Source organism: Phoenix dactylifera, chromosome 3 (assembly GCF_009389715.1).
Source record: "Phoenix dactylifera cultivar Barhee BC4 chromosome 3, palm_55x_up_171113_PBpolish2nd_filt_p, whole genome shotgun sequence".
Taxonomy (NCBI): domain Eukaryota; kingdom Viridiplantae; phylum Streptophyta; class Magnoliopsida; order Arecales; family Arecaceae; genus Phoenix; species Phoenix dactylifera.
In genome coordinates, this window is record NC_052394.1 from 917290 (window position 1) to 1058507 (window position 141218).

At 40.6% G+C, this 141218-nt stretch overlaps 13 protein-coding genes and 1 pseudogene across 21 annotated transcripts in view; 10 read left to right on the forward strand and 4 right to left on the reverse strand.

Moving 5' to 3' along the window:
- Positions 1–1052: 1052 nt before the first annotated feature.
- LOC103704156 lies at positions 1053–10529 on the reverse strand. Its single transcript, XM_008787340.4, has 8 exons — positions 10312–10529; positions 9925–10115; positions 8997–9093; positions 6846–6878; positions 3187–3247; positions 2566–2645; positions 2223–2284; positions 1053–1377 (listed from the first exon to the last, which is right to left on the reverse strand). Exons 1-8 carry the CDS (start codon positions 10507–10509, stop codon positions 1287–1289), a joined length of 813 nt encoding a protein of 270 aa, XP_008785562.2. The 5' UTR covers positions 10510–10529; the 3' UTR covers positions 1053–1286.
- Positions 10530–25185: 14656 nt separating this feature from the next.
- Positions 25186–42182, forward strand: LOC103697264 (actin-related protein 5). 5 transcript variants are annotated; one of them, XM_039124161.1, is made up of 12 exons: positions 25186–25400; positions 25533–25603; positions 26147–26271; positions 27476–27520; positions 29570–29672; positions 29829–29938; positions 31426–31535; positions 31638–31728; positions 36011–36442; positions 36654–36781; positions 37535–37877; positions 39635–41388. In XM_039124161.1, exons 1-12 carry the CDS (start codon positions 25300–25302, stop codon positions 39707–39709), a joined length of 1734 nt encoding a protein of 577 aa, XP_038980089.1. In that variant the 5' UTR covers positions 25186–25299; the 3' UTR covers positions 39710–41388. The 5 variants fall into 5 exon arrangements, with proteins under 5 accessions (XP_038980089.1, XP_008777309.1, XP_008777311.1 ...); XM_008779087.4 differs by lacking the exon at positions 39635–41388 and adding an exon at positions 41395–42182 and having other exon boundaries at positions 25194–25400; XM_008779089.4 differs by lacking the exon at positions 39635–41388 and adding an exon at positions 41395–42182 and having other exon boundaries at positions 25250–25400; positions 29565–29672.
- Positions 42183–45748: 3566 nt separating this feature from the next.
- On the forward strand, positions 45749–51148 carry LOC103697265 (probable WRKY transcription factor 49). The gene is made up of 3 exons (XM_008779092.4): positions 45749–46162; positions 46276–46419; positions 47671–51148. Exons 1-3 carry the CDS (start codon positions 45852–45854, stop codon positions 48248–48250), a joined length of 1035 nt encoding a protein of 344 aa, XP_008777314.1. The 5' UTR covers positions 45749–45851; the 3' UTR covers positions 48251–51148.
- A 2202-nt stretch (positions 51149–53350) lies between these two features.
- On the reverse strand, positions 53351–54902 carry LOC103697267. The gene has a single exon (XM_008779094.3). It carries the CDS (start codon positions 54810–54812, stop codon positions 53562–53564), a length of 1251 nt encoding a protein of 416 aa, XP_008777316.2. The 5' UTR covers positions 54813–54902; the 3' UTR covers positions 53351–53561.
- Positions 54903–56582: 1680 nt separating this feature from the next.
- On the forward strand, positions 56583–61519 carry LOC103703517 (protein FIZZY-RELATED 3-like). The gene is made up of 10 exons (XM_039124162.1): positions 56583–57292; positions 57571–57693; positions 57913–58017; positions 58971–59150; positions 59488–59550; positions 59660–59854; positions 59955–60056; positions 60826–60888; positions 61062–61130; positions 61244–61519. The coding sequence occupies exons 1-10, from the start codon at positions 56843–56845 to the stop codon at positions 61295–61297; spliced, it is 1404 nt and encodes a 467-aa protein (XP_038980090.1). The 5' UTR covers positions 56583–56842; the 3' UTR covers positions 61298–61519.
- Positions 61520–62462: 943 nt separating this feature from the next.
- Positions 62463–73073, forward strand: LOC103703516 (ATP-dependent zinc metalloprotease FTSH 8, mitochondrial-like). The gene is made up of 8 exons (XM_008786391.2): positions 62463–62762; positions 62857–63088; positions 63187–63261; positions 67287–67420; positions 67680–68165; positions 68402–69169; positions 71199–71426; positions 72419–73073. Exons 1-8 carry the CDS (start codon positions 62703–62705, stop codon positions 72887–72889), a joined length of 2454 nt encoding a protein of 817 aa, XP_008784613.2. The 5' UTR covers positions 62463–62702; the 3' UTR covers positions 72890–73073.
- A 4809-nt stretch (positions 73074–77882) lies between these two features.
- On the forward strand, positions 77883–80373 carry LOC103703515 (uncharacterized protein C24B11.05). The gene is made up of 9 exons (XM_008786390.4): positions 77883–78032; positions 78519–78594; positions 78685–78750; positions 78828–78925; positions 79016–79053; positions 79150–79237; positions 79330–79611; positions 79736–79801; positions 79963–80373. Exons 2-9 carry the CDS (start codon positions 78534–78536, stop codon positions 80116–80118), a joined length of 855 nt encoding a protein of 284 aa, XP_008784612.1. The 5' UTR covers positions 77883–78032; positions 78519–78533; the 3' UTR covers positions 80119–80373.
- A 4511-nt stretch (positions 80374–84884) lies between these two features.
- Positions 84885–91007, reverse strand: LOC103703514 (annotated as a pseudogene).
- A 4030-nt stretch (positions 91008–95037) lies between these two features.
- Positions 95038–100302, forward strand: LOC103703513 (uncharacterized protein At5g02240-like). 2 transcript variants are annotated; one of them, XM_008786387.4, is made up of 7 exons: positions 95038–95348; positions 96819–97090; positions 97178–97214; positions 97647–97744; positions 98940–99001; positions 99627–99750; positions 99997–100302. In XM_008786387.4, the coding sequence occupies exons 1-7, from the start codon at positions 95141–95143 to the stop codon at positions 100114–100116; spliced, it is 921 nt and encodes a 306-aa protein (XP_008784609.2). In that variant the 5' UTR covers positions 95038–95140; the 3' UTR covers positions 100117–100302. The 2 variants fall into 2 exon arrangements, with proteins under 2 accessions (XP_008784609.2, XP_008784610.2); XM_008786388.4 differs by lacking the exons at positions 97178–97214; positions 97647–97744.
- A 700-nt stretch (positions 100303–101002) lies between these two features.
- On the forward strand, positions 101003–105412 carry LOC103703512. 2 transcript variants are annotated; one of them, XM_039124164.1, is made up of 5 exons: positions 101003–101453; positions 101542–101642; positions 102319–102400; positions 102501–102586; positions 104738–105412. In XM_039124164.1, exons 2-5 carry the CDS (start codon positions 101545–101547, stop codon positions 104997–104999), a joined length of 528 nt encoding a protein of 175 aa, XP_038980092.1. In that variant the 5' UTR covers positions 101003–101453; positions 101542–101544; the 3' UTR covers positions 105000–105412. The 2 variants fall into 2 exon arrangements, with proteins under 2 accessions (XP_038980092.1, XP_008784608.2); XM_008786386.4 differs by having other exon boundaries at positions 101004–101440.
- A 2425-nt stretch (positions 105413–107837) lies between these two features.
- LOC103703511 (scarecrow-like protein 9) lies at positions 107838–111434 on the reverse strand. 3 transcript variants are annotated; one of them, XR_005510896.1, is made up of 3 exons: positions 111282–111434; positions 108309–111002; positions 107838–108209 (listed from the first exon to the last, which is right to left on the reverse strand). XR_005510896.1 is itself a non-coding variant. In XM_008786385.4 (2 exons), exon 2 carries the CDS (start codon positions 110649–110651, stop codon positions 108399–108401), a length of 2253 nt encoding a protein of 750 aa, XP_008784607.2. In that variant the 5' UTR covers positions 110652–110958; positions 111282–111413; the 3' UTR covers positions 107839–108398. The 3 variants fall into 3 exon arrangements, 1 of the variants encoding a protein (XP_008784607.2); XR_005510895.1 differs by having other exon boundaries at positions 108296–111002; XM_008786385.4 differs by having other exon boundaries at positions 107839–110958; positions 111282–111413.
- Positions 111435–118764: 7330 nt separating this feature from the next.
- Positions 118765–124621, forward strand: LOC103703510 (DEAD-box ATP-dependent RNA helicase 17). The gene is made up of 11 exons (XM_008786383.4): positions 118765–118944; positions 119060–119132; positions 119238–119347; positions 120094–120237; positions 120822–120930; positions 121119–121486; positions 121587–121660; positions 121882–122186; positions 123060–123306; positions 123932–124178; positions 124268–124621. Exons 1-11 carry the CDS (start codon positions 118815–118817, stop codon positions 124312–124314), a joined length of 1854 nt encoding a protein of 617 aa, XP_008784605.2. The 5' UTR covers positions 118765–118814; the 3' UTR covers positions 124315–124621.
- Positions 124622–125908: 1287 nt separating this feature from the next.
- LOC103703509 lies at positions 125909–130376 on the forward strand. The gene is made up of 2 exons (XM_008786382.3): positions 125909–126273; positions 129962–130376. Exons 1-2 carry the CDS (start codon positions 126140–126142, stop codon positions 130095–130097), a joined length of 270 nt encoding a protein of 89 aa, XP_008784604.1. The 5' UTR covers positions 125909–126139; the 3' UTR covers positions 130098–130376.
- An 8491-nt stretch (positions 130377–138867) lies between these two features.
- LOC103703508 (oxysterol-binding protein-related protein 3C) overlaps positions 138868–141218 on the forward strand; it is an 8125-nt gene continuing 5774 nt past the window's right edge. The window contains 2 exon segments of the mRNA XM_008786380.4: positions 138868–139148; positions 141206–141218. The exon segment at positions 141206–141218 is cut by the window's right edge and continues 81 nt beyond it. Of these exon segments, the coding sequence (XP_008784602.2) occupies positions 139060–139148; positions 141206–141218 (102 nt within the window). The 5' untranslated portion in view covers positions 138868–139059.

Sequence of the window (141218 nt, forward strand, 5' to 3'; positions counted from 1 at the left end):
GGGCATTCCTATTCCCCCATGGAATTGAAACGAGAGTGGAACTCTTTCCTACCAAAATGCTGGAATTGGAGTCACTCATTTATATTCTTATTTTAGAATCCAACTCTCCTAAGCCAAATATGCCCTTATTTTTTAGGCTATACACCAGCCGATGTACGTAACCCAGATGAGCTTTTAGATTTGCGTAAGACAAGGATTAAGAATCTAAATCTATGATAATATTTCATTCTTAGAATTCTCATAAATAGATCAAATTTTATTCAATAATATCTTTGTAAGATTTCTCTTCTTATTCTTAAGCCCCAAACTCGTGGAATACCGGATAGCTATGCCTCCCTATTTTATTATATATGTATTTCCTTGAGTATTTTCATTCCCTTTCTCAATGGTCTAAAGTGATTGGGGAGCGACACAGAAAGAAAAAAGGGAGCGCATCTACTAAGAAGTTTATCCAACTCGAAGCATCATGTGCATCTGCGCGTGTTCCGTATTACCATATAATAGAATGCGTTAAAAATCATGTGCTCTCCAAGTATACATCAGGATTGTAATGCCCATCACTCCCTGGTTGGAGACTGTCTTCATCAAAGACCACATTGACTCTAAAAACTTATTTCAGGAGTCACGTTTGTTTGTTCCATGGTGCTTCCCTGCTTGCAGGTTAGTTAGAGAAGGCTGTGAGTCTTGCGCATTGGTGGGAGGACAGTAGGGTTAAACAATCGATGGTCCATGGACCACTCAATCGATAAAACTTTTGAACAGAGCATAAAACTTCTCCACGTCCGGCCGTGCAACATATTTTTCTTTTCCCTCACAAGGAGGAGGATATATGTACAATTAATGATAACAATAGTTGAACTAGATTTCATAATGCAAGCACTTTCATAGAAGAGTTGTCTAGCTTTATCCAAACGTTGTCAACAGACAAATTTGTGCCCACCACCAAAAAAGAGAGATTGCTGATTTGCTTTCCAAATGTTCATCTAACTCCTCCAACTCTTTGTATGAAGTGATCAGATTCCTGGACTTATAGGTGATTCAGTGTGGCTCAGTTCGCAAAATTCGATATCGAGATCCTTGCTGTTGATCATTAATCATATCCAGAAAATAAATTTTGAATGTCCGTCCAATCAATCAAGACATGGATGGTAGCTGAAAGTGACGAAGGAAACAAGTAAATCACTTTAAGTCGAGCTCAATTAACATGACTAACTGCTCCATAATATGGAACTTTTAAAAAACAAGAAGTTCTTGCATCTGATGCCGAGCACGCCAACCATAAGAGGTCACTTTCTAAGAATAAACTTGAGCAAGTTCTCATCTATCATCGCTGGCATGGGCGGCATCCGCCCCATTACTTTGTCCATTTTGGTTGACCTGCATAATGAAGTGAATAATGTCAAGAAAAAGTTCCAGTACCCACCACCTAATCTCACCAATATGAGTCAAGCTTTTATGATGAACTCCTGCTTATAGTGTATGAAAATTGGACGACAATAATCACTCTTTGAATAACTTCTCCATGATATTGCTCCACTAATTTGAAGTAAACCACAAAACAAAATGAAGATGCTGAGAAATATTATTTAATCTTAAAACAAATCAAAGTGTACTAGTTCTGGTGTTATCGTAATTATGGATGAAGCAAATTATAATTTATTGGAAACACAAAATTTTAGAGAACTATGGTAACTGAAATAGGGGAGAAAACACATAAAAATAAAAGAGACATTGGTGGTTGCATGTTTGAGACCAATTATATTATTTCCAGAGGATGGTGGTGGCATATTTGACAGATTATTGGCCATAACATCTATACAGCAAGAAATGTACATACTTTATGCACATTCGAAACTAAAAAGGACTGTTTGCGGATGCAAAAATTCTCATGTTTCTCATAGAAGGCCACTCCAAGATGTATCTGCTAGAGTTTCCGAGATTGGACAACTTTTAATAGGATACCCTGCTTCATAGCTTATCCAAATCAACTCAATACGTTTACCACCACTTACACATAACTGGTTCACTATAGCTCCAAAACTGGCACTTAAACATGAACTCAACCAACCTTTACTACCTGGTATCTCATTGAGCAGAGCTTCCATTCATAATGCAAGAAAGACGATCATACCAGATGCATATATATACATATATGAAAGCAAGCAAGTGCATAGCTTTTGTTTAATAACTAGAGAACAAAAAGGTTTTGGAACGATACATACCAGTCCCGAATTTTGTTGACGTTGTCCCAAGCAATGGCCAAGAGATTAACGTTTTCATGAATCTGCATATTGAGAGTAACTCTTGCTTTATAAAAATATATATATAAGATAAGAGCATATGTAAGTCAACATACTTGGCAAGCCAAATTGTTATGCTTTGCAAAAGTATGATAAACATAAATAAGCTTTTAGTGAAGGGGGACATGTTTTAAGGCTCCTGAAAAAATGTTTAGCAAAACCTCATGAACTTGAATTTAATTCAGGTCTTCCATATTGCTGAAGTAAGCAAAGAGGATGGTCCACACCTAAATACAAATGGTTCGACTTCCAACAATTTATTTACCTGGAAAGATGCAAGATTTGAAGAAACTTGAGCAAAGATCTGTTCGTTTTCTACAAGTTCTTTCCCTGGAAGTACAGTTTCTGTAAGAAAACATACGGAGCAGTGAATCAGCAAAATCGACTGCAGTAATAGGAGAAAGAATAAGCAGATGCAACCCATAATTTGAATGTCACATGTACCATAGTCAATTATGTCTTATCTGCCCAGAGTATAATAATGACTTCTGGAAAAATCAACCTTGGCCTACCTTATGCTTTATCTTGTGCCTTATTTTTAGCATCCTAAGGATTAGGGAGATGGTGAAAGATTTTTCTTTGGCGCGATGATTGGAATACTAAGTATTGAAGAAATGTCAAATGTTCCTATTAGAAAAGAATTTATCCTGAAAGTCATTTGATCGTCTGACTACCATGAAACCTATACAAGAAACATAAACATGCAGAAGTATACCAGTGTCTCTAACAACTTGGTTAGGTTTGATAATGCATTGATGCTAGAAACAAGGCTTTGGCAGTTCAAGAGTGAGTGACAATGATGTAGTGAGTATCCTACTTAGATGCTTTATCAATGGGAAAGATGACCAACAAAATAGCATATAGTTACTTGAAATATCACCATTACCATCCAAGGAAAGTTCTTCCATAATATCCATCTTTTCTGTTGAAGGAATTTGTATACTTCCCTGAAGAAGAGAGCAGAAATTTTCTCAAGCTTCAGCAAGGCAATAGGTTTGTATATTATCCAACCAAAAGCAATTAAGAAATTGTTTACTAGTTGGAAGGCCAAGAAATGACAATAATATTAAGTAATACTAGACATATCTCTCCCCAGGCTAATGCATATAAGTGTGTATCATTTCAGTGTATATCACAAGATAACTATATTAAAAAAAACATTGGGGAAGATTTGGATCTGTCAAATTCGCCCATATCGGGAATGTAGTCAAATTATATTGTACACATTATATTATAAAGATTCTGTCCATGGGCAAATTTGAAATTTATATAGTTTTCTAATTACAAGAGATTTTCATTTAAATTTAAAGAAATTTTTACGTAACTCCACTCCAATCCTCTCTCTTCCTAATCATCTCTCTCTTCCAACCACCTTAATCGTCTCAAATATATTCCTATTTAATCCACCACTTTTTGAACTACAAAATTTTTCTCCTCTTATCTATCCTCCTCAATTTTCTCTCTCCTCCAGCCATTTTAACCCAATCAGATATGATCATATCTAATCTAAATTTATTTTGAATTACATAAATTCTATAATAAAATATCGTAAACAATGATGTTTAACATAATTCCAAAATTTACTCAAGGAAAAAAATATTAGAACCTTTCCTAGACAGAAAAGTCCATGCCCACAAAACAAAAGGGGCAAATATGTGCACCATTTATGTGCAGATGCAGCCACACTTGATAGATCAACCCGCCCATGTTTGAGAACAAATCCCTTCTTTCATGTTATCATCTTCATGCTTCCTACCAATCACCTCGAACCATGTTAGCATGTAATGCTAGATGTATAAAAGATTGCTTGTAAGCATAACAACCCTCTTCCTAGACCTCATGGCATCGGTCTCCCTTCTCTCTCTTTAAATTCTCTATAAATTTCAAACCCCATTCTAGGCATGTGTACACCACTACCCTTGCTACTATTATTATCTCTCCCTCCACCCTCTTTTCTAATAATTATTATCTTGCCCAAACTTTCCTAGTAGGTGTACTAATTATCATGCAGTTATGAGTGTGCTGATTAAAGCATCATCATGAAATAGAGAGTGAGAGCAAGATGTACCAATAAGGCTTTTGTCACAACTAAGGAGTCTCATATTTTCTTAGTTTTTTGTCACAACTAAGGAGTCTCATATTTTCTTAGTTTTCATAGTTTCTTATTTTTATATTTCAAATTTATCATTTATTTATCATATCATTATATTTAAAATATTTTATAGCCTTTTAATTATAAAAATCTAACATTTCATTCGTGTTATATTGTGATCAATACTCTATGTAATTTATTCTTTCATTTCTTATATTCTCTTCTACTATCTTATTAGTTTTATATAATCAACTTTCTCTTTATTTTCGTTTAAATTTTATATATTCTGTTCCTAATTTTCTGATTTCTTTGACAATTTATAGTTTTTCTTTCTTTTTTACTAAGATGATTTGAATTATTTAGCAAACAGATATTTTAATGTCTGAAGCGTGCTCTTTTCTTTTCCATCACTAAGGGATAAAGAAGACAATATGGAATATTGTGATCCCCAAATATCACATGTTGTAGCATAGAAGAATGCATTTCTTTCTAATTTTGAATTTTTTCCACGTACATTTCATTTTCTTTTTCATATATCAGTTGTTATTTAAAGCTTTTATTTCTATCATATATCTCATATCAGATATCTTATTCTATATTTTTATATAAAGTATTTTTATTCTATTTTTTCAATTGCATGTTTATTTTATGCTCAATTTTTTTATTATTACACTCTATTTTATATTTTTATTTAATTTTTTTACTTACTTTATATTGTTTATTATTTCTACTTGGTAATTTATTCTCAACTCAAAATCATGTTACCACTTTGTTGTTGTGTTCTCCAATCTATTTATTGTTGGTTACTAAAATACATCATTTTACCTGAATACTAGCAGTAGTCAAAGTCAATGAATCAAGAGAAACTTAAATTGTGAATTAAGGTATCTCGAACTAGAACAGGTCGGTGCAAATGAATCATTCTTAGCTTACCGAACCTTTTTTATGAGAAAAAGAACAAGTTTGAGAAAAGTTGGAACAAGATGAAAATGAAAGGAGATAAGGAAATAAGACCTGAAGTAAATAAGAAAATACAGTCCAATAATGGTCTGTTGAACTTTAGAAATATTCAAAAAAGGATATGTCACTATTTCCTTTGAATTTTCTTTCATGACAAATTTACAGTGCAATCTTGATTCATTGCCCACGGGGAAGGCTTACCCTGACATCTACTACACATGGACCTAAATATCAATCTACAATTTCAATAGATAATAATGACCACATTTAGGGAAATAGTTTTTAAGTTGCATAAAAACATCAAATAACTATAGCATTAGTTCACCAAGTTTTTAGAAGAAAATATTAATTGCACATGTTATCACATAAATATATAAACTTCTTCGCCTAATGAAATTTTTAATTTTGCTTCATTGACAAAGCGGAAAAAAAAGAGTCACATATCCTACTTCTAGTTAAGAACTTACCTTTCTCCAACATGTGCATTTCTCTGAATATTCAGCAAAATGTATATTTTTTCAGCAAGTTTTAAACATGTCCAACTTTCTAACTGTAGGTGACTGTAGGAAGTTACAATGGTTCCTTCTTGCCTATGTTAAAAAGAGATTCTAGGTCTCTATCCAACAATTAGTCAAACTATTTGGAAGGAAAAACCTAAGCCAGCTAGTAAAGATACCAGTATTATTTCTTGCAACATGTGCGGCTGATCAAGGCCTTACACCACATAATAATTCTCTTAAATTCAAATCATAATTGAGAACTCTGGACTATTCCCAAGTTGCAAAAGTGCTCCATAACAAACAAACCAAGTCCCATCCAACTGTATTTTGTAACATACCCATCAATGATGCCTTTACTGTAACACAGTTTGAAGGCCCTTTGTTTCAAATATATATATATATATATATATATATATATATATCATGTGCTTTCTGAGAAAACAGCAAAGCTATAGGAGACTGTATACTCATATTTCCTGCATGTACCTAGTTACAACTTGCTTTCCACTTGTTTATATTGCTATTTAGACTATTAAGGTCAAGATAAGACTGAAAAAGGGAAAAAAAGGATATCTAAGAATCAGAAAATAAATAATATTATAAGTATGATGGATAGGATGACACACTCAAGCTATGTTTGGAAAGAGATCCAAGCGAAGAAGATCATTTTAATGTTGAAAGATGAAGCAACTATGCATGTAATAAAAAGTTAACATTATCCTTTCATAATTACACAGAAGATGCTCACTTCAAGCTGTCTCAACCGCCAAACAATTAAGTTTTGGAACTGATACTGCAGCCAGTCTTGCAAATAAACTTTTTTCTATTCACATCTCCCATACTAGAATGCATCATTTACACAACCAGGAATCTTAAAACTTATAAATAAAGATCCAAACATCCAGAGAACCTGCAATAACTATTTCTTTCCTTCACTGTAAGTATCATTATGCTAATATTGCTTGTTAAATATTCATATCAATAAGATGTTACCTGGTCCTTCATGCGCATTCCAGATCTCTTTTCCTATACAGAGAAATGTAATAAGTGTTATTACTTGGAGGAACTTTTTAAACTTTTGAACAGTATTTATAACAATATTCAGAACTAGAAAAAATAAAATGGAATCATTTAGATCTCCTTGATAATGGTAAAGGTGAAAGTCCTAAACTTCTGGGCATAATAATGCAAAGCTTTATGTTCATTGCATCCTCAAGAAAAAAAACAACCATCAAAGTTCTGAAACAAAACATGACGGTTCTTAAGGTGTTTAAATTATGTAGCAGCAATAAACAAAACATTACACAATTGAATATCCAGTAATATAGCTCGAGCATGTGCCTCTGCATATTTTACGCATCTATACGTTGTTTCTTGTGTGTGGCGGTCAGGGTGGTATCTTACCCGTTTATGTTTGTACATAGTAGATTTAAATATTAACCTGTCATTTGATTTTCCAGCCCTTGACCTGCTAAGTAGAGTACAACAACTGCTTTGCCATTGCTAACTTCAGTGACGTGCTTGAAAAGCCAAATTAGACTTGCTTTGTTGCTAGAAGTGATAAAAGTATGAGCAATACTCTGTGCTTGGCCACAAAAATTCTGGCTTGGCTCACATAGCTCAAGTGAATGAGCTAATATTAGATTTACTTGTCAGCTCTTATATAAATTTCTGGCTGGCTTGGGACATTGAGCTTACAGATTTGATGGAAACTTCTATACATGTGGTGAAATTTAGGTGTAATCAAAGCAGGCATATTTCTAGCCTGAGCTCATCCTGGCTGTTACTCCTATCTAATGCAGATGCATTTATATAAAAGTATACACATGCAAGCAAACATATGTATTCGTATAAAGATGCAAACACTTAGTCACCTGATTCAAGTACTATCAATGCATACATATGTGTGTATATACACACATGCACTCAAACTTGCAATTCAAAAAAAATAAATATGATGATAGACAAGGTTTGCCATACCGTAGCAATCATACCGGTACACGATACAAGGTGTGTGCCGATATTTGGTATGCCGAACGAACCTCCGTACCAGACGTACCGACATTGTAATAGGATGGCACTGGTACAGAGTTCGATATCGAGATGGCGAACCTAATTGATACATAATCACCCCTACTTTTTAACCAAATGCACAGAACAATTTAGATTATGAGGTATTAACAACTAAATAACTTATTATAGCTGTTCAAACTCTACATGCAAAAGTTGTTTGGAGTCAATATAAAAAGGGCATCCCGATGTATGAAGCTCCCACTAATGTAGGGTCTAGGGAGTGTCAAGTGTACGCAACCTTACCCCCATGTACAAAGAGATTTTTTCTATATTTTTTGAACCAATGACACCCAGGTCATAGTAGAGCAACCTTACCATTGTCCCACGGCCTCTATTCAAAGTCAACATAGATTTAAAACAAAAAAATTCCATGACACCATCGTTGTTTAAAAGGCTCACGGCAAAGGTAAGATAGTTCAATTTGAAAAGGAAAGCATAATTATCAAGGTTGATTGAGGCATAATTGTTGAAATAATTAAGTTATTATTGACTAGTATCCTTCGCATTCTATGCACATGTTCTAGGCCCATGGACTCCACCCACTTTCCAATGGTGTTGTGTTGGTTTTTTTATAGGAGCTTTTATATTTCATTAAGAGTCCCTCTTTTATGTGTCCTATGGTTAGTCTTCCCATCTCACCAAAACGCCCATTTGTCATAATTTCTTATCTCACGTGCATCACGTGATTAGTTGAACCAATGATTGATGGACAGCTCTTGGAAGTTTGCTATGAATATAAGTATAGATAATGATCATGGTCTTAGAAATAATCCTTGTCTATTGCTCTATTCGCCAGTCACCTCCATCAAGGGCTTGGGGAAATAAGAGAAAGGATAAAATTACATACCTAAACCTACATTGAGAAACTATGTCCAAGATTTATCTATTATCATTGCCATTACAAGCCAGAGATCTATATGCAAAACAATAAAATAATAGAGTATGTCCAATATCAAAGAAATAGCAAAGCCATTGAGGTGTGTTGTATTTATGCAAACAATTCCAAAAGATCATCCTCTACATAATTATTGTACCAATCCAAGATTAAAAAAAAAAAAAATTGGAACTCACCATCCATTGAAGTCGGAGTGCCACCTCTCGGACAGTTTTAGTCGGCAAGTCTACAGAGATATTTAAGTTGCGAAGAAAGACCGGATATCCAGTATATCTATCAATGTATGTTAACAATCGATATGTATCATACTTTGCATTGTAAAAAGAGACAAATTGCTAGATATAAATAGGAAATTTTATAATCAAAGGAGTAAATCTAGAAGAGGAACAGAAATGAACATAGATGGAACATCATGGCTAAACATACAAAAGAAGAAATATGAAAGTCAGGTGCAATGCAATATGTCTTCCATGACTGGGTCAGAGTCTCTACATCCACATATCTGGTATTTTATGGGTACATCAACCTAGAGGCCATAGCATCACCCTAAAAATACAAGGGTTTCACAATTAGTGCCAAAAAAGCATATGCTTTGTCCTTTAAACTACTATCCACCATTAGATCGCAATTTGACCAACAGGAGCTACGGCCTTATATTTTTGTATCTCCTTCCAATCAGCCTGAAGTAGACCTTCACATATCTATATATAAGAAAGCCGCACTTGTAGGGATTCCGTCGAGTTTTGTTACATTGATATCATCCTCGGCGTAATAGTTTAAATCCTAATTTCTTTTAAGCCCTTAACCAAGAATAACCTCTTAAAATTTCACATCTTGTTGATAAAAGACAGCAAAGAGATTTCGTTTTTCTTTTTTCCTTTTTTGAGAAAAGACAGCATAGAGATTTTCACTTTTCCTCCTTTTTCAAAAAAAAAAAAGGGTATTATCTTTAAACTTTCATCTCTAGCAAGTAGCAACTTAACTCCCATGACGTACCGAATCATGGCTCTAGCCCAAGATAATACCTAAGATGATAACTGCTTATCAAAAATAAGAACCGACAAGAAATAGCTCCAAAAAGATGGAAAAAGGGCAAGAACTCACTCAACGAGACCTCTTTCGAGGGTTGTTTGTTCCTCCTTCGACCACTGCGTCGCCCCTGGGTTGCGCATCAATGCCGAACGCCAAGCGCAGTTCATCGAAACCCCCGGAACGCCATAGCTAGTACTTGAGACAGCACTCCCGCTGCTCTGACCTTGATACCAATATGGATTTCCGGATTCCGCCATTAGGAACTGAGAACAGATTGAAAACAAAGCGGATGTCACCTTGGAAAAGATCTCGACACCTACGCTTTCTCTTAGATCGAGTTCTCTCAAGGACGGAAGAGGGGATTTTTGGTATTTATACGAGAAAGAATTGCATTAATTATGGACGGCCAAGACCCGAAAATTTCTAGAGAATTTGGAAATCCCGGGAAACGGTAGATACCAAATTTAAAACTCGGCGCATCGCCGCAGAGTGCCCTGCTCTCCTGTCCCTGTGGACTTTCCATCCTTGCTTTCTGAGAGGAACCAAGATGAAGAATCCGCGATACACGAGGAAACCGAAATCGAGAAGGACAAGGAGAGGGAAAGAAGGAAAGGGGTAAAGATAATGTTTATCCAGGCGAACCGTCATAAGATACATCCTGGCGAACCGTCGCCCGACTTGGACATATTAGCCCCTAAAAGCTCAAAAGTTTTAAAAGTTTTAATTTGCCGGTAAAATTTTATTTTCGTTCCAACGTGGCGGCAGAGTCGACTTTTTGGACCCGGGCATTGAAATAAGTAAAAAGACCAAAATAACCTTGGTTTTGAGGAGCTACGCGGTAGTTTTCATGCGATCTCAAAACGCCCTATTTCTTGTAATTTATCCATTTTTACCGATCCTAAAGTACTTTATTCTCTATCATTCATTCATTTGCACATATCTCCAAGCATTTCATTCTGTATCATCCATATGTTCGTACATATCTCAAAGTATTTCATTCTCTATCATTCATCTATTTGTATAGATCTAAAAGTTTTTTATCCTCTATCATTTATTTGCTTATACATATCTGAAAGCATTTCATTCTATCATTTATCTCTTTTGCAGAGAGCTCAAGGCACTCTTTTCTCTATCATTCATCCTCCTGCATAAATCTTAAAATACTTCATCTTCTATCATCCATGTGCTTGCACGGATCTCGGAGCATCCTATCCTTTGTCATCCATTCGCCTGTATAGATCTCAAAGCACTCGGTCCATCTTCTATCATCCATGTGCTTGCACGGATCTCTTGTCATCCATTCGTCTGTATAGATCTCAAAGCACTTGGTATTTTGTCATCCATTCGCTTGTACGCCCAAAGCGCTCCATCCTCTTTCATCTGCTTACACAAATCTCAAAACACCATATATTTTGTTGTTCGTCCATCTACATGAATCTCAAAATGCTTCATCTTTTATCATTCGTCCGCTTGCATAGATTTCAAATCGCTCCATTTCTAATCATTCATCTACATGCACAAATCTCAAAGCAATCCATCATATATCATTCATTTTCTTGCATATATCTTAAAGCAATTTATTCTCTATCATCCATATGCATATACAGGTCTCAAAGCATTTTATTTTTTTAACAATGGAAAGCATTTCCTTTCAATCAATCCCAAAACAAGAGTTTTTTGTTAAGTTAGTGGAAAAGGCATTTTTAGAATTTTACAATATTTTAATTATCAAGTGACTCTCGCCTGATAACATTTTGTAACGAAGATCAACAATTATGACATATTGCAATAAAATTTCAAGTTTTGGGGGCTAACTAATACTTTTTTTATTTTTTAGGATCTAAATGTAATTATCCTAAACTTGGAGGGCTGCCTATCTAATTTTTTCTACTTTTTATTCTAAGATTTTTTTTATTTTCACAATTATCATGATAATCAGGAAAAATTTAGTTAGAGGTTAATTACTTTAATCCTATATAAGCATCTAAGATCCATCCAATATTAGACCAAACACATACCTACCGATACTCTAATAATTAGTTCTATATTAAATAAAATTTTTTAATTCAAAATATATAAAAAATATTTATTTATTATAATATATATCTATATATATATATATATGAAAAAATCTTTATTTTTTCACAACTTCTCCACCTTCCATCCTTGCCGGGATGTGTCATATGTTGGGGTATTGGTATAACCAAGAGCTTTTTCAGATGATTGGGTTAAAAATTCTATTGAATTTGCCGGTTGGGCCAGTAAAACTAGAGAGATCAAAGGATTGCACGCTGGGCTAGGCGTATATTCATAAGTACCCATAATTAATTTTGGAGTGAGCCGGCTGGAATAATTTTATAAGGAGCAAAAGAAAGACTTGCTAGAGTAGCTTTGAAGTCTTTTTTTTATTTTTTTTGCTTCTTCTATGGAATTTAAGTGGGGCCACTCTAAAGTTATTTCTAGGTACTTATGAACATAGGCTCAACCTAAACAGGAATCTACGATCTTAGTGGTTCAATAGCCCAATTTCAGCCCAATCATTCATATAGGCTCTAAGTGGATTTTGATATTGTTGAGATAATTAAAATCTTAGAGTTTTCAATATATCTATCAACACATAAAAAAAGGATAAAAATTATAGCCATTGATATTTTTTTTCTCTTTTTATTAAGCACAATGTACAACTTTCACTTTGCCTCTCTTTTGTCACCTTGCAGTCGCTTCACTAAAAATAACTACAAGCACTCGTACAATGCGAAGAGATGAGGGAATGCAATATAGGTGATCATCGTGAATTATTATGTAAAATTTTTGAGAATTTGTAAAATATGCAATAACCAATTAACCTTCTCATATGCAGAGGGAGAATTCTGGACATCCATTCTTGATCCTCTCGAGTGATGTTTGCTGGCTTTTCATGCGCGATCACATATAATAGAGAATCAAGAGTTGTTTTTGAGAGAATTCTGTATGAACGAGTTGAGAATATGATGGTTTTCAAGATGATAGCACAGATGGAACGGAGCTTTGTTTTCATCGGAATGGTCCAGGTTCGAAACGCGCGGGCGTCGATTAAATTCGAAGATCGGATACTCCACGTCTGGACACGTGGAAATTTACGGCCTGCATCGAACATTTCTTGGTGGAAGAGAGGCCCAGTGGGAACTGCTACGCGGATGAATTTGTGCAAGAAGTAAACTACCAAATATTGATGCTTGAGATTGGTGACATACATATGCACAAAAAAATATATTAACTAATTAACATATAAGAGTATTTATAATGGTGATGCTCTCTTGTCTACGATGCACAGGCCTAAGATCAGTTCTTTCAATTAACTACAAATTATTAGTAGAAAGAATATACTACAATAAAGCTCGGTATCCATTTGCCACTGCCTCTAAAAGAAACTAATTTTTAATTTACAGTGGAAATGGCTGCATTAATTGTTTGGCATTCATTGTTAAAATATTTACAGAAAAAAAATAAAAATATAAAAAAAAGGGAGAAAATAATTTTATTTTTCTATTTCATCCTTCTTAATATATTTTAGGAGTTATATATATTCGTATACAAATTCTATATATGAAAAATAATATAGGTTGATACAAAATTATGCTAATAAAAAAAAATATAACGGGGATTGCAGGTTGTTATATGACCTTTAAAATTATGTTAACATTCTTCAACCTCACCCATAAATTTTAATAATTACCGTCTTCATGTGATGATTTGCGCAGTGTTGGTCATGAGTAAGAGTAACTCAAAACACATTCAAACACTGATTTGTTTCCACACTTTTAGAAGCTAGATTATTTTTCGACGATTTCTAGGTGTGTGAGATAAAAAGATTCTGATGCCGGACTAACTTTAAAATGAAACAGGAAAAGAGGGGAAAAGAAGGGGGAAGAAGAAGAGAAGAAGGAAAAGGGAGGAGAAGAGAAGAAGAGAAAACGTGGGGGAAGAAATTCTTTAATTCTGCATTAAAAACCCTAATCAGCTTACAAGTTCCCTTTAAATAGGGCCCCATAAGAACAATTAAAATAAACCCCTTACATAAAATAATTCCCCACAAATAAGCCCTAAAATGAAAATAAGCCCAGAATAAAATAAACCACAAATAAATCCCTAAACACAAATAAACCCAGAAATAACAATAAGCAAATATGCAAATAAAATGGGGACCTAGCTGATGTCCCCATCAACTCCTCCCAGGTGAGAAAAACTCGACCCCATCGAGTGTAAATCGGGGCGGCTGTCGTACTGCTCCAGAAGATCCGGGTCAAGGCGCTGCAACTCAGCTCGCGAAATCCACGACACATCTGATTCGGGTCGACCTTTCCACCGAACAAGGTAACGTTGGTAGCTTCCTCTCCTGGTAGAGATAACCTGCTCATCTAATATATGTTCTATGTGTTCTCTGCGTGCATGAAACTGGGGAGGTGGAGGCTCACTAGCAGGTGCTAGAGCAGGGTGATCAACAACAGTGGATGTATCAACAAAAGGGTCAGAAGGAATGAATGTTGATTTCTTGTATGGGACTAAATCTTCAATATTAAATGTCGCACTAATCCCATAGTCTTCAGGAAGATCTACAACATACGCATTCGAACTGATTTTCTTTAGGACTTTGAATGGTCCCGCACTACGAGATTGCAACTTTTTGAACGTCCCCGAAGGAAGTCGTTCAGGTCTAATTCTTACCATGACTGAATCACCTACATTTAATTCTTTATAATGGCGGTGCAAATCAGCAAAGGATTTATATTTTAAGTTATTAGAGTGAATAAGTTTGCTGATCTCCTGATGCAATGAATGCAGGTGTGAAGCAAATGATTGTGCCGACTCAGAGACTCTATGCTGATGAGACATGGGGATCAAGTCTATGGGTTGCCTAGGTTTATAACCATTCACCACTTCAAAAGGACTCATGCCTATGGTCCTATTGACCGAACTATTATATGCAAACTCGGCAGTTGGTAACACGAGATCCCAAGTCCTAGTATGCTCACCTACCAGACATCTGAGAAGACTCCCTAGACTTCGGTTGACAACTTCGGTCTGGCCATCAGTTTGGGGATGATAGGCAGAGGAAAATTTTAATTTGGTACCCATCATGTGCCAAAGAGTTTTCCAAAAATAGCTCATAAATTTAACATCCCTATCGGACACAATAGATTTAGGGATACCATGGAGTCTAACGACTTCGTCAAAATAGATTTTCGCAATCCTAGAAGCATCAGAAGTCTTAAAACATGGTAGAAAATGAGCCATTTTAGAGAACCGGTCCACTACTACAAAAATGGAATCATGTTTGGTCGAGGTACGTGGAAGCCCTAACACAAAATCCATGCTAACATCTTGCCACGGACAATCAGGAACTGGTAGTGGAGTGTAAAGCCCAGTGTTCTGTTTACGTTGTTTTGCTAATTGACATGTGCGGCACTGAGCGACGATCTTGGCCACGTCTCTCTTGAGACTCGGCCAGAAGAAACGTCTTTCCACCATCTCAATGGTTTTGTCTCTCCCGAAATGCCCAGACAGTCCTCCAGCGTGTACTTCCCATACTAGAAAATCTCTCAAAGAAGTTCGAGGAATACACAATCGATCGGAGCGAAAGAGATAATCATCATGTAAAAAGAAATCATCGTGCTCTCTCGTTACTCCATCTCGTAAGGTCAGGTATACATTACTAAAATCGGGACAGGTGGTATATTGTTCCCTGATCCTTTCAAAACCAATTACTTCAGTGCTCATCATGGATAGGAGGGAGATCCGTCGACTGAGCGCATCAGCAGCCTTATTCTCAACTCCAGCTTTATGTTTCAGCACAAAAGTATAGGCTTGTAGAAACTCAATCCATCGGCCATGTCGAAAGTTTAATTTCTTTTGAGAATTGAGATACTTTAAAGCCTCATGGTCTGAATACAGGACAAATTCTTGCGGTAGCAAATAGTGTCGCCAATGTCGCAAAGTTTGCACTACCGCATAGAATTCCTTATCATAGGTGGAATAACGCAACCTGCCGTCACTTAACTTTTCGCTAAAGAACGCGACAGGGTGACCTTCTTGGCTTAACACACCACCTATGCCAGAGGCATCACATGCGACCTCGAATACCTTAGTGAAATCAGGGAGCCGCAAGACAGGTGCTTCGGTCATCCTATGCTTAATATCTTTAAATGCTTGGGATGCCGACTTAGTCCAGATAAAATCTCCTTTCTTCATGCAATCTGTGATAGGAGACATTATGGAACTAAAATTCCTAATGAAGCGACGATAGAAAGTAGCCAGACCATGAAAACTACGTACTTCGGCTAAGGTCTTGGGCTCAGGCCAATCGACTATCGCGCTTACTTTTTCTGGATCAGCGGAGACACCCTTGGAAGATACTATGAACCCTAAGAAAGTGACGTGATCAGTCAGGAAGGCACACTTCTTAGGGTTTGCAAAGAAGCTTTCTCTCTGCAGGACTTCACAAACCTGCCTTAGGTGTGAAAGATGGAGCTCTTGAGTTTGACTATAAATGAGGATGTCATCAAAGTATACAACGATAAATTTATTCAAGAAAGGTCGAAAGATCTGTATCATCACCCTCATAAAAGTACTTGGAGCATTTGTTAAACCGAAAGGCATTACTAACCATTCGTAGAGTCCATCTTTGGTTTTGAATGCTGTTTTCCATTCATCCCCAGGACGAATCCGAATCTGGTGGTACCCACTCTTTAGGTCGATCTTGGAAAAAACTGTAGCACCAGACATGTAGTCTAAAAGGTCATCCAGCCTAGGAATGGGAAAACGATACTTTACCGTGATTTTATTGATAGCACGGCTATCGACGCACATCCTCCAAGAGCCATCTTTCTTGGGAGTGAGGAGTGCAGGTACAGCACATGGACTCAAGCTCTCACGAATATACCCTCGAGTGACGAGTTCGTCAACTTGGCGTTTCAGTTCAGTGTGCTCGTTTGGATTGAGTCTATGGTGGGGAAGATTTGGCAGGAACGCTCCAGGAATGAGATCAATTACGTGCTGGATATCACGCATTGGAGGGAGTGCCTCTGGAAGATCAGTCGGAAAGACAGATTGAAACTCCTCCAACAAAGGGACTACGGCGGCCGAATGTTCGACATTTGACTCCACATTAATAACTCTGGCCACAAGGGCGTACACAGGTGAATGGCTTTCGATATCTTTCATTACCTCTTTCGAAGTAATGATGTGGAGTGACTCTTCCTTTTGTGGTGTAGCACCCTTCTTCTCAGGTACGGGCTCTCTAGGAGGCAATGAATTCAATATAATTTTCCGACCCTGGAACATAAAACTACACGAATTTGACCGACCATGAAGTGTGACGTCCCTATCGTATAACCAAGGTCTTCCTAAGATGACTTGACCTACGTCCATCGGAAGGCAGTCGCACCAAATCTCGTCTTTATAAGATAGGAATTGAATCAGGACAAGGCACCTTTCTGAAACCGAAATGGACGTCTTATCTACCCAGGCTACTTTATATGGATTAGGATGAGGGGTAGATTTTAGGCCAAGGCGAGAAACAACTCCAGATGCAATGGCATTGATGCAACTCCCGCTATCAAATAAGATTTTGCATGTTTTACCATTGATCTTAATAAGTGTATAAAATAGGGAGGTTCTTCGCCAGTCTTGTTCGGTCTTTGTTTGGGCTAGTGTGCACCTAACCACATGGATCCTATGGTTTTGGTCATTCCTATCAGTGGGCTCATTTTGGTATTCAGTCTGAACAAATTCTAACCCGGTCTTTTCATCTCCAAAGTCATCTACAAAATCCTCGATGTTTGGTTCATAGACTTCTTCGACACATTCAGTATCCTGGGTTCCTGCTTCCAGTTCAGTCATCAAATAGGTCTTGGCATTACATTGGGACGCAATATGGCCAAACTTTTGGCACCTGAAACACTGGGTTTGGTTTCTCAAGGGCGGGTTGGACCCTAATATGCCTTTTCCTTTATCAGTGGATGTACTTTGATCAGGCACCGGGAACGTCCTAGTCGGTGTTTGGCTAGAACCGGGCTGTGAAGGGTGGTTGGAGAGTGGTCTGGGTTGTGGGAGATGGCTTTGATTAGGTCGGGCTCCTGGGGGTAAGAACCGAGAATCGGTACGTCTCACCACAGGGACTCGTAAAAAACTATCCACGTCTTGAGCCAATTGGTATGCCTGGCCAAGGGTAGTAATCTCTCGGAGGATCAGTTCTTTCTGGATCTCCTCACGGAGTCCTGCCCGAAACCTAGAAAGAGTAACAGTCTCTTCTTCGATTACACCACACCTCATGTGAAACTCCTCAAATTGTGCAATGTAATCGGCAACAGTTGAAGTTCCTTGAGTTAGTTTCTGCCACCTATCCATAAGGCGTTGTCGGTAAGAGAATGGCAGATACTTCTCATTCAGTTTCTCTTTCATATCCTCCCAAGTGGTGATGCGTGGAAGCCTCTGGGTCTCACGCCGATGTTCAACGTTATGCCAGTACCAGTGAGCTTGCCCAATAAGCTTCATCTTGGCAAACCGTACTTTTCTATCTTCAGTCATATCGTACCACTCAAAATAATTATCCATGGCTGCTCTCCAATCAAGGTACACGCTCGGCTCTAATTGACCAGCAAATGTGGGGGCTTCTACTCGCACAGTACGAAGTAGTCGCTCGTCAAGATCGCGCTGGTGATCAGGATGATGTTGGTTCCTAGGGGGATGGGAAAAAGCTGCAGGCGGTGTGGTCAAACCAAACTCGGGATAAGCTGCGATTGGGGATGATGGTTCCGGAGTCCTAGGGTGTTGTACTAGGGCACGGATCTCACGTTTGAATTCGGCATTATCAGCTCGTATTGCAGCTAATTGTTCCAGAATATCTTGTATGACTCTGGGGTCCATGGCGGATGAAGGGGTCTGAGAGTCAGTGAGGAGGTACTCTCTACCACTACGGGTGGGCATACAGGAGCTACTCTAGTTGGTGATATGATATGCAATACTACTAATGAACCCTAATTGTCTAAAGGTAATGCAGGACAACCTACTAATGCAACCCACTAATGCAACCTACTATGAATTCGGAAATCAGCAACTTTTCACAAAAATAACTTAAAATTAAATGTTACTAATTTGTACTTTGGTTATTTCAGAATTAAAGTAGAAAATTAGTCACTATAAGAAGTTAGGTTGCAAACACGTTTTACAGTCATTCAAAGTCTAAAAGTAATCTGATCTATGGATGTTGATGATGTCCTGACACTAAGGTGTGCTAATTTAATATTTAGATTTAATTGGGAGGTAGGACGGGTGTGGTGGAAAATGTTCTAGGTTTTTGCAGTTTGACAAGAAAATAAGTTTCAAAATAGGGCTGTCATGCAAGAGAACTAGAACATATTTAGATAAGCAAGCCCAAAGGAGGAAGAACCTATTACCTGTGGTGAATACAGTTGACCAGAATCGTCTGCTCGTGGAGTCTCGAACACGAAGTTGGCGCCGGGCAGAACTAGCTGGAGTTATGGAATTGAACCCAAGGCTTCCTGGGCTGTTGAATTGGGCTGAAGAATAATCTGGTTTGGGCCTGAGATCGGACCTGCAGCCAAAGGCCTTGGGCCGCGCTCAAGGAGACACGCACGGGCTTGGACTAAAATGGGTTTTGGCCTGCTGTGGAGAGAAACGGTTGCAGACTGTGGAGTGTGATCGGGCCAGTTGAGCTCGGGTGAACTCTGTTGGACTGGGGAGGGATGCTGTGGCTTCTTGGGAAAGAATAGGCCCGTTGAAAGGGGGCTTTGCAGGGCGGTCGGATGGCTGATGTGAACTCGTGAGATGAGTCGATGGTGAATGATGGAGAGGCGCGGACGGTGGAGCTCTGGTGGCGACGGCGGAGACGGGGACGGCGAAGCGGCGCGGCTCGGTTGACGGAGGAGAAGGAGGCGGCAGAGGTCTCGGGCGATAGCGCTGTGGTCGACCGCGAGAAGGAGGCGGCCGAGGATGGGTGGTGGCAATCGGCCGGTTGCGGGAGCGGCGGGGACGGCGACGGCGAAGCGGTGCGGCTCGGTTGACGAAGGAGAAGGAGGCGGCGGAGGTCTCGGGCGATGGTGCTGTGGTCGACCGCGAGAAGGAGGCGGCTGAGGATGGGTGATGGCAATCGGGCGGTCGCGGGAGCGGTGGGGTCGGTGACGGCGAGGTGGCGCGGCTCGGTGGACGGAGGAGAAGGCGTCGGCGGCAGAGATGGCACGGCAGGGACGGCGGCAATGGCGTCGGCGGCGGAAACCCTAGGGTTTCCGTTCGACTGAAACAGAGGTTAGTTTGGTTTTTTTTTTTTTTTTTTTTTTTTTTTTTTGAACCTTAACAGGTTCGGGTTATCGGTTTCGGGTTTCGAATGAAACCCGCTCTGATAACGGTAAAAATCAGCACGTGCGGGTCACGTGCCAATTTTTTTTTTTTTTTTTTTTAAACTTACTGGTGGACCCGGGCTATCGGGTTTGCGGTAACGGGTTTAGAGTCGACCCGTTACCGTAACTTCTTCTTCAACCTCCCGATCGATTCGGGAGGGCGTTCCGGCCGCTTCGGCGGTGGTTGCGGAGCGGCCGAACGGCGTGGCAGCGGCGGAGCTTGCGGCCGCAGCTTCGTGGTCGGAGGCGACAGGCGGCGGCCGGTCGTGGCAGGAGGACACAGCGGCGTTTGCGGTCGGAACGGAGAGCGAGTCGGCGGTTGCAGGCGATGCGGCCGACGCAGTGGTGACTCCGGCTTCGAGGGACAACGCTGCAAGGAGGGCGGTGACGTTCTTCTTCTTTCCGGCGGCGGGAACCACTCGTGGCCCTTCGACGCGCTCCGGCGTTCGTGGTCGACGTACGGCGTAATATTCGTGCGCCCACAGGAAACCGGGAATCCGTCGGCGCTCGGCCATACACCGGTGGTGGCACGACAGTAAAGGCGCGGCAGAGGTGGTGGTGGCGTCGGTTGCAGGCTCCGGTGGAGGGCCAGAGGCGGCGCTGCAGAGAGAAGGGCACAGTGGGACTGCTCTGTCAGGGGAAAGCTTCCTCTTTTTTTTTTTTTTTTTTTGTGTGAAGCTGACAGAGGGAAGGAGAGGAACCGAGAGAAGCTCGGTGAATCAGGGTTGATCCCTTTGTCCCCTTTTTTGTGAAAACCGAAAGACGATTTTTTTTTTTTTTTTTTTAAACAGGCTGACAGAGGGAAGGCCCTGTTCTCCTTGAAGCACTGTGAGAACTAATGGGGAAGAAGGGCTGTTGTTGGATCGGGGCTTTGGTAGCAGGGGCAAAACCAGCCTTGCTCTGATACCAAATTGATGCCGGACTAACTTTAAAATGAAACAGGAAAAGAGGGGAAAAGAAGGGGGAAGAAGAAGAGAAGAAGGAAAAGGGAGGAGAAGAGAAGAAGAGGAAACGTGGGGGAAGAAATTCTTTAATTCTGCATTAAAAACCCTAATCAGCTTACAAGTTCCCTTTAAATAGGGCCCCATAAGAACAATTAAAATAAACCCCTTACATAAAATAATTCCCCACAAATAAGCCCTAAAATGAAAATAACCCCAGAATAAAATAAACCACAAATAAATCCCTAAACACAAATAAACCCAGAAATAACAATAAGCAAATATGCAAATAAAATAGGGACCTAGCTGATGTCCCCATCAGATTCAAATCCAACCAAGACCCAATTCAATTCAAATCCACCTCACACCCAAAATCCATTGTATCGCACGAGGCATGGGTCTAAAGAAACTCATCCGATCAAATCGGGCAAATTATCCGAGGAGCTTGGAGTCTACCGGTTCGTGGTGACCCCATTCAGAGGGTTTCACGTAAATTGGAATTGACTAAGCGTCGGCTACGGCGTTGGAACCGTGAGGTAGTGGGCGATATCTTTAGGAAGTTGGAGGATGTGGAGGTTGCGATTGCTGACTACCAAAGAAGAGGAGACCAGATGGGCGCGCTCCCCGAGGCCGATATGGTCAGCCTTCGAGGACTCCTCGCCACTCACCACTCGATCCTACGGCAACATGAGATCTTCTGGAGACAAAAATCCAGAATTCAATGGGTTAGAGAGGGTGACCGAAACACTAGTTTCTTTCACCGCTCTACGGTTATCAGGAGGCAGAGGAATATGATTCGATCCTTGCGGGATGAGCAGGGCCACCGGGTTGAGGGCGATTCGGCCATCACCCTTATCCTGCTTGATTTCTTTCGCTCTCGTTGGACGGAGGATAGTGAGTCCGATCCTGTCGGCCAGCTCCCAAGGGCTGCTTCCCAAATTGATATGACTGAGAACGCTATGTTGGTTCGTCCAGTGACGGAGGGGGATGTGCGTGAGGCTATCTAGGCACTGGGTGCGGATAGGGCCCCTGGTCCAGATGGCTTCCCACCTTTCTTTTTCCGGAGATACTAGGGGATCGTTCGGACTGCAGTGGTGGAAGCGGTCTTGTGTTTTTTCAGTCGGGCAGGTATGCCTGACGACTGGAAGGCCACATTTGTCATGTTTATACCAAAGCGTCAGGACGCGGCCGAGCCGAGTCATTTTAGGCCGATCAGCTTGTGTAATACTTTATACAAAGTTGTGGCAAGAATATTGATGGAGCGTATGAAGCCCCTCCTCTCTGGCATCATCTGTCAGGAGCAGGGTGCTTTTGTGAGAGGTCGGAGTATTTCTGATAACGTTATGGTGGCCCAGGAGATGATGTGGGATCTTCGACGGGCCTCGCAGTGGCGGAGCTTGATGGCCGTCAAGCTAGATATGGAACGAGCTTACGATAGAATCAAGTGGAGTTTTCTTAGGCTAGCTTTGGAGCGTCTGGGGTTCCATGAGACATGGATTGGGTGGGTTCTGGGGTGTGTTCGGGGACTGAGGTTCTCTATCTTGGTCAACGGCTCTCCATCTCCTTTCTTCAGTTCTACTATGGGGCTTCGGCAGGGATGCCCGTTATCTCCGTATTTGTTTATCATTTGCTCTGATGTCTTGTCTCGGGCATTGCGGGCTGCGTGCGCCGCTGGAGAGCTGGGGGGCTATATCCCAGCTCTAGGGGCCCAGCCGATATCACATTTACTCTTTGCCGATGACTGCCTCCTCCTGACCCGGGCTCGCGTAGCGGACGCTCAGGCTATCAGGAGGGTTTTGGCTGCCTACTGCACTGTATCCGGTCAGAGAGTGAATGGCCAGAAATCCTCCATCTCTTTCAGCCCTAGCACGTCACTCGGGGTTCGATGGGGGATTCGGAGGATTCTGGAGATGCCCGAGCAGGACGGGACCTGGACCTATCTGGGTGTTCCGATCTCGGGTAGGAGATTGCGAGTTTCCGAGTGCACTGGGCTGGTGCAGCGGGTTCAGAGTAGACTAGAGGGCTGGCGGGCAGCGTCCCTGTCTATGACGGGCAGAGTCATGCTTATTCGATCTGTACTGGGCTCCATGCCCATCTATCTTATGGCAAGTACGGTGGTGCCAAGGTCTGTTTTATTGAAGATTGAGCGACTTCTTCGGGGCTTCTTATGGGGCTCACATGGAGGGTGTCGTGGGGTGCACATGGTGGCATGGGAGCGTATCTGCCGCCCCCTCAGGGAGGGTGGTCTAGGGGTGGTGTCTCTCCTGGAGAGACGAGAGCTACTTCTTGCCCAGCATGCTTCCCGTTTCATCCTGGAGCCGCAGGGGCTCTGGAGCCGGATTATGACTAGCCGCTATGGGGGGGCAGGCCCGGAGGGCTAGGCCCGAGGAGGGCGGAGATGCTCCTTTCTATGGCGTGAGATAGCGACGTACTTGCCATTGATGTCGAGTCACACCCGATGGCTGATAGGCGACGGACGTAGCATCGATGTAGCTGGAGACCTATGGGTCGACGGCCTCCCTCTGCGGCTTTGGCCGACTACGGTTAGTGTCGAGGCTGGGGAGGGTCTACAGGTTTGTGATATCATGACCCCCGGGGTGGCTGGCTGGGATGAGATTCAGTTGGCCCGTTTGTTCGGGCAGCATTTGGCAGAGCAGGTCCGCTCACTACCATTACCACAAAGTGGCGGACCAGATGTACGTGTATGGGGTTCCTCGACCAGATCCAGGGTCAGGATGGGTGATCTCTCCCATATCCGTCGGCGGAAGTATGAGCCTGGCCTGGATTTTGCCTGGATCTGGCGATTGGGGCTCCACCCGAGGGTTGCGTTGTTCCTCTGGAAGGTGGCCTGGGACCGTCTCCCTACGAGAGCTGTACTCGCAGGTCGAGGTGTGAGGATCCCATTGGTGTGTGGGGCTTGTGGTGTGGCCGAGACGGTGGACCATGCCCTGTTTCGGTGCACATGGGCTAGGGGCACTTGGCGGCTGGCAGAGGTCCCACCGGTGGTATGGCGATGTAGGGACCTGTTCTTACAGGCCATGCGTCTGGGATCGGAGTCCCTGGTGCTTCGTCAGGAGGTCGTCCGAGCTACCTGCATTGCCTACCAGATCTGGTTGGCCAGGAATGCTTGCACCTTCAGCGAACGACGTATGTCGCCGCGATTTATTATCGAGAGTGCCCGCGTTCAGGCGGCAGAGCTGTGTTACACTATCCCTGTTGGAGGGACCTTGATAGCTCGGAACACCTGGAGTTCCCACTCTGCTTCGGCAGTCTCTTGTACGGTGTTTTTCACCTGGGAGCCCTCACCCCCGAGTTTCCTCAAGATCAACTTTGATGGGTCTGTTTTGGATGGTGGTATGCGGGGAGGCGCGGGTTTTGTTATCCAGGACCCGTGTGCCAGGGTTGTGGCTGCCGGTGGCAGTCAGTTATTTGACACTTCAGTTCCAAGTGCGGAGCTGACAGCAGCCTGGGCGAGCCTTCGCCATGCCCGATGTGTCTTACGGGCTAGGTCCATTATCCTAGAGGGTGACTCAGCCACCGTTGTCAGTTGGATCCAGGGGGTCCAAGGCGTGGCGGTTGTGACCATCCCTTGCTTCATGACATTTGGGCTATGGCGAGGGATGGATGGATCTTTCAGGCTAAGCATATTTACCGTGAAGGTAATGGTGCTGCGGATTGGGTAGCTGCGTATGTAGCTTGTCACTCCGGAGGCACCTTATGGATTGGCGATGGAGAGTTGCCCTTGGCACTCTGAGGTATTCTATTTTTTAACCTTATTGGGTGTATCCGGTTCCGTCAGGTCTGATCCACCTGCATTAGCAAAAAAAAAAAAAAAAAAAAAATCGGGCAACGACCTGACCAAACTAGACCCATCATGGGTAACTGAATCCCGCACGGCGAAATCCAGCTGGAAAAAATCCTAGTCCCGTTACAGTTCCGTCGCACGCGGAACTCGAGTTCACACGGGAAGCCCCACCATCGGGCTCTGCCCTCCTGCACGGCTTCTAAAGCTCCCTAGTCCCTCTTTTCTTCTATCATCGTCGTCGGAGAGAAACCCCGAGAAGCTCCCACCAATTTCTCCATCCCGCTGCCAAGAGCGGAGCGGAGTTGCGATGCCTTCGATTTTGCGGCCCTCGCGGCAGTCCGATTACGATTGCTTCTCCTCTACTACACCAATCGTTATCGACAATGGCGGTTCCACCTTCCGAATCGGGTATTATCGAAAACCCTAAACCCTAACCAGCAATTCTTCGTTCTTGAATTTGTTGTTGTTTGTTTTTTCTCTTTTCTCCTGTATGAACGATTTCTTCTTCTTGATGCCCCCTTTCTCTTTCTCGTATTCTAGATGGGCGGGAGAGTTGGATCCTCGCGTCACCTTCCGAAACGTTGTCCAGAGGCCTCGCCACAAGACTACCGGTACGCCATTCCCCTCTCCACTTAACCTCGCACTAACTACAGACACATAGCTTCTGTCTTTGTGCTGTTTTACTGAAATCTACCTGGATACTGTGAGTTTTTTTTAATTGTTTCTTGCAAAAAAAATCTTTTTATTTTCCAATCCTCTGATGGCCATCAAGGATTTACATATGCCGACTCTGTTGCATCGGCCGCATCCCAAAGTGCAGGATATTTCAATGAGCGAAGTTGTTCATATTCTTCTTTTTATTGTTACTTTCCTGAGAGAGAGAGAGAGAAAGGGAGGGAGGCTCACCTGTGCTATAATTACCCGAGTCATTTCGTTCTTGTTCTTGTTCTTGTATTATTTTTAAGATTTCCCGTGGCAAGCAAGGGCTGCTGGTTTTGTTAATTATCATTATCGTGAACACTCGGGTAGGTTTTGGTGATTACGATCTTTCTTCTTGGAAAGAGTACTCCTGTTTTTCTTTCAGAATTTCCAACTTAAAGCATTACACTCTGGATTTCTTATCAATCTAAATCTGGCGATCTTCTATAATGCAGGAGAAACTGTTACTATTGTTGGTGATCATGATCCTGCGCTGATGAAGTACTTTGATTACACGCGTACATCTCATCGTTCAGCCTTTGACAGCAACGTTGTCTATCAGTTTGAAATAATGGAATATGTTAGATTACTCACCATACTAACTATTTTTAGGTGGAAATAGTCATTAGAAATTTGATTCAAGAATTTATCTCGCAGAATGGTGCTGCTAGTTGCTTGTTTTTTTATTTGTTTGTTTGCTCAACGAATCACCAATTAGCGATACTATTTATCTTGCTTTTTAATTCCGTGGTCTGATTTGATAATCTGAACTTGCTCTCTTTTTCAGGATAATTCTCCTGATTCCCTTTAAACTGCTGGGTGCTTGGGAAACTCAAGACCAAGTGACCAATGCATTTAATGCATGTTGACTGCTTATAATATATATGTAAAAAATGACTGTATATACTAGAAATGAGAACAGATGACTGTATGATCTAGGAATGCAAATTAGTAAAAATTTTCTATTTTGTGATATGTGAATATACTTTCATGAAGATGTGTGATGTGTACATTTTTTGATGTGACATGGTCCATGTAATTATGCACAGGAAATACTTGACATATAGGTCCTCCAACATAAATTGCAGGTTACAAACTTAAGTTTAACCAGTAAATATTCTCCTATATATAATAAAAAACTCCCATGGTGGAGAGTGAAATGTTCATAAGTTGCTTACCTCAAGAGAGAAGGGAATTTATAAGCATACCCTCTCCTTCCATAGATGTGTCCTGCTCTGTCTATGACATTTCCTGAGACTACACAGAGTAAGGAAAATATCTTTGTTTAGATGATATGAAAATATAGTAAGGTTAGAGGTAGCAAAACTTATAACATTATCATAGCTGCCGACCGCATTGTGATTGTCTAATATGTTTTTAATCTCCTGTCACATCATAGATTTCACATATTAGCTGCTTATTATATTTTCTTCAGTAAAAATCAGGCGCCCTCTACGATGGGCCAGAAATCATCATTAAATTCCTTTCTCTCATACCTTCTGTGCCTTCACAAATATATATTACTCACACTTGCATCAGAAGTGTCCAGTTCTAGTATTTCTAAACCATTCCATATACTATCTATTGTTCTAACTCACAGCATGACTCATGCTTCATTGGAGTATGCAAACTGACCTTTTGCTGATCCTTCCTCTATGCTCATCTCACGTTCATTCTCATGTTTTCATTTGATTAATCTATCAAAATCTTGTCTTCAGGCTTTTTCCTTCTTTTTTTCCTTTTTTTTTGTTATTTTCTTACATGCATCCTTTTTTTTGGTATAGGTCCTTGATTATGGTTTTGAGCGATTGGGTGCCGATGGTTTGCAGGTACATTGGTGTAATATTCATTGCCTGTCATAGGAAATGGTTCAAAAGACGATGATGCTTGTGTGTTTTACTATCTGAATTCCCTTGTTATCAGTCAGTCTTAATTGTTGGTACTAGCCAACTTTTCAGTTTTACAGAGTTACGCATATTTGTTTGGTCTTAGAATACATGATATGCGACATGCTATAACCATTGTTATGTATGAAATTACTATTAGGATTAATACCCATATAGTTCTTTTTTCATCCATTGCTATGGTAAGTGCCATAATTATCTTACTACTTTACACCACTGCAATCTCAGACCTTCTATCTTCCCGAACCTCAGAATTAGATGCTCCACCTTTCCCGACACCATACCATCACCACCTCCATTATGACCATTTCTGCAGTTTAGATCGCATGACCAATTCATTTTTTATATTTACTTATTGCTTTATTCCCCAAAGATTCTACCTCACATTATTCATATAACTTCTTTATGGATTTTTAACTAATATATTCTGTCAACATCCTTTTTCCTTTGTGGCCATGTTGATCGAGATCCTTCTTACAGAACTATATGATTCATATTTTTTAAATTCGTTGTCTTCGTACTCATGTCCCATCTTCTTCCATCTATATTTCCTTAACTTAGCAAATCCATCCTGCACACACACAAAAAATTTTGTCAGCCTATATCAAAAGCTAGGATAGAGGTTCAAGAACAAATTTTGGATACTCTTGTTTTTAGGTTCTAGAGGGTGAGCCTTGGCGCAATGGTAAGGTTGCTCCATTGAGACTAGGGTGTCATGGGTTCGAACACAGAAACAACCTTTCCACATGCAAGGGTAAGATTGCATATATCTGATCCTCCCTAGAACTTGCAGTAGCAGGTTCCATGTGCACTGGGGCATTTTTTCTTTTTTTTAGATTCTAAATCTTATTGTGATACCAATTTATGCTCTTTTTCCTAGATTTGAAATTTGATCTTCTTGATTTACACTAATTCTCTCTCTTGATCTGTGCAATCAATGAAACATACAATAGAGGTGATGTTATTATATTTGTAAAATTTTCTTTTAACAATTGACCGTTACAGACATATCAAAATGATCTGTTCTAATCTGCAAGTTTTTTTGGATTCATTTGTTTATAGTCAAGGTACATATTACGGTATCTAGTACCACCCCGAATAGAACTGGTGGGGAACCGGAATGGTTCACCCTGTTGGCTTGGTAAATGGGCTGAAACTATCAAATAGCTCCTTTCGGTTCACCCGTCGCTCGATCTGCTTACTATTCCACCAAACCCCCACCCCCTCCCCTTCCCACTTGCGCCTCCCATGTGTCTTTCAAAGTCCTTGAAGCCCTATTCCCATTGTGGATTCCATCTCTTCCGGCTCCTTCGTCTCCTCCATTTGATCCGCTTGTGATTGCCCCCCTACACCCTCCTTGCATCCTTTGAAGCCTTGACACCCCCCCCTCAAAAAAAAAAAAAGAAAAAAAGTTGTGGACCCTTCCCTCCTTCAGCCTCTTCTCCTTCTCCGGCCTCTTTCTCTCTCTCTCTCCCCCCCATTCCCTGTCCTTGGCTACAATCGCGGACCTGGGAGGTCTGGCTATGGATCAATCCATGCATGTGACTCCCCCCTCTTTCTCTCTCTCTCCCCCCCTCCTCCCTCCCTTACCTTCCTCTTCCACCTCTCCCTCTCTCTCCCTCTCCTTCTTCCTGTGTCGATACTCCTCGGAATGGCACGGTATGGACTCATACCATGCCGAACTGGTGGCCGGCTGGTATCCCCTCTGGTACTAATTCAGCATACCTTGGTACATAATTTTTTTAGATTTTGTGGCCCTCAATATAGATTCTCATGTCATTATCTTTTGGGTATTTTCTATGCACAATGTCCATTTCTTCTATATTAACTAGATATCAAACAATGCTTCCTATTCAAACCAATTCTTCAGTAAGATAGAAATTTGACAAAAATAGTTTGTTTTCATTTCTTTTTTTTGCTGTTATACTCACAACTTCATACAACTGTTCTTATGTCAACCTTGAGCTAGGGCAGGTGGATCATCCTATTATGATGACAGAATGTGTTTGCAATCCAATCTCCTCTCGCAGTAAAATGGCTGAACTCCTTTTTGAGACTTATGGTGTACCATCTATAGGTAGAATATCACCTAGAATTTTCTTAGAGTCTATTCTATTCTCTAAGGACATTCTATATTTTATTTTCCCTTTATAATGACATATTATTTCTTGCTTTAATGTGATGTTTGTTATGCTGTCTTGCCATTGCTTATGTTTGAACCATTGGATTGCAGCCTTTGGTGTTGATGCTGCATTCAGCTACAAGTTCAACCAACAGCATGGAATTTGCACTGAAGATGGTCTTGCTGTTTGTGCAGGAGTAACAACAAGCCATGTTATTCCTGTAAGATGCTGGCCTTGTGAAGTGCTGCTTTGACTCGAAAAAAAAAAGCATGCTAACTATTGGTTGCATGTTAACCTGCTTTCACCTATGCTAATAGTACTGATAATGAGTATTACTAAATGATTTAGACCACCTAAACAGAATTAGAACTATGTTGACTCATAAATTGGTGAATTTTTTTTACAGTTTTATATTTATTTTAGTCAAACAATTGAAACCCATCACCTTTTCATTAAGAGTATGAACAATGTTCATCAAAAAAATGGAACGACAAAAGATAAAGCACGAAGGTGATGAAGGTTTCTCACATTATTTTGAAGGGCTTGGTTCTTTCTAGTTGAATTTGTTGAAAGCTGATTGGTTGAACAACAGATTATGCTGTGAGATTTTCTCCCTGTATATTGTTTATTAGGGTTTAGAATATCTTTGTTAGAAACTTATTGAGCTTTTCCCACCTATTTGCTTTGTTATAGAATATTTATCCTTTTCCATGAACAAACCCCAGATGATTTTGACTTGATCTTAAGTTTTCATTGAATACAGCACTTTTATGTGAGCCTAAATGTTGGAGAGAATCACAAAAATGGCTTGATATATGCTGTGGGTATGGGACTCTGAACTTCTGCACCATAGCTTTTACCATCATTCCCACGGTCATCTATATTGAATTTATTCTTGGACATTGACCATCTTGTTGGCTGTAATTTGTATTGCCCCCCCCCCCCCCCCCCCCCCCCCCCTACACTTTATTTTATTGCCTTGTTCTCTTTAACCTTTTCACTTGTTAGGAGTTTTTTCCTTTGGAGAAAAATCAACTATTATATTATATTTAATTATAAAGGGTTTTCCCAGAACAATTCTTTTTTCACAGAACCAAGTAAAATTTATCGCATGAATATATAAATAGAGATCTTATAACCTCACACACTTTTTTTTAAGAAAAGCAGTAGAAAATATTAAAGTATTGACATCAAAAGAATGAAGCAGAGCAAGATGACTCTATGCTCTGGTTCAGAAAAGAGAAAAGGGTCTCATTTGATTTGCTTTTCCATATGACATTAATCAATTTAACAAATCCCATTACATTCTGCTTAAAATGTATTGCAGATATTGGATGATAGTGTATTCTCTATTATACGACTTCAAGGATGACATTAGTTTTGCTTCTTTTTTTTTCTGCAGATAATATGCATTTTTGCTATACATGGTTGTGTTTTACTCTTGCTGGTTTTGTTATATTCTATGTAGTGTGAGAATGATCTCTCTAGATTTTATCTTGGATTTGTCATATGTTAAATTGTTACATCATGCACAAAAAATAGTATATGCCTCTAGATGTTCTCATGTATAATTAACCAGAACACTTTTAGCAAGTAATGGCTTATGCATGAAACAACATGTGTGCATGCATGCTTGCATACACGCTTTTTATACTCAACTGAATTTTGTCCTTACGAGTTGGAGCCTCACCATATATGGTCTTTTAGTTTATTAAAGGGGAGCCTGTTTTGGAAGCATGCTGCAGAACAAATATTGGAGGGTATCACGTTACTGACTATCTGAGGCAGCTTCTTTCCCTCAAGTACCCCTATCACATGTATGTGTGTATCTTACTGCACGTTAGATCTAATTTATTTGACATCGAACTATTCCTTTCTGGGTTAGCTTGCAATTTTTATGCCTAAATGTGCTACCACAGGTCCAGCATAACATGGGAGAAGGCCGAGGAGCTAAAGATGGAACACTGTTATGTAGCTTTGGATTATGCATCAGAACTTGAAATATTTCAGGTTGGCAACTTGCTGTTTTTCCCCCTGTTTTTCATGCTCTTTTTTTGACCTTTTTTTGGTTTTGGTAGACTAAATTTAAGCTTAAAGGGATCAGAGTATTCCCTACCATACTATCCTGGGAGAATACCATTCTCTGGTACAACAGAAGGTCTGGGCAAAGCTGGCTCTTCTGGTCCCTTCTCTTGCTAGTGCCATCATATTTTGAATATATTCCTCTGATCTGGACTCTCCCTTTTCCTCGTTAATCTCCATTATTGCTTGTTGCAAATAGTTATCGGATATATAAAGTCTTTTAGGACTTTTAGAAGTAGATAACAGGGTGGAACAAGTCAGCTGATTTTTTGAAGACTTAATTTGATGCAATGTGCCCGTTTGAGCATGCAAGTACTCATTCTGGAGCAAGTTCAAGGCTCTTTCTTTTTTGAGTTGATTGTTTTATGTTCAAATAGTGTTCTAGAATCTGTACACAAGATTGATATAGAGTTTGGACTGCACTGTGATATTTTCTGTTTTTTTTTTTTGTCATTTTTGGGTTGTTTTAGGTGGTAAGTTTCTTGACGTATTGTCTAGGTGATTTTTGTTGCATAATTGTTACATTGCATGGAGGGGTGGTGATACGCTCGTGGGTGCTGGTTTTACATGTAGGAGGTTAAAAGAACCTGAGCAATGCCTATCATTTCATGAATCACATGGGGACCAGGAAACAGGGGGACTGGTGAGGCATATGATTATCTGGTGATTTTCACCTAAAAACTCCATACCTCTGTAATTTTTATAAAAAATATATGTTTGTGTGTACTATTTGGCTCTTTGGTATGGCTTTGAGATGTGCTGTGCTACCTACATCAAAAGTTATGACCTTCACAGTTCATCTAGACTTTTTTCACAGTCCAGGAAAATTTTGGAGGGCTGTTCCTAAGTTGCATGATTGCAACAGGGTAGATCCTTACCTGCTGATCAACCATATAAAAAGATTCGTGGCAAGCACCTTTATATAGGATTGAGATCATGATAAGGTGCTCATAAATGTGATTTTGGATCCTCTCCAATCATGGATGATCCAGAGAGGTCCAGTTCATATCGCCTGCAGTCCATGTACTGCAGAATGGCATTACTTTCAGATCATTTCCAGTTCAATCACGTGCAGTTAATACTTAAAGAAACAATAAGTGATTAAACTAGATCTCTCTAGTGAGTAGATAGCATCCAACCTCGAAATCTGCTCAGTCCTCTCACGAAGCCCTATTTTGTGTTGCACTATGCAGTCATGCCCATCTTTTGATGAGAGTAGCTCCCCATTGTTTGATGAGAGTAGGCTTGGGTGGTGTTGGTGTTGGTGGATAATATGAGGCATTGAATGGGTAAGTCACCATTCTTTTAAATGGATCATGAACGTATTTTATTTAGAAGGTTTTGGATAATGGTGTGTATTATACAGGAGGTTTCTATCGAACTCAGGTTCCATAAAAACACAATGATGAAGGAATTTAGGGTTTTGACGTGGATACCCTTATAAATATCTGAAATTGAGACCTTACAAATTCACTATTCACATGTATGCCCTTATAAATTTTTTTCCATCTATACCCTTGTAAATATCTAAAATTACATGTCTACCCTCACAAATTTGCTATTTACATTTATATCCTTATAAATTGTTTCTTTTTGCATGTATGCCCTCACAAATCTGCTATTAATGCGTATGCCCTTATAAATTATTTTTTCTACATCTTCCCTTAATTAAGTTAAAGGTATACATCCAAAAAGAAATACTTTATAAGGGTATAAATACAGGGTATAAATGGAAGATATTTATTAAAGTATATATGTGAAAAGAAATAATTATAAGGATATTCATGTAAACAGCAAATTTGTGAGGGTATACACATAATTTCAGATATTTATAAGGGTATACGTGCAAAAAATCCTATAATTTATGATTATGATTTTGCTTATCTAAGTACTTGAACAGCTTTGTTGTCATCTGGACATGGTCATTCTAGCATATGTTCTCAATCTTCATCAAGTGAATTTTGATGCATTCAGTATGGGAAGAGTATTAGGGGCATTAATCATAAATAGGCTTGTTCTGTTTGCATACATTCACCATTTTGTTGTGTTGTATAGACATGCCATGGCTCGCTGTTACTGTTGGGTTAGGAATTTGTGCTTTTCCATTTTTTTTTTTTTTCGCGGCGGGCGGGGGGGGGGGGGGGGGGGGGGGCAATTAAAGTCAATCATACAAGAGATGCTAATCTGTAGTAGTAACAATAATAGTTATTATAATGCATGATTCAATTCAACGATTAACATCTACTTGAATACCGTCGAAAGACTAGTGTACCTAAAAGTTGGTCTAATGTACCTATAATTAGCATGTATTTTCAAGTTGCAGTCATTGGACAAAGTGACAGCATCATTTCAAGTCTGAAATATTTTTAGGATCCAATGGAAAGTATTTCTTGTAGACCAGGGAAAAGGAAATGCTCACACAAATTACAAAAGGAATGCAAGAAAATACATGAAAATCACATATGTAGTTTCCATGGGATTGTTAATCTACCCTGTAACAATTTGGAGCCCTAGATATCCCTTGATAAAGAACAGAAGCTCTATTAGAAGATGCCACAAAAGGGGACAAAAAAAATCTTGGCCAAACAAAGATCAATGGAGGTTGCTATCCTTCTATTTCTTCTTCAAATATTCATTAGAGTTTTCTTTTGAAAATATGTGATCGGGATTTAGGAGAATCATAGCACCACTTTTTTTTTGCGAGAAATTGGACAAAGTCCAGCTTGAATTTTATCACCATTGGATGGGGATTAGAATGTGATATGTGGTGGGGCCCACCCCCACCTCAACAAGTAAGAAATAACTATGATGTGCTGGGACTAGAGAGGACCGTAGGGAGCAAGGTTTCAAATATCTGTATTGGACCTTGTAACCGTTTTTTGCTAGAATGGTATGGGTACCGGGTGCTGGCACACAGTATGGGACTACTTTCTATATGTATCGATGCTGGAAACCTATCGGAAAGTCTACAGTACTGTTTGTTCCGTCCCGTTCCGATAGTATTTGAAACCTTGATAGGAAGTGAGTTTGGATGAAAGATGCTATACCTAAGAAGAGTTCCAAATGGTGGTTGCATCTAACAAGAACTGTCATCAAACTATCAAAGCCCTGAAGAGAAGTTCCTTCAACAAATTTCCATGCCTATGACTCGAATCCTGTTAATTTCCAGATTTTCAGGGACAGTTGCCCTGCCCTGCTTCCCCACCCTTCATTTGGCACTGATGCTTACATAGGAAGCACTGTGCATACATCACATGTATACCACGCCTCTTCAATATTTCTCATTACTTGTGTGTTTTGTCATGGGCCTACTTGTCATTATCATGGGAGGAAAACAAATTGGCACTTTTTAGGGGTTCCTTAGATCATGTATCATTTCCTATGTGTTGCAGTAATTGCCCATCTTGCTAAGTCAATCACAATGCATCCATTTAGCTACTAGAAAAGGCATTCAATTCTTTATTAACTTCCATTTGTACTTGTACCAAGCAAAATTTATTCAACTTTCCATGCGCTTGCTTCTAAGCGCCCACCATCTCTAAAAAGACATTATTTTGACATATGTCTTGTTGCCCCACTAGGGTCTTATTTAGATGGTTTTATGTGCAACGAATGTTTGAGGTGGTGCCAAACGGGACACTTGCACTTGTGTGAAATAGCTAAAATGAGAGGAATGCTGATAATCCACTTTGGACACGGTATTGCTTGTGGTAAACTTGGTGCTTGAGAGTTCACTAAGATGGCCGTAATGGAATTTGGTACCTGCAGAGTTTGAATCCGAGGTGGCTACTTTGCAATGATAGAACAATGTCAGGTTAGGTGGTAATATGCTACTTGATGATATTGATGATTTGCTGACGGGCTGCATTAATATGTGGATGTAATATCTTCTGTCAGAAAAGGTTGGCTGCCAGGCTCTCAGAGGGGCCTGCATGATGTATAAACTAAAGTTTGGAGAAGTTAGTTATTGAACTTCTGAGCCTGCCAAGATGGTCAGGTCTGACCATCCACTTCTAGTTGGATTAATATACTGTTTACCTTTTGCATTAATATACTGAATTGCAGAAATATGGCGTCCAGTAGTAGTGAATGATGGAAAATACTTTATAGTTCTAGGATAGGTGCGAGAAGGCTTCCACACACTATTTGATCCATATTGCACCTGCTTGAACTTGTACTGTTTCTCTGATAAAATCTACTTCTGGTGCAGAAAGGGAAGAAAGAAGCTGAAGAAAAGACCAGGAGTTGGCAGCTACCATGGGTTCCTCCCCCACAGGAAGAGGCACCGTCTGAAGAAGAACTTGCAAGAAAGGCAGCTTTAAAGGAAAAACAAGGCCAAAGATTGCGAGATATGGCTGCAGCAAAGAGATCGATTAGAATAACAGAGTTGGAAAATGAACTACATGGTTTGAAAGATCTACTGCAGCAGCTTGATCAGGCGGAGGAAACCGAAATTTCATCTATTCTATCCAAAACAGGGTATGACTCCAGGCAAGAAATTGAGTCTGCTACTCAAAAAATAACACAATCCTTAAGGAAAGCAAAGGGTGAGCAGAATGAAACTGAGGAGAGAATAGATGCTTCATTAGCAGAAAAATATCCACTCACCAATGTCCCTGATGACATGTTGACACCAGAGCAGGTGTGCCAAGCTCTATATCCAATCCTTTTTTATGAATATCTTTTTAAATAAACTATATCTGGCGCAAATAGTGCTGCTATAAACTATATTTTCGAGATTGTGGGCATTTGTCATCCCTGATAGCTGTTCTGCTATTAGTAACTTTTGGAGAATAGATCACAGCCTGCTTTCGAATTTTAATAAAATGTTGACATTTTTTTTTATGTGGCAGCTAAAAGAAAAAAGGAAACAGATGTTTCTCAAGACCACATCTGAGGGTAGATTGCGTGCTAAACAGAAACGCTTTGAAGAGGAATCAATGCGGGAGAAGCAGAACCAACAAGAAGAAGAAAAACGCTTGTATGCTATCGTGTTTCTTAACAATTCTGAAATTTCTGCACGGAGGTCCCTTGATTTTTCTAGGAAACTATTTCTTTGGGAAGAAATTAAAATGAATGATCTGTATGTTCATGTTAAATCTTTCGCAATAAATACATGAATATCCTTTGCCTGCTTCTATCTTTTCTGTTATTGTAATATTAAGTAGATACTTGGCTTGGTTTATCCAGGTGTCCCAATGTATTTGAGAATTCAGCCACCATGCCCTTGCCCGCTCAAACAAACACAGTTACAAGGAAAATAATGTCAAAATACATTGACTTCTAGAGGCTTGAAAGATTAGTGATACTTTTTTGAAATCCTGCACGACTTGTTCTGTTCTATGAAAGAAGAAAACAGCATGATATGTTGATGCTTTGTTAGATTGATCCCTCTATGTAGACTAGTATTGTTTAGCACTTAAAATATTAAAGTCTTAAATGCCTTTTTTATCTTTAAAACATTTAGGTGTCTTAATTGCCATATTGCTGACATAATCATGCTACTTTAACCATGCTTGTAATGTCATGTCCAATGCTGAAAAGTGTTAGCACTTTGGAAATCATGTTGGCTTAAGTGTCCCAGTGAAGCCCTATATCTTTTTTTTTTGTTTTAAGAAATTAGAGTTTTCTAGCTTAAGTATCATTACAAATATCAACCTATAATTAGTTCAGCTAAATTATGTCTTTTCTTGATTCCTAGTTATGTTTATATTTTTTGTATATTCAAATGCAGAGAGAACCCAGAGCTGTACCTGGAACAATTACATTCTAGATTTAGGGAACTCACTGAAAAAGTTGAGCAGAGGAAACGGTTGAAGACAAATGGTGCCCGCACGAACGGTAATCAGAATTTGTCAGGTGGTGTTGGCCGTGGTGAGCGTTTGAATGCAGCTCAAAAAGAAAGGATGCGCCTCTTGACTACTGCAGCATTTGATCGGGGAAAAGGTGAAGACACTTTTGGAGCTAGGGATGAAGATTGGCAACTCTACAAACTGATGAGCAAAGACAATGACGATGAAGAAAATGGGCAAGAGGAGGATGAAGCAGAACTAGCACGTGTTACCTCTAGGCTTCAGGTTAGTTTCCTGCTATTGCTGGTGTTTGTTTACAATTGGCTAGTATTGTTCTCTCTCCCCCCACCCCTTCATGAAGAAGAGACTCGTGCTGTGGGTAGCCCTCTGCAAAATGTGCCCAACATCCCAAATCCCTTGGAAAGGTGGGATTTGAACCCAGGTCTTTTTATATAACTGCCAAGAGACCTGAATACTCTAGCCTGCAATATTTCCAAGTTAATAATCTTTAAAGTTTAAACTAATATCCTACTAAACTTGTGCTTTCCAAGTCAAATTGTTGATGACTAGTTACCTGGATGACAGATGCTCTTAATTTATTTAATATTTTAATTTTTTGGGGAAAAATCCTGATGATCGAACCAAATTGTTATATGATTAATTGGTTATCTTTACGATTATGGGAAAACTACTGATCATCTCTGCAACAATTTCTAGCTGGATCTTTTCTTTTGGTTGAATTCTTGAATATCTTTGGAACCGCGCAGCCACTTGTCTTTTGGGTGATAATGATAATTTAAACAACAACTGTAATTTGTAAACTTTTTATCCAGAATAAGGTAAGTGGAGGCCTCGGACAGTATACTTGGATGCACTTTTCCCCTTTATTCATGGATTATATACTCAATGCTTCGTTTTTTGTTCACATTTAGTTGAGCGAGGAGAATGGTTTCTCATCAAAATGTAGGTAGGTTGTTAAAAATTTGGGCTCAATGACATTGTACAACTTGAACTTGTTCACAGATTTGCTTCTGCCTCCAAACAGTGCTTAAAATTGAAGCGGGAATTTTCTGCAATCAGAGATAGATGCAAAAATGAATTCACATAGCTTTAAGGACTAGTTTGGTTCGCGGGAAAAATTCTCAACCTGTAATATTTTTTCTAGGAATATGATTCCTGGGAATGTCATGCATGAAAAAATGGTTTTGGCATGTTTGGTTGATCATGAAAAAGTGGCACATTTTAGAGTTGCTTATATTTGGTTGAGCATCTATTTTTCTGAGAAAGTTGTTAGAAATACCTATTATATTCTTAATAAAGAGAAAGACTTTATCCATAAATTTTGATTGCTTAAGGGTACTGTTGGGAAAAAAGAGAGACACCAATTCTCAACCAGTGGAAAAGTAGTTTTTTCATGTCCCCTATGGGTTTTTCTTTTCATGAAACAGGGAATCTTATTTCCATGGGAATGCTATTTTCCCATTTCTTTTCTATTCCTCCCTTCTCATCCTCCTCTCTACCACCTTATTGATTCCTGTTCACCCTGTTACTTTGTAGTTGATTTTGTTTTTGGCATTCTTCACCTTTATCTTCCACCTTCATCATTCTTGTCACCATTATTGTTGTTCTTCGTAAGAATCAGATATGTTGCTCCATTTCTAGTTTGAGCTTCAATTCCCTCATTTTGCAACTGCGAGGTATTTATGCAAAAGCCGCTTAGCATTTGCAACCAAATTTGTGTTAGATATTATCCGTTTGGTAGCTGCAAACAAAGCGTCAAGGTCGATTTGCCCTTGTGATGAACTCAATTATTAATTTACTCAGCCGGGGTGGTAATTTCTGGCTAATTTACCAGAATGTCACTTTCAAAGAGAACATATTTCCTTAACATAAAATGATTAATTTTTTAAAATCTGTTGTCCATGGTCCTTTGTTGTTAGGTTGAGAATCAGACATAAGCTATGTTAGTCCATTTTTCTTGTTTAAATTTGATAGTTCTAAATGGAAATTTTAAAACTCTTTGGGATGGGTTGGATTTGCAGTCTGGACCGGATGAGCTCTGGTCAGTGTTGGAGAAGGGGAGGTGTGAAAGAGGAGACAAAAATGAAGAAGCATAGATAGAGGTCCCCAAAACGTATCTCAACATTACATCATTGGAGAATAATGTAGGGCCTCTGAAGTGGATCCCAACACACAAGGCTTATTACCTATCACTGTATAGCATTTATCAAGGATTTGGGTGGCAATGGTGCAGGGTCTGTGCCAGCTGGCATGTACAATAGTGGGCTAGTACTGGCGCACAGCATAGCACAGCACAAGCCTTGCAGGTGTGTGACCAGCTAGCCCTCTGGCAACTGCTTTTAGAACTTTGGTCTTCAGTAATGTTAGTCTTTGCCTACTAAAAACTGTAAGATTGCAAATATAATGCAAGGTCTTTTTTTTGTAAATATCTATATATTTTCCTATTTAGGGGCACAAAGCTGATCCATGCTGCAAAGCACAAACTCACAATGGTTATCTGCTCACTATGTCTTTGTTCCTCAGCATTGCTGTCATTCACACTACTATAATTCTGTTGGTATGCTTTCTTTTTATTGCTAGTTGAAGACTTGTTAAGGCATTTTTAGATGAAGCACCCTTCTCTGTCTGCTCAAACAAACTCAGATATTTCATGTGAGAACTCAGATATCCAGACAGCGCCATGCTTGTTTGCAGCCTGGATGGCGAGCCAGTCAGTGACTTGGTTTGCCTCCCTGTACACATGGGAGATCTTACATGCTTCACTGTTTGGATCATACTCCAAACATCCAAAAAATTGGCTGGCACGATCCATTTGATTCAAGGCATTGGGTTAGCCAGTGATTTCCTTTGAGGCGATTCATATGCTTTCTTCAGTTGTCCTGTTTGATGAAGAAACTATGTTGCAAAAACATTATAAAAAGCTCTTTTTTTTTAAAAAAAAATATTTCTAAAAAAAATGGTTTCTGTAAATCTACACGCAATTTTGTCTGTTTGAGTAGTTCCTCATGGGATTTCTGGGGAACTAGTATATGTTTACGAGTATGGCGGCTGCAGGATATATTCCTGTACCTTAAGGTTCCTCTTATGGTTGCATAAGTTCGATTTTGAAATATCACCTTGGATTGAACCAACTGAATAAGATATGTGTTCTATAATTTGGGTTATCTGATCCGACTTGATTGCATTTCTTGTCTATGTAATGTCAAGTTATTGATAAGGTTAATATCATTGGACTTTTTAGTCTTTCTTTGTTTTTCTTTTTTCAGTTAGACCAGTTCTTGTGCTGGTTCAGTTTTGCTAGGCGGGGATCCAACATGTTTAGATAAGGAATTCAGTTTTAGACTCAGGCTAGTATCTGTTGCATGCTGCTTTACTTGGCTGATATGTAGATCTGCCAATAATTCTTATATTCTTCTAGATATTGTTAGCTATTGGTTTCTATGACATGAATATTTTTCCTGTATGTGAAATCCATTGAGCTATAATTTTGAACCATATACTGACGCACAAACTTAATTATAAATATTTTTTGATATCTAGACAAGCTATTTGGTACAAATTACAAATTACAAACCCTGACACATGAACTTAGTTATCAATTAATGATATTTGATATTCAGACAAGCTATTTGGTACCAAATTACAAACCCTAAACAGAAGTTCAGGTTAGCCTGCATTGCGTAAGCAAGGATTCGCTCTTCAAAGTAGTTTGGATTGGTCCTGAATCTCCTGATGAATGATTGGTATCACCTTCAGATGTAATCTGTTTATCCTTTTGCAGGATATTGACCCTACTTTTGTTGCTAAATCTGATACGGTGCCACTTCAAGGGACCCCTGAACTCCCCCGGTTCCGCCCTCTCACTGCGGAAGATTTCCAGATTGTTATTGGTGTTGAACGTTTTCGATGTCCTGAAATCCTATTCCAGCCCAACATGGTCGGAGTCGATCAAGCTGGCCTTGATGAGATGGCTGGAGTGTCATTTCGGAGGCTGTCTACAGTAGATGATGCTGTTAAGGATCGCATCAGTAATTCAGTACTTGTTACTGGTGGCAGTTCTCTCTTCCCTGGTTTGGTGCCTCGCTTGGAAGCTGGAATCAGGCAAATTCGCCCGTACCTCTCCCCTTTAAAGGTTGTAAGAGCATCAGATCCAATATTAGATGCATGGAGAGGTGCAGCAACCTATGCAGCTTCTCTACAGTTTGCAACACAGACGTTTAGCATGCAAGATTACTATGAGAAAGGTGAAGGCTGGCTTCGGCAGCACCACATCCAGTACACTTTATAATGGTCTTAGCAATGAAGGAAATGAGGCTATGATGGATAATTTTTAGAAAGCTCTTGTTACTTAAGTGCAGTTTATTTCATTACGTGCATGGCCTTAAATCTTTTAGTTAAAGTTGTAGATGTCTCACATATCTGCTTCGATGACAAGCATGCGGAGCTGATATATCTCTATTAACTTTATTAAGATATTGCTGATTGGATGGTGTTTCCATGGCTAACTATTAATCATATTGCTTTTTTTTTTCTTAATAAAATAGATAATCTAATATGTATTCGCCTGAAGGTTATGACAATCTGTGGCTATACCCATGTCAGCATGCGCAAGGTGGTTCTTCATTACTAGACTTTTCTATTAAATTATACATGAATGCTTCTCCAGTATATATAAATCCTTCTCCAGGATTTCTTGTAATTGATTGGATATATTGCATGATAATTAATGCAAGATGGACTCTGTGACCGTTTCTGTGAACTTTTAAGGAGAGAATTAGTTTTGCATTTTGCTGTAAACCCTTTAAAGCAGTGATGGCAGAACTGATCTGAATCGGATGGTTTGGTTTGTAATGAATCGTACTGGGATAAAGCTGCTCAGGTTGGTTTGCATATAAAATCTCTCCCACCTTTGGTGGTTTGAGATTCTCTCTCGTTCGCTTGCATCGTCGATGCTGCTTTCGATGGTATTGACACCATTACACATTGCTTGCTTCTCCCTCGTCAACATCGGCTATCACCGGTAAATTCCTTCTTTCTTGCTCTCTTCTCTTGCTAGGGTTAGGGTTATAATTCCTTCTTTTTTTCCTGTGTGTCCTTGTTGAAGCTTTTGTCAATCGTCATTGTCGTGGCCTTTATCCTCGTTGAAGCTCTAATCTGCTGAGTCTCTCTCTCCATCTCCATGTTTTGGTATATTCTGCCATGGTATGTTAAGGAGTTGTACCAATCGGTATAGTTCATGATATTGGTTTGACGAATATTATGTTGAAGAGTGATGTAAGTTTTAAGAAAGCTCATTGCCAGTAGTAAGCCTAAAAGCTTCCAACTTTTCATGCAGCGGAACTGTTAGCTCCCCAGGGGAAAAAATTGATTTTTGCCGAGAGTATAACTAGCGTATAATTGGGTAAAGCTTGTGAGTTTGATATCATACTCGACTGCTGTATGCAGTTTAACAAAATTTCCTAGCATCATGGCTTTCTATATCATTGATCTCCTTATAATTGATGTAAACTATTGGTATATAGTTCGACCTTTTCTGTTTGCAGGTACTGCAAGGCAGAACAAGAACTGTGCAGAACCAGAATGGAAAATTCTCAAACGAAATTGCAATGCTTTGATACGTCAAAGATAGAAAGCGGTCTGCTATTGTTTAGTTATGGTAAAGTGGTATGCTAATGGTTAGTTATAAATGTGGACAGAGGAAATGAGTAATTATGATCAGTCGGCCAACAATTGGGCCCATGGCTGGGTTAGACTGACAGGTTCGAAGGCCATTTCTATTGGGCTGGCAAACGCAAGCTCAAATTGTTGGTACAATTGGCTGGAACTGGGCCTGTGGTTACAATTTCAGGATCATAGCAGCATGTGGCTACAATATCTGGGCGGTAAATAGCCCAATTTTATTTGGCATGCAAGGATGTTCTTCCCACATTTGTTGCTACGTATACCCAAAGGGAAGGCAATCAAGCTGTTGGTTGGTTAGGAGCTAAGCTCTTGATAGGGATTTCTTTGCATCATCTTATGATGTTATTCATCCTCAGATGCTGACCATTTTGCAGGCTGATGCTTCTAGTGTGGCTTTTCAGGGGGAGAAAGATGAGAAGTGAAATTTCTGTTGTTTTATATTGTGGTTGTGATTCGTTTACTTCTTTGTGTTAGCTGCGTTTTTGATTCCTTTCCTTCTTTGTTCCAGTTGTATAATTTCTGTTTCCTATAACTCAAATAGTTTTAGCCGTTCCTTCCCTTCCAATTTACCCAAAAAAAAGGTAAATTTTATTTATTTATAGATAAGAGTGGGGAGTCCTGGCCAGGACATTTAGCAACGAGCAGCATTTTAGTAAAAGGTCACGAGTGGTGCACGCGTACGCGGTCCCTGCATGGATTAATTATGCAAGCCATACGAGGAGCAGGAGTGGAAGCATAGCGGTCCTACCAGGCCCCTTGCAAAGAAGTCAAAGGTCTAAGGTCGACTGATTTTTACCTTTTTCTTCTTTTTTTAATGGAAGAGGGAGGTGTCACCGTGGTGATCCATCCAAAAATCTTATTAATTTTGAGAAACTATTTGCAAACTTAGTGAAAAAAAATTGCAGCAGATGCTCCTCTTTGAGTCTGTTTCTCCGAGTTAGATCCGGGCTCCAAGGACAACATCAAAAGGCTTACGTTTTTTTACCTCCCTATTGCTTTATCATCCTCCCTCTCTCTACGTCTCGGCAGGATTATTAGGCAACGTTTATCCTATGGGATCGACGTCGGGGAAAGACAAATCGAACTGCTTCACACGTTACATGTGACACGAGCGGACAAAATCCAAGCAGTGTCCACTTAACGTAAACTCCATGCCGTCCCCACCGGCCGTTGACTCTTCTCTCTCTGTCGTCTCAGCAATCCCATCCCATGTTCCGGCCTCATGGCTCCGCAGCGCGAGCGCTGACTCCTTGCCTACACGCCCTCCCCTCCTCGTCCTATCGCCCAACACAGCGAGCTGGCTCGCCCATCCCCACCCTCCCACTGCCGGTCAACGTCTTGTCTCCTTCTACCTTGGCTTTAATTTCTTTTGTTCCTTTCCCTCAGAACATCCTCCATCCCTCTCCAAAGTCAACCCCACATACAAAAAAAAAAAAAAAAAAAAAAAACTAATGAGACACCCTAATCTTCCCTCGCTCCCAGGCAATTGCCTTCATTGGTCGACACGGCGGATGTCAGAGCGATATTTTATATGATTACGATTCTTGGTGCTACTTGGAACTTGTGGCGAGCAAAACTGCCCGTAACTAAGAGATGGAGAGATGGCTCCTGAGGGACAATTTGTGAGCCAGCAAATTTTGACCGAGCTTGGGGTCTGAATGAGACGATAGGTTCAGGTACATATGGAAATGCGTTTGAGATTGTAGGAGCTGGGCCTAAGTTGGCAGGATTATTTTAAAATTAATTCCAAGCCCAAAATTTGAATAAGATTCGATTATTTATGGCTGATTCTAACTCGATCGGATTTATATTCTTAATTAAAGAAAAAAAGAAAAAAAAATCTAACTTGCAATGAGCTGTTCATGAGCGACTTGGATCGATTGTTTGCTCCACTGAGAGTCATGGAATTAGAGATGAGCACATGGTGGTCATTTATGGTGCCCTTGAAGGAAACTCTTGTCCTCATGCCTTCATATGTTGATACTTGGGATGCAAGTCTTATGGTTTCTCTTTGAGGGAATCAATGCTTGTAGTTACAGGGGAGGGAGGCAGGTTAGGTAGGAGGACTTAATTATCCAGAGGCATTTGCTGGGTTGTGGTGGTTGTAGATTGATAGTCTCAGCTAGAGAGAGACTCGCCAAGAGCCCTCTCTTGATCCAATCGACTGCCTTCCTTTACTTTGATGGCTGTGATTTGGACTCTACAGCAATATTTTGATAAGAGAACTCACATGGAACATTAGTTGGATGGTCCATCCATCATCCTTTAGTGGCTGACATTGGCATTGATTGAGAATGGCAATTGCGGGTCGGGTGGTTTTGGTCAACATAAGATAACGTCTTTAATCTTAACAATAGAAAAGAAAAGAAAAGAAAAAAAAAGAAAAGACGGAGAGATTGTGGTAGGGGTTCACAACTAACGTACGGGTGGAAGAGTGGTAAATTCCGGGAGGCTAGATGCTTTAAAAGGCTCACCGTTGCATGAAAGCAATGCACGGTAGAAGCGTCCTTGTTTGTCCCCATCCCTTCTCCAGTCTCTTCTTCCTTCCTATGTTCTATGATCCTCTCCCTTCCCTTTCATACCAGTCCAGCCACACTTGCAAAGCCAATGGAAGAAGTGTACGAGTCGGAGGCCAATTGGCTCGATGGCTCGTGTGAGGAGCTTGTGAGGGAGCTCCTTGATGACACCACACCTTTCTTCGTCTTGCCCAAGGTCACAGAACCCGAACCAGATACAAGCCGTGAATCCATGATCAACAAGCTCATCTCAACAGTCTACTCGGGTCCGACGATCGGCGATGTCGAGAGTGCACTGTCCGTAACCTTTCAGAGTGGCGATTCCGACGGCCACGGCGGTTCCCGACCCACGTATGCTAATGGAGCCTTTCTTCTTCATTTAGACTCAATTTTCTTGTCTTGGCAACTCCTAGGCCTTTGGATTGTGCTTAACTGGCTACATGTATTTGCTCTTGTTCTTGCAGTATCTCACTGCCAGAGAAGGGATTGAGTAAGATGGAGAGTAAGTATACCTTAAGGATCAAGACCTATGGGAATGGGCTTGCTGATGATGGCTACAAGTGGAGGAAGTATGGGCAGAAATCCATCAAGAACAGTCCCAATCCGAGGTCCATTCTTGTGTCTCATAAGAGCTCACTCTTTAAATGCTGATAACTTGATGGTAGTTTCGTTAAATTCATATGACCATGCTTCGTCTTCGAGGAATGCTGTGTTTTACTGCGTTCTGCCATTCCTTCTTGCTGCTGCTGCTGCTGCTGTCTCCCCCTTTTGCTCTGTAATTCTTCTCCTATATGTTTTCCAATCAGATGATGTCAATACGTTGAGCTCCTCAAACATACATAATAGCACCTATTTTTCTTCCTGTTCCCTTTGCGCCAATAGAAAAGGAATAAAAAGAGAGGAAAAAATGGGGGAAAAAAGGGTAAAACAAGAACGTTATACACTTACTACGAGCAGCGTTGAAGATACGAAGACTGGGAGATGACTATTATTCTTTCAAGTAATTTTAGATTTTTTTCTAATTTGCATTAAGTGTATTTTTTATTTAAAATAGAGTTTTTTTTTATTAAAAAAGTAAATTTACTTGAATCTCTGGATTTTGAGCTCCCACGTCCATCATTGGAGTCACAGACAAATCCTCCATCAGAGTTTGATATGAACAGGACGGACATGCCCCTACCACCTGAACGTACCAAATTTCTATAACCGTAGAACGGCAAATCTTACATGCAACAATTTTCAGCAACCTAGAGACACCAAAAAGAAAACTATAAGCTTCTTTCTGCACCCAGAATTCTCCTTGTTTTGCTAGATTTCTGCACCCAGAAATCTCTCTTGTACAAGATCACTTACAGTCGTACTTAATTTCCAAAAATGAGAAAAGATGCGTACAGGAAGGTGCAATATGAGTGGAAGCATCCCCTTCCACACCTGCATGCTTTATCTCCTCCTGAAATCCTACTATTTTGGGGGCAAACTCATAAATAAGCCACACCCCACCTACCCCGTGGAATTGGACGCCAGCCTATTCTGAATTCTTGCATTCTTCTTTCCATTCTAAAAGGCATATCCTGCTCTGCTTTTGATCCTTGCACACCAGCTTAAGTGGAAATCAAGGGACTTATTCTCGCATCTTCTCTTCGGTCGACCTGCTTCTGTATGTGACAAATATAAACCTGCACGAAATAAAAGTTCACCAGAATTTGCTTAAGGCCACCGAAACAAAACCTTTGCCTCCCTGGTTGCGTTTACAGCAACAAGCAAGTTAACATCCATGCATCGCAAAAATGTTATCAAAATCCCTGAAATTCTGTATCACTGTCATGATCTGATTTTATTTTTTATTTTTTTGCTGCCAGGAGCTACTACAGGTGCACCAACCCAAGATGCAATGCCAAGAAGCAGGTGGAACGGTCAACAGATGATCCAGAAACCCTCATTGTCACCTATGAAGGCCTCCACCTCCATTACACCTACTCACATTTCTTCTTATCCCGGCCCCATGATTACTCAACTGCCAACCTTCATGTGTCTAAGAAACCGAGGATCCAATCCATGAGCATGCAGACGCCGCAAGTAGCCGATTGCCCACTTACAGAGAGCATGGTGTGGAGCCCATCGGTAATGGAGCAGCAGCAGTTGCAGCCTGGGGCTGCTGGAGACCAGAGCCCAGAAGGAGAGGTTCTGGAAGTTGGTGTGCAGAGTCCGGTCAGACAGGACATTTCCCAGCACGGGTTTCTTGAAGATCTCATGCAGAGCCGACAAGGGCTGTTAGAAGATGTCGTGCCCTTGCTGGTGAGAAAGCCATCCAATTCAACCACCTCTTCATATGACCCACACTCCACATCACCAGCATCTTCTCCTTCCTATTCTTCCCTTTCTTGGAGCACACCCAGCTCTTCTTATCTTGATGTGGGAATATTCTCTGGCATCATCTGAATGGAAACTGGCACTCAAAAGGACAAAGATAGGAGTATCCAAGTGGTAATTTGGTAGCTAGAATGATAAATGATATACTTTATCTGGAATTGCATGGGTAAAATGAAGTTACTCCACTCCTCTTTTACGCCATGTAATACTTGGACGGCTGGATTGAGAGTATGGTAAGGGAGTACTGAGAATAAAATGTACAATATGCTAACAAGATGTATATGTACAAGAAATCTATGTACAATATAAATATTGGTATTTTGTGGCTGCAGGGATCTCTACTTATATGTCCCTTTTTGATGCGTCATAACATTTTATATTGTAACAGAAGGATTTCCTTGGTATAAAATGCTTCCGTAATTGATGATCAGCACCCAAAATTCTTTGTTGTTTTCCCTTTTTTTACTGTTTCCCTTTTGGTGAGCAAGGCCAAGTTCAAGAAATAACAGTGGAGGGAATCAAATCAGATAAGTTGCAGAGTTTAGAAGTTTTAGATGATGGAATCAAAATTTCTACTATCTACTTTAGATAAGGAATTTCAATAAAGATCAAACTCAAGATAGGGAAGTCATGGCCCTCTCGATAAGCACATTATTATAAAATGCATGAAGACTGAAACGGGAGAAAATTTCAGATTATTCAGAGTACATGAATATAACAGTTAGACGCTAACCAAACTTAGATCACTCATGCTTATAACCTGAACCAGGATCCAACTCATCCAGCCAGTTACAGAATCAAAATTTGAAGTCTTACCATTATGTTATACAGTGGGTCCAGTAAAAATGTTCCAGCCCAACAATACCTGAATATAATGTATCAGAGAACTTCGCAAAACAGAACCAAGTCAAAGGGGCAAAATGAGGCACCAAACCAACTTCTATCCACCAATGCAAACATGGAACTGAACCCACCCTAACCTGATAATGTAAAGTAAGTTTCATGTCCAAGTTTATACTGTGTCCAAGTTTATACCATGAACCAGCTCAGTCATCTCGCAACCCAACTTTATGAATGTAAAACTTTGTATCACTACTAGGTAGAGATTAAAGTTATGGGCAAAGCCGATTATATGATGTCGAAGGCAACGAGATTGCATGATGACTCTTGCATGGTAATGCAAAGAAATTATTTGTTGGCCTGGCTCACCAAGCAGATACCTAATCAAATTCACTTTTAGCCCAAGAGGAACAAGTCTCACTAGATCTAATAGCAATGATTTAGCAATACTAAACACTTAATTTGAAAATGCATAACTGAGTTGCAAAACCCACCTGCTATTATCCCTAATTAAAATGAGACGAATAAATGCTGATACAAGGACTCTTCTAGTGTAAGCTTGCAAAAAAAAAAAAAAAAAAAAAATCTTTGCATATGCAAGCAGTGCATAAATCATTGGCTAATCAAAAGTCTCATGAAGATTTGGAAGCAAATACTGGTACTTTTAGGCATAATCCAGTTAATGGAGCCTCATAGAGCAACATTAAAATGCATACTTCTGTAAAATCACCATTAAATAACCTTGGGCAGGAGATTGAGGATATGAAAGTGGTGCATTCAGTACTAAGTTTCCAAAGTGGCTTTTGCCATGGATGGACCGGATTAAAGAAAGGCATAGTGGGTCCCGTAAGAATTTATATTTGTGGTTGGTTGTCAAGTGATGCTTTCCATTAGTCAATTTAGGAAGGCAGCTTTTCGATATACCTGTTTTTAGAATGTTTGTCATGTAAACTATCCTATCATTTTTGTCCAAAGGTGCTACAGTTAATAGACCATGTCAGAATGGTTATATTGCAAAGAGGTATTGTCGAAAGTGCACTTCAATGTGCCGAATAAAAGGATACTAGCTAAAAACAGAACATGTATCAGAAGTATCAGGTATGAAGATATTCAGATTTTGTCACCCAATCTAACATAGGACTATCAAGCACTATGTGCACTGATGTTGGGGCTAGCCTCCGATCCCACTTGCACACATATCTTAACCAGCAAGTCTTATTTTATCCATATCGGCTTATGGATCATAATATGATCCACCAAAGAAGATTAGTCTTTGTAGTCGACTCAATCTTACGCTAACCCTCTCAGATGGCATGATTTTATGACTTCTATGCACTAAATATGAAACACGTACAACAGAGATACGATGATTCAAACATAAATCAAGAAAAAAAGGGCTTACAAAAAAATATGACTCCAGTAAATCTTTATCACCGGTAATGGTATCATCAACCCACTAAAACTTCTCAACACCACAATAGTTGCTTGCCACATCTACTAACGTCTCATGGGGAGTAGATTCCTTTATTAATACTTCTAGACACACACACGCGCGCGCGCATAGAGAGAGACTATATTTCATGATTTAGGCAGATAAACAAACTAGATAGCAAGGTCGGAGGAACCGGTACCGGGCACCGTACTGATTTTTTAGTGGCACGAGTCGGTATGGGCCATGTCGGGCCGGTACCGACGATGGCACGGTACCGTGGGAGAGAGAAAAAGAGAGAGAGGAAAAGAGGCTGGCAGAGGGTGGCGGATGCTGGCGGAGGACTGCAGGAAGCCGGTGGAGGCTTTGTCGAGGCCTCCCCCCGCGGCCCTCCCTCCCCCACTTGCTCTCTCTTTCCTTCTTCTTCTCCAACTACGAAAACGGGTCTCCACCAGTGAGCCACTGGTACAGCTCGAGACGGTTCTGCCAACCTTGCTAGATAGAGTATACATTAATTCTAGACCTGCTCAAAAATTGGGTGGCTCACCCAAGCCCGGCTCTTTTTGGATGGGCCTAGGCCTGATTTTTTTAGCACGGTGGGCCGAACCATGACTAAAAATTGAGCATGTCGTCTGCTCCCCCCAGCCCCGTTGCCATTGCGCCATCCCCTCTTCACTGCCGTGTTGTCCCCTCCACTCTCCCTGTCGCCTTGTTGTCCCCTCCCCCTCTCCTCGCCGCCTTGTTGTCCCCTCCCCCTCTCGTTGCCGCCTTGTTGTCCCCTCCCCCTCTCGTTGTCGTCTTGTTGCTTCTTGTTGTTCCCTCCCCCACTCACCGTTGCCTCAATTCAAAAAGCCCGAGGCCCGACCTAACGTCTGAAGCTACCGTGCTCGGGTCTGGAAAGTAAGTCCGAAGCCTGGATTGGGTCGGGCTTAAGCCTAACTAATTTTGGTTACGCATAGGGCTGAGCCCGGCTTGAACCAGGCCCAACCTGCCCGATAAGAAGTTCTCATTAATTCTAAATTGTTGATAATCCATACGTTTCACCTTTAAGCAACAAAGGGATTGTTCTGACTAGGCACAAATTACTGATTTCTACTTTGCCAAATTAACTTTCCTTCCTAACAGCACACTCGATTGTGGTTAATATCCGAATAGATTGGATAATATTTGTCCTAGGATCCATTTCTATATCTGAATCCAACAGGATATGGATACAAATTTCAGCATTTGACTAATATCTGATCAGTATTTGTATCTATTAAAGAAAAGTGGATACAAATAAAGATAGATAACTATCAGACCCATATCCGAATATTCGATTATGTTTGTAATCCTATTTAGCCTTATATAGTTCTCATGAACCTAAAAGAGAAATGAACGACAACCTTAACATGCCTTTAACTTACTTACCTTCCATAGAGTGAAATCTTTCATTTGGTTGTTCATAAAATTCAAATATTCGATTTATATACACACCTATATCCATACTATCGAATAGGACTTGTAAGCATATACATTTATAACAAACATAGGTATGAATTTTAGTGTTTGATTCGTATCCATCTATTCCGAATATGCCAAAGAAAAACAGACACTAATAACGATCCGTATCTAATATATTTTCAGACCTACATTCACTTACCATGATCAAAATATCACTATTTAGTAGCACTATCATAAAGCACTGACCTACACAAATTATGATCACCACTCTAGTTGATTATTGCATATATATATACGGAACAATGACAAAACAATTATAGCACCACCTATCATTCAACCATTTCAGATCGTCTTGTCCTGACATGTCCAAATTAGAGCTACCAAATATATCTATAGCCTTAGATTCCAGTTCCACATACCAAAATGACTTTTGCTCTCTTTAGAAGGAACCATTTGCACAAAAATGTTGTGATCAAGAAGAGGATATCTTTGGCAGGCTCTTGCAAAAGTTATAGCTCACTTCAAACTTCAAGGTTCTTTTTTTCCTTTTGTTTCTGAAGTGGAGAAGAAAAGCTAACATTTTTAAGCAAAGTAATGAAATCTTTTTTCCCCAATCTTTTTGTTTTTTTATTATGTGAATTGATACATGCACTTCAACTTATGGTTGGTGCATTTTTCTCTTTCCTTTATTAAATAGGAAAAAGGAAGAAAGCTAACCCAAGAGGTGATAGGTGTTTTTCCCTAAATACAAAGTTTTTTTTATAGAGGCAACTGCCTGATGAATGTTAAGTTATTTCTGGGGAGTTTGCATTACAATATAGAAAAGATCTTTGTGTTCATATTCCAGAATACATAAACTCGATATTTGAATGTTAGTGGGAATCTAGAACTTCTTTTTACAATAGTCTCTTTCTCTCCTTATGTTTGCTTGAATAGTCTCCATGTTCGAAGGTTCAAATCATAATTCCTTCCTCCTAAACTAGAATAATAGATTTTCCGCTTCTCTCATCCACTTATCAAAATGAAGAAAAGGTGCACTTAAGCACATGACAAGATACAGGGGAGAAACTACTTCAACATCACTCAAATCACTTGAGATTAACTTTTTTTCTCGCTACAATTTATTTTCCATGACATTTTCTATCATCAACATGATAGTAGCTATCTTGACAGTATTGAATAAGGTTCTTTTTTCTAACATCATTAAGGAATGTTATTAAATGGAGTTTGTATGACGATCTAAAGATGCATGTGTTGACTGTTGACACAGAAATAGCAAAATACCCTTGCTGGGAACCAGCAGTGAAGACAATTCATAAAGCCAGCTACAACCCACAAATGGATAAAAAAAGTGAGAGGATTATATTTCTTCCTTTTGCCGCATTTTCATTTTTTGCTATGTTCAATACATTAAAAGAACATGAAAGTTTCAAAAGTCGGGATGATAGAAGGTAGCATGATCATGAAAAAGTTATAACTTGCAGCTATACTATTATAATTTACCGAAGAAATGAGATGTAGCACACAATGAGCATAAAGCCATTATGGTGCACATTCCTTGACATCAAACAAATAACCTTACATATGTTTTCAGGTGCATCTTTCTGAGAGCAAGATTTCCCGCTGACAAGAACAAGAGCAAACATGCTAAACCCACACACTGGTCAATCAATACAAAAGAGGAATTAGCCTGTATCTGACCTTCTTCATGTACTCAGTGTACCTCTCTCCAAAAGTCTCCACCATAAGAGCCTCCTCCAACTCTGCCTTCTGCCCATAATACAACAAACACACTGCAACAAGATACGCCAAGCTGAGCGGCGCTCGCAGTGTGATGCAATGCAGAGCAAACAGCAGCATCGTGGAAGCATAGAGGGGATGGCGCACCCAGCGGTACGGCCCGAACTGAACCACCGCCGTCGGCACCACCACCTTCTCCGAATAGTTGGCGAGGTAAAGAACCGAGTGGTAACGCATAAACAGCGTCATGGCAACCAAAAGCCATACCACCACATTGGCCCACCCGCCCGAAATCAGATGCAATTCGGGCCCTTCATACGCTGCCAGCCAGTGCCCGATGAATACGAAGACTGCGAAACCAATCTGGGCGGCCCGAGGGAGGCTGACATCCCACTTGGAATCGTGAGGGCGGGGGTAGAGGTCGCCGTAGAGGCGCTTCCGCACAGAGGATTCGAAGAAGAAGAAGTAGTGGTAGATGAAGAAGAGAGCGATGGGCCAGCCCTCCAGGAAGCCGTTGAAGTGGGCCGGCGGGACGAGGGTGAGCCAGGCAATGGTGGAGGTGACGATGGCGAGCTGCTCGACGAGGGTGGAGCAGCCGAGGGAGTGGCGGCGGAATGAGTAGAGGCCATAGGCGGCGAAGAGGATGGCGAGGAGCCAAGGCCAGAAGACCCAGGCCATGCTGAAGTAGGTCCAGAAGAAGGGGTCGAGGAGGAGGGCGGCGGTCTTCTTGGCAGCGGCGAGGGCGAGGGCGAGGACGGCGGACCATTTGCAGACGGTAAAAGGGGTGATGCCGGAGAGATCTATAGCAGGGAGGGGGACGAAGGAGAAGGGTTTAGCTAGGGTTCGGGGTTCAGATGGGGACTGGAACTGGGATTGGGAGGAGGCTGCGATGGGGGTCAGGTGTTTGTGGTTGGGTCTGAGAGAGAGATTGGTGGAATTTTTGATTGGAAAGAAGAGGAGGGTGGAGTTGGGGTGGAGAGGGAGGTCGTGGGAAGGGAACGCGAAGGAGGAGAGTGGGGAGGCATGGGGTCGGGGTCGGGGTCGGGGTCGGGGTCGGGTTCGTGGGAGAGTCGGAAGGGGCTGCGCCGGTGAGCGGAGGAAGCGGGTGGCGGTTCCCATTTGCTTGGCTTGAATGAGAGCCGTTTGAACGGGTGCCAATTTTGGCAGCGGATGACTCATGTGCGCAGCTTGTGACGCGTGCTGCACACGTGCCACTGATGAGGTGCCGCCTGGGGTCTACCGAGAGTAGATGGAGGGTGATCTCTACAGCTAATGGCAGTTGACATGGTATCTGGTTCTAACGTATAAAACCTGGATGTTAGAAACAATGTAATATACCCTTTCTTACAAAAAAAAAAAAGAAGACACAATGTAATATATTATCGAAACTTTAGTTCAGATGGTATAATGTTTGAATGGTACCATCTATTATCACTTGGACGATGGATAGGGGTTTTTGCTGGAATTTCCATCAAGAGACCGGATAGAAATTAGAATAAGAAGATGAGATTAGCCCCTTTTAATCTTATAAGAGCTGATGTCATCTCAATTGATTTTTTAGGTTGACCATCTCTTATTGGTCAAATGAAATCAAGCATTAAAGCAGGGGTGGACTAAAAAGAAGTGCCGAAGTAGCTGACCCGGCTTGATAAGACTTACAAATCCTTCTATTTGTCAGTGGAATTTTAACAAATTATTTTACAAGTTTCAAATATGCCCCACTCGCTGAATGAAGTTAGGCAACAGTATCATACCAATCATACGAGTCAAGCAAGATTACGCAAGAAAAGAGGGAAAATAAGCTTACATTTTTTTAGAAATTAAATTATTATCTCATCTCAAGGGTCTCATTATATCATATCATTGTACCACTTAATATTGGTTGCTTTGATAAAGACAAAATCTGGTGACGGGTACGAGATCTTTGATACCTCTATTTCGAAAGTGGAGTTGAAAGCAGCGTGGGATGGCTTGGGGTATGCACAGCATGTGCTGCAAGTCGGAGTGGTCTTGTTAGAGGGCGACTCGACCATGATCGGTTGGATCCAGAGAGATCTAGTAGTGTGGATGGGCGCCATCCCCTCTTTGGGACACTAGGATTATGGTGAGGGGCGATGTTGAATTCCAGACTATGCATGTTTATAGAGAGACTAATAGGGTTGTGGACTGGGTGGTTTTATATGTGACTGATCATTCTGAGGATATTTTGCGAGTTGGAGAAAGAGAGTTGCCTAGCGCACTTCATGGTGTGTTGTATTTTGACTTTTTTGAATATATTCATACTAGATGTACATCTGTTGTAGTAAAAATAAAAAATAAAATAATTATAATAATGATTTCATGTTAGTTTTTAACTGCTTGCATGACAAATTCTTTCAAACATGCAATCGTGAATTGTAGTTCTACATGCAATAAACGTTCATGATGCTTGGTGCTTTGCTCAAAAAAAGCAGGGGATTCAAATTTTCAAACATCAATTATTGAAGCATAAGGCGTTTCATAGTAATATCATGTATCTTCTTTTTCTCAAAGATCTTATATATTTTTTGCATGCAAAGAAGAGAGAGAGAGAGAGAGAGAGAGAGAGAGAGAGAGAGAGAGAGAGAGAGAGAGCATATTACATGGATGCTTTGCAATAAGAAACATTTATTTGCAATTCCAAACAGATAAAATCCACTTCTAGTTTTAGTATCATAAATTTGTAATGCCACATCATCACCCTACACTGCAAAATAATCGGGTATTTTGCTTGCAATGAGGGGCTACGACAATACCGCTACCTCGAGGGAACCATTTGGCTCCAACCTTCGTTTTTTTCCCCGAAAAGGTAAAGAAAAGGGTTAGAATATCGTGCTAGTACAGGCAAAGGGGGTGGATTTTAAATAAAACGGAGTGACATTATAACCCTTCTTCAATATTCAAATCCCACGGACGGCTATTCAAACCTGCCAAGTCTAACGGCTACTTGGACACACCGGAGCAGTGGCGACCCTTGCTCGCCTCTGAAACTTCGGCTGGAGTGACGACCGTTGCAAAACTGTGGCCCCCAAAACCTTCCAAAAGGAGGCGAATCTTTTCCCCTCAAGACTCCAGAGTCCAGATTGCTCTACCTCCCATCCCAGGCCATTCCCCCGGAAATCCATATATCTCCTGCCAACGGAGGAATTCCGTGCAGAGATTTGCGAAGTGGCGAAGAGAGAAGCCCGACAATGGATTCCATTAGATCCCGTTTGAATCTTCCGGCCGGCATGGAAGCTTCTCTCCATCTCGACTTGATTCCTACCCGATTTTCAGCAATCCCGAAGACGCCGTCGCCGTCGAAGACGACATACAGCGACCGGTTCATACCTTGCAGATCATCCTCGAGGCTGCAACATTTTGCGTTGGTCGAGAAATCATCGCCGGTGAAGGAAGGAGGGAACGAGGCCTATGCAAGGTTGCTGAAGGCTGAGCTCTTCGGGCCTGATTCAGTCTCGTCCTCGCCTGGGGGCCAGGGATCCCCAATCAGTCCAAATAAGAATCTGTTCCGCTTCAAGACGGATCACTCGGCCCCAAGTTCGCCGTTCTCAGGAGTGGCATCCGGCCAGGACGGGGGCATTCTAGGCGATGTCTCGACACCCCCAAAAGTACCTAGGAAAGTACCCAAGACTCCCCACAAGGTAACTACAAACTCTAGGCCTTTCTATTTTTCCATCCGAGATGTCCATATTTCATTTTCCTTTGTAAATTCAAGGCAACATACATCAGGCGCACAAGGAAAGAGGTCTTCTACAAAGTTGAATTCCCCGTGAAAGGGAGAAAACAGAGAACAAGAAACTAACCAAAACACATAAAGCTCCAAGGAAACAAAGAACAAGAAACTAGAATCTCCCAAGAAGATGCAAAATTTTCTATGCTAGCAAAAATGAATGCTTACTGCTGGCTTGATACATTGCAGGTCCTGGATGCTCCATCACTTCAAGACGATTTTTACCTGAATCTAGTTGATTGGTCTTCGCAAAATGTTTTAGCTGTTGGATTGGGAACTTGTGTCTATCTATGGTCTGCATCCACGAGCAAGGTTTTAACTTCCGGCAATCCTATCTAAAATCATATGGTTTTGCTTGATGAGCAGGAACTTTTTTTTCAATCACACACAAAAAAAAGGAATTTTATTCAAGTTTAAATTTCAATCTTCTTAAGATGTTCTTTTATCTTCACTTTTAGCTTTCCTCGTCTGAAGCAATCTGGCCAGTATTACTTTGGTTAGCAATCATCTGACTTGGTCTGCATGGCTTAGGTAACAAAACTGTGTGACTTGAGTCCTAGGGACAGCGTGTGTGCAGTTCAGTGGACTCGTGAAGGCTCCTACCTTGCAGTTGGAACAAGTCTTGGAGATGTCCAGGTATGTTATATGGTTCTCATAGTACTACAAGACTAAGAAGATCCAATTACAAGCTTGACATTCCTAATACAAGAAGAAAGTGGGGGGAAGGGGGAATAGTGCGGCAGAAATTACTAATTGATTCAGTGGAAGAGTATAGTAGATACTACTTTGACGAAAGATAAATATCCACAAGTATAAATGCATCAGACATAGCCCTGGATTCTAAGAAGATCCAATTACAAGCTTGACATTCCTAATACAAGAAGAAAGTGGGGGAAGGGGGAATAGTGCAGCAGAAATTACTAGTTGATTCGGTAGAAGAGTATAGTAGATACTACTTTGATGAAAGACAAATATCCACTATAAATGCATCAGACATAGCCCTGGATTCTAGGACTGATTAATCTTAGATCTCAGTTGAATATATCCCATGATATTTAACCATCCATAGGAAAATGCTCCAGCATAGTTTTGTAGATGATCTTGTTTGTGGAAAAGATTGAGATTATCAGGAAAAAAGAAATAAAAATCTTTAGGAAAGAAAAAAAGAAGGTGAAGATAGAAAACTAGCTTCACCAATTTGAGTTAATTAAAACTCAGTTGAAGATCATAAAGTTTCTACTAGCATTCCTATTCCAAGCTTTTAAATGCAAATTTTAAATATCAAACTTCCATGACTGTCAAAAAGAACCTCCTGCATGTGGATGAGTATTAGGAGATCCCGTTTGCTGATGTGACCAACTTTCAATTCATCTTATCTTCTTGTAAATAGATCGACAATATATATTTAATTGGAAATGGTGAGCCAGATCTTCAAATAATGTACTTGAATCAAAGACATCTGAAATAATGTAGACTGTCTCGAGTAACTGGGGAATTCAATTCCCAAACTATATAATTTAAACCTTAATTGGAAATATATATTCTCAATCAAAATTGCACTGGGGTCATGGTTTAAATATGTGTGACAGATTTGGGATGCCACATGCTGTAAAAGGATCCGGAACATGGGTGGCCATCAGACTAGAACTGGAGTGTTGTCCTGGAGTTCATGCATTTTATCTTCGGGAAGTCGAGACAAAAATATTCTTCAGCATGATCTTCGTGTTTCAAATGATTTCATTAGCAAGCTTGTAGGCCACAGATCCGAGGTACGTCCTTGAAACATGTTTGATAATACGGGCATGTAAATATGCATGAGCCCATACTTTTCATGTCTTTCTCATAATCTATATATACATTTCAGTTGAATTAATCTGCAAGTCATTAACATGTTGGCAACAAATGCTAAAATCTGTATAGCAATGTAGAATTCAGCTTGCTCATCTTTTATTGATCACTCCATATGACAAAATATGGCTTATATACAGTATGAGAACTGCAAGTGGGCAAATGGAGAAAGGGAAAAACAAATTTTGTATCTTAAATTGTTCAGTCATTTTCCTTTCTCTTCCTTCTTCTTAAAGAAACCAACATATGCTATACCAGGTCTGCGGCCTAAAATGGTCCCACGACGACCGCGAACTTTCATCTGGTGGAAATGACAACCAGGTCAGCAAGTTAGTAACATTTCCTTGTTTCACTACCAATATTTTTATATTTATTATATTTATTCGAATTTACTGAATGGCACCCTGTTTTCTGAAAAAATGCGAACCAGCTCTTTGTGTGGAACCAGCGATCCCCGCATCCAGTCTTAAAGCTTACAGAGCATACAGCTGCTGTTAAAGCCATTGCTTGGTCACCACATCAGCATGGCCTTCTTGCATCAGGAGGTGGGACAGCTGACCGGTGCATCCGCTTTTGGAACACTACAAATGGCAATATGCTCAATTGTGTGGACACAGGAAGTCAGGTGCTGATCCAGGCCTAGGTTTTGTTATGCAGAACTTATATATGCAATCTTCAGGTCTCATGGTTATAGTGATACCAGCTCTCACTATTCGTTTCTTCAGGTCTGCAATCTAGCATGGTGTAAAAATGTAAATGAAGTAGTCAGCACTCATGGTTATTCCCAGAACCAAATTATGGTGTGGAAGTATCCATCTATGGGGAAGGTATGATTCACTTCTTGGTAGCAATTTATTTGTCCATTTCGTATTAGTAGCTACTTCTAATTTAAGATTTTCTGAATGTAAAGGTCCATGAAATAGTTGCTGCCCTCCACTTAGATTTTCACAACCAAATTATGTGAAGAGAACATCCATCTATGGAAATCAGTAAGACTTGCATGGGTGGCAAAAGCATGATGAGTAAAAGCATACTGACTCTATATCATCGCTCATCAGAAACCTTAGGCGAGAAGATACAGTTTAGAAGCAAGCAGATTAGTTGAACAAGCTTTTTGATTTTTCCATAATATACAACAGATGGAGGTTCTCTTTGAGATGCAGAAAAACACTTCCATAATTATCTAAGCAGTCCAATTTTCATCGACCTGTAAACTCTAGTTCTGACAAGAGAAGTTTGCGCAATATTTTTCAGCGTCAGTCATCTATACTTTGTTACATACCCAAGATAATCCCATCTTGGAGAGGGACCTTGAACCAGTAATTGTGGTGAAAGGGAGATTCATAAATAGATATGCTTGCTATTATGCCATGGCACATACTGCAGAAATTGATATTGGCATCATATGGTCATCTTTTATTGAATAAAAAAGCAGTATCTAAATAGATATTCAGAAATCTTTAGTATTTCCAAGATGAAATAAACTTGAGAAGGCTTGAGGATTTTACCTATTCAACAATTTTATGGAGTATTTATGCTGGGTATTTTGGACTTAGCTTTATCAAGTTTCTCATTGAACTATATATGATTAAGCAGGTAGCAACTTTAACCGGTCATACTCTTCGAGTACTTTACCTTGCCATTTCACCTGATGGACAGGTACATATTTCTTTATACTCTCTAAGTTTGTATCTGATGATTCCGTAGCTGGCTGTATCTTCCACCTCCATCTCTTCCCCTCTCCATGCAAAAATATAGCGTGCTTTGGATAGAAAACCTCAACATCATGTCAATGTTGTGCGTGTCCGGGAATTTAATTATTCTTCTTGCAGACTATAGTGACCGGTGCAGGAGACGAGACATTGAGATTTTGGAATGTCTTTCCTTCCATGAAAACACCAGTAAGCGTACCTATTACAAATAGAAATATTCATTTTTCTCTAAAAAAAATAATCAATACCTGTTCATGTCAGCATGGTATCACTTATTCAAATTGTGATTCATCCTTTCGCAGGCTCCTGTTCGTGATAGTGTAGTTTGGTCCATAGGACGAACTTATATTCGGTGACAAAGTGGCAAGATCATCCTTCGAGCAGAATAAACTGATTGCTTCAATTGTTATGTAAATGTTCTAGCAAGAAATTAGAGTGTTGGGCACCTTGCAATTGTTACGTCCTTTTCTGCAAGCCTGCACCTTGTAATAGATATGCAAATCCCTCTGCCAAGTTCGGTCGAGATGGTTTTATTGTAACACTACTACCCAAGTCTATCATTATTATTGCTGAGATCTCATGTTGTTTATCTATCTTCAAGTGTTTCCAGGGCTGTTTGAGAACGTATTGAAATGTATCCCCCCAGACACTGGCAGTTTGATAATCGGGCTTCAGCAGCCGATAGGAGGTTGTTGACCATGCAAAAAGAAATCCAGGGGGCGAAATTCCATTTCATCTTTTGTATCCTTGCGCGCCTCTCTCCCTCTCTCTCTCTGGCGGATGTGCACCCTGCTTGAGGAGCTCATACAATTATTCTGAGGAAATACACGCCAATATTATGAGAACTGCAAGGAGCTTTTCATGGTTCAATGATCCTGAAAGCAGATATTTAGTTCAGGAAGATGGCATGCAGAGACTTTGGTCCAATGCCTCAAGTATGCAATAACAGACATGACTAACTATGTTTTACTCCCCAAAAGAAGGGACATATCCATGCTGTTGCCTATGCAAACATCTTTTCTTTTTAAAAGAGAACATTACCCAGCTTTTAATGCTGCAAAACTTAATTAGATACGTCAGAAATGGGAGAGTTATCCTGTGAGCATAAAACATGGTAAGCCGAAGAGATGACAAAGTTTTACATCCCGGACTAAACCGCTGAGCCCATGGAATCATTGGTCCCCAAACAAAGCCCTGGTCTAAGTTTTAGAAGGTCTAAAGCCTCCCGGGTCCTTCTGGTCGTCGGACCATCTCCCGGCCACCAATGCGCCATTTTTATTTTATTTTATTTGCTAGGGCAGGTAACTCGTACTTAACAAGTAGCAGAGGCAGAAAGTCAAAAAAATAGAATATTTCGAAGCAGCTCTCCATCTCTGGTCCTTAAGATACTACCAACGTGGCTGACCAAAAAGACAGTCATCCAATTCGCACCCGCATTAGCTTCAGCACGTAATACATCGGTGGGCCCCGCTTTCCCATACAAGTAAGAGAGGGGGATCCCGGCCGTCACGGCCGTCAGGACATAAAACCTGGTCACGATCACCGTCAGTATTTTTCCCAACAACGAACCCAGCCGTGAATTGGGGCCGTCGGGGCGCCCCCTCGGTCAGGGCTCCACTTTAATATCTTCGCTCAGAGGCCTAACCGGACCGTCTTCTTGGGCGAAACTCCCGAAATCCATCCCCCTCTCCCTTCGATCCTCACAACCTCATTCTTTTGCCGCCCTCCCTCCCCGGTTCATGCGTTAGCTCGCGGAAAAGAATGATATTTTCCAGGCTCGGGCGATCCCTCTCGCGGTCCTCGCGTCCCCGATTCGAATCCGTGAGTTTTTTCCCCGCATACCTCTCTTCGATCTTTTTTTTTCTCGATCTTCTTTCGTTTTGCGTTGTTCTTATGTGTTTGATTCTATCTTTAGGGTGCTTTTTTGGGTGGTTATGTTGTGAGGTCTGGCTGTTCGAAGGAAGCCCTTCTGCAATCACCCGGTTTTCGTGGTGACAATGGAGGTTTAGGGTTTATGAGGAGTTATTTGACTTCCGTTGGAGCGAATAAGGCTATTGGGGCCAAGAATTACCACTCGGATTGGAGATTCCTCCTCGCAAGTCCGAGTTTTAGACGGTTCTTTTCCAGTGAATCACCGAACAAGAAGAGTAAGCAGGGATTTGAAGTTTCAGTCATTGCAATGATTTGTCTTTTGCCCCTCTGGTAGATTTGTTCACTTCGAATGTTCTGCTTCTTTAATTGCTAGATTATGAGAACTACCAGCCGAAGGATAGGAAGGAAATTCCGAAAGGAAATGAGACCAACAAATCGGACTCGAAAGGTATGCGCTATTACTAAAAGAAGAAAAGAAAGAGTATTAATCCACAATATATTTCAAAACCGTTCAAATTTAATAATAAAATATGGTATTTGACCATGCAAATAGTGGAACCGTAAAAATAATTATCTTCTGAGTGTTGGGTGGTTCTTAAATGGTATTTACATCAATTAGAGTCAGATGAGTCGATCTGTGGATAGTTTCTCTTGGTATCTTGCTTGTTTTTAGATATTTTTGCCAATGTCAAAGATATGTTGGTTGCTCCACTTACAAACTTATTCCTCATGTGCTTTGGGAAGTTATAATGCTGTTTGTCTTGTATTTAGGCCCCAGCTGTCTTTATATATGAGCTTATGGGTTTTTGGATGTGTTATGGCCATCTTACTTGTATAATGAATTCTTAAGTGTTTCTTCCTGAAAATTTTCAAGGTTCTTTCTATTTTTTTCCCAGGTCTTTCCTTCTTTTCTCTCAGGTCCATCAGCTCACATTCTGTAAACTCTTTTGAAATTATATTATAGAGGCAAATATTTTGATTATTATGATGCCATTTGATTTACATGTAGAACAATGGTTTGTTATTTCAGCTTCTTTAAGTTTCCCATCAAATCATGACTTCATTGAAGCTTGTTTATATAAAGTTAATGAGGTCATAGGACATAGGACAATAAAAGTATCATTCCGAGATACAAACAGGATATCAAGTCAGGTAGACAACAAGATCGATGATCTAGTAAATAATGAAATGGTAGAAGAGATCTCCAATCATTTTGAAGATCCAAATATTAAAGGTCCTATGCACATTTATCTGATCCTAGATAATTGACAATATATGAAATTTAATGATCATGATCATGCCCAAAATATATGAAGAGCTTTACCATCTCAAATTTCTTCAATCTATGGAAAACTTGATTATGACCAATGATATATAAATTGATGTAGATTCACATTGGCTTGCTTGAAAACAATAATTTTAGTTAGTCTCATGAACGTCTTTTGTCAAAGTTGAGCAAAGGGGTGCACCTGACAGCCTTGACCTAACAAGTCACAAGGCAATGACTAGTCGGGAGGCAAACTGGATCATTATGTATAGTTTTTCCATATTTTACTATAGTCATTAATGTTAGAGAATATAAGGATATATATCTTAGTCATGTTCTACTAAGAATATGATATTTTGCAAAGTTAGCCTGCATCTTTTAGAAGACATATCATTGGTATTTAAAACTTGGAAAAGAAATACTGCGTCATGGTATCAAAGTATCTTGCTTTGTGGCTTGGTTGTTAGAGGGATTGCTCTGCCTGAATTCGAGATGAAACCAACCAAAATTGATCAGCTCCAGGCTCAAACTTGGATAGTTAAAGTAGAGTGCCTTTGTGGGGTCTTGGCAAGGTTTCAAATCTTGTCGTCTTTTCCATAGGATGGGACACCCCACTGCCCCGCCCCATTTTGGTCGAGCTTCCCAGTAGGAGCCCTCTGTCCCTCTCTCTGCTTCTTTTTGTTATTCTTTCTTTATATTGTTTGTTTTGCTTCTTTCTTTCCTTTCATTTTTCTTTCCTTCCTTCCTTTTTATTCTTACTTCCTTTCTTTCTTTTTCTTCTTCGTTCTTTGCCTTCTTCCGTCTTTCCTTCCTTTCTTTCGTTTTCTTCCCCCTTCCTTTCTTTCTTTCGTTTTCTTCCCCCTTCCTTTCTCTCTTTCATTTTCTTCTCCCTTCCTTTCTTGTTTTTGTTTTTCTTCTTCTTTCATTCCTCTTTTTCTTCTTTCCCACGTGGATGGACTTTGGAGTCCCTCTTCTATCTTGGTTCCATTTTCTCACAAGAATAGGATGGGATTGCCATGATGCTGATTTAGCCAAAATGTAAAGCATTGGTTCTTGGTGCCTTTTAGCCTTCATTATGTGTTGCATGAAAGTAAAAAATCATTTTTATGTTTGAGATATATTTAGGATAAATAGATGTTGATGAATTTACTATGTTTTTACATATATTAGCTACCAATTGAAAGAATCTAACTAAACCTAAAATGGTATTTGTCACAATCTAGGACCCCGCACAAAAAATCTAGCCGAAAGGCTTTATTTGGGTTTCTTGGCCTTATGTAAGTACTCAAGATCTACCTAATGCATAGCCGATGTGGGACGAAACACAATTGTAGGGGCTCTTACATACTCATGTTTATGTCATGGCATCTTCACTAGGCTAAAGGTCCAAATCCAATTAAATCCAATCACAAATACCATGATCTACCTGTGGTTAGTCCCAAAAGGGTTCGTGTTGCAGCATCCCCTAGTCCATATCGGGCATAAGCCGGGTCTACTCTGATACCATTTATAACAACCTCGGGTCTCATCTGTAAAGGTTTAGCTAGAAGATATTATTTGGGTTTCTTGGTTCTATATAAGTATCCAAGATCTATCTAGTGCATAACCATTATGGGACTAAACCGATGTCCGGACATGTTCTTGCATCATCTATAACAACCTAGATAATATGTGAGAGCTTATGTGGGTGTGTATTCAGTCCCATATCGGCTATGCACTGGATAGATCTTGGGTACTTATATAGGAACAAGAAATCCAAATAATATCTTTTGGCAAGTCTTTTGGGTAAGATCTTGGATTGTGACAAATGGTATTAGAGCAGACGCAACCCATGGTCTATGTGGACTAAGGAATACCGCAACATTGGCCTTTTTGGGACTGACAATGGGCGATAATTGTATATGTAATTGGATTTGTATGATTGGATTTAGTTGAATTTGGATCTTTAACGTGGCGAAGATGTTAGGGCTTAAATAGGAAGAGTATGTGAGGACTCACGCAGACATGTATTTAGTCCCACATCGGTTATGTACTGGTAGATCTTGGATACTTATACAGAGCCAAGGAACCCAAATAGTACCTTTCAACTAGCTATTTTGAGTGAGGTTCTATGTTGTTACAGTACCTGCCCAAGAAGGACTTGATCTAAAATTGGAATTGGAGCTCTGAATCAGTTAGTGGATGGAAGGCCAAAACTCTTCCTACTATGAGTCAGTCTTGCATTGTGTAGAGATATGCAACTAGTTCAAAAGAATATAACCAAATGGGTTAGATCAGACCAACAAAGCCTATATTGGCTGGAACCTGAAACTAGATCCATGTCCATTTTCTAGTTCATTTTCATATGATCAAGTTTGGGCTAGAACCTGGCTGATTACTTGAGTAAAATGTGGATCTTTCTTGACCTCTTACTGACCAAACATATTTTGCATTCTTTCGATCACCCACCTTTTCGACCTTAGAATTTTTAAACATATATATGTTGAGAATAAATTCAAACATACTGGAACTTATGGAGCTTCAATTTTATCAAGCTGATGTCTTTCCAAGTATCAAAACAAGCAATTCATACATTCCAATGTCAAGATGAATGGGGATATTATAGGACAACGAATAGCATCTATTTGATTAGACAATTTTCTCCTTTGACTTGGGTTCAAATATTCTGTTCTTTTTAAGATGAACAGGTGTCCTCATAAGATGATTTCTATTATTTATATGTGGATGGAACTTCATCCTCAGAATCCTCATTAGGGTGATTTATGTTATTTACAAGTAAAAAACATGTAATTCTTCTAAAAGTGGGACTTGTCTGCATGTGCATGTGTGCGTGCAAGTGTGTGTGTTAGAGAGAGAGGGATTTTAGTTTGTTGGTGAAATTTCTCAGAAGTAATAACTTTTGATTCCACTATGATCAGAAAACAGAAGTATTAACATAGTTGTCATCCATTCATCAGGCAATCCTCCACCTTATTTAAATGCCTGTAATACTTATGTGAGCTATTGTTTCCATCATCTAGTAACATGTGTCAAAATACTTGTATGATGTGAAAGGAATGTCAGTTACAGGGTATATCAATGAGGTTACATTTATGTGATATTTTATACTTTTTGCAGCATTTATATATTGTGTTTTTGCTTGATGTTCCGAGTGAAAATTATTTGCTGCTAATTTTTCTTTTCCTTTTTTTTTTGCATTTCTTTAGAGAATTCAAATACAGAAGATCAGGGGAATTTTCAGGAGAATTTTATCAAGCAGTTGCAGAGTTACCTCGTTCCTATATTGTTTATGGGACTATTGCTTTCGTCCTTTTCCTTTGGCTCTTTTGACCAAAAAGAGGTTAGTGATGCATGTATAACCAATTAACTGCATTTACATCATGTCTGTTTGTTGTCACTTCTAAATCATAGGATTCCTTGATATTTTTATTGAATCACATGCCACCAGTAGCTTGTTGCTTGTAGACAAATATAGCTTTGCTGATGTCTTCAGAAGACTGAAATTGTGCAGTGATCGTAGATTGTGCATTACATATCAATGTAATTTCTTGCTAGTCATGTTTTCTAACATCAGATGATATCAATGTCATTCTTTACAGATTAGTTTCCAGGAGTTCAAGAATAAGCTCTTGGAACCTGGTTTAGTGGATCACATTGTTGTGTCCAATAAATCAGTTGCAAAAGTGTATGTCAGGAATTCACCAAAGATAAGCTATCAAACTGGGGACAATGAGATCCAGGGAACCACAACAAATATTCCTCCTAGCAATGCTGGTAGCCACTATAAGTATTACTTCAATATTGGAAGTGTGGAATCATTTGAAGAAAAATTGGAGGAAGCTCAGGAAGCCCTGGGGATAGATCCTCATGATTATGTCCCTGTTAGATATATTTCTGAAGTAATTTGGTACCAAGAATTGCTCAGATTTGCCCCAACAGCATTTCTTGTGGGGCTTATTTACTTTATGGGGCGAAGAATACAGGGTGGATTTGGCATCGGTGGTGGTGCAGGAAGGGGTAGTCGTGGGATATTTAACATTGGAAAAGCCCAAGTGACCAAGATGGATAAAAATTCAAAAAATAAGGTCAGCATCTTGCCTGCGCACTAGCCCTTTTTTTTCCACCTACAGTGTTTCCCTTTAACTATTGTGGCTTGATTAATGAATAACAACATTGAACCATGAATACTACAGAGAACTGCATTGGAGAGCATATCTGTCTCCAAGCAGTTCCATCTTTTGGATGCTTTATAGAATGACTTTCACTATATGGTTTTAGTTAAATAGATAATAATAATTTTTTACCTGTATGCTTGGTACAGGTATTCTTTAAGGATGTAGCTGGCTGTGATGAGGCCAAACAAGAAATTATGGAATTTGTGCACTTCTTACAAAATCCCAAGAAGTATGAGGAACTGGGAGCGAAAATTCCCAAAGGTGCTCTTCTTGTAGGCCCTCCTGGCACAGGGAAAACACTTCTTGCAAAAGCAACTGCTGGAGAGTCTGGTGTACCTTTTTTGTCTATTTCTGGTTCAGAGTTTATGGAAATGTTTGTGGGTGTTGGACCTTCCAGGGTGAGGAACCTGTTTGCAGAAGCCCGACAGTGTGCACCTAGCATAATTTTTATTGATGAGATTGATGCAATTGGTCGAGCAAGAGGCCGTGGGGGCTTCTCGGGTGCCAATGATGAGCGTGAAAGTACTCTAAATCAGTTACTCGTGGAGATGGACGGATTTGGGACAACCGCTGGGGTTGTTGTGCTTGCTGGGACCAATCGGCCTGATATCTTGGATAAGGCCTTGTTAAGGCCAGGTCGGTTTGATCGTGAAATTACGATTGACAAACCTGACATAAAAGGACGTGATCAGATATTCCGTATATATCTTAAGAAGATCAAGCTCGACAAAGATCCGTCATATTACTCTCAAAGGCTAGCTGCCTTTACGCCTGGTTTTGCTGGGGCTGACATTGCCAATGTTTGTAACGAGGCTGCTCTGATAGCTGCGAGAAGTGAGGAAACACAAGTTACAATGCAGCATTTTGAAGCTGCTATTGATCGTATCATTGGTGGTTTGGAGAAGAAAAACAAGGTAACTTTACTGCAATGTTCATTTCATTCCCTATTATATATGTGCAGTTGTTGAGTTGTTATTCATACTATTTTTTTCTTAACCTCTTTTTAATATTGTTATCTTTACTCTCTTGCATTCCGTCTTCATTTGTGCTGCTGTTGTGACCATGAACCTTTTCCTTTTTAGTGTTATCATTTAAGCTATTAAGGTGCTCTAGTGGACATTTTTCTCTTCTGTTGTAGAACTTTTTCATGTTCATTGATCTATGTGCGGTAATTTCCTCTGAGTGACATTGTGCTCATTCTGTTTTTCTGGCTGCTATTTCAAGTTAATCAATGAAATTTTGTCATTAGACATTCATAAACATTTTCACCTTGCTAGATCTTTCTGCTTTTCCATCCAACTCTTCTCGCATTCGACCCTCATCTTTCTAAATGGCTGGCTATCAAACTACTAATATAGTTTAAGCTCTTCAAGATGCTCGGCTACTGTCTTATTGATTAACAATTGATGTTCAACAAATTATCTCCTCCATTATTACATGCATTGGTGGCCATGCTTCCTAGTCTGGCTGGATGTTCATTAGACATTCTTCAAATGATATTGTTGATATTTTGGAGGATGATGAAACTTCAAGATTATCTTTTTGTTTGGATTTGCAAATTCAATGTAGATCATTAGAAAGAGAGGAATAGGAATTTTTTTTGCGAGGAAAAGGTCTCATTCATTAAACTTTTCATGTAGACACAAAAGATGGGCATCTTTTTTTAGTTTTTAGGGTAAAGATGCTCTATTCAGCTTGGGAAGTGATTAACTGGAGTCTGACTGGAGCACGTAGACTTGCTATTTTGACATTGAAATCAAGTTGGCACTTGCCACCATCTGTATGTCGTGTTCTAGATATCAGTATTTGAAATTAATTTTAAAAATAAAAATTAGCCCTTCCTACTTTGGTTGTCCAGTGATTTTTATGTTATTTAGAGAGATACCTTTTATGGAGGCAAAAGCCCTCATTGTGTTCTCGAGAAAAATAAGCCATAGATTAATGCACCTCTCTGTATTTGCTTGGAACTAACTGCGTGAAAGTGAAGGCATCCACATTCCCAAACCTTTTCTGAAAGTCAATGCTTAAAATTAGCAGTTTGGTATTCATTTTTGAGGACTCAAAACACATGGATGTGGCAGCTTTCAGAATGCCATTTTGGTACTGCCACTCACAACAACCTAACACAACCCTAATTGAAGTGTATCTGGGCAATGTTGTTTCTTTGGGCTCACAGTGGAAGGCCCTCATGGAAAGTGGGACGGTGGTCAAGATAAGGTGTTCCTTTCTTCCATATGCTTAGGTGAGTCAACAATCTGGCAAACTTTCTTTTATATGCTTAGCTGAGGTGACAAGCATATTGGCTTTCTTGGTCTTACTGGTGTTTGTACAGTATGTACATAACTATTTTAGGGAACTGCTTTCACTTTTATTTCAGGTAAGCTAGCTCTCCTGTCTTGTCAATTTGTGGTCTAAATTCAAGAAAGATACATATTCAGATATCAGGCAATCCTGCTGTTTAAAATTATTTGTAGCATTTTCCTGGTTGTTTGTAGTAAAAGTCCAATGTTACCAAGGTTTTATGCTCAATGCATTTTGAATAATACCAGTCTTTAGTATTTAACAATCCTAAACATTTTCTGGCTATCTTTTGGACATCCTTATGAATAGATAGAGCTGCTACTTAGAATGTCTTGCACTTTGCAAGGCATGTGACACACACACATATATATATTATATAAACCGACTCAAAAGCATCTACAGATTTCCTGAAACTTTTGCAGTACAAATGTTGGGAAAAGCAAGTTAGCTGCTACCACTGATAGCCAATTATAAACTTGTTCTGCTCAGTTTTAGCTACAAATATTTACATTTTTGTAATCAAAGTTCCAGGCTGAAGTACATCTTTGTTATGCATGAAATTTTCTTCGTAACTCTGCAAAGATTGTTATGGTGACTTTGTTATTGTAACTGGGCAAGCTGATGTCATTATCTTCTTGTTAGGTGATCAGCAAGCTGGAACGTCGGACTGTTGCTTACCATGAATCAGGTCATGCTGTTGTTGGATGGTTTTTGGAGCATGCAGAGCCTTTACTTAAAGTTACCATAGTTCCACGTGGAACTGCAGCATTGGGCTTTGCTCAGTATGTGCCAAATGAAAACCTCCTAATGACCAAGGAGCAGCTTTTTGACATGACATGCATGACACTAGGTGGGCGTGCATCTGAAGAGGTAAAAAACTGTTTCCCTTTGCTTTCATCTATTAAATAATTAGTTTTCACACAAGAAGTTACAAAAAAAAAGGAAAAGGAAAAATGGAACTTAATTGTGTTACTATGAAATTTCCAAAAGTGGATTTTACATCTTCTCTTTTCCCTGATAGGGTGACATTGTACTTGATACCATCAAATATATAATGGTTGAAAGATGTATTTGGTAGTTCGTCACATAATCCATCTATATTGCCTAAGCAGTACATCTCAGTTAAGTGGCATCTTTGAAAATTATGGGCATACCATGCAGGTTTTTTTTTTTTTCCTTTTAAGATATTCTTTTGCTCTTTAATCAGATTGTTTTAACAATCGGAGTTTTTGTTGAAAACCTTTATTAAATATTAGGTGGGAAATGAATATCGTTGTATATGCATGTTGTTTCAAATGATATTTGAACTATATTACCGGTATGTTCTTGTTTTTTCTTCCGTGTCAATGGAGGCTCCAGCTTAACCAGGTTAAAGAATGTTTGAGTCGAATGTTCTTGTCTCATGTTCTGGAATCTGCTGTTTGCTGAAGTCATGATGTCCTAGGTGTATCTGCTTCTGCTTTTCCATGTCCTTTTCAGAACCTTTAAAACCATGCTATTTCACAATGTAGTAACCTATAAACTTTTAGCTTGGTTGACAGAACATCTGATTGTTTGTAGACGTGCCATTTGGTTTGAAGTTCCAATTGTAACCAACATTGTTGCACACTTGTTAAAAGGTTATGCCATACCATGTGTTACCAGTTGATGATGATAAAACTGAATGGTGGATTTCGATGATGATAAGACTGAATGTTGGATTTCTTTACAAATGCCATCCCAATTCTATTTATGAAAATCACAGAGAATGCAAAAAAGTGTTATATTATGTTCATTCAATACATTTAGCTTAACGTTTTGCACAATGAATAAGAGATGGTTTGACCATGACAGTAATTTGGTCATTTTTAATGGGTTTCTAGGTTTTGTTGGGGAAGATTTCTACTGGAGCTCAAAACGATTTGGAGAAAGTGACCAAGATGACTTACGCTCAAGTTGCAGTTTATGGTTTCAGTGACAAGATTGGGCTTGTTTCATTTCCCCAGAGAGATGATGCTTTTGAAATGAGCAAGCCTTACAGCAGCAAGACTGGAGCCATTATTGACGCTGAGGTAAGGGAATGGGTTACAAAGGCCTATCAGAGAACAGTGGAACTGATAAAGGAACACAAGGATCATATCACCCGGATCGCTGAGCTGCTACTGGAGAAGGAGGTCTTACACCAAGATGACTTGGTCGGAGTCCTTGGCGAGCGCACATTCAAATCAAGTGAACCAACAAATTATGATAGGTTTAAGCAAGGGTTCCAAGAGGAAGATGAAAGGGAACCTTCAAAGGTTGTGGAGGAAGATGGTGGGTCGTCATCACTCAGTGGGGGAGTTGTGCCCACGTAGCCAGGGTGTTTGTGGCGGTGTATTTTTAATATATTAATTTCCATTTTTTTGTTTTCTCTTGTATTTAAGAAATTATACAAATCAGCATCTGTATCAGAAAAACACCTTGGTTGGTGCAATGTAATACCTTTCTCTGTTAGGTTCTCTTTAATATTGAGAAATATGACAAAATTGAGCTGGGAAATGTCCCTACTATTGTGGTCCTTAACAGCAAATAAGGCATTGTATGCGTGTTTAGCCTTTGCATATTTCAGTCTTTCGTTGTGTTGGATGATGGTAAGGTTTGCTTTAAACTGGAATATCCCAATCAATTATTCTGGTTTGCATGGTGGGACAAGGAAAAAGAAAGCCTCTAGCATGGGGAGCTGATCCATTCTGTCACTTTTGGAGTGAATGATTGGGGATATTAGAACAAATGGGGGAGATCAGAAAATTAGTCACCCTTGGAGTGTGACTGATTGGGGGACCAGAAAGCTAATTGATGTTACTCAACATCATTGCATCCTTGTCATGAATCTTTCAAGGTCATGGCCTTTCAGTTGTGTGGTTCATTTTTAATTTTGTTCTAAATTGTTTTAGCGCAAGTCCATTTGTTCATCGTCCTGCTTGCTTTGGTCTCTTATATTTTTCTGTATTTGTGCCACTTCCGTTGAGTTCTGAAATCCCCTCTAATCAGATCTTGGTTCTCCCTTGTTTAACGTCATAATATCTAGGTGCAAGGCTAACTTTCTTCGAATGATTTCTCGAGGCCAGATAAGTCCCAGCAATGCCAACTGGCGGCTGGCCTCTATGATTCTCTCGGCCAATGGCATCCAAGCCTTCAACGAGAAAAACATGGATGGACCACCCTTCTGTGGAGCCGGTAGCGTTTTAGATTCCAAGGGAAAGTCAAAGGGACTCCAAACCTATTACTGTGTCAGAGCTGGCCGTTAAAATTTGAGCGCAGAAAGAGTTAAAACTGCTTTCAATTGCTCGATGCTCGTTCGCATGTTCCAATGAATGAGAAAAGAAGATCCGAGGAGCGTCCTCTCCACGGTCTTCTCTGGCTGCTTCCATGGTTTGCTGCCTCCTCCGTTGTAACGTTGGATTGTTTTACTCTGTTCCTTGCCCGCCACGCGACTCCCGGCGACTGATGGGGTCACGTTACTAACGTTATATTTTTTTAATAGAAATAATCACGAAGATAAAAAGCTGTGTCGTTTGTCATGGGCGACGTCAGGGCGGTCACTTTCACATTATTAGTGGGGGGAGACACGTTTAAAAAAATGTTGCTTCCATCCTATCTTTTTTAAAATTTTGTTTTGAAAGACGCATACTAATTTATTTCCATAAGAAAGCTCTAAGACAAGGACAAGTTTATTTTAAACTTATAACGTTGCAAAGGCCGCAATATTCTTGAAGTTCTACGAAATAAGCACAAGATTGTAAGTCCATGAGTGCAGAACGTACGAACAGACACCTGTTCTGCTTAATAATCATGGTAACCTATGAACCATGGTAGCTGGTGTTCCAGTAGGCTTGAGAAAAGGCCAAATGAACAACCAATTGCTCCCTTTCGTTATGTCGTTTCATTCACGGGATAATTTTGTCTTCAACTCAGTGCTAATTTTATAAAAAATACAGTCCACCCTAAAACACAAAGGAGAACATAAAAGAATGCATATTCCATCTAGCAATCAAAAAGTTTGTTGGCGGCTATCACTGCTGCTCAAAAATATCCGAGCAATGGTTGATAGTAGGAAAGTCTTCTAGATCAAGCATGTATATAGAAAGACCAATAGAGCAGCAAATTAGGTAGTCTTCTTTATAGCCAGCTATTCTGAAAATATCTATAAAAATAATTACTTATTTTGATTGAATCTGCGTTTCACATGAGAGTTGGGATCACATGTTAGATAGAAGTATAGCTAAGCGAGATTATAGGCTACTCCCAGACCTATAAACCAGAGAAAACACTAGTTCTTTCCAATCCAATGTTTAACACTCAATAAAATTTCGGCACTTTAATGTTCATAAAAAAGTTGAAATGTTCTCAATTGTTAATCATTAGTTCAACAATAAGTTATATTCATCGACATGTAGATCTTCTTCATATTGCCTTTCAATGTTTGCAAGCATGTTGAACGTTGCAGGGACATGTAGGGTTGTTGAGTAGTCTGCATCATCCATTAGGGCTGTAGATCATACAAAATCTAGGAAAATCGAGATGCTGTACTTCTAGCTAAACTTGGACCACATCTATTTTTATTTCTTGAAACGTACCTACAAGGATACGCATGAATGATTGGTGTCACTGGGAATAAAAAATTTAATAGAGCAACTTGGGCTCATTGCTTTCATGCCGCATTTTTTTTTGTGCCCCTTTGGACTTCAAATTCGATGGCAAACGGTACTACTCGGCTCTCCATGTCCCTGAATGAAGCAGCATCATGCGTGAAATCTGGAGAGCTATTCCTCTCTATTAAGAAACACTAAAACCCAACTCCAGAGTCGAGTTCTGTGATCATGGTTCTCTGCGTTGCTTACAGATCCTGCACACAAGCCCCGTTGCATCATCATCATACTGCAAAATTTGGATGGTCATGATCATATAACTTGACTCTTTCCCAAAAAAAAAGTATTGATATCAAAATCACATGCATGGCTGATGGTGTACACCTTATGTGTGTGAGAGAGAGAGATCATGACACCCAAATTATCTGGGGCAGAGGAGCATTACTTGGCACAGAAATGATGACATATATGGCTGCAATTATTGCAGGGAGACGTGAACGCAAGTTTGACGCTTCCGTTTACGCACTTACTTCCAGTGAAGAATCTTTTTTTACGATAAGCAAATAAAATATTTAACAATAAAATAAAAGGTTATATCCTAAATTTCTATAACGCTAATCATTTGCATTTGGTTATATAAATAGCTATATATATAAATAATAAATATAATAATCATCAATAATTCAAAAAAAAAAAAATGATGGTGTTTGGTTTCATCAGGCAATGAATCAGAAAGCCGTTTAATAACTATCTGAAAATTTTTCGGATTGCTACTTCCATTCAACCATTTTTGAATAAACCTACAGTAGTGGAGATTGGAGACAGAATACCAGCTGCCTAGTCAGATAAATTTTTCGGAGTGCTAAGCGAGACAATCCAATCTACAGCTATGTTTATCTTCGAAACGGATAGAAAGCTAATGGCCATTAATTGCAACAGTGGCTTTATCACGTCACCAATAGGAGATTTCCAACCTATAAGTTCTAGTGGGAACTTGATGCTCATCCAACTGCCACGCGTATCCAATAATTAGAATGCCAAATGGCCCAAACTCTATCGCGTGTGTGCTCCAATAATTTCCTCCAAAAATAAGTCCAGTGGCCTTCTGAGGCTGAGAGCTTCCACTAAATTTGACGCCTTAGCTTTTCAGGAGGGGCCCTCTTTTTCTTTTTTTTTTTCCAGTTGTCCTTTGAAGGGACACGTGTTCCGCAGTGGACGACACACGCGTCTCTCCCAGAGATGAGGTTTTCCCAAACTGGAACTCTATCATTTGTGGCATCGCATGAGCCCGACGTGACTCTGTGGAGTGCAAGGCGGGTTTTTAAGTCTTGGAAAATATAAACTGCACCCAGTCATCAAAACACAAATATCGACACCCTCCCTATGATGAATGGGTCCTGATCCGGGTGGTCCCCACATGCCAGTGAAGCAAAGAAAGGGCCCACCCTACACCACGTGGTCTCCGCGTGACAGGATTAAGATTTGCATTTGGATTTGGATTTGGATTTTCTCAAATATGGATAAATACTAATTCTTTCTATTTATAGCAGATAATAACAGCCTACGACTGTTGCTAATAAATTCTTTCTAATATTCTACCGGAATAAAAAACTATTTATGCATATTCTGTCTCCAGAAGCCATCTATAATTGGTTAGACTTCCAATAAATTTTCTACCCTCAACTTTTCCCTACATTTCTCATGCAACTTTCAAGCAATGGTTCCAAACATCCAAGATAAGGCATGGTGGTTATTCTTATATTCTCTTCTAGACTTTTCGGCTTGTTTATAAGCGTCAAGCAAATAAAAAGATTTGTAAAATGCTTAAAAAAAGAATGGTGCTAGATGGTGTTACCTAATAATATTAATAGATTTTTATACCAATAGTGCATAAAAAATTGATATAATTTACCGAAGTCAGTAGTATATTATAGAAGATCGATCGATTACACCACAACATGCCATAGAACTGTCAATTTAAACAAATTGATTGGCAACTAGATCGCACCATCTTAGATTTTTAGCCTTGACAAAAAGTGCAAGAATAATTTGCATCATCAAAAATGCAAATATTCTACAAGTGGTATTGCATCATCCGAGGACCAGCAGATAGAGTTGTATATCACTTGGACGGTGGAGATAGTGCTTTCCATAGGCAAGCGTGACCAAACCATATTATTCCATAAGTAATGACCGAACCCATCCACCATCAAGCTCGTTCCAACCGACCCACAAACTATGAAATTTAAACCTTGGTCCTTACTCTTGTCGCCGCTATTATTTTAACCTCTAATGGGAGACGTATAAGGAAGCTACCCGGGGAGAATACGCCCTCCTATGCGTCTTCTCAATGGTCGTGGCCGACGCCGTACGCCGTCGGATCTCCAAACGAGCGGCGGTTCGTGGACCTCCTTCGTTTGGACGGTCCACGTTCAAAGTTCTAAATTCGCCGGAAAAGGCCAGTCACGTAAATAAGTCCAAGAAAAGGGTCTTTAGAACTGTCAATCGGGTATCGTTCGGATTTAGAAGCTACTGGACAACCAATTAGGTCGCGACAGCGGGCAGGCCGTGAATCTGTGGCACCTTCGCCGCCAGTTTCCTTTTTATGTTGGTAATTAGTTTAAAAAAATCTTAAATCTGAGTATTTAAGATCTAATTCTGGATTTTTTTAATACTAATCTCGATTAGAGGGGCCAACGGTTCGCCTATTTAAAACCAGGGACCCCGACCTCCCTTCTCCTCCCTCGCCTTCGATTTCCTCATTCCTCTCTGCGAAGAAACACCCTAGCTTTTGCCCTCCTTTCATCCCTCGCTGTCTCTATTGACCCCTTCTGCATAGCGTCTCGGGTCTTTTCGCCGTTTCGATCCGGTACGTTTCTCATCCCTGGCCTCGGATGCGATCTTGCTTCTTTTTCCGAGAAAAATCTGGACGGAGATTAGTTTCGTGAAGAAAGTTTACAACTTCTGTGGATGTTTCGCTTTATTTCCCTAGTTAATCAAATGCACTATGTGTCGAGATAGCAATCTCTGAGGGCTCTGATGGTGGAGAATTAAAAGATCATTTTCGGTTTTCTTTCGAGAAAGATTAGATCTTTTTTGGCTTTGAGATAGCCTTCTTTAGGTTGTCAAATGCCTCTTTGTCACGGATGGCCTGGATTTTTTTTTCGTTCCCTCTTACCGAAAGGTGAGAGGTTCTAATGCAACTACATGTTACTATAATTTTGAGGAAGAAAACCTATGGTCCCTTCTCTTCGATGAGTGGATGTTATATTTTGAGAAAAATAGTCATCCTTCCCATCTCCATTCTGCTGATCACGTTTGGTATTACTGAGACTTTTTTGTTCTTATTTTGAAGTTCCTACCGATCAAAATGGAATTCGAGGGCCGATACCGCCAGGCTCAGAGGCCTAAATACGAGTGCCTTCTATTTGGTATGTATTCTGCCTTCGAAGTTTTGTTCTGAGACGTATTAGTTGAGCCAGCAAGTACTGATTAGTTCTTAATTTCATTAAAACATATAGACCTCGACGATACTCTGTACCCTTATAACTCCGGCATAGCATCCCAGTGCCGCAAAAACATCGAAGGTATGCATTCACTTCTCTGTTTTTTATTGATGTTTATATTGGATATCTAGACTCATAAGCATTGGTATCATGTTCAGATTATATGGTAGAGAAGCTTGGGATTGAGGAGAGCAAGATCCCAGACATGTGTAATTTACTGTACAAGTACTATGGGACAACCATGGCCGGTCTAAGGGTACGCTAAGCAACATTTTCTCTGTTCACCATATTAAAAATTATTATGGTGCTTGTTTCCTTATGCTGTTTTCTTCTATATGTTACCCAGGCCATTGGCTACAATTTTAATTATGATGATTACCACAGGTAATTCCTTTTTTTCTTCTTGTCGGTTGCTATGTTTTATGCCAATAATTTGTGATAATCTATGTGATATCAACCCTCTATTTTGCTATTCAACAGTTTTGTTCATGGAAGATTACCTTATGACAAGCTGAAGCCAGATCCTGTTCTTAGACATCTTCTACTGAACCTGCCAATACGCAAAGTGGTGAGTTTCTCAAACACACTGGTTGCACAGAATGGTAACCGGTTTTACTAAGATTTATTGTAACCTGATGCGTCTTTGCTTTCATAAAACAGATTTTCACAAATGCTGATAAGATCCATGCTGCCAAAGTACTTAATAAGCTGGGGTTGGAAGATTGTTTTGAAGGAATTATATGCTTTGAGACACTGAATGCACAAAGTAATTCATCTTCACCCTGTGACCCAACAGCCGCAACCAACATCTTCAACATCCTTGAGCATTTCTCTCAGCCCGCTGCTGGTTCTGAACTACCAAAGACACCAATCCAATGCAAGCCATCCATGGATGCGATGGAGCATGCTCTCAGAATTGCAAACATTAGCCCTCAGAGATCGGTGAGATGCTTTTTTTCGGTCTGATCGCTGCATATCAACTTAAACTGATCTGAAACTTACAGGCATTTAGCGCCCAATCTCGATGAGATGTGCTAATAGTGTGTTGGTGCAAATTGTTTTCCAGATTTTCTTTGATGACAGTGTTCGCAATATCCAGTCAGGCAAAAGCATTGGCCTCCACACGGTGCTGGTAAGTCCATTCATTACCATGTCTGGTTGATGCAAGTTTTGGTCTCTGGATCACAGTTAAAATTTGTAGCTGAAGTGTTCTGTCCTAGGAATAGTTGGGATAGGATTGATTTTTTTAGGTGGGTTATCTGATCTGTTGCTTCCTTAATCTGTTTGTTCCAGGTCGGCAATTCACATAGAGTTAAAGGTGCAGACCATGCACTAGAAAGCATCCACAACATCAAGGAAGCGCTGCCTGAGCTCTGGGAGGAGGCTGAAAAATCTGAGGATGTCCGATACAAGGGCAAGGTTGCGATCGAGACATCTGTGACTGCCTAATGCTCAATTCCTCCATGTAATGGCTCTCAGATGAGAAGATGTTGTACAATTACATCAGAGGGGGCTTGTCCTCGAAACCCAGCTCTTCTTAGTCTGTCCACGTAATTATGGTTGGAGGAGGAGAATTGTATGGAATGGGCAGGAAACCATCATGCTTCCCTCCATTTCGTCAATTGATATGCATGTAACTAGTATTCAGAAATAAATATTTTTATTTTCTCTATCATATGCCGAGGTAGTGCAGGGGATTTTTGACATTGTCCTCTTTCTTCAAGCCAAATTAGATCATATTCTGACTGAAGAAATATGAAGAAGGGATAAGGTGGCTTCTTGTCTTTAGAATACATTTCTCCTCCATTCCATCTACCTTGCAGCTCTCTCTCTCTCTCTCTCTCTCTCTCTCTCTCTCTGTTTGTGTGTGTGTGTGTGTGTGTGTGTGTGTGTGTGTGTGTGTGTGTGTGAAGTAGCAGCCTAAATTGCAAAAATGAATTTCCTCTACTACATGTTCTCCATTGCGGAGAACATCGAACTGTTTGTGAGAACTCATTGCTAGTCTCTGGAATCCAATTCATATGTATGGCTGCGGTAATTTGTTATGCACTGTGACTACGGAATCATCATTTTCTTCTTCAAAAAAAAAAAGAGATCTACTTAAGTTAAATCACAAAATATTCTACAGGTTTAGTGAGGGAGAAAAGAGAAGGATCATAAAAAGGAGATTCCAGGGAGTTTGAATGGTTCTTTCAATTTGGTCATGCAGTAGATTACATATACTTCAAGCAAATGGAACTAGGCAAAGCTGACCAGGTGGTTAGCGATTAAGGAATAAGGTGATCCATGCACTCTGCTGCTAGAGCCAAGTCAAATTTAACTTCACACAATTGAACTGTCTAGTGGTCACCATGACACCACTCCTTTGGACACTTGGCCCCTCAAGGCCTAAACTACTCTCACCGTCTTGTCTCCACAGCCAATCCATGAATTGCAATGGCATATCCTTTTCCTTTATAAGTTTTCTCTGCCAATGTGTGGGGATTCATGAGCTGTGATCCAATAGATGTGCAGGTCCCAAAGGATTGAGGGCCATCTGGATCAATGACAGCTGAAAACGTGCAGTTCTAACATGGCTGATGACCCCCATCTACTCCCTGCACTCACTTAGCAAACCCAATCAAGCTATAAGTCTACAAATATCTTAGGAGGTGTTTCATTCTTGGATGTTGCCGAAGACACTAGTTTTTATCTCTCTCTCTCTCTCAAGCCGTACGGCAGAGTATATACGGGGAAAAAGTAATACTAATCAGCAACCGCCGACTTCTTTTAACAAGTTTGTTTGGCATATAGCATAAATATCCTCTGTATGCATGCAGTAATGCACCTTAAACATAAAAAAAAATCCCAGCTACCAAACAAAGTTTCATATTTGCATAATCTGAATAAACCATTTGTGTGATGAACGTCTGAATTCTATCATTGATTCTCGGATCTTGTTTTATTCATCAAATTAGTGCCACCTACTATTTAAAAACAAGAACCACAACAATGACAAGCCATGATTATTAGTGACCTATAAGTCTAACCATTTTTTAGTGTCACTATAGCTTGTAAACAGACACATCAAGGACAAGGAGTCACTAAATTAGTCATACCTAATCAATGGTTTTTAGTAACGAAGGTCGCTTTTCTGTGGTATGCAAGGTAGTGAACCATTGAATATTTTACGTGCAAGCATTATTTTTCCTTTTTCCACAGCATCAATCTCATTCATGAGTTCCATAAACAATGACCTCTGAACAGAAAGGCTGTACTACATAATTAAATCTGCTCGACCACATGCTGAAGTAGTATGAGTTCTTTTTCAAAGTTCTGACCTTTAGCATATCAAACGAAGAACATGCCTCAAACTCTATTGTGAACGGCCGTAAATTGAAGGCTAGATTGGATTAAAGCAGGGGCGGTGCATGTCATCCTTATATAATGGTAAGTAGCACTGTTGCTTCTTTGAAAAGCTCATAGTGCTTTGCTTGATACCAGATGCAAGAATTTAGGTCAACCCTACTCACGCTTGTAATCACCGAATCCTCCTTTTCTTCACATGTTCGAGTGGGATGTCATTCGAGTGAGCAGGCTGTCTGTCGCAATAATAAACCCCACAACCATCAAAAAATCCATTACTTTCATGCCTATTACTTTCATGCGGCAATAGCTTCATTTTGATATACTTTCACACCCTCATATGATGGCTCTTTTAATCACACCAGTCTCTTAAGAGGCATCCAACAAAGTTGAAACGACGCCGGAAAGATTCACATGATCCCTGCAAAATGATAGCATGTACAAATTGAGAAGTAGTCCGAAATCCAGACTTACCATCACCAAAGATAAAAACTGCTGCACCCATCGGGTAGCACACAAGAAAAGAAAAAGATAAGCAGTAAATCCTAATTTCCTGAAAGTTCATCTCCATCAATGGACTAGGGACCAACTTGCTATCAGAATCCAGACAACCAAAACTAGTGCTTACAATTGATTCCCCTCCCTTATGAAGCCATGAGCTGTGCTATGTCCAGTTCTATAGCCCATAGATCCATTTAGTGCCAAGATATCGTTTTCAGGTCCTCCAAAGTCCAAACCTATACTCTCTTTCCTCTTGGCCTTTCTGCATGCTTTCTTGGCGCGGAATGTCTGGTTCTGATTTGTACGTACTCATGATCATTTGTATTAGGCCACTTACAACTTTGTTAAAAGAAAACAAAGCTCAATCACTTTCAGTGGCCCAGCTTTCCGACTGCTCAACTAATAATACATGTTGATGTGAACCTCTAGGTCTTCTGTACAAGTTAATTCAGTGCTGCTGCAACCTTTTGATTAGTTTAACACCACCCTTCTATGCTATTCTTGAGTTCGTATTATTAATGTGTTCAGTCTCTTGCCACTAAGCTAGAAGTGGTCATATGACATCAAACAGGCAGCAACAAAGTTCTAGTGTATATAATTGGGTGCTTGCAAGAGCTGAAACTGGTTATTAAACTCACTGTGTGGTTCTCTTGTATAAGAATGCCATGGATGGGTGATAATTTATTTAATTGATGACTGAATTAGCATGTCACTGGCAGGTGGACGGTAAACACCTTGAACACTAGATTGAAGCATGCGATGGCAAAATGAGATCATTTATTTACATATCCCCTTTTTTAACATTTGTATCCTTTGTTTTATATATGTCTCCAATTATGTGATCCCCAATTTGTAACGTGTTATTAATGAATGGACCAAAGTAAAAATGTTCACAGCATCCCACAACATGAATTTACTATTTTACAATTGAAATCTAGTTGGATGAAATTGTCCGCAGTTTCATAACACTCTCACACACTTGATTTTTACGAATGCACCATATAGCTTGCTAAATTGAAGTGGAATTACCCGTCAAAATAGCTGGTTGGAGGTATTGATTCAATATCAAAAGTTTTAAGATTAGAAAACTTCAACAAAGGAAAAAATAAAAGGCAAATGAAGAACAAGGGCCACATAACATCCACATCAGCCGCCACAGTACCTATTTCAGAAGAGGCTACATGTGTTGTTGAATGCAGAGAACTTGAACCAGACTTCACTGCTCAAAGTGGAAGGCAGACATACAACCAATTATTGGAAGGCATGAATAATGAAAGAAAATGCACAAACGAAAGAAAACGCACAAATGTCCAAAGATCAAGTCGGCCCAAACATATATGTGTAGGCATCCATATATAAGCACGGATTCTTTGCGGTTCGCAGTTTGCACCACAAAGTGCTGTACAGCACTCGATGGTTGTTATTAAAAAATGAACGGCCATTAAATAAGGCAGTCTTGCATGTCATATACAGTGCATCTTGTTTGATGATCGTCCATCAAAGTGGCTACATGTGCTGTTGAATGTAGAGGACCTGAACCAGACTTCACCGCTCAAAGTGAAAGTCAGACATACAACCCATTATTGGAAAGCATGAATAATGAAAAAAAACGTACAAATGAAAGAAAACGCACAAACATCCAAAAATTAGGTCGGCTTAAATATATATATGTACGCATCCACACATCAGCACGGGTTCTCTGCGGTGCACGATTTGCACCACAGAGTGTTGTCCAGTACTCGATGGCTGTTATTACAAAATTGGACAGCCATTAAATAAGGCAGTCTCACATGTCATACACAAAGCATCTTATTTGATGACCGTTCATCAAAGAGCCAAACTAGACATCACCACTCAAAGTGGAAGGCAGACATACAATCTATTGTTGAAAGGCATGAATAATGAAAGAAAATACACAAACAAAAGAAAATGCACAAACGTCCAAAGAACAGATTAGCCCAAATATATATATATAGGCATCCACGCATAGGCACGGATTCTCTGTGTTGCACAACATGGTAAATGACCGCCATTAAAAAATGGACACCCATCAAATGAGACAGTTTTATATGTCATACACAGTACATCTTGTTTGATGACCGTCCATCTCTTAAAAGACGGATGTTGAGTGCTATACGGCACTTGCAAACAGCACACCAGGTCATCCTGGTACATCCATTGGATGGAGTTGGCACAATGCTGTCCACAGCAAGAAACTATGACCATCACTTTTTTGCATCCATCAGGTCAAATTCCAAACATAGGCTCGAATGGCCTAGTGTGGCGGATTTCGTTTTATCCTATGGGCTTGGGACCACCATTGTGTTTTATTCTTGTGGAAGCCACTTGAATGAAACAGTAAAGGCACGTTGGCACAAGAGATTTCCTTCCATTTCCACCAAACCTATGTTCTCTCTGAAATCAAATCAATGCGTAAGAGGATTGGGGAGGGGAAGGAAAACATCTGGTCTCATGCACAGGTGATTGTAGAGACCAGCTCTTAAAAGTTGATTCGTTTATAACAATGTTGATTCATCAACAGCGCGTTTGAATGGAAAAAAAGAACAATAGCAGCCAGCATGTGCAAGGCTCAGAGGCACAAGACAAGCCTCCCCCTCGAGGCGCGCTGAGTTAAGAAGGTCATATACGTTGATCATATAAATTAATAGAGAGAAAAACTGAATAAGGTCTACGAGAGGAACACATGATTCCCTAGCAATGAGTTTCTTCACAGGAAGAAACTGCCACTGGAAGATGAGATATATAGATGATGGCAAACTGCTGGAACTTTGTGGTCATCCTTTTAATGAATATTTCCTCCCAGTGAATTCCCTGGACTTGTGCTCTTCATCCTTGTCTGGCAGCATAGTTGCAGAGGCCTGTGGAGGAAAAATGGCAAATAGAACACTACACAGCCAAACTATAAGAGCTGCCACGAATTATTTATGTAGTTAGAAGATGGCGTGAACCGGATTGCTCGAACTGTTGAAGTAATATGAACAGGAAACTTAAGGACCAGATGTCCATATAGAAATTATAGACTAAATATCATTTGGAAGATCTCTTATTCTTATTCGTCGATGGACTTTAATTTAAAACAATAACCTTTTCTGTCTCCGTCGAATTTGAAGTCTTGCTGTTTGAGACAAACACAGGTTTTCTTGAAGGCTGAGATGATGAAGTGCTTGACAACGTAGAGCTTATCCCGTTGGCACCCAGCAGCTGGAGTTTGCTTGCAGCAGATGAAGCAGATGCCAGTGAAGGTTGTATTGGCATCCCATCCAAGCATCTCCCAGTACCAGTGAATGGATTGAATTTAGGTTCTGCCTCTGAAGTGTCCTGTTTGTCTGAAGACCGTTCTCACATGTTAAAGAACACCAGTATCAGGCTATTAGTACATCAATTCTCTAGTTATTTTCATTCTTCAGTGCACCACTGCATCTGGTATCAGACTTTGCATGCAGCGATACCTCTAAAATTCCTGTGTCCCTATTTTACTTGCCACCATTCAAATTCGAAGGCACTTAATAATTAAGACAGTATGACAGAGCAAGTGCAACTTGAAGCACAAGAAATAATGCCCGATTGTTATGAAATTTGATGTAAGACAGACTGTGGTTCTGAAATAGGTGCTTGCTTACCATATTAAGCAGGTTAACTAATGACTACTGATAACCTCAAATTTCTTCGCGTCCAACGTCGAAAATTGAAGCTGTGGTTTGAAAATTGAAATGCAGAGTGTCCCATGATAATGGAAATACAAACCACCAATGTGGTACTGCATCTCAAATGTATCTATGACAAGCATCTTACATGATCATAGTATTAAAATGGAATAAGCAAAAGTGGAGCTTCTAAAATTAACGATAACTAAAAGAAAAATTCCCAAACAGACATCCATAACTACAATCTGACCTTATGTATGAACACAATGAAAATTTAAAATCTGAAAGCTCAAAATAGGCTCCAAAGTAAACTACAAAAACAGAATTATCACACTGTCAGATAGATGTAAGTAATTTTACCCAACGATGTCATTGAAGGATATAAATTATAAAGAGCGTAGAACCATAAAAAATTGACAAAGAAGCAAATTAGAAGTATAATTAATATTGCAGGTAGCATAGCCAAAATAAATACCTTGAGTTGGAGCATTGACAGATGAAGTTGATGGTGCTGCCTTTTCAGGTTTTTTATAATCAAGAGGCGAGGCGAGGCAAGTCCACCTCACAGTCTGTCTCAGAAGGCTTCATTTCCACGATATTTATGTAATAATCTTTGCTATTATATAGAAAATCATAATAGTATCACCAGTTGTCAAGCAGGAGAAGGTCCTTAATGCTTTTTCCAAACTGCATTAGCAAAACAAAAAAAAGCAACATCATTTTTTTCATCTATCCCAACAACATAGACAAGTTATGATCTTCCGATTCAGAAAAAGGCAAAAATGGGGGCAAAGTCAACCTAACCGCTTACCTTTTCGTAAGCCGCGCACTTTAGGCCAGGCCTTACTATAACCAACCTCACTGATCCCACTCAATCTTTTACACCGATGTAAACTCAAAGTCTAGGGTAAAATAAATAAGAAGAATATATAAACACAAAAAGCACAACTATATGCCTTTTTTATGTTCCAAGCAAAGAAAATACTCACACTGCTTTTGGATTGCATAAATCCAAGAAATCTTTTGTGTGGGCCTGCAATTTCACAAATGTGCCCTTTGGAAGACTGGTGTTTTCTCATTTGTACAAGACATCCCTCTCTTGCAAGAGCAAGTTCTGCATCATCTATAAGCTCAATAAAATAAGAAGAGTATTAGCCACAGGTAAATATGTGGCAGCAAGATTTGCACTGTCTTGGCTCTCCAATGCACACCCAATTTGGCACAAAGATCTTCCCTTCCTCTGCAGTGAACTCATGTATACCACAGTGTGAAACTCGTAGGGCAGAGAGATTGCAGAGTCCAAGGAGCATCGGCTAATCAATGTGCGGAGATGCTGCAAATTGACAGCACCAAATAATTAGAATTTATATCACTAGAAATTTATGATTACATGGTAATGTTGATGCATCATTGTAGATGAGATATGCATCTATTATGGTACAAAGCTATTAATCTGGAAAATCAGAAACATGTGATATTCGTAGCTTTATGTGGAACAGAAAGGTGAGAAGTATTGAGCATAGTACTCTTACCAGGGCAGCCAATAGCAGATTGTGGCATTATAACTGCAAAGATTCAAGTCATCATTAAAAAAAATCAGTAAAGACAACATAAAAACAACAAATAGAATGATTAATAACATGGCTAGTTTAAGATATACAATCACATATTTTTATCGCCATTCTCCAGATGTGCCTGCATAAGAGCAAAGAAACCGGTATTAATAAAACAGATTAATCAAATCATGACAGAGTATACTGACTGAAATACTGGATCTATGAGGAAAAGATATTTCAGCTTTCAAAGCCTTCTCTTCGGCTAAATGCCACATCCTATTGAAAAATTAAAATGAGATTATAATAACTAAGACACTGGTAAATTCATTTGAGGATCTGAGTTGTGAGCCACAAGGATTTGCAGTTTTAGTTCAGTAGCAGGTTGCTCATTGATGAAGATACTAACTGGCTAAGGTCAGTGCAATAATTTTTTTTTCAAAAACAATAATGCAATGTAGTGCCAGTTCGTAAAAGTACCTAGACCTAAAGAATCCCCATGGCCCCCGCCAAAATAGAAGTGCGTGTTATCAAACAACAACAGCAACCTATAATCGGAAGACTTGTCTCGTCTATCTTTTCAAATTCTATATGACATTGGGAGTCCTTATATGCTGTGTTATCTTATATTTACGCATTAGTGGATCAGGAGGACTTCCCACAGGCTTCCACAAAAATATCAGATATCTTATTTTCCTATCAGAGAAGGCTAAGTTTCATTCTATAAGTGAGAAAGATTAGAACCCTAAAAAGATAAAATATCCAGAGATACAGGAAATCAAAGAGTTTCAATGAGTCCTAGGAGAGATAAAGCATCAAATTCTAAGGAAGATCCTAATACGGGCACAACCAAAAGACGTTTGCAATTATATTCTGTTGACCTATGAAATTGAACTAGACTATCTAAGTGACTTTTTTTTTATATAGGAATAAATGACTTCTAAGTGTATAAAACTTCACAAGCACTGGGCCAAAGGCTTTAATTTTCAATGACAGTTCCTCAATTTCTGTGAACGGTTTCAATGTTGCATCAAAAAATGATGGAAAGTTCATCTGTCATATCTTGGAAATTTATCTAAACATGCTAATCAGTCAATAAGAGTGAATAGCAAGAGGAAAGTGCTTAGTTAATTCAATGTCGTAGAGGAGCTAAAGTTAAAAAAATCCAGATGAGATATAGAAGAACAGGTTATACCTTGTTGATGTAAGAAAGTGCGAAAAATCTATATATCCGTACAAACTATCTTCGAGCATATCCACAATCTTTGGAATACTGCAATCATCAACAACAAAGAGATGTAACAGCAGCATTAGTTGGGTTTTTTGACATATGGGAAGCTAGAGAACTGTAGGTTTTGTCAATTAAAAAATGTAAGAATGTGGATGATGTCTTAATTAATTATGACTTAGTTACACAAGACCATGAAAACAGTTGCAAGTTATGGCACCCACCCAATACCATGAAACTTTTAAGCGAGTGAGAATATGTTACATAACAATAAATAACTAGCAAACTTATGTTATCAAAAAGAAGGAATTATAAGAGAGTTGGGTGAAGGAAGAGGCATGCTTCATATCAAAAGATGAAAGCAGCATGGGGCGGTATTATGAAAATAGTGCCTTTCAGATATCAACGGTTAAATACGTCCAACTATTGAAATTTTAAAAACTCTCATATGGTTCACTATGCATTGCAGTACCAAATGGCTCAAAAAATGAAACTGGAGAAAGGAAGATTCACAGCAATAAGAGAAAGGTGGTTCATGAATTCATGAAAATAACTTCTACTTTTTTCCATCTTCTAGATAAGATATTAAGCGTCTGCCAGAACAAAAAGGCATAACAGAACAAGGGGAAAAAGACTAGAAAATCCCCACTAGGTCCTTATTTGGACAACAATCTCATTCCATAGTTATTAAAAGGACTATACTGAGTAATTAATTAGAATTATATATCTTAATGAATGGAGCATATAGAAAAACATGCAGCTTCAACCAGATCTCATAGGCCCTCAAAATGCTAGAGTATGGTGGTGCTGATAGAGGTAAGAATCCCTTACACAATCACTTGTACAATTATGTTGATTTATGTTTGATGGTTTTGCATGGGATGATATAATTTGTTGCATAGTTTCTGGTATAAATATGTAAGTATATGTTTCTTTATTTTGTATATATGCATCAGATATCAATGTTTTTGGTTACATGAAATATGATACCCGTTGCATGATTTTCAGTATGAATATATATATTTTGATTGTATATATGTATTTGATTTCGATGATTTTAGTTACATGAAATATGATACTAATTAATTGGAAAATTGGCAAGGAAGATATTATTGGATTATAATTTTATTTAGCATGAATAAAAATTGATCAACCAAATTGATGAGTAAAAAGTATGTGAACTAACCTTTTACACGTGGAAATTATGTTTTACTGGTCATGGACTGAAGCATGATCTTGGTTAATCCAAAATAGGAAAGTTAATTGTTGCCAGATCCGAAACCATGATAATGAGAAATGGATGATAAGCACATGAAACTAATTCGTCCCATCAAGAATAGATGTTCACTCAGGATAAAATAACATGTTAAAAGTAAGCAATGGTGGGTCTCTAGATGGCCCGGGTGGAGGCTGACAAGATCGGTGGTCGCCAATACCGGTCCAGGATCTCCCCCAACTGGGTCAACTTAGGGTCTACACAGAAAGCATCCGGGAACTAAGTCTCGTAGATAGAGGAAGAGAGAACAAGAGCAGAGAGAGGAAAGAGAAAAAGAGAGAGAAAGAACATGAAATCCCCTTTGATGTTCTCTCGGAATAGAGAAGAGGAGAAGGGTGGACCATGGCGACAATGATGGCCGAAAGATGGCAATCCACTATGATGATGGGCGGCGACAAGCGGTAGGCGGCGGCGTGTGGGCGGTGGAAAGGAAGAAGAAAAGGAAAAACTGGCTAGACAACGCCTCATTCGTTGGTGCTCGGTGTCGGATTGAGCCTCAGCTGCTTGCCAGCTGAGCTCCATTGTTTGATCATCGGAGGCTTAGCCGGGCCCGATGGCCGGGTCCTTAGCTTCAGAACATGGCCGAAAGAACTGGAACAAGGGAGGGTACCTCGAAACAGGGTCAAGGGTTTTCATCGGAATCCGGCGATCTTCCGAGAATATTCTAGCCGGTGGCAGACGGCCGGTGGGAGGCTAGGTCAGGCGAAGGTGATAGTGTCCGTTTCGGCTCCGACGAGGCGTCAAAAAAAAAATTTCCCTCGGAAGCACCAAGTCGGGAATGGGGAAGGATTTATAGAGCGTTCGGTCTCCTGACTCGAACGGGGGAAACCCTCGTTTTTCCAAATTGGGCCGTCTGAGAGCTAATCCGGTCAATGGACCGGGCCCGGTTCAAGTGTCAGACTGGCTGAAGGCCGGGCCTAACAAGGAACAAGCAGCACCAAGTTGGAAATGGGAGGGCTTTATAAAGCGTTCGGTACTCGAACAGGGGAAAAACCCTCGTTCCTTTTGTTTTTCCTAATTGGGCCGTCTGAGAGCTAAGCCGGTCAATGGACCAGGCCCGGCTCAAGTGTCAGGCGGGCTGAAGGGCCGGACCTAACAAGAAACAAGCAGAATGCATGCAGCTTAGTGTTTCACGAGGCATATGTATCGGTATATATATGTACTAAACGTGAACCCATCAAAATGACTCCAAAATTAACTCTACTGGCTTCTAACAAAACTATATATTTACGCAAACCAACAATAACACTTACATGCGTCCCGACTCTACCAAATTTATACGTGAGGAAGTCCAGAACTCCTAACACATTATTAAGTTCTCAAATTTATAATGTACTAAAAAAAAATTATCACCTATGAATTGCCATCTAGCCCATGCCTCTGTGCTACTTCCGTTTGCTTTACGAACAAGTTCAGCCTTTTATTCTTTTGGTTGAATCATTGATTTTATGCTGTCCCAGTTGTGCTAACATCGAAGTGCTGCTACTGCAATACGAACACAGACATGCACTAGAGGAAGGAGACTTCAATAACCTAGTATCTTGTTGTTGCAAGTGGTGACAGGTTTAAAGCAACAAGTAGCATACGTTGTCCAAATGGATGCTTGTGAAAAATTGATTTTATTAGTCAGCAAGCATGCAGCGAAGAAGCAAAAAGACAAAAATAACAAAGGGTGTATGATTATCTGTAAGACCCAGTAAACTGGGCCGGTCCAGTCATTTTGTCCCGGATGGAAACAAAAAAAAAAAAAAAAGAATGACCCACGAGCTACGCACATGTGAGGAGGAAAGAGGATTCCCAATGGAAGTCTTCCTTCTCTCGAGTTCAATGGACGAAATCCGACTCGAAGTTAGACTCCGGTAACAGCCAAGCTCTATTTAGAGCTCCTCTCATCCTTCTATCCATCCCACCGAAGATCCAGCCCTAATCAGAGCTTACCGCCAGAGTATTTCCTCAGTTTTTCTCTCCGAACACCGGCCGCTATTGACGTCGTTGTCGCTACCATTCACTAGCAGAAACCAGGTTTGGACCCAGCTAGCTTCGATCCACTCTTCTTCTCTTATTTTCGGACTCTTCGGAGCCCTGATGCCTGTCGGTGATTGCTGGATTTTAGCCAAGAAGGACAACGCTATGTTTTCCCTATTTTTAGGAATTTGACCCTTCTTTTTTTTTCGATCTTTGTTTGCCACTGGTGCTCATCGCTGAAGTCTTTCTTTGACTTCCAGTAGTGAGTAGAAGGGATGGCCAGAGTCCCAGCCACCAAAATATCTTGCTTCCTTGATTTAAAAGGTTGAAACCTCCCTTTTCATATGAATTTGGCACCGCCGGCTACCAGTTGGCCGGCCATGGGTCCCTGATCCCGGGCACCAACCACAGCCACCCTCTTTCTTCCTCTTCTTTGTTTGGAGAAAGAGAAGCATGCTTTCTCTCCTTTTCCTCTCTCTCTTCTCCATCCTTTCTCTCTCTACTGGACTTTCTCCCTCTACTATCCCTCTATAGATGTTGGATCTAACATGGCACCTCTTTTCGCCATTCTAAATCAACCCTGGTGAAGGGGTCTAATCCATGTTCGGCGGGTGGCACACCAACCTCCACCTTGGCTCTTCCTAGATACTATCAAAATTGGACACCCGATCTCTATCGAAATATATGTACCCTAGACCAAGAATGATATGATGAAATCATCTTGATAGGACCGACCAGAATGCTGGGCACTTTCGCTTAGTTAATCCTGTGAGGAAGTTGGAATTAGGGCTTTTTTTTTAAAATAATTATGTTAAAAATTTATAAAAATATAACTTTTGAATATTAGCTTCGAAGTAAAAGTTTTTGAATTAATTAGATCTGTTAATTGAATTGTGCTTCTAAGGTATGTAATTTACTCTTCTTTTAGATTTATCGATAAATTATAGATATTTTTTTAATCGAATTATTCTTGATCTATGAACTTGATGCATAGTATGTTATTATTACATATTCCTCTTCCTAAAATATTATATGATTCTTAATTAAACGAATTAATTTCGATATGGATTATATTCGATTGATTTTGATGTCGTATGATTTTATGTATCTTACGATTTAGAAAACTGAATATGCTTTAAGAAAACAAATATGGATATGTAATTGGACTATATATCAATATTCTGCTAGTGGAGGTTATTTGCTAGTATATTAGCACCCTGCTAGTGGGGATTATGTGTTGGCATATTGATATGGGGGTTATACGTTGGCATATCGAGATCGTGTCAGTGAGGGTTATACATTGGCACTTTGATGAGCTCTGGCCCAGCAACAGGGTATAAATGTGGTCATAGTTTCTTGCTATCAAGATAAGCTTGATGCTTTGAAATAAATTAATTTATAAACGAAATTTGGATCTTGAAATTACTAGATAATGTATCGATTTGGTTTTGAATCGATGTATTTTGCATATTTAATCTTAGTATGTTATCATTATTTTATTGCTTGAATTATTTAGCTAAAGTGTTCATTGCTTGCTGAGCTGTCTAATTTATTATATGATTTCTTACTATTTTTATAAATTCGACGAACTAGCTTGATTCGGGAATTTATATTGAAAGAGCGATTAGAAACAAGATCTTGACATCTTTATTTAGACTAAATTTTCATGCAAAATTTTGAAATATTATTAGTTTTATAAAATTTTTAATTTTGTTATTTAATTTAGAATTTGAACATTACTATTTAAATTTATTCTACTGCTTATATATGATATCATGTTGAGATACCTTGCATGCTTGTGGGGGGAACTTCCTATGAGTATTCGGTGGTTTCCGTGATCTCTGACCCGCAATCTCGGGTTGGAGGTGTGACATTATCTTTCATTATTTCGATGAATGATGGCCTTGTTCACAGGGGAAGCCTGGAAGAACAACGTCATCACTTCATGATTATAATCTCACAACATATCAATTACGCCTCAACTTGATGTTCAAATAAAAAATGAATAAATAAATATAAAAAATATGAAAATAAAAACAATTTAAAGGAGAATATTTGTGCATGAGATTCGTTGTCAAATGTTATAATGTTGGTATAACACACAATATGCTTACATTTCAATACTCTCTTTCATATGCATGTAATGAAAAATGGGCAAAGAAATGTATATTATTTTCAAATAATTCAGAAATTATAAGATGAGCCCTAAATACACTATACAAATGCACATAGGAAGATTGGACAATTTAATGAGATCTCTTAAAGGTTATAGTTTCGATATCTCTGTTTGGAAACAAATTCCCTACTAGTATAATTGGAAACTGTACGTAATACTCGTTCTATGGAAAAAATTTCAAGAGTAGAGAAATACGTGGTTCAACTTACCACATCCTAAGAATTTTATTTTTTTTCACTCTGTTAAGGTAATTCATAAAAATTAGAATTTTATTTAGGATACTTTATTATCATTAGTATCAGGCAAGAAAAGGTATTAAAAGTTACAGCAGAGATTAACCACACAGCAAAGGGAATCGCACATAATGTACAATCGAGAAAGAACATATATGACGAAATATCCAAGCTGAAAGAAAGTAAACAGGGGCTTAGATACGCGAACAAGACAAAACAGAGCATGCCTGTATCCACGTATATCCCGTGGTCTCCTCTGTAGCCACACGTTCATTGGTCCGTCAACGTGGGGCCCATTCGGTACAGCTGGACTTCTTGCGTTGGCAGCAGGGACTTGGAGTCGCGCGGACGTGAAAGACCGCTCCGCCTGGGTCCGCGCATTGACAACTGGGTGTGTACTTGGGTGTGGGGAAATCTGGTTCTCCAGATTTTTTTTTTCTCCAGCGCGCGCCGAGGCCCCCAAAAGATAAGGTGCTACTACTAGCAGTCCTCGCCCCTCCCATGGAAGCAGGTTCTCCACTTCTCCCCGATGGCGATGCGCGTCTCTTTCTTCCTTGGCCCTCCCAAACTCTTCCCCTTCTTCGATTCCCGCGATCTGTCCGCGAAATCGGCTGCCTTCTTCTCTCCTCCACCTCGCTCCCCCCCATCCAAGAAGACACGACGGAATTTAGGAGCTCTCGCCATGGCGGGTGGTCCTCCGAGCACCGTCCTCGTCACCGGCGCTGGTGGTAGAACAGGTAACTGCGCGCTTCTCCTTCTACTTCTTTCAATTCGTGGGGAATGTTGCCTAGGCATCGGAACTTGTTCTTGTTTTTTTTAATAAAAATTTTGTAGTTCCTTCTTGGCCATGGTTGCTATGTTATTGAGTTTGGTGATAAGTTATTGCCCTCTTAGTGTTCACCGAGAAGAATCAAGAATTTCTTCTTTCTGCAACAAGGGATAATAAATAATTCATTCCAGAGAAGAATCAATTATAAGGTTTCATAACCATAACATTAACTGAAATGGACATACATTATGTAACAGGACGGCAATCATAATCATAGGCTCTATATCCATAATTCTTGATCGTCCAATCGGAAAAATGATGTACAGAGCGTGTATAGGATGCGATCGTCTATAATAAACTCTCAATAAAAGGCTTTCTGTTTCCTATCATATTTATCTTAGTAGTGGAATCTTACGTACTGCTCTCTGTGAAAGAGAAAGAAAACAGAATATCTAATTATTGAGCTATTCTTTATTGAATAAAAAAATAATTGTGATCGAGTCACCAATTAGCAGTACCAATAATCATAACTCAGCAAGTGTGCTGACTTAGATTGAGGACTGTTGCTTTTGACACAGACACATGCAGACAGATACAATCCCACAGTCCTTTTGCTGTACTAGGAGTGCTTTTGGTATTTGCCGTAAGAGGAGGTGAAAGCTGTTGTTGACCTGCTTTACAGAACTTGGAGGGAACAATTTTACACTCATACCTCTGAATTCAAATAAGAAGGGATTGAAAGAGTTAAAGGTTATAGGTTTATTAGCTTGGTTTACATCTTAATTTGCAGAACTTTCACCAGAATCTTGGCAACCAGGTTTAGAGGACCCACATAAGCTTAGGTGGTATACACATTGATGAACTTGTTGAGTGGAGTGGACTTACATGATTTCATAATGAGCTCTCATTGAGCTGGGTACAAATTGGCAGACAAGAAGGGAGAAAGGGTTGACACTAAATTAAACTTCAAAAAGTTAGAGCTTTCTTTAGGAAACTATGAAGAAGATGGATTGTGTTTAGTGTCTCATTGTATTTTGTTGTGTCTAATTTCTATATTTACTCAAGATGCTTCCTGAAGTTTGGCTAGGAGAGGAAAAGCAGTAAAGCAAGGGGATGCACTATCTCGTGCTGGTGCAATGGTGCCAATTGTTTGGCCTTATGGGGCTAGGTGAAAGTTGTGTTGAAAGGACTGGATGTAAAAAAGACAAGAACTTAGATTACTAGCCTATAATTCAAGCCTAGACGTTAATCCTTTAATGAGCTAGCGGCAGCTGATCATGGGAATGTCAAAAATTCTCTGCATGCTGAATTATTTTTTTAACTCTGAAGAGTTCCAAAGAATGAAATATTGGCAACAATTTAAGCATGATATGACATAATCTATATGCAATCCTTACTGTACTTAAGTTGTTTATGTTTCTTACAAGGAATTTATCAGGCCAGATTGTTTACAAGAAATTGAAAGAGAGGACAGACCAGTTCCTTGCAAGAGGCCTAGTCAGGACAGAAGACAGCAAAAATAAAATAGGGGGTCATGACGATGTACTTGTAGGTGATATAAGAGATGCCGAAAGTATTGTTCCTGCTGTCCAAGGAATTGATGCGCTCATAATCCTGACAAGCTCCGTGCCAAAGATGAAACCAGGGTTTGACCCAAGCAAAGGTGAAAGACCTGAATTCTATTTTGAGGATGGATCATACCCTGAGCAGGTGAATTCCACATTTGATTTCTAGCGAGCCATCACTGCTGTTTCTTTTTTCCCCTTAATTTATTTGTTAAGTTTCTGGCATGCTAAGGTTGATTGGATTGGTCAGAAGAACCAGATAGATGCTGGTAAGGCCTCCCCCCCACCCCTCTCTCTCTCCAGTGCATGTGTGCAAGTGTGTGAGTGCGTGCATGCAGGCACATGTGTATGTCTAGTTTGTTCTTTATTGCTGTCTGACCCTTATCCATTTGCTCCAGTTTCATTAAAATATACTGTTGCTATACTATTCTCAGTTCTTTGTATGTTGCTCTTAGTAGCAGGGTTCTTTCATTTAGGCTGGCGCCGCTTCAGAATCTCCTCACAAACTCATCCCTCGCCCACTTCTTAAATGTTTTCTTGTTGATTTTTTTTTGAGAGGTGCTTCCCTGTACCGGCTTCCGGTAACTAAGAACCGTCACTCGAGGAAATTCCTTGTTAAACTGCCTAGCAACCATGTTGACATTTTAGCTTGATTATTAAAATTCTTTGCTAGGCTTTCTCACTTTCTCCTTTTTGTGCAGCCAAAGCTGTGGGCGTGAAACAGATTGTTTTGGTCGGGTCTATGGGTGGAACAGATGTCAATAATCCATTGAACAACATTGGGAATGGGAATATATTAGTAAGTAGTTAGGTTTGCTGTCCACATTCATATCTAATATTTCCTCGATTTTCACTCGTTAAGTTGATTCTCTCCCCTTTCCTCCCTCTTATTTTATTTAAGTTTTGTCTTCTTCATAATTTTCTTGATATTTATTGAGGAAGGAAACCCCCTCCATCTTTGTATCTAACTTGCTTACTTTCTTTAGGAGTTTTGGTGTTTGACACTCCTGCACTATCATCTTGTATACAATTAGTGAATTCATTATAAAGGTTTGGCTGATTAATAATAAAAACAGAAACATTCATTTTAATAAATATACACAATTGACAAGGTATTGTTCTTCTAGCTAGTAATTGTGTCTTAGTTGGCTTATGAGGCTCCCTCTCACACCTGCAGAACCTTCCATCTATAGGACCAGCTTAAGGGCCTAGGAATTTCAGATGATGTATAATGGGCCTCTTCACAGGCAAGGATTGATTGTGCTTAGAACCTCTGAGGGAGGGGAAAGCAGACCAGTTGAAAACCATTTCCGGTGCTTTCTTAATAACAATTGCAATGCCCCATATGACATTGATGGAACACCAACTGCTGGAAGTTTTTTGGTTAATTTGGTCCGGCCTATCTCATTATAGTTGATTCGGAGCCTACCATGTTCCATCAATTAGGTTAGCAATATAAACATACATCTAGGTCAATATTCCTTAAAAAATATAAATTTTCGAAGATTTATGTGCTCTTTATACTATGGATTGCCTTTTGAAGTTCAGCTGCTTCACATCTCTTTGCAACCACTTTCAGCAATTGCTTTTCAGTGCACTCAATTGAGGGGTTTATTTTAATAAACATTTGCACATTGCGTAACAAGAATATTAGGGCATATGGGAGAAACCCTACAAGAAGCTTTCCGGCTTCTATTATATCAATACAAGATTTTGCATCATCTTTATTGTTCAAATAATTTTGTGGATATAAATGTTAGGCCCAAATCTTATCACTGCCATTGTACCACAACCATGACACATGACCGGAAGTTGAGAAGGCAACAAGCATGATTTCCTTTCTCTAGTTCGTATTATTCTTAATTTCTTATGCTGTCCAAAATACTCTTCCGAAAATTTTGTTTTTACAAAATAAGTTATGAGGATTACCAGAACTGAGACATTGACTGGATCTGTGAAAGCAGAAAGCTGATGATGTTGCCGCATGTTTGCAGGTGTGGAAGCGGAAGGCAGAACAATATTTAACAGAATCTGGAATACCATACACAATTATAAGGTAGAGTTTTTCAAAGCATGGATTAACAAAATATGACTGCACTGGTTTCCTGCAGCTATACATTCAAGTCATTCAATAAGGCCCTGTCTGGATATGCCTTGCTACAATTCCATGTATGCATGTCCTTTGAACAGTTCATGAATTCAGCAACAATTAATTCCACTTCAAACATCACTTGGTTTTATAGTTGGAATTACAGATCTAATTAATTGCATACAAATCTTATCCTTTTGAAGCAAGTAACTTTTCTTCATCCTGGAATTATGCTTGCTGGCTATGGTAATGGTTGGTTAAAGAAGGGCACTTCATGAATGACACTGTGATGGTATTAATGGGCTGCGAGGTGGTTAGAAAATGAGATGAATATTCCTTTCTTCCTAAACTTACACTTGAAGTCTCTTACTATTATTTGTAAAACATATTCCTGTTCCTAAAGTAAAAAGACTGTTCCATTATGGAAATAATAAACTAGCAACACTGTTTCTAAGGAAAAACATATTTCTGTTTCATCTGAATTAGAAGGCTTCAACTATAACACAATTGAAATCTTACATGAATATACTAAACATGATTAGCAACCTGTTATCAAACAGTTGATGGCCCAATGTCTTGGTGTTTTTACCAGGGCTGGAGGATTACAGGATAAAGATGGGGGCCTGCGGGAATTACTGGTAGGCAAGGACGATGAGCTACTCAAGACAGAAACTAGAACAATTGCTCGGGCTGATGTTGCAGAAGTCTGCATTCAGGTGTGGAAGCTGAGCTACTGCCACATACAATGTTCTTTAGCTGTTATCATATGGGACCTTCTACCACTTATTGCTTTTTCAGAGTTTCTAATGTTCCATTTTTCCACAAGATTAAGAATACACAATACCCACTGGAATAACTAACATATTTTAGAGATTATGTGGTAACTTATATGTATACAATATGTGACATTATTTGTCCTTCAGCTGCTTGTAAGGGGAATCCAAATACTTTTTTGTGGACAGGCACTGCTGTTTGAGGAGGCAAAATTTAAGGCATTCGATCTAGCATCCAAGCCAGAGGGCACAGGAACGCCGACGACAGATTTCAAGGCACTCTTCTCCCAGATTACTGCTCGGTTCTGAGTCTGTTGGCAGCCTTGAATGTTGAATCACCAGTCGCGAGGAAAGATTTAGAAATGAATGTTTATTTGCTTTTGCTGAAAATATGTGATGCCATTAGTTCATGTGGGTTGTATCTCATATATACAAAATTTTGTGATACCATTTTTGAGAAATAAATTTTGTACTACTGTGTCCTTGTGTTTAAAAGTATTGTTCTTTTACATACTTTTTCCAGGAAATATTGCGAGCAGTTTAGAAGACAAAATGCTGCCAGGCTTAGTAACGAGCTAACCAGGACAAATCTTTATTAAGCTCTCTAAAATAACACATACTGACCAATTTCACACGAGTGCTAGGTTAATGATTAAGATGATTGTTTTGCTCTGTTCTTTATTTTCTTAAAAAAAAATCAGGGACTTTTTAAGTGTTCCTCCAAACTTGCAAAGCCATAGCAACGCAGCATGCTCTGGTACAGTGCAGAACCGAGTCATTAGCAGTACTGCAATTCTACTGATTCCTCAGCTACGGATTCCTATTGGTGATCTCAAGTATGTACCGAGGAAATGGAGCAAACTGAAGGGCAGGGTGGGCCGTTTAATTTTCACCGGAAATTGACACCTGTTTTAGTATCTGGATCTGGGCCGATACGATGCATAACCAAAACTTAAAACCCTACGTAACTTCCAATATGGTCAACATAGGCACGGCTTATGTGTATCATGGGCATCAGCTCTTTTCTTTTACCCATGGTGGGCCTTCATTGTCCGATAAAATCCTAATCCTAGGATTACAGGCCCAACTAAATCTATATTTATAAATATTTATAAATAGTTTTGAAATGAGTCTAAATATTTATAAATATAAATATGTAATACTGGTTAAATTCATAAATTTTGTAGGATTCCCAGTCTAATCATTCAAGCCGATTTAACTCCTTATTTTTTTAAAATTTTATTTTGCAGACGAATCTGGGTTTTCTGAGAAATTTGGTCCGGTCCGGGATCTAAGCAAAGATATTGGATTCCTCGAGCTCAGACCTGCATAAAGTTACCACCCGTCGACCTGGGGATTTTAATTTTCTGCATGGCTTGCGGGATTAGGAAGCAAACCTAGCCGTCGCTTCGGAACGGTAGAAAGGAAGAAACCCCGGATCCCTTTCTAAAAGACGGAGCTTCTCTCGCTCTCACGGTGGAGACGAGAAGGGGTTTTATTTCTTGGGGTTTTCTCGCCCTGCTTCCCTCGTAACTCTATTTTCTTGTTTCTTGGTGCTAGCGAGCGAAACCCTACAGATCGATAGATAATAATGGCGAAGCGCGAGCTCTCCAGCACCCTCAAGAACTTGAAGGCGAGACTCGACGGTCCTCCCCCCCACCCGCCCCCCCCAATCTCTCTCTTATCCCTGATAGGATGTAATCCGAGCTTCTTCTGTTTTTGGGTGGTTTGCAGTTCATGCAAAGGGCAGCTCCGAGAGAGGCGAAGCCTAAGGAGGAGGAAAGTGCAAAGCCCGATGGGAGCTTCGGTGCTTCAGCCGCCCCTACCAGAAGATGGTAACTGTTTTCCCGCTCTAGCTTTTGCCCTATCTTGGTTAGAAGGTAATTGTTTGTGCGTTGTGCGTGTTTCGATGCCTGGTAGGTGTAGCTGGAAAAGGGTTGAAATGCATTTCGATTGATTTGAGAACTGTTTCAGATGATTTGATTTTGTTTTTTTCCTTCCGACTACTGATTGTTGGAAATTTTACCCGAAGATGTGATATCTTTCTATAAGTTGTATATTGCTCACAACGTGTTTGTTTTCTGGATCAGTAGCTTATTGGAATTTAGTTTTGGGTGATTATGCATTAAGGATGGGGAACAAGGACTCTGGATTGTACCTTGAGGACAAGGCACCATAGTAGATTAACAATATTAAGAGGAGACTCATTTTAATTATAAGGGGCTTGAACCATGAGCAAATCGAACAAACTTGAATTTAAAGCATAAAAATAAAAATTAGGTTCTTTGGTCTCCCTAGGCTTGTCAAAATTCTATATGCTTTGAAAATGGTTTTCCTTCACGCAGAACACTCAGAAACATGGTCACATTATAGCTTGAATATATTTATGAGAATCAGTACATTTGAAAATTTTATTTACATTGCTTGTGGATGTGATTTTTTTCTCCTGGGGACTTTTTCCCCCTTCACTCTGGGACGGAACAAGTTTTACTTCTGTTTGGTTTCCCGCAGCATAGTTATAATGGAGGGGAATCCTCATCCAGGAGCATTAAAAGGTCGGATGTCATTTCAGAGTTTCAATGCTTCTATTGAAGTGAGTTCTGAGAATTGGTCATTTGGTTGTTTAGCTGAAACAAAAATTTTATTCCTTCTTCCCTTTAATGTTGCTCTTCTTGCATATGCTTGTCTTGTAGAAATTAAATGAGGAGGCAGCAAACATCCATCAAATGCAAACAGGTTCCTCAAGTAACAATCATCAAAATGGCGGAATTTATAACGGGTGCACTGTTTGTCCTAAATATGTGAATTATATTGAGCTTCTTGCAGTTCTTATCTGTAGTGAGTTAAGTTGATACTTTAATTTGCTCCAGTGTTATGGATATTCTCAGTAAATCAATATATACTGGAGAAAGAGGGTGCATCCCTTACAGTTGTTTGATCTTTAATAAACTGTTGGATTCAATTACCAGGAATCATCTAGAGTTCTTACTTTTCCCATGAATCTACAATTTAATTGAAGCCCTCAAATCATGACAAAATTCTAGGTGCATTTTGCTACAGTTACTTTAATGCTCCTTTGCCAAATATATAAGGCAGAAACCAAACTTATTATGTGCTTAAGTAATCTTTACATCCCTAGATGGCATTTCCAGTGACCTAGATACTTTCTACAAAATCCTTGGCTCAAGATTTACATGAATCGGCAATTGATACCTGAAACTTGTCTAGCTGATTTTGGACTGACTTTGCATCATCTAAGGTTAACAACAATTACATTATCGTGCTGTCAGTTTGGCTTAACAACCATAATCTTTTTCCATATGGAAACTGTTTTGTACCATAAAATTGCTTGGCCACTGTCATTAACTAAAAAATATTTTATAGGAAGTCATCTATGAGAAACAAAAATATATATACCTTGATCCAGTTGCCATGGATTTTTCATCACAGAATTTCAACAATTAACCCATATTGTGATGAACTATGTTGCTTTGGCTGCAAAAAGTAAAAGGAGACTTAGTTTCTAGAAATATAGAATGAATATGCAAGATAATGGCTTAGACACAGCCTTTCCAAGTTTCGAACAGTGCCTTGTGTTAAATGTATCCATGATTTTTGATGAGCCTAACACCAATTTGACCTAGTGAGGAATTTCGAGGATGAGGAATGGTGGGGGTACGATTGATGCTGGGCGGAATAGATGGTGTCAGGGGAGATTCGTGTTTTTAGGGCTGGTACCCCTGTTTTTCTGACAAATGGGTAGTTTATTTTAATGACCTACTTCAGACTGTACTAGTGAAAGATATCTGATGCTACTTCAGCAATTTAGTGTAAAGCTTACAATGTATTATACAACAAACTTATATGTTGAGTTAAGTTTGTTGCTATTTATCCATTAAAAACATAAAGCAAGCTACGGTTTTAAGTTACATGTCTAGAGTTTTTCAAAGGAGGCTAATATTTGCTTACAATAACCCAAAACCATTTCTTTCACCATCTTGTAATTAGCTTGTTTAGTTATTGCCTTCTCAATGTAGTTGCTGTTGACAGTACTGTAGAAGTTATATGCATAAAAACAAACGAACAAAAAAAAAACTAGAAGTTATAAGCATAGACATGATGAAGGGGGAAAAAAGGGGAAGAACTCAATCTTTAGTTGGGTGTTGGATAACTGATTGGGTTGCTCAGTATTTAGCATATTTATATAATTCATCCTCTAGAACTTGATTATGTTTTCAATGCAAAATGCTCTTTAATTTTTTTTATCTTTTCTCACAACTTCTGTAATTGAAAACATACTACAATGAAAAGTCTAACGGCACCAATCACATATCAAAGGAGGGGAGTGCTAGTATAGAGATTCTCAGTCTCCCTGAATTGCAATATTAGCCACATGTTGCACTTAACTGGAAGCCTGTTCAAGCAATACATATTTGTATTCTACCTGCCATTTTTCCATGACAAATTAATGGATGATACAAACTTGCAAGTGAGCCAAGCAAATACGGTATGCGTGTTTTTTTTTTTTTAAAAATAAAATTAATGGATGATACAAACTTGCAAGTGAGCCAATACATATTTGTGTTCTACCTGCCATTTTTCCATGACAAATTGGTGTTCAACTTATCTATCATGTCCAGGATTTCAGATTTGTGACTCTGCGTAGCTTTAATAAGTCTAGAATCACAATTCATAAGCAAATGAATGTCCTCTATAAGTTAGCTCTAGTTTGATGTGCGTCATATTTCATTATACAAAACATGTTGTCCCTTCACAAGTTTGCATTTGAAACCTGAAGACAAGCAGATAATCCATAAATTATGAACTTCTAGATTCATTGTGTTACCTATGGTTGTGTTTCTAAAGTATAGTTCGCTCTGCGGAGATAACTTGCTAAGAGCTTCCTTCTTTTCTCTTTTATGACAAGCAGAGTAGATGGAATCTCAGCAGTCAGATCTGGGGACTCAACTACAGCTAGCCAAGAAAACATTTCTGATGTAGACCTCAAAAGGAAGAAGCCAGAACTGGAAATGGAAACACCATCACCTCATAAGATGCTGAAAAGTGTAAGTGGGGATGGTGATGGACAATCATCCTCCCATATTAATAGGAAAGGTTCTTTTAAGCAGCACAAGCGTGAAAAGCTGGACTGGAATGTTCTCAGACCACCAAAATCTACAAATAAGGGTTAGCACCATAAGGGATGATTCTTGTATTTCACTAGTGTACTTTGTAACCAGTGCTGCTTCTTTCCATCTGTTGCTTGTTCTTAGATAAAATTAGTGCTTATTTAGCATCAGCCGCGACTTTGAGTTGAATCCTTCTCTCCAGTTTAAAGGTATTCTCTGCACTGGATAGTTCCCAATATAGTTGCTCACTCGTATTTGGGTGTTCACTCCATGTATAAGATCTAATTTTCATCTCTCTCTCTGTCTCTCTATCTTTCATGTGTGTGAGTGATTTGTTGTGGTTGGAAGGGTTGCTTAGGCAGCAACGAGAACAGTAATAGTTCCATTGATATATCTTGCCAGTTATAAAATATATGTATAATATATAAGGCTAATTAGAAAGCTTAAGAGAAGCATTTGTGATCATTTAAAAAGATGGTTACATGGTAGTTTATCACTTGTGGTTTTGGCTTCTTAGTCTAGATTGGAATATTGCGGATAACTTAGATACTAGCTGTAACTGGTTGCTTAGGGATTAGAAAAACTGCAACCAATTGGTGTAACATGATGCTTGAAACTGATGCTGGAGTAAAGCAGGAGGTATGAACTCTGAGATATGAGAGTTCCATAGCCAGCAGAATCTCCGTGGCTGCTTCCTCTTTTTCTTCTTTTGCAGGGTGGTTATGCAGAGACAGGTATGGATTTAGTTGAGACTCTCTCTCCCTCCCTCTACCTCTCTGAGTATACGTCTCTTGAAGTTTCATATGATGGTAGAACTCTTTTGTTTCTATGGGAGACCTGGATTATGATTATGCTCATAGATCCATGCTACTACTTGGAGGCCGAAGGTCAATTTGTCCTATTCTTAACTCTTCTTTGAAATGAATTTTCTCTGTTATTTTCCTTCAGAAAAAAAATCCTGTTATTTAGTTTTTCTGTTATTCGCATATTCTTTCTTTTTATTCTTTTCCTATAAAAGACAGAGCAATCTAATCTTCTGCTGAAGGCCATTCCAGGTATATCCAGTTATTAAACATTTTTTATGAGAAGGGAGGTGAGGAATTTGAAGGTCAGAGCTACATATCAATCTGCTGAAGTCCTTCAGAACTGTTAGATTTCCTTTCTTTATCCTTTTAATTTTTCTAGAATGTGATGAGCTATAATGTCTTGATGCTTTATCCCCATTTCATGTTATTGCTTACTGCATCAATTAGTTGGTACATGGCAGTGTGAAATGAGATTCAATTGAGTCATGCAAATAATACATTACATTAGATGGTAGTATGATCTTGATATTTTGGTGTATATGATGATGCTGTCATCCTGGTAATTTGTTTTACTTTTCAAGTTTGCCTGCATGCCTGGAACATAAGCGTAACGGTATTACTCGTTGGTAATTGCATGCTCGGAAGTATAATTAAATTTTCTTTCAAGCTTATATTTTTATTTAAAACAAAAGTGAAAAAAAAGTAAGAAGGTGCATGCCAATGGAGGAGTGCTCTTCTTTAACATTTATCTGGTTTTGCAAATTTCACAAACGTAAATCAGCATAGCCATTTAGAAGCTTCTAAGCAACATGCTGCTAACATGTGATTAGTTCTCGATTTTCTGCTCGCAAGAAGACCTGAGATGGAGGGAAAGCAAAGACTGATTTCTTTAATTATCAGGGAAAAAAGCTTTTTTTTTTAACTGTTAAAGGATTTGATTGTGATTTTCTCTGTTATGTGGTCGGTTGAGAAATGCTACTTCTCAGTACGGTCCCTGGCTCACAAGACTAGATGAAGAAAGTGCGAATATGACATCTGAGGTTAAATAATCCTAGTGCTTGTTTCACCGTGTGTATTTTTGTTTTGCTTTTTCTTTAATTTTTCTTGTAGTGTCATGATCTGTATGTCGCCTACTTGTGAAATTGCCAAAATGAATATACTTTTCGCATTGTAATATGAAAACAAGTGTCGAGCCGGGAGCATTTCTTCCTTGCTCAGCGACGGACATCGGCTGAGACGTGTCCGTGATGATCTTGGTAAGGTTTTTAGAACACTTTCAGGATTGCCCCAAACATTGTAATATGCTATCAGTTTTTGGTTGTGAAGGACGATGATGATTCTCTAACCTTCTGACATCCTATGGATTGCTGTCAATATTGCAGTGGATGATAAACTTATTCATAGAATGCCCGTCACTTCGGTATTCATCTTTTGGTGTGTTTGAAACGTCGCACTTCTGCTTGTTTCTAAAAGACATGAGCATACCAATCCAATATTTATCATAAAAAACTTGAGGTTGGAGACTTTGGACAGCTATTATTTAAGCACAGTGAGTTTGGTGCTGAACCTTTCTCTATGATAAGGCCCAACGAGACCTCGAAGCTGAGGCAGAAGGAGAGCATGCTCGCAAGCTTCAGGGTAGATAAAATTCTAAACCAAGCTTGTACCAGGATCATATATTTTTTTCAAACCAAAGAGGGCTAATCCGCTCTATACGTAATAGCACTGATTCCTGCCTGGATGACAAGAGGTAATATCATTCAAGCAAGCTCGGTGGTAGGACCACAAAATTTTCCAATCGACACTTTACCGTACTAAATATCGCGACAAGATTACATGAGGAAACAAACCTCAAGGGTCAAACGGAAATGTCGAGGACCCCAATTATCGTACCATCCCTTATTTTAATCGAATGAACCGGAATTCGCTGGAGTCTGCACGAAGATGTCAAAATCACACAGGTCAAACATTAGGATTAAATCCATAAAAGATTAACGCAGATGGTTTAACTTATACATCAACTATGGTAGTTGATATAGACAGGCCAGCATACATGTGCACGCTTGAATAAAATTGAGGCTGCACAAGCTTGAGGAGAAGAAAAGGAAAATAGGCACATCTTGCATTCGAGAGAGGATAATGGCTCGCTGACAAAAGCCTGATAAAAAAGAAACAGAGATCCTTGGGTACTTATGTTTCTATCATTTATCTAAGATTTCAACATAATTTCTTACAAATCCAACCTACTACAAGATAAGCATATCCTCCATGTGTTGGGAGATTACAAGACTGTTTACATTATCCTCTGCTGTTTGCTCTCTAATTCCCCTTTAGCTCCTAGTTTCAGTCATTTACAGGACCTCGGTCATCCTTACTGGTCCACAGTTTAATGAGCTTCAGCAGCCAGAGACGCTGACCAACAGCGGACCTTGTAGCCCTTCCTCGGAAACAAGCTGGTCCAAGACATCTGAAACACCACCACAAGCCATTCATTATAGAATCAGTCAATATCCACGTTTGAAAATTAAAATAGAAGATACGAAAGCCACAAGCCTTGGAAAAGTACTGTAGAGGCAAATCAAGGTCCAAATGTAGGAGAAAGCGAGGCCTTTTTCTTTGGAGCATACAGGGAGTTGGAAAATATTCGGGAAATAGACTAGGTCTCGTAAGGCTTCCATGCGGAGAGTGCATAGATGATTCGCCCCTTCCAGCCCTGCAGCAGCCACCTACTGTCTTCATCTATAATGAAGTCCTTGTGATAATGGATTTTCACTTTATCCTTTGCTTTCTTCATGATTTCCGGGTTCAGAGGGAGCTGCGTGAACCCAGCCCTGAGATTCCTGACCTGCCACTGCTTGTAGGTCTCCGGCCTCTCCACCCTTTCCGAGCCCTCGCACGCTATCACGTTAAGAGCATCCCGTCCAAAGAGATCCCTCTCAATCAGCAACCTCTGTTCATCCTCCCGCGGCACATTGGTTTCAAGCATGTCAAACAACGCGGAGTAGTGAAACAGGGCCTCGCGGAAGCGTGTTACGAAGAAGGGAGCACTGTACGATCCATTCACAACTCCATGGATGAAAACATCAGGGTTCATCTTCCTTATAGTGTTGAGGACTTTATTCCTCGGGCTGTCGACAATGACGGTCTCGTCCACAAGATTCCTGAAGCGGTACAGGCAGTTGACGACAACCACCTCATCTCTGTCGATTCCGAGATCCTCCACGCGGATGGTCTCCCATTTTGATGCAATGCCTTGATACTCGAAAGGAACATCGAAACTTTTGGCGTAATCTGCCAGCCGACGCCCCGTCTCTTCTATCCGCTCCGTCGGACGGAAACCGGGCTGGGGCACGTCGATGCCGGTAATCCGCAGCCTTGGAGGCCCCCCAGCCCTGCCCGCAAGACGTTGGATGAGGCACGGCCACTGGAAGCCGAAATAAATGCCGAAATCTATGATGTGAACCCTTGACGCCTTCTCTGCAACCTTGAGGATCGTCTGGTTAGCAAAGAAATGCGAAACCTTCTTGAAAGGGCATGCCGCCAGATAGAGATGGTATGCTTTCAATATATCAGTAGCAGTCGTTCGCTTCGCCACAAGGGTGTGATAGATCTGGCTGCCCGTGCCAGCCAAGCGGGCCTCGAGTCCATCAGCAAAGCAACATGCCAGCCTCTGAGTTCCATCTCCATTCGACGAAGAGTGCTGCCTGATCTGCTTCAGTAGCTCGCCCGCAGTCCGACGGTCATCAGCCGCCACCGCTTGAGCGCAATGTATGAGCAGAGTTCTGAGATCCACCACTTCTTTCTTGGTCTGCTTCTTCCCTCGTGCCTTCCCGCCGGTCGGTCCTCTACCATGATCGCTCTGTGCATTCCTGTTTGCTTCGTTCTGCATTGCCTCCCGTAGATCGGACATCTTCTTCGAACACTTGTCTCCTTGACAGAGCAAAACCAAATCGAACATTTCGGACCGGATGGTGTCCTCGGAGTAAATAGCTGACTGTTTGTTGCTCCTCCCCTCCTCCAGATCCAAGTCTTCGCGGTGCAGATTCTTCCGACCTCTGGACCCATAAATAGCATATTCCGGCTCCTCCTCCGCCTTGACCCCCACAAAACCACCACCGGTTCTCGGCTCCCGAGGTAACGACGACACCCCATTGGCCTCTAAATCAATGATCAGCTTATCGTTGCTGGGAAGGAACTTGCGTGCCTCTTCGACCCCTCTCCTGAACTGCCAAGCAGGCAGGCTTTCGATCAGTAGATCGCGAAGCCTACTCGTGCTGATCAGGGACTCTTCTAATGCTTCGGCGACATTGCCAACACTGCTGGAGGAGCTCAGTGAAGACTGGTAAGGGAGCTCGAGCGAGGCAGGGAAAGCCTGCGATTGCTGGTATTCACCAAAATCATGAGCCCAGCTGTTGTTTTCCGTCGCGCCGCTGCTATTACTACCGCTGTTGGAGTTTCCGTAGTTCTCGTCGGGGCTCTCGAGACCGTGCTGCGAATAGAGCGGCGGCCGATCAGGTGAAGGCGGATACTTCTGACCGAGGATCTCATAGAAGGGTTTCTCTGCAGCTTGAAGGGCCGACTCCTCCTGGTAGTTACTGACCTTCTCATCTATGTCCTCCTCCATGAGCATCCGGCTTATGTAGTTGAGGGCTATATCCGAGGAGATCTCAAAATCTTCTGGGCTGTCCCCTCCGGGACTTGCATGACGACCGGATGAAAGATTGCCATCTGGATTTGTAGGGTTGGTGCCAGGGAACATTTGGGTCGAGTTCATACGGTTGCTGTGATTCAAGGAGGGCGGCTGTGACTGTCCGAATCTAAGACCATTCACGTTGTTCTGACCAGAGTAAATATCATCATACCTCAACCCATTCATCAACCCAGACAACTCCCGGACACCACGATCCATAACTATCGACTTCCAAGAATTTCACGCAAACCCCAAGTTTGGAGATCGCCGCCAGCAGTCTAATTAATCCCAACTCCTTAATATGCCCGTTTTTCCATCAAAAAATCAGCCTCAATATGCACATATAAATCACACCAAAACTTGAAAACTGGATATTATTAATGTCAGCTCAGAACCCTTCCCATGCATCCATAACTTCTGAAAAAACTATCAAAATAGCATGCAATCTAGCTTTACCGGCTTCGATATGCACACGGATCAGTATTGGAAGAGCAGACCCAAAAATCTCCGCAAACAAGCTGCTTTACTAAATTTTGAAACACCAAGACAAAGTTGACCGCAAATAAGACCCTAAACAGATGATAAAAATGACAAAGCAAGTAAATTTCCTTCAATTAAGTAAACGGGAGCAACAAGATCAGGAAATCCTTTAAAAGAACCAACCCAAAGAACATGCAACTGAAACCCAACACTTCCCTACCCCTGGAAACACGATTTACTCCGAAAAATTTTGAGAGGAAAAAAAAAGAGCAGCCTTTTGATGCCGGAAACCCTAGATATCGAAGAAAATCCAGGGTTGAGCGGCCCAGATCTATGAAGAGAACAACAGAAAGGTAAAGCAACGCGTACCTTATCGAAATCCTAGCCAAGAGAGCGAGGAGATGAGCGGAGAGAAGAGAGAGACACAGAGGTAAGAAAGGGCTCTGAAAGGACTCTGAATGAGTGGTGATCTGGTCCCCTGCCCATATTAGTACGGCAAATTAAAACTTAGGAAAAGAAAAGAACTAATAGAGAGGGAAAATTTTATATAAAAAAAAGATAAAATCCCCAGGCACCTTCATGGAACCCGAAGCGTGCTACGTGGGCGCGCTCTGACCCTACGATCTCGGGCAACCGTCGAGGACCCATGGATTCTCCGGTAATCGCGACCGGAGGCACGTGGAGGAACGGTCCGGAGCTTCGGGGCCGCGGTGGTCCCACGGCGGAACACGTGTCGACGCGCATTCGCCAGAGGAGGACAACGTCGCGCGTGTGGCCGACCCCTCATCCGTGGGCCGCATGCACGTGCCTTTCGCTCGCGCGACGTCGTGTCACACGGTCTGCTGATGACGCGAGACACGGTTGGCTTGCGTTCTTGGCACGGTAAAATAAGAGCAGCGTTGTCGTCATCTACAATAAGGACCAGAACCATTGGCGGCTCATGATGTCACAAATCAAATGAACTTCTGCATCAACAACCTTTTTAACTTCTGCATCAACAACAACTAATCTTACTGATATTATCATATGGAACATCTTAATTGTGATTATGATTTGCTAATATTATTGTTGTACCATCTTTGGTAGTGTTTAAATTTTGTGGGTGATGTTTCTCTACCCAAGACAATAAAAAAATCATATAATAATATTAAGTAATCTCTGATTATGATTGCCAAAAAATGTTGTGTTAATGGCAATTGCCATGTTGAATCCAGCTATGTATCTTTATAGCTTACTAGGGCTAGTGCATTGAATATTGGTGGTGCTCGGAATATATGTCAATAGTCTCCCAGAATAATCTTGTCTTTTTGGTTGTTTGAATGCTTGGCATTCAAGATATGTATACGGGTGGAAAAGTATGTATTTACTCTGACCACCTTTCTATGAAGAATAAATCTCTGGGATTATCTATATATATCTATATATTGTTTACATTCGTGGGTCGAGGAAAGCGTCATCAAGAAGAGAATGAAGTGTGTTATTTTAAGGGTGCTTATTAAATATTGTTGATTTATGATAGGAATCTAGAAATCATGAAAGAATATGAGTGAACAATCTATGTATGGTTAGATGGCGTGATATATTAATTACAAGAGAGCTACGAATCTATTTATTGCACACCATCGTCCAAGTTGCATCTTTTTTTCTTGTTTGTTTTTCTTTTTAGGGACGGATGTTAAGCAGATATGTCTCACACTTAGTTGGCTAATCATATAAATCGTTCAGAGAGGGAAAAATGAAGAGAGAAGAAAAAAAAAAAAGATTGTATCTCATTAGGAAAGATTTTTTTACTAGACAAACAATTTTTTTTATCTTTGTGTAAGTAGAATGAGAATACTACAACAACTAATTAATGCAAGAATTACCAAAACTGCAAACAAGAGACAACAATTTTTAGATAGAAAATCTTCCAATGAGAGAAAAAAACCACCGGACCTAAGTCCACTTCAAACTTCCACTATCAACAATAATGGACTTACAAAGTATCTTCTCTAGGCTAAGCTACAGGATCACATACATTAAGAATCTTTTTTTTGGATCACAAACAAAAAGTTGACATGAAAAGGAGTGTAGGCTCCAATAATGAAATGAGAATAATCTCACCGAGTGTAGGTTTGCACAAAGTTTTTCTATATTTTGAGATGCCTTGAATAAGATCTTCACCTCTTCTTTGAGATGGATTTCACAAACACTTCACCAAGGGGCTCTTCCTTTTTTCTTCTCATCTTCTCTTTTAGGCTGCACAAAAATATGAAAAAGAAAGAAAGAAAGAAAGAAGTATAATTTCTTTGGTCGAGCACTTTTCGCTTGTTTGCTTTCTCTTCACAGTTGTCATTGTAGCTTGCTTATAAACCAATGCCAGGATATAGTGATAAAACAAGAAAAAAAAAAGAAAAGTTAAAAAGAAGGCAATCAGTGCATGCCCCTGAACTGCTATTTCAAGGCAATTGATGTAAATTTCTGTATCCATCCGCAAGAAAAAATCATCCAACTACTGTTTGAACAAAGCTCGCGCATGCTCTCACACCTGAATATTGCAGATCAACAAGTCCATTGATAAGCAAGTAAATCATGGTTAAAATCCTATAACCAGCACTGAAACTATTTAGAATTTAGTCATATCTGAACAGACTGGATGGCGACATATGTTATCATTCATGCCGCAACTACTTTATGGCTGGTTGTGATTGACAATTTTTTTTAAATCCCTGGCAATTTCTTTTTCAATTTTTATGAATATATTTATTCTAGTGATTCTTATGTCGAATAAGAAGCCAATAAGTATTTTGTGTCATAGTTCGGAGCTCTTTTGCTTTCCGATATCTTCTTATTGACCCTTCAACCTTCAACATGGTGATGTTGAATAGATTTTAGACATGTGGATGCAAAATTTAGTTGGACATGCCAATTTGAGCTGTGAAAGTAATGGAAGTTAGAGACTGCCCAAGTTTTGTTTTTCTCCAAGTTAGTAGTCAAATTGGCACATGGTTAGCACCTTATCTAATAAGAAAAATCTTCATGTTTAGGTTTGTTCAAACAATTGAATCCTCTGTAACCATGAACAATCAAATCCTCACTTTAGAAAGAATAAAAAAATTAAAAAGTGAGTCCTCTAATGTGCACGCCACCAGAGCTATACAGAGCTTAATTTTATTTTAAACCTTGATGCATGGAGCCGCGGTAGGTGGCACGTGTGTCCAGCGAGCCCGTACCGGGCTGTCTCGTGCTTTCTGGCAGTTGATTGCGGGCCGTACTCGTCTGGATCCAAACTGGCCAGCTAAAAAGAGTCCAATAACAACAGCATTGAGGGCAAAAGTACTTGTGGGCCAAAATATTTGTTATTTCTAACATACCATCCCAAATCATCTTAATTACCTTCAGCCTTCTCACAGAGTCGCCACCCAATGCTTTGGAAAAATTATTGGTTGGATCAAATCTGATCTACCACTCAGTCGATGGATCGGATTCAACCAATAATTTCTCCCTGCCTTGCCTTATGCCTCAAGTACCACCTAACCCCCGTTATCTAGAACCTATCAGTGATGCAAGATCAAAATTTTACAAACAATATTTTTTATTTGAGAAGAGTAATTTAGATCATCTAAGACCGTTGCACCTCGGTAAAATATAGTATGCAAAGGTTCACCTTCTCTCATCGTGCTCTTAAAAATTTTTCCGCCTTTAGATCGTATGATAAGTGATGAAGCACAATGCTGAAGTCCCATACGCCCCGCTTCGTATGTTTGCTTTGTTTGTCTTAACCAAATTGCTACAGTAAAAATCATTTGTTTGCATTCATATTTCATAGCCCAAATTTCTTCAACCAAGTATCTCCTTCTTTTTTTTAAACTAAATTGCCTTCTCCTTTACCATGATAAATAGCTCGTGTGTCTTTGAGCATGGTCGTTTATGTTAAAGAAAAAACTTTTCATAGAGGAATATTCTATTATATTATGCGCCGCTGATGCATATAAAAAACACATCAATGGTTGCAATCGAGACAAATAAAACAAGGTAGGAAAAATAAATATGGAGGAGGAAATGAAGAGTCCTTTCCTCTTGAATTTTGCTCTACACAATGCTGTGATTTATGCTGAAAGAAAATGTGGTAAAAAAAATAATAAGCTTGGGAAAAATGGCTTACTAGACAAATTTTTTGTCCCCATTTAAGTGGCTCAATCTGACGAAGAATAGACACTATAAACCGCGGGTGTAAAAGCACGAGAGTTTTCTACTGTTTTCTACTTGGCAGCTCGCAAGACAGACAGCACCATCTTAACTTCTTAAGGTCATCTTCAGAGTCGCATCATGAACCGGCGTCAGAATGAAGACGATATTTTTTTTATTCCACCGACAAGACTGGACTACTGAGGATGATGAACTTATCTAAGAGGGGGAGGGCACCATCCATTTGTTTGATAGGGTTGTCAGAAGCGACGAGAGGGCGTAGCTCTTCATCTCCTAGCTAGTGCCGAGAGATGAATTTCTGGCCAATGGTTACGTATTTAGCCATGGCTGGGGCCAGTCCGAGAAGAACGCATCCTTTTGGCTGCCCTGAATCGAGGGGGCCTACTCAAAAGTAGGACATTGAATGGAGGAAGCATCATGAAGGTGATTAGCGAATCTATTGACAAGCGACAAGGAAGTGGTTGTCCATCTCAGCGCCTTCTAGATTCTATTTGTTTTTGTTCACTCTAGTCTCTAGCTTTATTATCTATAGTTTAATTTTCAACTCGATGTAGACTGTAGCATGAATTCTTTAGCTCTAGTCTGTATAAAATGTCTGAAATTATAAAAGGATGGGTCGGCCCATTGACCGCTATATTTGTGAGAAATTATACTCTACACCAAATGGTAGGGCGGTGCACTACACCAATCACTAGTACTTATTTCTGTCGGCCCTATATTTATCGGCGCTCATCTTAGTGATCAGCCCCATGAACGAACATCTATGATGGGCGCTAGTTAATTTAAGCTCTCATTTTTATGGTTCTCAAGTTAGGGCTATGGGTGGCCTCGAGACTATGTAGCCCTCGGTTGTTTATACATCTCGCCATTAGGCTTCTTTCGACAAGCCGGAAACTTTTAGGCATTTAGGTTTTTTTGCTTTTGAAAATTTTTAAGTAGAAAATCTAGTAAACTAGAATTTGTAAAATGCACACTAGAATTGTACCAAGCCAGCAAACCTGATGAGCATTGTAGATGTTACATACCCTCATATTCGCCGTGTTATGAACATAGTTCATTAAAATGTTAACCCAAAATACTATAAAATAGAATTATATTAATAGCGACTAATTGTTTATTCAACATATGAGAAGTGCATATCTATGAATACGGGTTAACTTTAAACTTTAACAATGTTATAGAAGGGGGAAAAAAAAGAAGACATGCTTTGCATTTATTTTTGCTACTTAGCTAGAACTGAGCCTTTTCGGTCTATTAAGAAAAAGGACGCAGAATTGGTATTTTTCATTTATGGCTCTTTGCATCTTATATATTACTTCCATTTAATTGTTTTTTTTTATGTACATTTGCAACCTTATTTTGAAAAAAAATAATGAGTTTATCAGAATATTTTTGGTACACAAATGCGAGCTTGCGGTGGCAAAATAATATACTACTTGTAAATGATGGTCCCGTAATCATACATCAACATATAAGACAATATTAATGATCGATTCAATTTCTAAGCTCTTTGCAAGAGTATCTTATATGACCTTTGATGATGTTATCATTAATCTTAAATAAGTTCCTTTTTCTACATATATATATATATATATATATATATATATATATATTATGGATACAAGTCAAGTATACCTCAAAATCGGGCTCCATTAGGCTTATCTTTTCATGCATGTTGTGGACTTGGATAGCCGCTACATCATTTATATTAGAGACGACGGAATGATCCAGATCCGGTCGGTTATCTTTAGAATTAAAAAGAAAAAAAAAGTGCTCGCAATATTTTAGCTTTCCAAATGGTACCTATTGTGGGGAGGGGAGAGGGCCTTGAATTTAGTCCCACATCGGCTAGTAGCGGAAAGGTTCCATGCCTTAAATGGGGGGTGGAAATCCTTTCCTCTCGAGGCGCCTTGAAGGACAAACTCGTGAGGGCACCAGTCTCTCCCCGTCAGCACTGGACGCGCTGGCCGGAGCGCCCAAAGCGGACAATACCTCGGGAGGAACGTGGTCCTCTTTCTTTGCTAGCTTAATGTGGGCTATGCTGTTGCGCGAGGCTCCGACCATAGCGCCGTCCCCACAACAGTACCTATAAGTACGACAACCCACTTCTCACTAGTGACATCGCTGTACCATCAAGAAATTGCTATTCTGGAGTGAGATGAAGCCTGCCCTCCCCTCTTCCTTCTCCTCATCTTTGCCGCCTCCCTCTCTCCGACAGTGACGCTTGCTACTTGATTCGTCGTGTAGGTGCTCGTAAGCATCATCGAGAGCGAAGAGACAGGAGAAGAGAGGGCGGACTTCGCCTCTCATTTCAGGATAGTGATTTTTTTTTTTTTTGTAGATGTGACTGATCAAATGCGGGCTGTCATAATTATAGGGAGAGCTAAACTGTAGTAAGTTGCTGTCATTTTTTGTCAAAAAAAAAAAAGCCCATTTATTCAAGGGACTACCAATTGAGTTGGGACCAGGTGTTTATCTTCAAAATGAATGAAGTGGCTACTATCCAGAGATATAAAGCTTTCTACGATGCGAAATAAGTACCGCAGGGATCTAGACTCAACCAGTCTACTCCTGTTACTGTGGATGCGGGACATGAGCAGGGTACATCCACCTTCCCTAGGCGGCTGCACTCGCCCTAGGCGGCGAGAGTAACCTTTTTGTTCCCTCGTCAAAAATGGCGAGAGAAACCTTTTTCGCATAAGAAATTTTTCTCCAGGCTTCTTTTTTTTTCACCGCTCAGAAATAGAAGGGGGAAGAAAAAATCTCACCCGCGTAGCAGCTCCCACCGGACCCCCTTCCATCAGAGAATGTTCGATGCAGGTAGACGGGATGACCATCCTTACTCGTATCCTCTCCGACCTATGGGTTATCCTACGTGTGAGTATGTTATCCAGTGCCATCTCAGTACCGGCGGACCAGATGGCGACTCCACCGAGCAAACCAAGCGAGGGGCATCCGGTCCTCACATTTAATTGATGCCTATGCATTTCGAACTTGAGTCCCTTCATGAAATTTTAGCCCTGTTTCAATCGTATTACTTTGGTGGCAAGAAATGGTCTAGTTGCCGAGCCAGCTTTATGCGCGCCAAGGGAACTTTTTGGATGCCCCCGTACATGCCTCGTTAATATTTTCTCTCTATCTTGGGGAAAAAACACTAAAAGTGACTTCATGGAGATGCGTTTCCCGAGCGCTTCCATCATATTAACCTTTTAAGCCTCGAGGTTTTCACGAAGAAAGAGGAGAGGGCTAGACTTGTTCACTCCTGCTGGACCAATTCGGCCCAAAGTTTAAGGCTTGCTGGCCCGGGAGGAGCCTACAACTGTACAACATAAGCCGTTTAATATCGAGCTGGGCCCGAGCGTGCCAATTAAAGCACAGACCGACCTTTTTTTTATTTTATTTTTGTTATGTTATTTGTTTATATTTGGTGTATTTGTAGATTTAATCAATAAATTATTGGAATATGAACTTAATGAAATAATAGATACGTTTTAGATTGTTAAAATATTTTTAAATTAGTTTTTTAGTTGAAAAACTTAATATGCTCATAAAGTCCAAAGCCCGAGCAAGAGCAAGACCAAGATATGAGCAAAGCCTGCCGAGGTCGGCCCGGCTCGGACCGGCCCATGAACAGGTCTAGTTAGGGGATTAGGGTTTGTGAGAAAGGAGGGAAATAGGTTTGGGGCGCCAGACGAAAGCCCTAACCAAATCGCCATGAAAGGGAAGCACGAGACTGAGAGCAAGAAGAAGGCGGACGACAAAGGCGGCTCCGATGCGGGAGTCTTCGCTTCTTGCTCCTTCGCCGATCTCGGGCTCCATTCCACCTTATGCCAGCACCTCCAAGGTTCTAATTCTCCCTCTACATCTTTCCCGAATGTACTCAGCTACTTTCGTTTATCATGACATGATTAAATCAGATGATCGAGTAATTATTTCGCGTAAAAATTGTTTCTTGATAGAGAAGATGGGGTTCCAAGTCCCCACACAGATCCAGGCGCAAGCAATTCCAGTCGTGATCGCCGGACGGCATGTGTATCCTTGTAGATATTCTTGATTTTATTTATGTCCACGCGAGAATTGGTGGTATTTGAGTAGATTGCTTTGATCTTTTTTTTTTCTTGACCGGAGATTATCTAGGCTTGTTAATGCTGCCACTGGCACGGGCAAGACAATTGTGTACCTTGCACCGATTGTCCACCTTCTCCAGAAGCACGAGCCTCGCATCCAACGGTCCGAGGGAACCTTTGGTAAGTTCACATGTCTACACTAGGACATGCTGAATATTTCTTCATAACTTAGTCCATACACTAGATCTGGCATTCCTTCTTTTTTCTTGTAAAAACTGTAATTTTCTTCCCTGGTTACCAGTGACAACTAGATCAGGACCAAGTGTTATAAAACATTAGATGAAATTTCGAGTTTTTTTTTCCATCTTTGTGATGTAGCAATCTCCATTTTCCACAAGTAGGTCAGTTTGCTGATTGCAATCATATAATTATCAGCATTATTAAATGAAATCTTGACCTTAACTATTGTAGGATGTGTTCTCGAATGCTTTGAGCTGTAGAAAAATTTCAACTAAAAGTGATATTTAACCAAAGTAGGCCACCTGTTATTGTATATGCATGAAGAGTTGGGTATATGTAGTACCATGTGCAATGCTATATCTTTACTGAGATTAGCAGGAGTGATGAAGTTCAAACACAACATTCGTAACCTTTGCCTCATTTTTCTTTCTTTCTACTGTGGTTTTATAATTTTAGATATTTCTTTTAAAAAAAGGGGAGGTTCACAAAATTTATGCCTTATGATTTGAGGCTTAAGCTTTTCTTCAGTGAGAGTTTGAATGCAACTTTTACATTATTTTGATGGATTATCAATATTCAAGCATTCCATATCATTTTGATGGATCATCAATATTGACCAGCCAAAGCAATCTTAGTCATGTAGGATTATAATTGTTAACGGATTATATTGACATGAATGATAATAGCGTTGGTGCTTGTGCCAACGCGAGAATTATGCATGCAGGTTTATGGAATTTGCGAGAAATTGTTGCATCGTTTTCACTGGATAGTTCCTGGGTACATCATGGGTGGTGAAAACAGGTCCAAGGAAAAAGCCAGGCTGCGCAAAGGTCTGCACTTTTGCAAAATGTTATCCAATTATTGTTTGCGGATCATGTGATGGTTTTGTATGCTTCTTGAAGAGTTGTAGAATTGTGTTTGGAATTTATTCTTGGAATTTTTTATACATTCATCATCATCTGATGACTTGAACTTGATTACAAGTTCTTAATCGAACTTCACTTATGGAGATTTATAGCTAACCCAAGGTTTTGTGGTGGCAAGTGCATTAGAATAATTATTACGAGATGAGGAATTAGGTTGACAATAAGGATTGTTGTTCTATTGGCCTGCAACTCCCAATGGCTTGCCTAGGGATCAAGTAATTCTTGCATGAATGATTGTGCTGTTACTTCTGCCTTAAATAATTTGTGTTAGTTTCTTACTTTAACCTACATTCCTATGAGGTCATGTCTGTGATGACTGAAAAGTCAGAATGACCATGCTTCTCAAAACATACTAACAGTGTCGACAGTAAAATGGCGAGAACTGTTAATCAAGAATGATATGGTGTAGTTGTTGATGTAATTTTCTCCTCTCGCTATTTTAAGCACAATCACTCCAGTGCATCTGATTTAATAATAATTATTTCTAGGAATATCTATTCTAATAGCAACTCCTGGGCGTCTTTTGGATCACTTAAAGCATACTCAATCATTCATGTATACAAATTTGCACTGGATAGTCTTCGATGAAGCTGACAGGTTTGTCTTGCTGCAGATCTTTTATTGAAATCTAATTGTTTATCATATGCATTTTTATTTTCACTTTACCTTTTTCTTCTTTTGTTCGAAAAAATACATGCGTTCAGTTTATCATTTAAGACATGCCTATTTCATGTTATGTTTCATAAAATGTTTACCTGAATATTTTGTTCTTTAATTATTAACAGGATTCTTGAACTGGGGTTTGGTAAAGCAGTAGAAGAAATACTTGATTTTTTGGGTTCAAGGCAGAACAATTCTGTTTGCAAAGAGGGTAAAGGAGGGAGGACTGAAAAATTTTCAAGGCAAAACATACTTCTGTCGGCAACATTAAATGAAAAGGTTAACCAGTTAGCTAACATCAGCTTGGAGGATCCAGTTGTGATTGGTATAGATGACAAGAATAATTCTTCTGTGGTACCAAATTCATCAATCAGTAATTTTGCATCTTTAAGATCTGGTATGGATGGAGATTTACAACATTGTGACACATTACCTAGTAATTCACGGGACAGTTATAATCTTCCATCTCAGCTAATACAAAGATATGTTAAAGGTAGCTGCCTGTTCATGCAAATATAATCTTAGCTGTGTTAATTATTGCCATTCTTGCTGTTGCTTGCATGTTGTAGTAACATTTGACTCATTATATGCAGTGTCTTGTGGTTCACGGCTTGTTGTTCTTCTCTCTATTCTCAAAAGCCTCTTTGAAAGAGAAATTTCCCAGAAGGTGAGGTCAAGGTTTCCAATCACCGTGCAGTTACAGTTTTTAGTTTTCTCTGGTAATATGATTAATTGTGAAAAAGGTGATGTCTAAATAATACATATGGACATCTTGTCCTTTTTGACCTGTCTTTTCTTGGTCAGTCTTTTAAGTTCTTTGACAGGAAAATTTTCTTGTCAGATGCTTTAATTTAAGTATTCAAGTTTGCTTACAGGTTCATTCTGCAGATTGTGGTTTTCTTCTCAACATGTGATGCAGTAGATTTCCACTATTCACTTATAAGCGTGTTTCAGTGGTCTCCTGATTTGCAAGCGGAGAGAAATCAGAAACAACCATTTGTCAGATGCAAGATATTCCGTTTACATGGTAACATGGAGCATGATGATCGGAGAAAAGTATTTCAAAGCTTTAGCTCTGAAAAATCAGCCCTACTTTTATGTACGGATGTTGCTGCAAGAGGGTTGGATTTTCCAAAAGTAAAGTGTATCATTCAGTATGATTCTCCAGGCGAGGCTTCCGAGTATGTTCACAGGTATTTTACGCATCTGAAACTCAAAATCATAATATTTCTCTAATCTATTTGTTTTTGTTTTCCATTTCTTAATGTTTTCTCCTAACAATTCCTCATAGCATTAACTAGGACTGAATTTGGCATGGTAAAGGAAGGGATTCACTCTAATGATATTACAGCTAGTTTAGACCCCAAAAGGAAAAATTCCTGAAGTGACTAGCTGTACAAAGGATCCCAATATCTACATCACTTTTAAAAGTTGACAGATCAAATCAGATTGTGGAACTTAAAATTCTTGATTATTCTTTTTAAACGACTATGAAACAGACCATACACAGGTGTAGCTTATATATTAATAAATGAAAAACAAAAATCATCTAGTAAACATATGTTTAGTTCCACAACCATAAGCATTTATGCAACATGTTCGGAGATAGAACATTCGTAAATAGAGTGCATATCTCTGATAATTCTGGTCGATGAAGTATGTTATCCAATCGGCTCTTTGTTGAATGCTAGTAGAGTTTCATGAAACATCAGCACCTTTCCTTCGAGGCCTCTAGCATTGCAAACTTGCATTGTAAAGAAAGTGATGATTTTTTCTGCTTCTACAGCGAGATCAATTGACTTCCCCCCACCCACCCTCTCCAAAGAAAAAAATCTTCCTTATATTTTAACCTTCATGCTGTTTGCCTTCGAACCTTTCTTTTCTCTTTTCCAATCATATCACTTGTCCACTTTATTGGTCATATGGTTGAAAATGCTGGTTTGTGAGGTGTAATGGATTTACTTTTAGAATGCAATCTAAATCTATCTTTCTTATTTTTTTCATGCCTTGTCTTTTTAGGACTGTGCTTATAATTAGTAAAAAGGTTTACATTCTTGGATTCGTAGGGTTGGAAGAACAGCACGATTAGGTGAGAAAGGGGAAGCATTATTATTCCTTCAACCTGTTGAAGTTGATTATCTGCACGATTTGCAGCTACATGGTGTCTCATTGAAAGAATATCCCCTTCAGAAGGTCTTAGACAGTTTTCTTTCGCATGGCCAGAAGCTCAATAGCAAAAAGTTGTTATCTTTAGATACACATCCTTGGGTATTATTTCTGCAGAAGACACTTGAAAACTTTATCGGAAACGAGGTAATGGCTTTTTGATCTTGTTGATTCATAGTCTCTGGTAGAGCAATTTGTTTACTTTTAAGGTAGTCCTACTCTCTAGTCTTCAAGTTGGTATATATCATGGTGAAGAATGTCCACCACCATTTCTTAAATCCTATTTGCATCATGTCACATTTAAATTGTGACATTTTATACTTATTTCCAATGATTGAGAAGGATTCTGCTGAGATAAATCAGCCAGCTGTCAGATGAGCATTCACCTTCTTAATTTCTTGATGCTTGATTAGCATAGAGGCATGTAGTCTGCTTGATCAATCTTGTACTTGGACGAGGTAAATTATTGCTTGTAGAAAATCTGTTATTTACTACTGTCCAGCTCCCTCCAGTTAGAAATTTTGAATTTTGTTCCCCAATGCTTGCACCTGCTTCTGTTTTTCACAAAATTTCCAAGTATTGCTATTCATTTCCTGTTACTATAGATTCAGTAGATTCAAGAAATTGGTATGCACTGATGAACCCCATTGCATTTTAATTTGAACTACTATGGAAAGTTTTCCTTTCTGGATCCTCCTGAGTTCTGTATTCCATTTTGAGTTCTTTAACTTAAACGATTTTTGTTCTAAAATGTTCCTTGTATGTGGTTCAGTCCAAGACGAAGAAGCTAGCTAGGGATGCTTTCTGCTCCTGGGTTCGTGCATATACTGCCCATCGAGGTGAGCTGAAGAGGATTTTCATGGTAAAGAAACTTCATCTGGGGCATGTGGCAAGAAGCTTCGGGTTGAAAGAGCAACCTTCCTTGGTTGGAAGATCACACCAGATACAAGCACAGAAGAGGAAGAGGAATCAGATGCAAGGCAGGTCATCTAAAAGGCAACGGGGGCTTTCTACAAAAGGTGCTTCGCATTAATCCTTAACACTCCTCCCCACCTCTTTTCGTTTGTGAACTATAATAGGAAATTGCTGAATCCACTCCTTCCTTTAGGTAAGCGATTGTTGAAGCAGCTTGAATCCAACGTTGCTGGATCATAGGGGAAGTTGGAGCTGGAACCCATACTAGCCGTAAAATGGAATCATAAAATTTCTATTAGAGGGCAGCGACCACAGCCAAATACAAGACAGAGGAGAACTCATATACATTTTGACACAAAATAGTAGGCATTTACAGCTGAAGTCTGCAATGATGTTGAATATATGGAGTTGCCATGATTTCTAGTTGGAACTTCCAGCCACATGATTCTACTTGATATTCTGATAACTTAGTTATGAATGAATCTGTAGAGATTTTTGTGCATTCTCTCAGATTAATACCAAATCAAAATGTAGTATTTCTGATGTCTGATGTTGCGTAATCTCTGTTGGCCGTCTAACTCTGTTAGGTTATTTATTTATTTAATATTTAATAAATTTATGAAAATAAAAAAAACTATATTCAACAAGAGTAAAAATTTTATAATAAGCAAAAGTATAAAAAAAAATATATTCAACAAGAGTAAAAAACTATATAATAAGCAAAAGTAAAAAAATCTTGACCCAAAATTTTAGTGATGAAGTTCCCTTAGAAAAAAAAAATAAAAACTATATTGGAAAATAACAAAAATTCTAGAATCATTGTTCATGCAATAAATTATTTCTTGTTATGAAAGAAAATATTATTTTACTATTTTATAAAAAAAATATGTTTACAGAAATGAGTAAATGATAATTGTTATTCAAATTCTAGCTTTTTATATCTACTTTATTAGTGGTAATATGTGAAACACATCATATTTTCTTCCTTTGCAAATCGCGGATCAGTAAAATATAATATGAAGAGGTTAAAATCTAAACAACCGATATTCCAGAGTTATTTTCAATATTATTCTAACCTTCAAGATCCATAGGTCAGGTTGCATCAGAATAGCATGGTACAAACAAAAGTTAATGGCCATTTTAATGATTTGAAAGATTTTTTATTATATAAATATATTAGAATTTTAAATTATCTCTATTTTACTATCACAAAAATAGTTTATTGCTAAAACTAACTTACTAATTTTTTAATATCTTATGATTGTGGCTAATAAGGATTATTATTTTTATTATATTGATAAATACTACTCTTAGAAAGCGTCCTGTCGTAAAAAAATACAAATAGCCTTTTCTTTTCTATATTGTTATACTTACATTATTATATGGTAAAATATATGTTTTCACAGCATAAAAAAGAGTAAAAAAGAAAGACTGTGAATAGCTTTTTCTTTACTATATTATTATACATACATTGTTATATGGTAAAATATATGCTTTTACGGGGTAAAAAAATAAAAAAAAGGGATTGTACTAAAGAAAAGAACAACTCAATATTATATATTTTTAAATATTAATAATATAAATTATATTCTTAATTAACAGAGTAATAAATTTATGTGGACAATCCAAAAGTCTAACAACAATAAAATATTCAAAACTACATAGAAATAAAATACTGAATAAGAACAAAATATTAAAAATAAAATATATAAAAGTAAAATACTTAAATGCTCAAAAAATTTAATTCCAAAATCTATATAAAAATATATTTTTTAATTTTTAAATAAAATATATTTTTTAAAATTCTATATTCACTCGCACGCGCAAGTATCCGCAGGACTCCTCGCGATATCAGGGCTTGTTGGAGACATAAGTGGAGCCCTACATTTGCGCGCCCTTCCCTTGTACGGCCCCCGGAGGGACTCAAAATCCCGACTCTACCCTTCGGCGAGCCCGTAAACCCTATTCTCGTATCTTTATTTCACGCGATTTCTTCTCCGATGTTAGAATTCCAACTGCGGAAACCCTAAACACTGGAATTCTGGTTCTTCTTTCGTATTCGTAGATGGCGGGTTCTGTAGAACAGATTAAGCTAGGCCTCCGTTCCCTAGTGCCGGAATCGAAGACGGATTCGAGCTCTTTCCACTCCTCCGGGGTTTCTTCTGGTCAGGCCGGCGTTATTATTCAAAGAGCTCCCGGGTACTCCGACTACTCTTCCTCCATATTACTTAGATTGCTTCTTTGGTTTCCTCTTCCATCTTTTATCTGTTTTGACGAACGAAAGTTGTTGTTTTTCTTCATCTTTTGATTCCTTCGGTGTTGAAAAATAGTGGGACTCATGAAAATTCATCAGAAAATATAGATATGTTTGGGATTTCTAGGTTTCCGGTTCAAAGATCGAGGATTTGGCGATTGGAGACTAGCTGAGTGGGTAACAGTAAAGAAATAAAAATTAAGTTGAATGTATGACTCCCAATAAATTAGTGGAAAACAATATCATTAACATCATTTATTAAAAAAATTATTTTTAAAAAATATTTGTGAAGGCGTGGATGAGATGAAAATTCACTCATTCAAACAGGGATGGAGGAGTCTATTTCATGTTATTAATGTAACGAGAATGTAGCTTTCATGGGGTTTGTGTGGAAGAACTTCTGATAGCCTGGACCCTTGTGCTTGCTAATGCAAATTTTCTTGGAGTAACAGATGTCTTTCTCTTGCTGCTGGTGCCAAGTTAGCTTCTCAATTAAACTTTGTGGAGCTTGTTGGTGGGAAGGAATGTGATGGGGAATTAATGTTACGGTGTTGGAGTTAAGAGGGGTTAGTTGGAATGTTCTGTGGGATAAGAGGCCTTGGTGAGTGAGTTCCTTGATATTAGTTGGAGGTTGTTTCATCGGCATATGAAGGACAGGATTTATGGTTCAGATTTATCTAGGGACTTTCATGGGTTGGAGCATTTGACGTGTGCAAGGGTAAGAGGAAAATTGTGAAGCTTGTGCCTTATGAGAACTTCCAATTTGTATATCATGTCCATGTTAGGTAGTTCATTGTTTCCTGCATTGTAGAGCATGTGGTGTGGTGGTGGTGTTGTGGGATGTGATAGGTTGTTCCTTAATTTTGGAAGATAGCATGTTGAATGGGCTTTTAAGTAATTGTAATGAGAAAAAGAATTTTTAAAAAGGAAATGAAAAGAAAGGAGAATCCTAGGAATAAGACACTTGTCAAGACCCTAGTGTGTTGAAGAGTAAGATTCAAATGGTTGGAAATTGACATTATGCAAAACTTAGAAACAAAGGATGATTTTCTGATATATTTGGGTCGCGTTTAACTTTTAAAAGTTATGTCCAAAGTTCTTGGGCTGGTGGAGATAGGATTGAACAAAAAGGAGTTTGTTGGGGACCTCATTTAAAGTTTTAGCCACATTGGCCTATGTACAGGAGATGAAGGTAACAACCCATTCTGGATGCTGTTTAAAGTTACATGGGCAGTGGTGGGATGGGTGATGTAGCAAGTCTATTTTTTGTTGCGGGACTTGGAGGAACCAAATTCTTTTTTAAGCCATGATGATTGGGAATTTGTGGAGTATTATGTGGAGTTCTGTTAATGTGTATATTCCTAATGATCCTTCTGCTGCAGATTATCTATGGATTGATATGTATGGCTGAAAATCGAAGCAGGTGATGTTGTATCATGGGTACTTTATGTCAACCTCATGCACATAAGCTGGCATAGCGAACTAAATGTTTTGCTTGTATTGTGACATTAGAGGTGCCAAGTAGTGTTGTACTCAATTGTAGTTTTCATGCAGCATGAAGTTGCTTAAGAGTGTTGGAGTTATATTTTATAGTTGAGTTGCTTATTGACTCTTAAAGGTGCCATGAGTGTAAAATGATGATGATGGGGACTAAGTGAGGAGTGTGGGAGTGCCTTCTTTTGTTAATCTATAGTTTCCATTATTGTCTATAACCATGGAACTTATGCACCTTTATTGGGTAAAGGATGCAGTGTAAAACTGACCTATTGTTGTTGGTACTTAATGATGTTGCATGGGAAACACAAAGCAATAAAATGTACCTTATGATAGATTGGAATTTAGAATTAGCCATTGGAAACGTGGCATGTTAGTATTGGTAATGATGACATTGGCAGTGACAATTAGATGATTTGATGGATGCGACAAAGTTGAAAGCAAAATGAGAGATCCTTGAAAGGATGATGATTGGAATAATGCTTTAGAATTTAACTATAAAGAGCTAAAACTTTACATGGTAGATAAAAAAAAATTTGTGTGGTACTTGTACATTATGATTAGTACTTTTAGAAGGAGGCAGGGCTGTTAGTTTGGGGAGCAAATGTATTAATTCTTTTCAAATCCATGCTATAAGATAATTAGTATGTCACGTCCAATGGTAAAATGTGCAGCATGATTTAATTATCAGCTCATATTTATGTAGGTAAGATGAATCGAGTATTAGACTATAGTGTCTGAGTAAAATGCATGAGTTTATTCTGAGGATATCCTGACCAGTATTCCCCAGGTTCCACACTTTACTATGCACATTTCTTTAGGTAAGATGAGTTGAGAATTGAAGTGAGTAGAAGGAAATACCACCATTCCCTACATTTCATACTTTATTAATCTGCAATGTGCTTAAAACAACAAGAACCAAATGGTCGAGAATGTGGTCTGTTTGGCTGAGCAGAAGCCCACTTTGCTGAAGTGGCCTCAGCTCACCCTGGCCTACAGTCACTTTGAGACAATCTTTCCTTTTGTGAGCAACAATTGGCATCAAACGTTTTCTAGCTGGAACTGTGAATACCTGCTAACTGCCTAATTGAGTTTCTCAAAGTCAAACTTCCCAAAGTAATACGTGGTAGATACTCATTAGCTTGAATTTCAATTAATGTGGGAGGGGCATGTAAGTAACACATTTATGAATGAATTAGTATTTATATATTCTACCTAACTTTGGTTGGATATACGTGATCCGAAGTTTGTTTTTGTTGACTGAAGAATTTATGGATGCTAGATTATTTGAGGTACTACTCTAATTTTTATTATTACCTTTTCTGTAATTTGAGTGTTAAAAAGGATCCCTTTTATTTGCTTAATAGAACTTCTGACATACGGGCATCATAACTTTAGTACTGATAATTATGGAACAACGATGTATGTGTGGCAGTCCACCTTAACTATAGAAGGCTAGAATATTAATTCTAACTTGTTTGTGCTGTAAAAAAACAAGAATTATGAAAGATAACATATAGCGCAACAATATCAATCAATGTGTCATCTATGGAATAGACCCAGGGCTAATGTGGACTAAAGCTGGTACAACCTGAGATCACGTGAAATCATGTCGTGGCATGTACTTGCTTGGATCTGTATGTTTAAGGTGATGGTGTTGTATCTGATCTGCAACCTTAATTAAGGGTCCAATGACATTGTTTTCCAGTCATGGATTAATTAGACACGAGAAATTTTCTTTTGTTCTGACTATTTTAATTATTATGTTTTCAATTAAGATAAACACAAATAGAATTAAACTCCTTTGGAGTCTTTACATGAATTTGTGATGTGCCTTATTTAATACATTTAGGTGCAAATGGGCAATTGGTGGCAATATACCATCTAACTGGCACTCATTGAGAACTAGGTTGGGAGGAACCTGGCCAAGATCAGGGTGGGGACAGGAACCTCCATTTTTTTTCCCTAAAGAAAATTATGATCGGGTTTTGTGATCACTTTTCATAATAGACAACGCCAAAAATGAATACTAATGTGAGCAGAGATCAGATTTTTCCTTGTAATTACTTGACATTTTGACAACAACATATCCTTTTTGGTTGGTTATTTGCAACTTATAACTGGATGCTATATTTGCAGGCGAGTTGTTTCTTTATCAACATGTAGCAAGATGTGTGCAGTCAGCTTGATGGTTGGTGTGTTCATTGGTTTCACGCTAAAGAGGCGGTTGAGGCAATGGGCGGGTAAACTGCTCAAGCGATTGAAGGATGATTAAAATGCTCTTTTGAATTTACCGGGGAGATTTTTTCTATATCCGAGTTGCTGAATTGTTATATGTGGATGCTTGTTTTTGTCTCTTGAATCTATTGTTATATGTGGAAATCTTGCTGAGTCACCCAAGAGACTTTGACTGGTAACCCCCCCTCTCCTGCAATTTGGTCATCCATTGTTATTTTGTATAGCTCAGTTATCTCACCTCCAAATGGTATCTCATATGAACAGTTTATTTTGCCTCTTTTCTTATCATAATGATCCATGCAAGACATTGCCACCACATATCCATTCTCTCTAACAATTGCTAAATCAATCAAGGACTGACTGACTCTATTCTCATCGACGTATGGATTATATTACGCATGCAACGTAATAAAATTTGGATTGATTATAGTGCGAGTTTTTTTTTTTTTATAATTCCAATTTTCTTTATTTTTTCTAGCTTGTTTTTTTAGTGCAGACTTTTGCTAGATAAATAGAGAGGACAAAAGGTCTGAAAGAGCTGTTGGATTGTTTTATCTTTCCTTTGTAGTTAATGGATATGATGGAGCCACATTAGATTTATCATTTCTCAGAGGCATTGGTCCTGAAGCATTGGATAATCACATTGCACAACAAGTGTTAAAGCTAACAAGCCTTAAGGAATTTTCCACATGTTTTTTTGTATAAAAATGTTAATTTTGGTAATTATATGTCTAACCCTCCCCCGAGGTTTAGTTCCTGGCTCTACCCTTGTTGGTCAAGCAAGGAGAATTTGGTTCCTTGGCAACAGAAAACGTTCAGAGTCTGAACCCAAGAGTAAATGGACATTAACCAACGAAAAGGTGGGTCATTGTTCCAACTGCTAAGTCAGCTGATCCGACAGGAAACAATTCTAAAAAATGAATAAAACAATTAAATAATACAAGAAACATTTGAACAATTCTTTATCCTGCTAAAGGTTGGATTCAGCATTGGAGCAGCGTTTTGAAAGAGACCTCCAATGCTGAATCCAATTTGAAACAACAAGGATAAAGAAATTAGCCTGTCGTAGTATATCGAGTAGAGGATACTTCGATGTCTAAAGTCAAATTCAACTCTCGAGGAGTAGAAGGAGGCTCGAGAGAGACAGAGTGGCAGCATAGGAGAGTCGAAAAAGAATTTAACTGAAGGGCTCAACAATGCTATATATATATAGGTGAAGACTGGAGCCCACCGGCGAGTAATTTTGATGTGGGGCAGGCCGTTATGGTAACGGCCTATATATTTCATTCGTGAATCATACCCGTGCTTCTCGAACATGCTGATTATCGATGCATCGCAGCTAAGGGGAGAGTTTAGAATGCAAAGGACTCTCCCAGGTCTTTTGAATTGACCATGTGGTGATTCGCCATATTCGCTAAATTTGAAGATATATCAGAACTCATCTTTGTTGGCTTGCTATATAGCAAACCAAGCAATAACTAAAGCTAAAGCCTGCACATCCGTCTTAAGATGTTTGGTTAGGTCACCTACTTCTGTATCGAATGTGTGGACAAAAGCGGAATGCACGTTCCAGGCGAGTTCCCGACGTACAACGCCAGCTTAAAAGAGACAGATGCTATTCCCAATTCGCCAGTTCAGAATACGAGCTTAAAACGCTAGGTAATTTTATACAGCAACAATCTCGTCTGGGAGTCCATCGATTGATTCATCGGACGGTCTAGCTTACGCGTCCGCGCGGAATCATCGATTGGTTAACTCGGCCGATTCGCCGTTTTTTTTTTTTTTTTTTTTTGCTGAAAGCGGGTGCTTCATACAGTACGGGTACGAATACACCCAATAAAGTCAAAATACAAGACCTCACGGAGTGCCAATGGCAGCTCCGCCTCTCCTACCCAAAGGGCATACCCCGAGTGGTGGGCCACATGGCCAGCCACCCAGTCGGCTGCCCCATTGGCCTCCCTGAATACATGTTTGGCCAAGTGGCCCCTCCCTGACTCATCATCACAATATCGCGAATCAGGGGATGGTCTGTAGTCTCACCCCCCAATCCCCTCTGAATCCATCGGACAACAGTGGCCGAGTCCCCCTCCAAGATAATCGAGCTGGCCCGCAATACTGCCCTCGCATGTCGAAGGCCTGCCCAGGCGGCGTGCAGCTCTGCTCCAGGCACCGATGTATCGAACAACTGACAGCCACCTGCGGCCACTACCCTGGAGTGTGGGCCTCGTATGACAAAGCCTGCACCGCCCCGCGTGCCGCCATCCAGAACCGACCCATCGAAGTTGACCTTGAGGAAGCTCAAGGGTGGGGGCTCCCAGGTGAAATACACCAACTGGGAAGCTGCCGAAGCAGGGGGGAGCCCCAGGTATCCCGAGCTGTCAAAGGTCTATCTGTAGAAGGGGCGGGTCTGAACTTCAAAGCCTGTGCTCGAGCAAGCTCTGCCACAAACCTCGGTGACACCCTGCGCTCACCGAGAGTGCGGGCATTCCTTGCCAGCCAGATCTGAAGCGCTGTGCAAGTAGCTCTAATGCCCTCCTCGCGAGTCCGTAAACTGGCTAACCACTGCCGTGTCACCCTGAGAAACTGTAGCCGCTCACTCCGGGCCCCCCGCGGAATCCCAGCCCACTGCCATGTCGTCCGCGCCCATGTACACTGGAAGAGCACATGGTCCACTGACTCCTCAGCTCCGCACGTCCCGCACTCAGCTGGGACCCCCCAACCTCGCCTGCTCAGCTCTGCTCTCGTAGGAAGTCGGCTCCAGAACACCTTCCATAGAAAGAGAGCAACCCTCGGATGAAGTCCGGACCTCCAAATCCAGGTGCAGTCCGGCCCCGGCTCATGCCCTGGCTGAATGGCGCGCGTGATGTCTCCCAACCTGATGCTGGCCTGGCTCGAGGTGCCCCACACCCTGACATCTGGCCCCCCACATCCTGGTAACGGGAGGGATCGGATCCTCGCAGCTAGGTGTACCCCGAACAATAGCCTGAGTCTGGCCTCATCCCACACTGCCCCTCCTGGTACAAGGAGATCGCACACCCGCAACCCCTCAATCGCCTCTGTGTCAAACATAGTAGGCCAGCGGCTCAGGGCCAGGGAGTCCACCCATGAGTCGCTAGCCACATCAATACTCCGACCGTCGCCAATCAAAACCCTGATATGTGCCGATACTGCCGGCAGGTGCCTCCCGATCTCACGCCACATGAAGGATACTCGGCGGCCCCGCTGTGCCACCCCTGAAGCCCCTCGGCCATATCTAGCTGCCATCACCCGACTCCAGAGGCCGTGTGGCTCCAAGATGAACCGAGCCACATGCCAAGCAATGAAAGCCTCGCGCCTCTCAATAAGGGACTGCACCCCCAGACCGCCCTCACTAGTGGGGCGGCAGACCTGCTCCCAGGCAACCAGGTGCACTCCGTGACCTCCACCGTATGACCCCCACAGGAAATCCCTAAGAAGGCGCTCGATCCTTAGCAGGATCGTCTTGGGAACCACTGTGTTGGCCATGAGGTAAACCGGTAGAGATCCCAGCACTGCCCTAACCAATATCACTCTCCCCATCATGGATAATGATGATGCCCTCCATCCCTCCAGCCTGCTCCGGACTCGCTGTACCAAACCGGAGCACTCTGCCACCCGCAGTCTCCGGCCAGTGATAGGCACGCCTAGGTAGGTAAGCGTCCCTTCCTGCTCCGGTATCTGGAGGATCCCTCTGATCTCCTGTCTGACTCCGCTCTCTGTGCTGGGGCTGAAGGAGATGGTGGATTTGGAAAAATTCACCCTCTGGCCGGACGCCGCGCAGTATGCCGCTACCACCCTGCGAAGGACCCGAGCCTCTGTAGTCCGTGCCCTGGCCAAAAGAAGACAGTCGTCAGCAAAAAGTAAATGTGAGATAGGGCGAGCTCCCGTGGCTGGGGTGTAGGCCTCCAGCTCACGGCTAGCGCACACTCTCTGCAAAGACCGAGATAAGATATCAGAACAGATAATAAACAAGTAGGGAGATAAAGGACATCCCTGCCGTAGCCCTATAGAGGACTCAAAGTAAGGTGACGGTGTGCCGTTGACCAAGATAGAGAACTTTGGCCCCCGAACACACCCCATAACCCAGCCGATCCACTGCCTGGGGAAGCCGTAAGCCTCCAACGCCTGCTGAAGAAAGCTCCACCTGATCCTGTCGTAAGCTCGTTCCATATCCAGCTTGACTGCCATCAGACTGTGTCGCTTCGAAGCGCGTCGGAGATCCCACATCGTTTCCTGGGCCAGCATAATATTATGAGAAATATTTCTGCCAGCCACAAAGGCCCCCTGCTCCTGGCTAATGATGCCAGGCAGGAGGGGCTTCATTCTGCCTACCATGATTCTTGCGACAACCTTGTATAGGGTTGTGCACAAGCTGATGGGCCTGAAGTGACAAGGTTCGGCCGCATTTTGGCATTTAGGTATTAGCATGATGAAGGTGGCCTTCCAGTCCTCAGGCATAGCTGTCTGGGCAAAAAAACACTGGATAGCCTCCACCATCGCTAGTCGGATAATACCCCAATACTGCCGAAAGAAAAACGGGGGGAAACCATCAGGTCCCTGCCTCCTGTACCTCCTGTGCCGACACTGGCCGGGTCAGGAGTACGCTCTCAGAATCATCAATACCCACATCCGTCGTCAGAGGAGGGTCCCCATCACTGGCCGCCTCATCCTCCGTCCACCTAGTACAAAAGAAATCGAGCAAGACCTGCCGGATGGCGGACTCACCCTCCACTCGGTGTCCAGACCCAGCTCGCAGAGAGTGGATCATGCTCCTCTGTCTCCGGATAATCGTCGACCGATGAAAGAACCTAGTGTTACGATCACCTTCGCTTACCCACTGCACCCGAGATTTCTGTCGCCAGAAAATCTCATGCTGCCGTAGTAGCGAGTGGTGAGTCGCAAGGAGTCCCCGGAGATCAGTCATATCGTCCTCCGAAAGCACGCCTCCCAAGTCCTCCTTCCTCTGCAACTCAGCGATCGAAGTCTCAACCCCCTCCAATCGCCGAAAGATATTGCCCACGACCTCACGATTCCACCGGCGAAGGCGCCGTTTAGTCAGCTCAAGTTTGCGTGAGACCCGTTGCATGGCATCGCCGTGCACCGGGATCCGCCACGCATCACGGACGACATCCCAAGACTGGGGATACGACAGCCAAACCTTCTCAAAGCGGAAGGGGCTACGATGCGTAGGGCCAGATGATGTGGATAGCAGCAATAGGCAGTGGTCCGAGGCAATCCGAGGCAAATGGCTAACCCGGCTAGTAGGGAATCGGAGGATCCAATCCGGGGTCGCAAGGGCCCTGTCTAATCGCTCCCAAACCCTAGCTCTGCCCAGCTGATTATTGCACCAGGTAAACTGTGGTCCCGTGAACCCCAAGTCTACCAGGCCGTTCCGCGACACAAAGTCCCGAAACTCTCTCCTATCCACTCGATCCGTAAAAGCCGCGCCCCCCCGCTTCTCATCCTCACTCTGGATACAGTTGAAATCACCAATTGCTACCGTCGGAATGCCCTGAGCGGTCAGATTGGTGATCTCCTGCCAGAGGACTCTCCTAGCTCGGTGGTCCGTACTAGCATACACTCCACACAGTACCCATGGAGCGACGTCGGGTCGTGATATGATCATAATGACTTGTTGGGAGCAGTAGCGGAAGACATCGACTGTCGCCACACCCCGCCTCCATAAAACCAAGATGCCCCCCGACAGTCCCTGGGAATCGACTGCATAGGTCTCCCAATCCCTCTCCATGCGCCGTCTCAAACGGCTGAGCCCATCGCCAGATAATCGGGTCTCACATAGGAAACAGATCTCCGGACTATGGACTTGTACTAATCGTTTGAAAGTAGACATGAAGGACGGCTTGGCCGCCCCCTACAGTTCCAAGCAAGTATCATCATGGGTCACAGTCCACATAGTCGGCCTCAGACTCATCCTCCCCCAGAGTCGCAGGGCCATCCTCAGGCCCGGCACCCCGGCAATCTCGCTCCTCCTCTTCACCACTAGCAGTGGATACAACCCCCATAACTGCTGCCCTAACGCGTTGCACGGCAGAAGAGTGGTCAGTACCCCCTCCTAATGGTGGAGCCTCAGCCATGCTCCCCTCGGTGTGTGGGATGGGGTGGTCCCCCACCACACACCCACCTGGGGTGGCGTCCTCCCGCACTCCCGCAGCCGGGGGAGGTGGGCCAAAGCGGAATACTCCATCCGGGCCACCCCCAAAGTCTGCGAACGCATCCCACGGTCGCGGCTCGCTCGGCACACCCACCATAGGGTGGTCCTGGCCGTCGGCCTGCGAGGACCCCAAAACCACCGCCAACTCCTGGCGTGGTGGGGTGAACTGGAAGGGTCCCACTGGTGCCACAGGTCCCCCATCCATGGTCAGCTCATCCCGGGCCAAGGGAGATAGGTCAGCCAGATCCCCCGCACCCGAGGCTGGCTGGGCGGAGTCCCGTGGGCCCCCACCCGCCAGATCCTGGGTCGCCGGGGCCTCTGTATCAGCTCCAGGGCCCGGAACTGGCGGGGCCTGCAGCCCCATAGCCAGTTGGGCCCGCAGTCCCTGCTGTTGCAAGGGGCGTGCGGCCCACTCACCAGGAGGGGCCCCTTCATCGGGCGCGCCCTCAACAGTGGGCGCGCCCGCGACGACAGGCGCGCACCCAATGCGGGGCGCGCCCGCGACAACAGGCGCGGACCCGGTCCAGGGCGCGCCCGCGGTGGCTGGCGCGGACCCGGTGCAGGGCGCGCTCGCAGGCACCGGCGCGCCTCCTGCGCCCGGCGCGCCTACGGGGCGCAGCGCGCCGTTGGCGCAGGGCGCGCCGATCAAATGGGCCGGCCCACGGCCACGGCGCCCAGCCCGCTGGGCTCGTGCGCGCTGGGCCTGCCCAGTGTTTTGGGCGAACAGGCCTGGGCCCCCATGTGGGCCAAGGCCCGCTAGGGGCCTGGGCCGTTTTTGGTTCTGAGCCCGCTCCACGACCGGCCCCTTGAGCCCAGAGTCGGCCCGCGGGGGGGCCGGGTCAACCGAGACGGCCGGGTCGACCGCCGACTTGGCCCCGGTTCGACCGAGTCGGGTCCCGGGTTGCCGGCCAAGGGAAACCAGGCAGCCCCTGTTAGGGCGGCCGGGACTAGCCTATCCCCCCAACTGGCCAGCGGCGACCGGCGGCGCGCGACTTTTGTTGGCTTCTGCCAACCGTCGGTGTCCGCCGGTGACGCCGGCGAGGTCGGGTTGACCGCATGGGGTGGCGACCGGGTCGATGACGACCCTGGCCCCTTATCGGGCCCGGTCGTCTCCCCCGGTCGTGGCGGAGGGTTCTCCCGTGGAACTCTCCGCCGTGTCGCCACCATCCAAGGGCCATACACTGGCCCTTGGTTCTCCTCTTCAGTGGCTGGAGGCGACCGCTCTGTCCCGCCCCCAGGGGCCTCCGCTCCCGAGGTCGGGTCGCCCGCAGCTCGGCCAGTCGCCTGAGAGCGGCATGCGGTGGCGTCCGCATGGTCCATGCGTCCACACCGGGGACAGATCGCCGGCACATTTTCGAAGACGAAGGGTTGCCAGCGCACCCTCGTCATTCCCTGGATCAGCACCCCTGGCAGCAGCGGCGCCGTGGTGTCGATGGCCACCTTCACACGGGCAAAACCCATGGCCCCCTGTTGCTCTGTGACTTCGTCCACCACGATCGGCCGGCCCGCCTTAGCCGCAATGTGGAGTATGGTCGAAGTCGACCAATACTCCGGCGGGAGTCGGGGCAGGCGCAGCCAAACGAGGGCCGTCTTCACCGTGTCGGCATCCGGCTCAAAGTCCGGGACCCATGGGCTCATGGCGAGGAGCTGCCCCGCCACCACCCACGGGCCCGCGCTCAGAGCTCGGTCCCGGTCCTCCGTCGACCGGAACCGGAGGGCGAGGTGGTCGTCCGCGAGCGGGACGGCCACCACGTCTTTCAGTTTAGTCCGGGCGGCCACGTCTTTGGCCACCCACTCCGCCGGGATGCGGCGGCCGAAGCTGCGCGCCACCAGTGCGCGCCCTTCCCATTGCAGCCGGGCCGCCGCTATCGGTTCCTCCGGTAGTCGGAGGACGTCCGGGAAGCGGCGGCTCAGCCGCTCCACCTCCGCGGCCGTGGGCCACTGAGTAACCCACGGCCCCGGCCGTGACCAAGCTCCGGATTTGCCTCCGCGCCCAGGGTTAGTAAACTTACCCGGTCCTCTAGCCGCTCCCTCCGTCGTCTTCCCCGTCGGCTCCGTCGTCTTCTCCATCGGTGCCTTCCCCTTGCGATCCATGGAGTTTCCCCCAAGCCGCCCGAGGGTCGCCGGAAGCCGAGAAGAGAACTGCCGATCCAGGAAGGCTTGCCGAAACCAAGCTGTAACGCTCCACACCGCCCCGCCCGCCCGCCGTGAATGTCATACCGGACGGCCGGAGCCTCGTCGGACGCCGATAGTGACGCCGCCGACTAGCCGTTAGAATTTTCTCTCACTGGAACTGGAGCTTCTCGCTCTAACTCTGTCTGTCTCCTTCTTCGGTGAAACAAATAAGTCCTAAAAATATTCGCCGTTTTCTTTCGCCTCTTAAACTCGCCGGTCCACGTTTGCGGACAGGGGTTGTATCTTTCGCGCGAAAGATCGATTCGCCTTCCTTCGCGAGAATCACCATTGGATCGCACAATGGCTGCTTCGGGTTCTGTGCGGACGGATAAAAGAAACCGTTCGATTGCTTTGAAAGCTGTGCGGGGTGAGATCAAACGGTCGACGTCGGGAAAGAAGACAAATCATTCTTCGCGCGAAAGATTTCCACCTCCGCTTTTTCTTTTTTTTTTTCCCCGCATGTAAACCTTGCCACTCTCCTCTTCTTCTTTCATCGATCGACTCTACTCGAGGGAAGGGATTGGGCGATCAGATCTCCGCTATTGGAGATCCGTTCGCCGTGGATGACTGATCGTTTTCGAGCATCTCTTCTTGGATTCTCTTGGTTTCTGGCCTTTGAATCAGGGTCTCGGAGATGGGTTCTAGGGATGAGAAACCGGCGAGCAGTGGATTCTTCTCTGCGATCAGGAACTGGGGCAGTGCGGTGCATAAATCAGTGAATGGGTACGAGGACTCGTTAGATCCCTTGTTTTTATTCCTTCGTTTTGGAAACATCTTTAATTGAGTTGTTGTTGACTGGATGCGAGGGGTATGGGGTTTAAAGCTCTATTAAAGAAACCCTAATTTTTGTTCTGATATGACACGATTCGCTTATTTTACAAGCTTTCTTAGGATTCCTGACAATATAGTTCGATATTTCATGGTTAATAAGTGCTTATTATTTTTAGTTTATGGGATTTATGTTTTCTTTATCTTGAAATCGTTTCAGAAAGTTTTTTTTTTATTGCTTAAGAAGGAAGTACTAATCTCTCTGATTATATGTATTAGCTTGTCTTTGTTGACAATATAATTCCATGGATTATGGACTTTTCTGATATTCATAACTATTCTTTCATTCTAGTTATCAATGCTAGTGCTGCAATATTATAATTTATAAATGAGGAAGATGCTTAATAGTACAATTTGCAGACAGACCTTGAAAACTCTAAAAATTGCAGGCCTTCAGTATATAATGAAGCCCAAGTCTTCCGAAGTAGAATGTGCCTTCAAACCATTTTTTGCTATTCCCACCCATTACTTCCTTGATTTTCTCTCCTCTTATTTAACTTATTAACCTTTAGTGCAATCTCCAGATTCACCTTTATTTGGATAGATGCCTTCAAAGACCATTTACCTTTTTAATTGTACAAAAACATTTAGGGCAATGATTTTAGTATTTTACTTCTGTTAGAGTCTTATTGGATAAGTTAATGAATATGCTATTGCCATCTCAATTATACAGATAATTTCCATTTTCGTGTTTCCGTTTACATGTCCTTTATACACTTTGACATTGCAAAATTACATATGCATATGGTTTATCTTTTTTTTTTTTTTTTTTTTTTGATAAACTCCTTGTTTACATGCCCTTTTTGTGTTTCATAAATATCTTCTCCTTTATTCCTTTCTCTCACAATCCTTCCTTACCATTTTTAGCTAAAATAAAATCATTACTACAGGACCTTAATATGATTTGTGCCCCTTAGTTCCTCTGCTGGTTTATTCGTAATTGCTAGATTTTCATCGCACTTTCTACATCCTTTCAAATACAGCATCATAAATTAGCCAATGGATACAACAGCAGATCTATCTCTTCTTGAAATTAATAACTGCTTCAATATTGACTTTCTAGTTATACATAGTTATTAAAGATTTTTTTATAATTATATTATTCTTATTTTTTTTATTTTTTTATTTTTTGCAGCGTCTTTTGCTGTTGCCATTTACTATATGAAATATTTTCCTAGTTGTACTAACTTTGTATGGTGCATGCCCTATCTATTGTTTATGGGGTTGAAGGTATTATACCATGTTCCACAACCAAAGGTCAGCCTTCTGTGAATGATAAATTCCTACCGAGCAATTTGAGGTAGGAGAAGGAGTTGTTAAAATGCTAGCTGGATGGAATACCAACTTTAATAGTAATGTAATTGATGTTCATGCTATGAAAAAGTAGCCATCTAATAGTGATTGAGAAATACTTGTAGTCTAGGTGAAGAGAGAATATGACAAGTACAGGACTATTTTTAGCAATTTGTTCTCTTTTACAAAGTTAAACTCTAGAGTCTTGCTGTTGCACAACGAGCCTCGTGACTTATCACCACAATTATGACAAATTTCCAAATCTGTGATATCTGCAGTTGCAGGTTTAATTTCTGCTAAAACTTCTATAACAGCTTCTGGCTATGTTTTTCAAATGCTTTTTGAATGATTTGACATAGTTTCTTGTGGAAGATAACTTTCCAACATTCCTTTTGCATATACCAACATTCCTTTTGTATATATAATTAAACATAGAGGAATTCCTTATATTTGTGACCCTTCTCTTCATGTATAGTATGCTTAGAATATGTTTGGCATGGTTCTCTTTTGCAATCTGTGCTTTTCACGTTGTTTTTATTTTGAAAAGCACCAACTTTGACTTCTCTCTACTTTAACAAGGATGTTTGTGTTGCTGACAAGTACCAAATGCATGTTGGTCATTGCAAAATACTAAAGTAGCTGGTATCTTTTCCGTTCAGGTTATTGGGTTAT

Coding starts and splice junctions, on each gene's coding strand:
- LOC103703512 (XM_008786386.4), top strand. CDS start 101,399: ATGGCGAAGCGCGAGCTCTCCAGCACCCTCAAGAACTTGAAG. Junction 101,441..101,541: donor GCACCCTCAAGAACTTGAAG/GCGAGACTCGAC, acceptor GGTGGTTTGCAG/TTCATGCAAAGGGCAGCTCC. Junction 102,401..102,500: donor GTTTCAATGCTTCTATTGAA/GTGAGTTCTGAG, acceptor CTTGTCTTGTAG/AAATTAAATGAGGAGGCAGC.
- LOC103703511 (XM_008786385.4), bottom strand. CDS start 110,651: ATGGATCGTGGTGTCCGGGAGTTGTCTGGGTTGATGAATGGGTTGAGG.
- LOC103703515 (XM_008786390.4), top strand. CDS start 78,534: ATGGAATTCGAGGGCCGATACCGCCAGGCTCAGAGGCCTAAATACGAG. Junction 78,595..78,684: donor ATACGAGTGCCTTCTATTTG/GTATGTATTCTG, acceptor TAAAACATATAG/ACCTCGACGATACTCTGTAC. Junction 79,238..79,329: donor ACCTGCCAATACGCAAAGTG/GTGAGTTTCTCA, acceptor TTCATAAAACAG/ATTTTCACAAATGCTGATAA.
- LOC103697267 (XM_008779094.3), bottom strand. CDS start 54,812: ATGAGTCATCCGCTGCCAAAATTGGCACCCGTTCAAACGGCTCTCATT.
- LOC103703517 (XM_039124162.1), top strand. CDS start 56,843: ATGGATTCCATTAGATCCCGTTTGAATCTTCCGGCCGGCATGGAAGCT. Junction 59,855..59,954: donor GTGTGGACACAGGAAGTCAG/GTGCTGATCCAG, acceptor TCGTTTCTTCAG/GTCTGCAATCTAGCATGGTG. Junction 60,057..60,825: donor AGTATCCATCTATGGGGAAG/GTATGATTCACT, acceptor ATGATTAAGCAG/GTAGCAACTTTAACCGGTCA.
- LOC103703516 (XM_008786391.2), top strand. CDS start 62,703: ATGATATTTTCCAGGCTCGGGCGATCCCTCTCGCGGTCCTCGCGTCCC. Junction 63,089..63,186: donor TGAATCACCGAACAAGAAGA/GTAAGCAGGGAT, acceptor TTTAATTGCTAG/ATTATGAGAACTACCAGCCG. Junction 68,166..68,401: donor ATAAAAATTCAAAAAATAAG/GTCAGCATCTTG, acceptor TGCTTGGTACAG/GTATTCTTTAAGGATGTAGC.
- LOC103703509 (XM_008786382.3), top strand. CDS start 126,140: ATGGCGGGTTCTGTAGAACAGATTAAGCTAGGCCTCCGTTCCCTAGTG. Junction 126,274..129,961: donor ATTATTCAAAGAGCTCCCGG/GTACTCCGACTA, acceptor CTATATTTGCAG/GCGAGTTGTTTCTTTATCAA.
- LOC103697265 (XM_008779092.4), top strand. CDS start 45,852: ATGATCCTCTCCCTTCCCTTTCATACCAGTCCAGCCACACTTGCAAAG. Junction 46,163..46,275: donor CACGGCGGTTCCCGACCCAC/GTATGCTAATGG, acceptor TTGTTCTTGCAG/TATCTCACTGCCAGAGAAGG. Junction 46,420..47,670: donor AAGAACAGTCCCAATCCGAG/GTCCATTCTTGT, acceptor TTTTGCTGCCAG/GAGCTACTACAGGTGCACCA.
- LOC103703510 (XM_008786383.4), top strand. CDS start 118,815: ATGAAAGGGAAGCACGAGACTGAGAGCAAGAAGAAGGCGGACGACAAA. Junction 118,945..119,059: donor CTTATGCCAGCACCTCCAAG/GTTCTAATTCTC, acceptor GTTTCTTGATAG/AGAAGATGGGGTTCCAAGTC. Junction 121,487..121,586: donor AATACAAAGATATGTTAAAG/GTAGCTGCCTGT, acceptor CATTATATGCAG/TGTCTTGTGGTTCACGGCTT.
- LOC103697264 (XM_008779087.4), top strand. CDS start 25,300: ATGCCTTCGATTTTGCGGCCCTCGCGGCAGTCCGATTACGATTGCTTC. Junction 27,521..29,569: donor TGGGTGCCGATGGTTTGCAG/GTACATTGGTGT, acceptor GAGCTAGGGCAG/GTGGATCATCCTATTATGAT. Junction 37,878..41,394: donor GTGTTACCTCTAGGCTTCAG/GTTAGTTTCCTG, acceptor ATCCTTTTGCAG/GATATTGACCCTACTTTTGT.
- LOC103703513 (XM_008786387.4), top strand. CDS start 95,141: ATGGCGATGCGCGTCTCTTTCTTCCTTGGCCCTCCCAAACTCTTCCCC. Junction 97,745..98,939: donor TTGGGAATGGGAATATATTA/GTAAGTAGTTAG, acceptor GCATGTTTGCAG/GTGTGGAAGCGGAAGGCAGA. Junction 99,751..99,996: donor TTGCAGAAGTCTGCATTCAG/GTGTGGAAGCTG, acceptor TTTTGTGGACAG/GCACTGCTGTTTGAGGAGGC.
- LOC103704156 (XM_008787340.4), bottom strand. CDS start 10,509: ATGTATCTTATGACGGTTCGCCTGGATAAACATTATCTTTACCCCTTT. Junction 2,285..2,565: donor CAAATCTTGCATCTTTCCAG/GTAAATAAATTG, acceptor CTCAATATGCAG/ATTCATGAAAACGTTAATCT. Junction 1,378..2,222: donor GTCAACAAAATTCGGGACTG/GTATGTATCGTT, acceptor TTCATTATGCAG/GTCAACCAAAATGGACAAAG.